Raw genomic sequence first — 144,179 nt, 5'->3', positions numbered from 1 at the left:
TAAATATATAAAAAATAAATCATGTAACATATCCTTGTGACAGAAGAAAAGTATTTTATACGGCTGTATGAATTAATATATATTGCCAATGCAATGCTTAGTTTCATCAATCATTATTATTTAGTGTGTGACGTAGTACACACACACATACGAGTATAATATCACATCACATCACCAGCCTATATTTGTCCACTGCTGGGCATAGACCTTTCCAAATATTACAAGTATAATATACAATTGGTGAACGGTCGCTCAGACATGATGCAGTACGAAATATTAGCATCGTTCAGCTTCAAATTGACGTATTCAACCTTCAAAATAAGACACAACTATACTAGGCATTGCGTTTCCATGATTAATAATAAGTCGACGATGATTACTAGAACAAACCACTAACAGTAAATAGAACCATTTAAAAAAATCTCGTGAAAAAACCGCACCTCAAAACTCCTTTAAGACCACAATCTATACCGATTGACGATGAATTTTGGATATATTTCACATTACAGATGTTAAAACAAGATCTGTACCTTTATTTCTGTAATTAAAAATACCGATCTCTACATAAAACATTTCGGTCCTTTATATCATTAAAATCAAAGTTGTCTAATAGATCTATTTTATCATTTACTTGGGAATGGGTTTGTGGACCCTTTTACTAAACCTCTTCGACGAATATTTCTTGAGAAATAACAAGAGTTATAATGAGGCGAAAAAAAAAAATAATCGCAATAGTTGTTTAGCATTCCATAGCAAAAATTAAACAAGGCGCTAACCACTCTAAGGGCCAAAAGTAATTCTTCTTTGTATCAAAAACAAACGAGTACAAGGAATACTTTGCTTTATATTCAAAATGCCTATTGTTCCTATTTCTCTATATCAAAGATAAATATTAAACAAGGAGGAGGAAGATTACAAAGACACGTAAATGTCGTTGAAAGGATTTTTTAACTTTGAGTTTGACACTGGATATCCAACTAGTGAAAATATATATTGTTTCAAAAGTAAGTATGGAAGAAGCTTTGCTGTGCCTATCATAAAAACTAAAAAAACAAACACTAAATCAGATAAGAAACCGCTAGAACCGCTAGTTCGAAAATCGATGAAAGAAGACGTAGGTTCATTGCAAAATTTTAAAGAAACAAAGCTCATACGAGTACATAGTGTGAAAGAGTGAAAGAAAATGAACGAGAGAAGTTCGAGAGAGTTACATGTAACTTTCGAAAACAGTTTAAGTTTGTACCTGAGATCGTCGAATGAAATGAAATTAAAAAACAGAGATAACATGCGAAACAAATGTATGCGACAAAGGACGGAGGGTTTAGGAAAACCTGCGTCTTTCACATCCCTAATTGTCCGAAAGCCCTTGGGCTAATGAAGCTGAAATAGCAAGAGTTATATTTTTAATCCATTGTGTTTATTAAACCGTCTGTAGTAAATTTATGAAAAATTATATGAATGGCTGAAATAAAAACGGTGACTAAGGTGAAGAACGAATATAATAATAATGAATGGATAAATTAAAAAATGTATGCTTGTATGTACATTGTTTTAACGTACTCTCAAACAAAGTGTTATTAGATAGCTTTTATGTGTAAAATGATATTAAATCTGTCTTAATTCTGGAAATCATTTAGGGTATAAGACATATAAAAAAATAACAGACAATGGGGCTTAACATCAAGGCTGCGAGGCTATCAAGACGTGACATCAGTTTCAAATTACATACTATTGATCTAAACAATACTGAGAATCAAATTTCCAACGTACATTATATCATATAGAATACATAGTACATAATGTTTATACATGAGCCGATTTGGCCCACTGGTTAGAACACCTGCATTTTAACCGATGATCGCTAGTTCAAACCCAGGTGAGCACCACTGAGTATTCCACCAACCCGCATTGGACAGCGTGGTGGAATATCCCAAACCTTCTCCTCAATGGTAAGGGAAGCCTAAGCCCAGCAGTGAGAAAATAACGGCCGTTGTTCTTATACATATAGCGTTTAATTGTTTTATCCATGATCATTTATATCCGAGTTTCTAATGAATAACTAAACATTTTTTTAAAAAATGCATCTAACTTGTTTTGTTTCTGAACTGGGACACATTAGTTGTTCTACATGCTTGGAATTAAAAAATAGAACGCAACTTTAGTAATCTTTTGATCTCTTGGCAACTCGACTGTAAGTCGATTCACGTAGAGCACATTGAATTGAAAAATCGCATCTTTGCACGGTTAGGAGTCTTAGATTACCATGAAAATACCACGTTACATGATAAAATATATCTGCAAACAAGCAATGCTGCCAGCTTATTCAAAGATCGAAACTGATTTTGTGAATAAATAGCCAGATATTATTGTTATATGAAAAGCTTCCACTTCTCATTCTTATACTTTTCTTACTTGTAGTTTTATAAAAAAATTGTTTGGACGAAATTTCAAGTATAGTGGCAATGCTTTTTTGAACGCGCGATGCTTTAAAATAATCATCTTTTTAACGTAAAAGTAGGGATATCTAAATCTTATGTTGATAGTATTTTTTAAATAAATTAAAATAATCACAAATTACAACTCAATAAATCAGTTTACTTTTGATTCGTAGTCGCCCAAATAGATTCAATCTATGTATTATTTTATAAAATAATCTTCACTTTTTTAATCGTAAGAATGAACTTTGTATGTAGGTAAACATAAAACCAATTACCTTTATATACACACTTAATACTACGAAGATTGAGAGATTCATTTGTTAAGACAAGTTCTATCTATCTCAAGCTACTCCGCAAATCATGACTTCTCTGTTATGCTCTGATTCTGTGTCAAGATTGAGGCAACCAGTTTAACTACAGGCACAAGGGACATAATATCTAACATGAAGTGATCTGCAGTTGATTGTCAGTGCTGACTGGTTAATCCAAAAGGTATTAAAGGACAATCTATATCAGGACAATGATTGGCATTCAATTTGTCGATTATCAAATCTTATACCATAAAAATAATAGAGTAGAGTAGTAAGTTAATTTTTAATTAACCTATTTTAGTGTAATATATATTTAAAATACATATATTTCTTTAAATTCATATCGCTAAAAACTTCGTTCATGTACAATAGTGAACAATTTTATCTCAATCTTGAGTATTTAAATTAAGAACTATTCAACATCTCAAATATGTGAAAAACGGTACACAAAATCACGAATAGAATTCTGCAGCAAAGACCACACTCGTTTAGCAACATAGTCTATTGCAAGCACACAATAGCACCGTGCATTAGTTTAGAGAAAATTGAAAATGCCGAAGCAATATAATTCACATTACATAAATCGTTGGATTCAACGGATTTCAGGTAGAATAAGCAGTGTTCGAAAACATTATTCTAAAATATTGTTCATTTTTAAATCATTGTAAAAAGGATAGGTTATATATTCAGATTTTGGATCGAATATTGTAAAATATGTTTGTTTATTATAAATAAATATTATATGGAATAGAAACATGTGATTTTTTCATTATTCAATCTTGAACTTATATATTAACTAATAGTAAATTAAAAAAATATATATAACAATCTTGTAAATTAGTGTAATTAGAATTGGATATAAAAAGGTTTTTCATTATCTTTTATCATTATAACTTCTAATGTTACTTCTTTTCGTAGCATTGGATTCAATCAATCACTATCAAAACTATGGAAAGTGAGACTATAAATTATTTGTTTTTCACTCATATAATTGATTTTAGTTAAGACGAAATAACACAGTTATGGAACAAAACTTGAATTAGCTGCTTGTCAAAAATATGTTTGAGGAAGTATTATGACGCTCCATATATGAAATCATCTTCATCAGATATTTACTATTTCTTTATCACTTCACGTTTTACAATGAGACCATTTAAATAGATCTCTTGGATTTTTATTCTTGTTAATTAACGTCATCGTCAATGCGACGCTTCTAATCAATATGAATCAATACAGGAATTAGTATATATACTAATACTACTTGTAATCCAAAGTAATTGTGCTAAGATTAACATATAATACGAAAAATAATTCCAATGTGGCATTAAATAAAATTATATTTTCCATCTGTCAGCAACAAAAGTTTACAGGGTTGACGTGAATGGCTTGAAATCTCTCGAGACTTCTGTAAACATAAAGAAAAAGTTGAATGCACCGTGAGCAATTAAATGTAAAATTTTCAATTACATTTTTAATAAAAGCAATGAGACTCGAAAAATAGTCGAATGTAGTTTGAAAACAAATAAACGACTTTCTCGGGTTTTTCTTTTTATATATAAAAGCGGCGAGTTGATTTATCGTTGGAGCTGCGAGCGACCGCCGCGTCCCGCTGCGAATCTTGATCGACGGAGCATTTCAATTTATTTTATGAGTCGACACCTATTGTATAGGATTGTACTTAGCGCAAGCTTTCGTCAATTTCATGATCGAGCACACCTGAAAATTTCAATTGCCGAGACGCTTGTATGTCGACGAGGGAAAAATAACTTTAAATAAAATAATTATAAAATTATAAATTACATTTCAAGTTATTTTTTTTAATATCTAATCAGCTTGTGTATACAATTTCCATTTATAATCTATACCTTCTTAGCTCGAAAAGCTTTTATTTCTGTATTGTGATGGATATTGTGCCAGTTTTAAAAGTCCTTTTAGATTTTAAAAGTGAATGCCTTTAAAATACCTGTCGAAAAGCTCGCAACTAGGAAGAATGATGATACTTTCAATGTTCACAGCTGCTATTGCATCCGATGTTACTAGCTAAGAGATAGAAAAGTTTCGATTATTTGAATGTAACAAAGCAGATGGGTATAAAAATTCGAGTCAACGTCGCACCTTTTAAAAAATTTATAAATTTTACATAAGTCCTATGTACCATTTGCAGCTAGTCTATTCGGAACTGCATTCCAAGTGAAGTGTAACGCAATACACGAACATAAATATATACGGTAAGCGACTTAAATAAGTAGTCGTTCGGATCTAATACAAAATTTTCATTTTGGAATGTGATAAAATAAAAGCGACGTCAGTTTAAAGTGTAGGAACGGAATTCCGTCGGCAGCGTAACGCGTCGGCCGAAAAGGTAAATGGGATATAAAAGCGTATCAATATTGACCGCGTAACGCCCGACCAACGTTCATCATGGTTATAGTGCGATATTGCCCATATCTCACCGCTGCCTTATGTCGCTATGATGTTTTTCTGTGCAATATTCATGTACACGTCATTCATATTATTTATCATTTCTAAAATATTTTATTAATAAATATTATTTGAAGTAAATTATATTTCCTTCTAATGCAGCTGCAGTTTGTATATTTAAAGGAAGAATATTTTAAATAGGCTTAAAATAAAGATAAAATGGCGCAGTGAGAAGAAAAGCTGGCGAATCCTTTCTCGTAGAACAATGCTACGCCCTCGACTGCTACGTCGTAAAGTGATACCTTAGTTACTTTCTCGTAAAATATAACACTACGATACAGTATTTTTTTTATAATAATATGACACATACGTGCTTAAATGTTTTTATAATCGTAGTTAAACATGTAAGGAAAAGTTTAACACGTATTTAACGTTTTTATAATAATAAATAATTAAAACAATTCTAGCTACAACTTAGCTTTTATTAATAAAAAAATTTAGTATTATTATCTATAATTATTTTTTTGTAATATTAGCTTAACGAAATTAATGTCATATGTAACGTAAATTTTGCAAATCGATACTATTAATTACTTAAAAAAATTAAATCCCTTTATAATTCCCGTCATTCTATTTATAATATCGTAGAAAGATAAAATGATTTATACTTATTTATTTCTTAAATTTCCACTTTGATAAGGTACACAAACAAAGGTACGTTTGATGAAGCAAAACTCAAGACCCTTAATAGAATCAGTGATTAAATCGCAACCAAGGAGCGAATTTAATTACTATTTTCGTTAGCAGTATTAATTATTACCCTTTTTCCGTAATTAGTAGAGGGATTCCTGTTTCATTGGAAAGAAGATATATAATTTTAGGGTTTAACATTAACAAAAGGAATGACGGAAAAGCATTTATTTGATAAATACCTCGTTTACCAAATCTAAAAGATATTTTTCCCATTGTTTTAGAATTTATTTATTTTTCCAACTTTTTATTTTTTCGGGATATTTACGATGTATATTTATTTAAAAAAAAATAAAAAAAATTGTAAATATCCCAAAATTAATAACTTTAATATTAAAAATAACCTTGTTAATTTAGAACATTTTATTTTTTATTTTTATAACGTTCTTTTTTTAATTTTTCATTTAAAAAACTATCAATAATATGCGCTATACTTCAAAATAGTTGGACCGACCAATATGGCATAATATTGTACCTGTTCTGATGTGAGTAACACCAATTAACGAGAACAACTTTAAGGTACGCTTTATAGCAATAAAACATTTTTATTGCATGCATATATGTCCAATCACAGTGGATAAGATAGCTAAGATTTAGCCGAAGTTAATTGGTTCAATTTCAGCAGCGTGAAGTTTTCGTCTGCTTTATTTGATTTACTACGACAGACGGGGACGGGAAATATTGTGACGAAACCGCCATGCCTTGGATTAAATTCTGCGACATGCTTTACCCACCAAACCACAGTTGAGCAGCGCGGTGTAATAAGCTTAATCTTCTCCTCAAAGTTAGGCTTTTGCCCAGCAATAAGACATCTATAGTCTGTTAATTTACTTTCGTTCTATGTTTAAAGTAACTAGCTGAATAAACAATTATTTAAATACAAAAGTCCTTTAAAAGCGGACCCAACTGATAGCTTTAATGTGCACCAAGAGTTGTTTTAGGCCCTACTTTACATAACGATCTTCGTATAAAGTCAAAATTTAAGGTTATTACGCTTAAATATGTGTGTAAGCAACGTTTGAGACTGCTTTTAAGGGACGCTATGAAAAAAATTGCTATTGCGTTTGGGGTGACATTAACGGGCGGTGGAAAATTGTTAGCGGATACCAACAAAGGTTCTTTATGAATACAAAGGATTCAATGGACGAAGTGACCGCATTTTGAAAATGAAAATAGCCGCCCTGGTAGCAGAAAAAAATCTTTCAAGTAATTAATATTTCATCTAGCCGTAGACATTATATACGTGTAACCTTTGTGTATACTGGTGTTCCAACGTGTCTCTCAAAGTGCTTGGGACTCGACCTTGTATAAAGAGTGTTACTTTTTTTAACTGTAATCATCAATTAAAACCTATATCGCCCTGAAAATATAGTTATATGAATAAATACAATGTCCGTATTGTCTCCTTATTATACACAATCATAAATTTGTAAATACCCAAATTATACAAAAAATTCATGAAATAAAAAGATTTGGCTGTCGCGTGACGGTAAATGTAAAATTTCAGAATTGATGGCTCCCTTAATAATGTATAATTAAAGGAAAACGATACAAAAATATTTAGTGAACTGAAATGATTTTTTTTATTAAAATAAACATTTTATACGCGACACGCACACACAACGACTGACTGACGGCAATATGACAGCAAAAGAGTGATTCAGGCCGTTATCCCGGCGTACACCGGTACCCCAACAGACGGCTTCGATAAAAAAATCAATAAAAACAATATCAACCATAACGTAACGTGATTCTATTATGTGGTACCGTACCGAAAAAGTAAAATTTTCTTACCGAATTTACAATAATTTATTTCACGAAAATATATTATATATTTTTAAATATTCACGCTAACGAATTACAATTTAATAACAATGTTAAAATAAGCCGGATGAACATCATTATAACCGAGAAATATATGACATCGTTTTCATATACATTTGAGCAAAATAATCCCGGAACAATACTCGTATATTACATATATATTTTTTTCATTGAGTGTCAGCTGGAAATAACTTACAAATAAAATGAAATAATGGTTGTTTGATTTCATTGATTTATTATACGTTATTTTATAAACACATTTTATTTAGGAGGCATTTATAAAGATTATCCACAGAAATAAACAATTGTTACGATGTAGCGAGCTGTGTGAGGGTCTGATAACGCGAAACGTGAGGACGAATATGTTAGTAATGTGCTCACTTTTGGTACCCAAACAGAATAGCGTGGCCGATTAAAACCACAAAAAAAATTTACATTTCTGTATCTGATCAAGACTTAAACAAAGGATTATTAAAAGCATTTCAATAAAGAATATATCAGCTTTCGTAATAAATTACATGTTAAGCGTAGTTAAAACGTTTTATAAGTCATATATTTACTTAATGACTCACCTTCAAATATTGGCAAATACTGCAATTTCAATTCGTATACTCAATCTTTTCCTGTCTACGTATTTTACCAAGGATTATATTAGAGCTTATTAAATATAAATCGCACATTTTTAAAGAAAGTATGAAACAAATTTGATATAAAGCTGTTTATATCAAAAAATCAACCAGAAGGTAGAATAGTGTATATAATTATGCGTGAACATTGTCTATACCCATACTCATCTCTTCTGCATTTGAAGTTTCTGATCTTTGCTATACATACATATATTTTTTTAAAGAAAAGCTAAGTAACTTTTTAAACCTTAGAACTTCGGCTGTGATGTCTTATGAACTGGCTTTTAGAGCACCAATGAGATCGAAACAGTTTTCGACTTGATATAAAAATAAAGTAAAATAATTTAAGTTTAGTATTGTATGAACATTAAAATTAATATCAATAACAAAAATTGACACAGGATTATTCCGAAAAAACCTCTGAATTCAATGCACTTAAGTGAAAACGGCTTTACTGCCTCACAGTGCGCTTCGTTTTTTAATAGACGTAAAATGACAACAATTGTCCGAAGCATCGCTTCGTGAGATGAGTAGAAGTGAAATATACCATTAAAACGGAAAAAAATTAAGTGTAAGAATTTCATCGCCGGAAAATGGCCAAAAACGTTTGAAGTAATGGGAATGCATTTTGAGGGTAGGATAAAAGTGGTGCACCGTCAAACGTGAGGGATTGCGGAGTCAATTTTAAATGTAAATCTTCCGCCGGGAGCCTTGCTTTCACCGACATTTATTATTCAGTTTCATTGCTCGCGTAATCGCTGCATCAGTAATAAACTACCGAACGATATTCTCTGACCGGACAAATGTTTACGCTGTTTGTAAACCGTATTCTCGCTTTATAAATCGCTTTTCAATTTAATTAATTTTGTTTTCGTCCATTTTAAAGCATTTACGTAAAAACAATTAAATCTGAAGCCCAAACGATAACGTTATTCCTTCCTGTGAACGCTTACAGACACTGAAAACATATACACGTATTATTTGTGACGCTCGTCACAAGTTTCCAAGAATATTAGTGAATATTGCGAAAGGCCAAACGGCCTCACAACATTCTCATTTAAAGTAACGCTGATTCGTTTTGATGTGTAAAAAATAAATGTTTCCTATCGAACAAACAAGAATTAGATTTCCCTTATAGTAATGTGTTGGGGTGGATATCATCGTGATATTAAAAAAAGAAATATGACACTGGCTAGAAAAATTATTTAATAACAAACGCCGAATTGAGATAATACGGTTTGAATTGAAAACATTGAGGAAAAAATATTATGCAGACGCACGCGCCGCACCCGCCTTATCGTTACCTCATTGGCAATCTCCGACATTGAAAGCGTACTCAGAATTTTATTTTGCAGAAAACCCCAACACAAGACCTTCCTATTAGCAATATCTGGTTGCTATAATAATAAATAGCATTCCTTACTTTCATACTTTAATCAACATTTTAGTTTTAATATTTAGAAACTTTCATGCAAGGATAATATTTATTTTTAACTTTTAACGATAAAATTCAATCAACTACTCAAACTCAATATTTAAATATTGAATCGAAATACCTGTTTTATTTGTGACACGGATCCTTAATAGATGTTATATTATCGTTTGCTATTACATTCAATATTACGTAACGTGTTGGTAGCGCTCCTAGCCGGAATTTCTAACATGTACCTGCAATTTTTATATTACCTTACCGGCCAGTGCATTGGCTGAATAAACTAGGTACAGTGTGCATCGATTCGGGGGCATGCGGGCCAGACAAAGGAACCCAACCGTCGCATTATGATAATGCATCTGGAAATATCGCGCCTGAACCGAAATGGCGATAATGCAAATGATATTACTTTTATATTACAGGAGATGGCCGTTCAAGTTACCGAGCTTATAGGCAGGCGGTTGGCGAGTGACGAACTTAGAAATAGCGCTCAATATTTTTAAAACTTTTGTATTGAAATTTGTGTTTATAATTTATCTCGTGTTCGTAAAGAAACCTGTGTAAAGAAAAATGTGTCTAATTTTATAGAAATTGTGCCACATGTGTGTTCCACCAACTCGCATTGGAACAGCGTGGTGGAATATGTTCCAAAACCTTCTTCTCAAAGGGAGAGGAGGCATTAACCCAGCAGTGGGAAATTTACAGGCTGCAGTTGTTGTATTGAAATTATTATATAACTAACGTATTAAAATCTATTAAGCTGTAAGTACAAATAACTCAACTGCTTTAAAACCAATACTACTATTTCATTATTTATAACCTTAGTTTGGGTTCAAATAAAAAAAATCAAAATTATTTTAATAGCGAAGGTAAAAATATTTCAGTTTATATTTTGTTTAGAATTTCGAATACATTTTATTCTTTAATATTTTAAAATACATTTGCAAATAATGTTACACGTCCAAGTTACTATCTGCTGCAGAATACTTGCAAAGTTTTAAGACTTATCAAACAGGTATCAGAACATGTTTGAAATATTCTTGTATATCATAATTCAAATTTCTATCGGAAAATAACTTCGAACTAGATGACTATAAAGGTTATTGCTAATCTACAAAATACAGTAGTAACAGAATAAAATATGACCATGTTGCACTTATACCGTATTTCGACAACGACGGCCATTTTAGGTAGCGAATAGCCACCTACACAGAAAACGTATTAGTATAGTATTCGAGTCTGTGTACATGCACAGAATCACTTTCTAATTCTTTACTCTCATAATCCAACAGGACAGTGATGCGTCACGAGCACAAAGATAACCAGACGTATGATAAAATTTACGGACAGAAAAACTCTAACTTTTTAATGGATTCGCGGTTTGTACCCAAGACTTCAGAAGCTGTAGACCTATATGCGACTAAATTAACAAGGCAATAAAAGTCTCCTTTTGAAAATAGATAGAACTTATTCCACGACGCTGTTCGTAGGCGGTTTAGTGGATACTAATTTTACATAATGTAAGACCACAAAAAGTATAAACAAATTATAACTTGATACGGCCCTAGATTTGAAACTACAACTTTCAATTAATATTCAAGCGTTTTAGCCAATTGAGTTCCTCGGCTCGTAATATAATATAATATATTCGATAATATAAATTGAAAGTAATTGAAACAGTATCGAAAATCCTCCAAATAAAGTTACCACTTAATTATCAAGAATAATATCAGGGCCTGATTGAATAATTCAACTCCTGAAAAACTTTATTTTTGTTTTATACATTAAATAAAAAAATAAAATGATCTCGAATAATATCTCGCTAGTAGAATTTCACAAATGCTTTGATCTTTGGTCCCCTGTGACATCTATTCCGCTTTAACGAACGACCAGGTAGCAACTACACTTTAATATTTGATGTACAGACACTTCGAACACAACGGAATAGAGAGAATTCTAAATTATCCAAGATATATTACTGTATTTAAATATACTTAACAGGATCCCAGCTATATAATTTGGTAGAGCTAACATTTCCATTGATTACCTTAAATTAAGGGACTTTTAATTAAATACATCCCTTTATGGTTTTAATACATATTTTTCCCATAAAGAAAACACTGTGTCGATTTTTTTACTTACATAATTTCTTTATTATTCAAATGTAAATCATTGTACCCACCTCGCCTCTTAAATTATACGTGCTATTTTAAGTACGCAGGCATCGCTTAACGGGGACCCAGTCCCCCGAATTTCCTTATCTGCATGATTTCGCCCCGAGATACCATTTAGGGTGAATTGATTGAAAAATGTTTGGGTCCGCATATAAAACGTTCGCACGAATTTGAGATTTAGTTCCTTGATTCTAATTGTTAATCGAACAAATTTCAAAATTATCACACATTATTTCTGTTCTATTTTTAAATTAAAAGAAATTATTTTTCATCGTAAATATATTAAACAATGTACGTATTTAATAAAGATGATTTTAAATGAGACAAGTTTGGCTAGGTCATTGTCATTTTGTTGATGTGAAATGTTATTACGGTACACTATTCTAGCAGAACAAAAGCAATAATATCTTGACGTGATATATCAACGGATTGAAACCGATGCGCAAAACTTTATTACAAATTGAAGGAACAGACGTCATAGAGTGGAGCAGATCGTGCCGACATTGTATCGGGCCCAATAAGGAGTATCACAAACCGTTCCACATCGCTCCGCATTTCATCGCGGGTTGGATCGTTTCAGTGAATATTGCTTCAGCTGCAGTATGGTCGAAGAGTAGGTACATTAAAAATTGTTCGTTGAAAGGTCTTTTCATGCATTACTTACGTAACGCTCTAAGTACCCTCAAATCCGTGGAGGAATAAAGATCTTTATTCATAATTTCGTCACAGATGTATTGGGTTACTGATACAAAATAATTGGATGACTCCAAATATTCTTGTCTGACATACATTAACTGATGTATAGTATCTATAGATTTGGTTTCGTAATAATATTACTGAACATGATGGAGCTCTGTGTAAAAAGTTAACTCTTAAATTTATCCTTAAACTCTCAAATCGCCCAAAAGTTCTTGAGTAGTGACTCAATGTAATCTCAGTAGAGAACAAGAAAGATCACAACATTAGTATTTGTGGTGGACACAAAACGCTATTACTAAATAAGGTAGCGACAGGCAAGATGTTTTTCGTCATATCCTCAAATACCATAAGCCTCTTTTATAATGCACAAACATAAATCCGAATTAAAACCGAAAGAGGCCTCACGAATAAATAATGTTGTCTCATTTTTTAAAGGTCTTAAGTCCTTCGTCCTACTTTATACGCCCATGTTTTTATTTTTCATTTTAAAAACTCTCGTAATTATGAAGAAGGTTTCGGGTGGAAAATGCCATTACCCGGCTATTTCTCTTACGTTGATTTTGTTATTTAATTGTTTTAACTGTACATATTGTGTAGAATGAAATTGTATATATAACATTAAATAGTCTTTTTCCTATCAGAAATATCTACTTGGTTATATTTCTTGAACATTACCCTTAGACAGAGTAGGTAATATCACGAGACAACGTTTGGTATTTACAATGTTATCGTGACTAAATGCACAACCATTCGTTACGTTAATAGCTGACATTATTTTCGATAAATACTCATAATTATTATAGTTGGCCTATGGAAAGTAATCACGCGATGAAAATTGCTGGACTACCTCATTCCTCATAGATAAATACTGATAATACTGAAAAAAAAAATAATAGTCGCTATTCTTAACAATTTAGTCGAACATTTTTAAAATAAGAATTTAGGCCACTTCCAAACAAGATTTATATGCAATACAATGCACTTAAGCGCGTTTAGCAGCTAATTGACCGTAAGTAAAAGCACTAGTAATTTAAAATGGCTTGTTCCTCCCTCCCACATTAGCGGCAACTTTGTCCAATATGTTTGTATGTAACCAGCTAAGACGCTCTAAGCCCGAGCCAAGTTCTTGCTGTGCCATTTATAAATCCTCCGAAAACGGGTGCTACGTGTGAAGAACCTTTGTTAGACGTACTGTAAATATAGAACAGCAAAGAAGATTAGCTTCTTCATAAACAAGAACACTGTTAACAAAATAGTATGAGTATGGGGAAACTATAATAAAGAAGGTTTTATTTAATATGCGATCTCGGAATTTTATCTGGAAGTGTTATTTATATTAAAAAAAAAAAAAAACATTTCAAAATAATGTGTACGCTTTCGTTAGATAAGCAAGTGATAATTTGTGTCTCTATGTTAATTAAACTTATTATAGTATAGTTATTAGTCAGTAATTGTATATATATTTTAAAAAAAAACGCTAAAATAGCTGAAACTTAATAAAAATAACGTTTGCGTGTAATAACTTATTATGCTATTAGTGAGTTCAAACATAGCACACCTGGCACCGGAAACGGCTATTTGTTTCTTAAAGTATAAGTAAAAATGAGTGTTCATTTTCCCGGTTCGTCTTAAGATTGAATATTTACTTTAATGGTTAGTTTGTACTTTGATTATTTATTAGTAAGCAAGTGCAAGGTAAACTTTGACTATCAATAAATAGAGTTAAGCTTTGACGGGTCATAAAAATAATAATTATATTTCACTCGAACCCTGATTATGCCAGTATCTTTACAGACAGCGCGTTGCATTTCATAGAATTTTGTGCTGTACAAAATGCTATGAAATATATAATCTATCTTCTATCTTATAAACATCTATGGACAGAGATGACAACTTAGCATCAGGTGGCGCGTTTGCCGGTCCGCCATTATAATATGCAATAATAAAAAAGCTCTTAGAAGGCAGAACTTTATTTTAATATTCGACATACATTAAAAAAGTTTGAGTAACAGTAAATTCATTTTTACACAACTAGTCTACCAATGAAAGGGGCTACATTTATGCATTTTTAAATAACGAAAATATTTACGTAAAAGCAAAAGAAAAAAAATCAACGCTATAGATATAACATATATAAGATATAAATGTTATATTTGCTTGTATTGTAAGGAACGTGATACAGACATTGTTTACTATTTATTGTACTAAAACACTTGTTTAATCGGGCAAGAAATATTATCAACAATTTCCAAATGATGACCGGCTGCTTAGGTTCAAAGGAAATTATGTAGTGAATTGAGACCACTTCTACAGAGACAATGTCTCACGGAGAAATTTCCGGTTGATGCAAACGAAGGAACACATACTTTAAAAGGAGCCGAAATAAATGGCTAAATCTTAGATTCGTGGCATTTCATATACAAGTAGGTGTTTATCGTAAATATTTAGTTAGATTCGAAAAATGTATTGTAAATTCATTTACAATTTCCGTTTTAATTCTACCGCAAGAATTCTCAAACTAGATTTTGTATTTATTAGCTCAGAAAATTAAGTGAATCTTGGCCGGCCAGCTCTCTCGCTAGATTAGATCTAAAACGACCACCTCGAAGATATTGAACTCCAATTGGTAGCGTTAACCCGCAACGGACACAAAATCCTACATTTGTACATGAAATTTATTGTACATTTATTATTAAATTTGGCGAGTTTCTCATATTTATTTTCTGTCCATTGCGGCATCAAATATAATAATTATTTTATCTGGTTTTATTATTTACAAATAAAAATTTTAAATAAAAGTAAACTAATTAATGTGCCATTGTTTTTTTAAATTTTGTTTGAAAAAAAAAACAACTGTAAATGGAAGTTAAGTACATAAAAACTTATTGGAGAAATCTTTGTAGTGCTCTTTCGGATTCGCACATACGACCTTTTGTTCCAAATTAAATTTCGATAACAATATTTAAAATAAAATACAATTCCGTGTCGTCATTCATCTAAACATTAATTAAAGCGGAATTATAATCACATTCGTTTCGAAGTGTCGTGATGTGGTCATTTGCATTAATCACCGCGTTATGGCCGATACAGGCGGAGAGAATTTGCGCGGGAATGTCATTTACATAGATATATCTCATTATAATCTATGATATTATATTATATTGAGTTGATATTCACAACACAAAAAGACATTGTATCTTATGATTTTATTCCTATATCGATAAATTTTACTTTTGCATATGCTTCGACGAAAATGGAAGAATACCGTACATTGCGTAATGTGTATGTAGAAAAATCATAGCTGCGCGAAATTTTCGTGATCATTATCATTCGTACGTTTATTGGAAAAAAAATGATTCTTCTAACGTGACTTACAATTGAAGTGAACTAGCAGAAATCGTCACGTAAGTTTTTTTAAATATATATATCAAAATATTTTTTCCACCTCCAAGATATTCTCCCTCTCTTTCTATATCTCTGTATCTCTTTTTATTGCATACGACTATATAGACTTATTTTTTAATTCAAACGGGATTTATAATAACAGTTTTGACATTGTTATTTTTATTATTCCCAAACGTTGTTAATATATTGTCTGTAAGCACTTAGTACGAACCGACTGCCCAAAGACAACTCTCTATTTTTTTAAATATTTATGTTTAAAATAATAATATCTATTTGTTTATCTGCGAAATGAAATAATAATAAGACAGTCTTCCTCAAACATCGTTCAACGTATAACAAACCAAGCCAATTATGCTTTTCATGTATGGTTATGATATCATATCGAATCATATCACATTCGGAGAAATGACATTTTGACACGCCATGATGGTTGCGGTTGAGCGAAAATCGAAGTCAATGTCTGAATTACACGCAATCCAAATCCATTTTGCATTTCACGTGTCACTATTTGTCTCGTGACAAGAGCTTCAACAGAACTATTGTAGAGCTCGGAACGGGTACCGTCTGTGATATCGTCATATCATTTTAATTTATAACAAACAATTAAACTACTTTAAACATTATTCGATTCACTATACAGGAGTATAATAAGGTTGTGTTTTTTTTGTTTTTATTATTATTGACAGTACACACCAAACAAATAATTATCTTAAGTTACTTTATTTAATAAAAGAATTGAGCCCATAAGGGCTTGTTTAGATACGCAAAGAATATAATTTTAATATAGAGCATATGAGCTTATACAATTAACAAGGACAAAAATTAGGATCTATTGTATTAGTCAATCAATTTAATTAATCCTGTAAAAAAATATTATGATTTGATAAACATTGTTACCATTTTTAATTTAAAAATAACAAGCAAGATATTTTTCCACAAATATTTCTAGGAAAAGCTATTCATTCATAGCTATTTTGAACCGCAATCTTATTTAAATTTCAGGCAAAGCGTTGTAATAATGTGGGCGCTACAGCTTAAACAGAAATCAATCTTCGATTAATTGAAGTCAAGACTAAGTCTTAAATGAACGTACTATGAGACCTAAATTGATTTGAATTGGTATTATTAATTATTGAAACATTAACAATAAACGCTTATCAATTTGAAATATATTTTAACATTCTTATTGTAAGTATATGTAATTCTTTATTCAAAATAATAAATATAAAGAAAACTGTCATTATTCACGACGCAGAAATAAATTCCCTGTAAAAGTCATTGCTCTTGGGTCACCTGCTGGCATCTCCAAGCAAGTTGATTAAATCTATACTAATTTTATGAATGTGAAAGTAACTCTGTCTCTCTATTTGTCTGTCGCTCTTTACGACCAACCATACATATATAATGAAATTTCGGTCCTGACCTCGAAGGAAGGACATCGGCTACTTTTTTACCTAACTCATGACAACCAATCCCCTAAAACGCAAACGAAGGCGCAGGCGACAACTAGTATGATATATTTGGATATCAAGATATACAGACCACAGTTTTTTTTATGAGAAAAGTCAATTCAGACATTATTATAGCACATATTGATCAACTTTTGTGAAACTTCAATTAACTTAATCTACAAATTGGTTTTATAGCTATCAGGTCTGAACTGATTGATAATGATGTACACGTATATAATTGTATTACACATGTATGTATTGTATTACGTATATATGTAATACAATACCTTATGTTACGTAACTAATTACCTAATACTAACTAGTAATAATATTAATTGAATCAATATTCACAAAAGGTATAAGAAAGATTCATTTCGATAAAGTAGATGTTTTTTTTTACTCCGATAGAAAACAAAGACCATAGTTTAGAATGTTTTTCGTTGCATATGAACAAAGTCCTTACGGATTTCAGTGGGGGGTTAGCTTGGCTGAGATAAAGATCTTAGTCCGTGGACATAAGTAACATTGGAAGTCATAGAGGTGGGTCGGCTGAGATCATCAGTTTGTGAAATACATCGGTGACTCATGATGTTGTCTCGGTCGGATGTCCATCGTGCCCAAGGTTAAAAAAGCAAAAGCAAAAAGGGTGAAAGCCCTGTTGTGGGTGGTGAGGTCATCCACCCCTACGAACCCTATGAGTGCATCGTTCGTTTCTAACACTTTATCGATGTTCTAATACTGCAAAGGTGCCCTACGGCCCTCATACGTTGGATAGGAAGTACACAAGGTGGTTGTGGTATTGTAACAAATCCTATATAAAATGCTCCATTTTCCATCCAGGATTAAAGATAGATTTTACCTGGCCCTGTACTCTAATCACCATCCTAAACAGAATAAGGTACGGCTATAAGTACCTCTTATAACCAGGGTGCTTTCAAACGAGGCGTGTAGAGGCATCTTGCGGGCTGGCATGACGAGGGCGGTACGGTAGGAGGAGGTACAGCACATTCTTACTAATTGTACTAGCCGTCTTCGTGTTTGGACCCGATTTCCACTTACTCTTACTTATCAGGTGGAGTGGAGTTATATGCCTTCCCGGAACGTATTAAAAATATACATATATACAGCCTTTAAGGTGGGATCGACGTATACTGTGGAATAAATAATAATCATACTGGTTTAATAGTAAAATAAACTGAATAAAAAGAATATCAATTGTTTGCAAATATTACAGCTTGGTGTATATATATATATATATATATATATATATATATATATCTATAATATTATCAGTTATTAATGATGCTGATCAATACTTTGTAATTTGGTTACATTGTTTTGGTTTACACAAGAGTGAGCCAATTTAATAACATGTAGACGTAATACTACATCCCATGGTGAGAGGTTTACCTCTAACGCTATTTATAGCGTTGTATGGGTTGGGTTATAATTCTTGCATAACCATTGTCTATGGCTCACGGGCACCATTAAGTGTAAATATAAATATTATATGAGTTAGTTAATCAGCATCAACGGGTATTATGTATAACAGGCGAAGTTCTAAATGATAACACTTCAAGGGAGGTTTTCAAAGATTAAATTCGGTATATTTTTCGGGGGAAAATTAGGTTTATACAACTATGCATCACATTTTTGTCAGATATAACTATAGTTCAGTCTAATAATCTTTACACATATCCGTTATTTTCAATCAAATATCAAATAGAGCTGAGATGGCCCAGTAGTTAGAACGCGTGCATCTTAATCGATGATCCCGGGTTCAAATCCAGGCAAGCACCACTATCGATATATATGTATGCATATGCTTAATTTGTGTTTTTAATTCATCTCGTGCTCGGCGTTGAACGAAAACACTGTCAGGAAAGCTACATGTGTCTAATTTCATTGAAATTCTACGACATGTGCATTCCACCAACCCGCATTCGAACAGCGTGGTGGAATATGTTTCAAACCCTCTCCTTAATGGAAGAAGAGGCCTTAGCCCAGCCGTGGGTAATTTACAGGCTGTTACTTTAATTTAATCAAATAAAAACCAGTAAAAAGGTGACAGTTTACATTTACATAAATACACACACACACATCTAAATATAAATAGATGTATACTTTAAAGGAAATTTTGTAATTTAATCATGTTAAGTATGCTAAGACACGATGAAGCAGATGGCTCTATAAATATGACATCCGTTAAGTGTTCCAACTTTGGACATAGTTTAATAATATTAGTGTACGTGACGAAGTTTCAACGAAATAACATTTGAAACGCCATCTATAATGTCGTTAGCAATATACTGTCGAAGTCGCTTTACCGAGAAGTGTATGTTCATTCAGAATTCAAACTATAAATTTAAATTACATTATTCAAAACAAATGTGTGCGTTTGATATAGACTTAATCGTACTAAAATATTAAAAGTATATCTTGATATTTGTTCTCTTATTATATAACATGCTTTTACGACGTTTTACATTTGTAATTGTATAAGTAATTGTTTGTATGTATACGTTGTAGAAGGGTAGTCAGGGGTAGAGGGGGTTCAGCAAGCTGGATGGCATTTTGAATGAATAATTGCGGCCGGGATTTGACGTGAGGTATTTTTATTGCCTTCCGCTGTGAACATTTCGAATAATATACGTTATTGAACTTATGGTAAAATTATTTTAATAATTAAGTACAACGTAAATATGCTTTTTATTATATATTTTCATATTAAAAGTAAATACCTTTATATTTATTTTAAAATAAAACGATATTCGTAATAATTGTTCATTTTATACGTTAAAATTGTTAACAAGCATTCCTTTGTGGCTAAAATATAACGTTTAAAAATGTTCTAGTTACAGGATACAACGCCTTAAACTAATTGGTACTTAATGATTACGAAACCAACTTTAAGATCTTTAATGCCGCCTAATGGCGCTACGGTTGAGAAATCACAAATACTTTTGAAATAAGAATGTTTCATTATTATCGTTTCTTTGAATGGATTTTGCAGTTTTCATTCGTTCATTTCGAAAAGTATTCGAGATTTAAAAAAAAATACCATACACAAATCTTGTGTTTTTAACAAAGCACACTTATAATCTTCTCACGTATATGATATTCAACAATATACAGAGAATTACAAATTCCTACTGAACGTAGGAAATTGAACATATTTCAATTCCATTACTTTGAAAGATCGGAAGTATGATTAAAATGACAAAGGTTCGACAGGGACTCGCATCCTAATCGGTATACATTCAAACGACTATCGACTCTAAATGTGTTGATTTTAATGCTATTTTATATTACGGTACTAAAACTTTACAACTTTATGAATGTTTGTCTCGTTTGTACCGGGACATAATCGTGTATAACAAATATACTTATTGATAAAAAAATGTTTAAAACAAGTGTGCTCTTACTGTGTTGTGTTTTCTTAGCCATAATACGTAAAATAAGAATATAATATCAATTATTAAAATTATGTTTATAATAATGAAGTACAGCTTAAACATTTGGATCCTAACTGAATTTTTCGAGTTCAAATCCCAGTTGAAATTAGATATTCATGATTTTAATTTATATGGATATATCATCTTATGCTCGGTGAAAGTAAATTAAGGTATCATATTTATATAATTCCGCTAGATGTGTATCCACCAAGCACAAATATAGCAGCGTCACGGAATCCCCTCCAAAACATTATCTAACGATAGTTGTTCAAAGTATTTTTGTTACTCACGATAACTATTATACTTAACTACATAAAACAAAGCGCAATTTGTATACAATAAAATATTCATACTATAACATTTCTTACTAACTGTATTTGAACAAAACATTCATATATATATTCATACCCAGATGTAGAATGCCCGTTGAATGAAAAACGTAATGTGATATCAATTTTTCCCGTTTATCATAACGGTACGCGGAACAGAGAAGGCAATTCGAAGCACTCGTCGCAGATTTGACGTGGAGTGCTTTTACATCAATGGCCCCTGTTTGTGGTGTACCAAATCCTCCTTCATTTTATTTTCACTGAAATATATTTTCATAAATACGATCACTTATTTTTTATCGGATTAAGTTTACAAAGGAGCAAAGTGAACAAAAACTTCAACTAAGTGGTTAATTTATGTTATAATTAAATAAAAATATGTCATTATATTTAATAAGATACATTAATTATATTCGTGCTCTGGAATTTCAGATACAGCGAAAGCTGTCGAGAGTCGTGTCTATGTATCTTTTTGCGAAAATAGTATTATGATATACAGGGGGCGCTACATTTAAAACATAATTATAAAAAAATAAAATAACTAGACTGATAAACAAAAAAACACGCCTAAAATGATTAATTATTTAATCCAGAGCACTATTGAAAATTACTAGATGGAAAAGCACAATGACTTTTTATTGGCCTAGCGTAACCTAAGAAAGGCTTTGGGCTCGAACTTAGAAATCTTAAGCATTCTTGTTATTGTTTTTGACAAGAAAACAATCTGGATACATTTTCATTTTTATCAGTATACCGCCGGATTAAAACTGTTGTTTAACCTCAAGAAGCGTATTTATATTTTAAAATAAAACAAAACCAAAAATAGTATATAATTTAGAGACTTACATCCGCAATAATCCTAGCAAACTGTTAAATGTTATTTCTAGCGAGACGATACTTTATCAATTTAAAAATATAAGCGACGTGTATAGTACAGCGGCTACGGGAAGTTTTATGATCAAACTTTCTGTTTGTATGAACAATCAGCTAACATTGTCGAAGTTCGGAATATCGCAGCTCTAGGCGTTCGACTAACACTGACAGGTTTATTGGTAAATATAATGTCGATTGCAAACTTTTCTCACGAGCTTATTCTTTGAAACACTGGATGTATGTTATAAACTGAAAACGCTTATTTCACAAATAAAATACATGGGAGTTACGTCATGATTATGATGAAGTTGGATGTGTAATGATTTGTTTTTTGACGTCATTGTTTTGCTTTAATCGAATCGTCTGAGGAAATACATTAAATATCTCCGTCGTAAGAGCACAAAAGAGTAACATCGCAAGATAAACTATTCCTCCTGAAATAAATTAAATTCTGAGAATAAGTAACTGTCCCCTTTCACATTTCTTCAGTATAATTAAGGGAATTAAATAAAAACTGGATCTTGAAAAGAAAGTCAAGATGATGTACTCGAAAATTTTAATTCCGTAGATTAATTAACTTTTAAAAAGTTCACTAACAACAGATCTGAAATAGAGAAGAAATACGGTCTCTCGTCCTTATCATAAACGAAGATTTTTATTTTAAAAGCAACTTCTCGAATTTCGAATACAACGCAAGCAGAACTATTTCACTTTATTAATTCCGAAACAAGAATCGCAAGTTCTGTGATTTATGAGCCGGCCCGCATGTTTCGTAGACTCGTTTGTATTGCAATATTGTCCACAGTTCCACGGCACCGTTCCACTCCATCCCCCACACACAGCCACCACTTATTTCATTTCATTTCGTCGTAACAAAAGCCAGCTTAGCTCGGCTACCCCAATACTAATTACCGATTTCCGACTTTTTCGGTAACTTGGAAAAACCAATGAATCATGCAAGTGTGACATTTAACGTGATTTTTCTATAGAATACCTTTGCTGTTTCCGTACAAATACGTTTCTTTATTTGTTTTTTTTTAATTGAGAGATAGATGTGAAAGTTCATATGACAAATACTAGAGAAGAATTACTAGATAGATAGAACCGTTTATTTGAGACTAAACTTATAGGTTGGCTAATAAGCAAATTATTTCTAAATGGTAGAAAAAAATATTAAAATTAAAAAAAATAGCTTCATTGTTAATTTGTTGAATAATTTGCTGGATCTTTCATTTTAGTAAATATAGTAGGGCCCTAAATTCATGTGCTCCCAAGGGCTCCAGCATAATCTGAAACGGCTATTATTGTAGGGCAAGGCCGTCTGGCTAGGTAACCATCAGTATTCTACAGCCAAACAGTAAAACTCAGTATGTGTTCGAGTTTGAGTAAACTGGTATTATAACGACATAAAGGACATAACATCTTAGTTCTCAAATGAATAGAAGCTAAAAAAATGAAAATAAAATATATTATGCCATATTAAGATGTGCAGTTAAGCTAACAAATAAAGCTCAGCAGAGCCAATACAATATGAAATAAAGGCAAAGCGTAAATGTGAAATGAATAATACAAACAAATATGGAGCATTTATTTATCAAAGTGCGAGCAAAGCTCGTAGCAGTGTTCGCATTGCTTTCTATTTAAGCGAATGAATTAAACTATCAGGAGTATTTCTATTGTTTGAATATCTGTTCATATTTTTATTTCGAAAATTCATTAATATTAATTGGATTTGGACGTTCTATTATCGACGTTTTAGTCAAATTAATTTTACAAATTTTTACTTCTTTGTATTATTTTTATGCTGCTTTCTTGTATACTCTTAATTTAATAGTCTCACGCGCACTAAGACATTTTGTTAACAGAACGCTACTCATACTAATGCACGTCGTGAATTTAACTTCGAGGGGCGCACCAACTTTTTCAAATATATCTGTATATCATTTTAGTACTACAATTTGTTTTCAAACTTACGCAACTGATTAAAATTTTACATCTTTTCTTAATTTCGGATGTAATTCTGCAACATGTGTATCCATCACACCCTCTTATTTTTGCTTAGCATGAAAGAAGACTGTTGGCAACAGCTTGTTACTTAATTTCAATGTACTTTATCCCAATCGATATAAACATCCATCCATATGAACACAGTTACAGGCACGTCTCGTAATTAATAAGCTCTAATATATACTAAGAAGTAAATGTGCGAACATAATCCCTGGGGATTGCAGTACAATAGGTATTTTCCTCCTTCCGCTAGACGAATTAACTCCTAATTTATTATTTACTTTAATTCCCTGGGTGGTAACAGTTGAAATACGTGAATTAGAAGAGGCATACGGATTAAACGTTCCTCAGTTATATACCCCTGTGGATGTGAAGAGCTACTTACTACGTTACGATTTTATTAACATAAACTCAGTTTCAATTTAAATACGTGCAAGAATTATAATATTGCTACGGATTTATTTTATCTGACTCTGTTTATTAATGAACAAAATAATTTTAAATTTCGTATTTATTAGGTTTGAAACGTTATTTATACTTTGTCATATTAAATAAATAGTTTTTTTTTTTGTTTTTGATATAAGTGCTTCTAATCTGTTCATCTATAATTGCGATGAATATTTGATGAGTTTTTTGTGTACGCCATAGTCCAGTTTCCAACATGATGTTGATGTATGATTGACTTTAAACATAAACGTTTTATGTTCTCTTTTATATGATTATATCCATGTGAATCCGGGCTGAGTAGCAAGTTAGATAAAGCAATGTAAATGACTACGGATGTTGTTTATTCAAATGTTAGTAGGTATGAAGTAACAAATACTATCTATTCAAAATTTATTTAATCCCATTTCCTTTATACTCCACATTCTGAGGGTGCAAGCTAAAAGCCCCTTGTCAGGTGGGATACTTAGCTCTCTCTTCCCTTACTGCCTCCCTCTTACACTCTATTTCAAACAAAACAATAATAATATTATGCGCTACACAGTACGCATATCTTAACTTATTAGTAAATTATTTTGAATTCAAAGTAAAGCTTCCTTTTTATTTACGTATTTTTGAAATAATCGTTATAAATATAAGAAAGGGACAAAGTGAACTTTAAAGAGGTAATAGTGAGAGCGATCTGTTTGATCTTGAACTTGCTATGTTCCCATCTTATTTCCGCGTAGCAATTCTGTATTTGTCTATTTCATTCGCACACCCGGCGGAAGGGGACACAATAGGGCACAAGTCTCTCGGGATGTATAAATTGAAATCTCTCAGGGTAGGCCCTTCAATATATATTCAGTGATGCTAAACTTATCATTGTTGCATATTTCTTCATGTGAAAACGTATCTGTTATAAATTACATGGGAAAATCATTAGACATAATATACTTTGCTTTGTTTATCGCTACGCATAACATAGTAAGGGAAATTCTCTCAAACCGCATTAATTTAGAGACAACTAATCCTTGAATGTTACTTGGTGATAATAAACTTGAAAAGGATAAGTGTTAATCATGTGTGAATGGGCTCAATAATTACAGATACACAGAACAATACCTATTTCAATAAGATACTGTTTTCCGGTAGACATCACTTTCTGACTTCAGAAAGTGATGGTACCCTAGATATGTAATAATATAAATTATAATTTTTAATGTTATTTTGAGGTACAAAGTCAAATGACGTATTTAGTAACACTAGAACGATTAGGTCTCGTTGCTTGTTTGTATCTTCAGCAACATTAGCTCATGACAATGGAAACGATTATTTAAATTAAACAAGATAGCATTGAGCGAATGCAAACGGGTTAGCAGGTATTTACGCGACAGGGCGACACCGCGTAGCAATTTGCAAGCATTTCGAAGCTCCATTGCTTTAACGTAATTACAAAATTTAACGTAACACGATTATCCTTGACGCTTTATGGAATAGATTAAATTTTAAAGAGAATGATCGATGCATCATTGTATGTTTAATTGTATGCGAACGTCCTATACATCAAGTGGATTAAATTAACATCATGGGATGGGATGTACTCCTGACCGATTTCTGAGTTGTTGACAGTCTCTAAACTTAAAACAAACTTCAGCGCTCTCTCTTTTTCCTCGCTTTCGAAATTAGATGGAATCACAAATTTTACGCGTTTGAAAAGAACTCAAGTACAGGACCGATGGCTGTGTTTTCTTTCCATGGCAAGAATTTCTTAAAAACTGAACGATGGAAAAGCAGACCTCGGGATTCACGACTTTATAAGCTAAATTACTAGACTAACAAGACATGGGAGATATACGAACAATCAGTTAAATTATTCCGGATGTACATATATAGTTTTCATTGTATATTAAGTGACTCTTGTCTTACTTCTTATGTTAAATTTAATTCGCATTTAAAATAAACAAACAGGTAATAAAATACAATAAAAATACTAGATTCATACCTTTGAATTGTGTCTGGAAAATTTTTAAATGAAATATCATTTTATAGCTATTCCAGTTTGAGGAATACTCGACATGTTTCGAGTTTTACTGTTCTCTGAGATACTGTAAATAAAAATCATTCTTGTTTAACAAATTATATTTTACCTTTGAAACTTTTCTTCCATTCCATTGTATAGCTACAATAAAGTTATTTTATGAGTTGAGCTCTCGTTCTATCTCGATAACGCAATTTGTGTCAGAGACAAACATCGTAAGCATAGCATCTCCGTTATAGCAGGAAATTGTTGCTACACAATTATACTACGCAAAGTTGAACACTAGTTTGCATATACCAGCTTATGTAATTATTTTAAGATATTAACAATTTAGCGATATCTGGATCGATACGAAAAAATTCACTCGCCGAATCGATATTTCATATTAAGTTTTTTCATGTACCTACTGCACATTATAACCCGAGTTTATGAGTGCGACGCCAAGCGCCAAATTAGTGAGTAGTTGTTATACGTACAAAATATGTGAACATTTTTTTAAAGGCCATAATGACCTGACTAATGGAAGGCTTCTAATTGGTTGGCATGCTAATGAGTTTTCTAAAAGCATATTCAGGAATTTGAATGAGAGACTGTTTTATAAATCTACAAATAAAAATAAAAATATGATTATTATTGATCATTATGCATGTAATAAATAATTACATAAATAATCATATACTCGATATGAATTAATTATCGTATCGGTAGCTATTTGTTTTATTGTTACAATAATTAGTTCCCTCAGTGTAACTTTAACACCGTATGTTAGCATTCAAGCATCGTTCAGAAGCGATGTTTGTATACAGTAAACACCAGTAAGTGTCAACACTCTGATTGGGTGTGTACAAAGAGCACGTTACTAATCCTATGTATTCTTTGAGACTCAGTTATTCTGATCACGGAACGAAGGACCACCCCATCACACGATAGACACCCTCTGCTTAACGTGTCTGGTATTTGTAAAGCGCTGCTGTGAAAACAAATTAATTATAATCAAGTAAAATGAGACCAATTAAACTTCCCTCTTGGCTAATCCGGACTTTGTTACATATGGAGCAAATATATTATGAATACTCTCCAAATGATACTTAAAATGAAGACGAAATACGTACTATACGACCTATGGGTCTTAGATCAAAACCTTTGATCAAACATAGTGACTTTAAATCCAGAAGCACCATTCAAATTTAATGAGCTTTATTTTTCCGGTACTGGGAGGACAAGGAAAACATTATGAGGAAAAACATATGTCTGGTTGAGTTCTACCACTAATCTGCATTAAAGTAAATAAGCTCCAATTATATCCTCGAAGGAGAGGAAAGCCTTTACCTTACAGGAAGTTTACGGACTGTTAAATTTGGACAGCTTGAAATAATTCCGTATCTTTGCTTAGTATAACATTGCCTTTTTACAATGTACACAACTCATACAGTTCTCCGACCTGTACTCGTAAATAAAATATTCAATCTTTCTCTTTAAATTTATTCAGTGTGAATTTTTAGCACAGAAGTTATGAAATCGAGATAGAAACGTTTTGAGGATACTGTTTTTTCAACGACCGTAGGTGAAATTCGATTTCGAATTGTATTTGCATGTCTATTGTCTGACATTTTCGAGTGTTCTCAATGAAAATTCATATTTTGCCGCAATCTGACATATCTATTTTAAATTTCTCCAATAGAATATCTATGAAAAGTTAAAGTGAGATATATTTACGCTTAATAGAAACTACGAGAGAAAGCACTCTTCTCATAAAACATGGAGACCACGCACCGAACGTACTACGTCAATGCATTCATCGAAAAATGTTTTAGCTCCGAAACTGTGAAAGCCTATTGCCTAATTTGCATTCAAAGGATTTCCCAAGCTTGTTTTTTGTTTTTGAATTGCACCCTGTTGTTATTTAATATATACGCAATATGATAAGTCAGTATAGAATTGTTTGTATATTCCTAACTTAACTCATTAGTTTGACAAACACAAAGCTCACATTTCATTATATAATGATTCCGAGTAATAAAAAATCTAAATATTTTACTAATAAATACTTGAATCGCAATTAATTTAAGCTTACGTGTAAATTGTAAATGAATCTGAGAAAATCATTAAATACTTTTTTCATATAAATAACTGAACTTAACTTAAATTTACTTTTTAAAGTTAACGTAAAATAAAAATAAAAACTACAGCCTATTTGCATATTTAGATTGCTGTTGGCAACTTTGACCTCGCACTTTTTTTTATTTAATTATTTTTATTGATAAGCAAGAACTTAAAAAACAATATTATAACTAGAACTATTCGTTTAAGAAGTAGCTCGTATTATTAATAATTATGATATGCGCACCTAGAATCATTTACACTGATTATACAATTTATACTTTTGAACCCTTTTCCTCCTTTCTGGGACAGAAATACTTTTTCAGTATATACCTTAAAATACACCTTGGCGTTTTTAAAATGTGCTTTAAAATGATATTCATCAAGTTATACTTTAATTAATCTCAATGTTAATTATCTTAAAAACTCAGGAGCTATGTGATGAGCCAGGACAAGGGTAACCTACACATTAATCATCCCGGCCCGCCTTATCTCGAGCTCGTCCGCACGTCAATTCACGTTTTCAGTTTATTTTGCTGCTATGAAGATCATTATAACATCCATATTTTATTATGTACAGGTAGACGAACATAGATAAACATATACAACTAATTGATCAAGACAAACTTATTCGTGGAGACGATCCAATCTCGAGAGATTGATTATTGCTTCTGACTCCAACCGACTTGTATTGTGATATTCAGAATAACATTCAGCGCGTATCTATTATCATGATAACGTCCATCAAATGTAAATAAAAGAAGAGAAAATTCATACTTTTATGAGTATTATAACTTAATCGTTTACTATGATTGGATTATGCGTTATATTATTAATTATCATTCAAGTTATTTTATACGGGTAGCAGATACGCAAATGTAGTTAGATTATTTACTGTGATAAACAAATATTTTAATATATTATCATACTGAAAAGTCAGACGGATTAAGGGCATGGTTGTTAAGGGCCACTGTTCAACTTCGAGATAGATATTCACAACCTTATGTGCAAACACAGGCTCACTTTTTTGTTTTGTCACTATTCTAATCCAAAAGATTGCGAATCTGATACAACTGGAGGTATTTTAGCCACAGGGCCAACAGCTGTACATGTTTATCAAGGTCGGGAAGTGTAAACACTCAACTTCCTAATACTGTTACTGAGAATTTGTCGTAAAACCCAATAATCTCATTACCTCCCTGGGTTTGAACTCTGGACCTCGAGGTCTACATCCTAATAAACTAGAACAACGCTATAAGCTAGAACACGTTCGTAGTCTATTTGTAGTTATAATGACTTGAATATGTACTTGTTTTATCGCTTGAGATAATGTACATGTAAAGTTAAGTAAATATAAAGCCTCTAAATCTCCCACTGCTGGGATAAGGCCTCCTCTTCCATTAAGGAGATGAAAGCAACATATTCTACCACGCTGTTCCAATGCTGGTTGGTGGAATGCACATATGGCAGAATTTCGATGAAATTAGACACACGCACGTTACCTCACGATGTTTTCCTTTACCGCCGAGCATGAGATAAACTATAAACACAGATTAAGCACATAATTATATATAGTGGTGCTTGCCTGGGTATGAACCCGCAATCATCGGTTAATATGCACGCGTTCTAACCACTGGACCAGCTCAGCTACATATAAATGGCTACTTATATATTATACTATGTATAAAAGCAATGCAAGTTTAAGGACCCTAATTTATACAGCACCTACAACGTTAGATTTCCACCTAATACGTGTCACGACGGTTTCGTGTAAATTATTGACACCGTCTCATATCGACATATTTTATTCAAAAGATTCCTGCTGTTGACATGTTTTTAGATAGCGTAAAATGTAGTGCAACGATTTTTTGTTAATACTGATAGTGTAAATTTCCTTTAACACCTTTTTAATTTATATAAAGAATTATTTGATTACAGAATGTAGGCAAGCTTTTTTATTTGTATGGGATTTGGAAAACATAATGTAATTAATTTAAAAAGTAATGTTGGGCTAAGATCACCTTGACTTGAGATAAGGATTTAGAGCTTAGTCACCACGATGCTTAAATGCGAGTGGGTGGGTTTTTTATTCACGTGACAGAATTTCACCAACCCACGCAGGTTTCTTCACGATCTCACGATCTTTAGTTAAGATTTATATATTCTAACCATGTTAGCTGCAAAAATACTAGTCTATTATAAATCAATCTTGAATATATTTTTAATTTACAGTGGCAACACTTACTAGTATCTCACTATATGTTAACTGGTAACACTGTCAGTTCGGTCCATTAGTGCGTAGATTGTATCTATGAGAACTAAGTCTTCATTCATTAACAACATTATGGCAGATCGTGACGTCAATGAAACCTACCCTCAATGCCTAGGGACGTCCGCTTCATATAACCTTAAGACATGTAGTCTCAATAACAGAACACAATATTACTATCATTCGTACATTTTTGTATAATATGAAAGAAAATAAAATACTTAACAAATATTCGTTTAGCAAAAAACATCTGATAATAATCCTATATTACGTTTCATTTATAATTAAATCGGTCAAAGCCAAAACCATAGCAATAATAATTGAATAGATAATACGAGCGCAAATCTTCCAACCCCATTGTCATAGGATAAACGTTTATGTCCTATTGAATGGGTACATGAATGCGGACTAACGTATTATAGAGAGAAAAAAAAATAAAGAACATAGTAATTGATTAATCAAAACATAATACGACTGAACATTTTCAACATTCCCTTAATATAAAAAAAATCTTATATAGTTTTGTGGCCTGTAAAAATCTCACTGCGTTAATCCCGATCATATTATCATAATCTTTTGGAACTGAATCCAAAATGATGCTGGTTGATTGATAAATCAATGAACACTCATTCATTGATATAAAATTAAATTTAATATATTATATATAATTCATATCATTGATTATAAATATGAGAGAACATCACATACCTTAACTCTGGTCGCAACATAAGTAGCGTAGTGGTAACGACGGTACTACTAACACCCAGATCCAAGACAACATAGAAAACAAAATGATAATCTAAACCGACTCGGCCGGGAATCGAACCTGGGTACCGGAGTGGCGTATTCATGAAAACTGGTGAACACACCACTCGACCTTTGAGGTCGTCAAGAAAAGTCATATCGGTATAAACTTAATTTTAAGTGCATAAATAATAACGTTTAAATAATTTTATTTATTCCGTAACGACCGCAAAATAACTTATGATGGATTTAAAACGTCTAAGGAACGTTCTGTACGTACGGCGGGCTTGAATTAAATATACATGTAATCTGTTAACTTCATACTCCTAAGCCAACAATGTTTGCGAGATTCATTACCCTTCTAGCAGGCCTGTTCTGGTGAAAACGATAAGAATTAAGAGGGATTGTTGTATTTCATTATTTCGACCCATTCTTTGTTTAAGTTACATTACTCTTATCTACACGTCATTAGCTGAATGTATAATAAATAGAAGCCGCAATGGATTTGTGGATGGAACGCGTTATACCTAGACCAATTGATAAGGTTCAAATCCAGATAGGCTTTTGTTTAATTTCTATTTATCCCTTTTTTATATCAATAGTAAAAAACAAACTTGTAAAGTATAACAAAATTTATGTATTACAGACATCAGCACTCTTCCCTGGGATTCCCTACTAATATAGCCGTTTTGAAGTAAATGTATACGAGGTACATATACCAAAATAACATATTTTTTCACTTTTTGTCTGTCTGTATGTTCCAGCTAAATTCTGGAACGGCTGAACCGATTTTGACAGGACTTTCACTGTCAGAAAGTTAATTTAATAAGAAATAACTTAGGCTACAACAGACACTTTTTTTTTAAATTCAAACGAGTACGAAGACACGGGTACAGCTAGTATAAAATATAATATTATATAGATTATTAGCTGTCGTGTAGCCCCTTCGGTTAGGCGTTGAATTAGGTTAGGCTTACCATTAAAATACACTGGCTTCGTTATTGAAGCAACCTGTAACCTGTGACCGTAGTGTAAAATAAATTGAAAAAAAAACATTGAATTAAAAACACGAATGATAATTTTTTTTAATAAAAATTAACGATAAACAAACTAAAACTAAAATTCAGGTCTTCAGACGTTACAGTAAAGTATAAAAAAAATGTTTACATAGTTAGTACTTCAAATTCAATTTTCTTTTAACGTACAAAAATTGTTTGCAATCTTAATTGCGAAGTAATCTAAACAGGGTAAAATTCTTTCAGGGTATTAATGCAACAAAAACAGTGTGGATAAATGGCGTCAAATTGGACTTCCAATTTTAATAAATCCAATTATGCGGACGCTCGATCGGTTTTGATTAAAAACGTACATCGATTTTCTTAAGCCATCACCTGGCGCATAAATTAGGATTATTTTTACTAACAATACAGCAAATATAAAAACCAGAATTAAAACAATACATCTTGTAGGGAGGCGAGATGGCCCAGCGGTTAGAATGCATGTATCTTAACCGATGATTGCGGGTTCAAATCCAGGCAAGAACCACAGAATATTTATGTGCTTAATTTGTGTCAAGGAAGGAAGGAAAACATCGTAAATAAACCTGCACGTGTCAAATTTCATAGAATTTCCGCCACACGTGAATTCCACAGACCCGCACTGGAACAGCGTGGTGTAATATGTTCCAAGCCTTCTCCTCAAACGGAGAGAAGGTATTAGCCCAACAGTGGGAAATTTACAGGCTGTTGTTGTTTGTTGTTGTATCTTGTAGGATTCTTATAAAAGTGACGTTTTTAATTTACCAAAAATACGCTTAATACTTAATAAAAAATATTTATGATTATATTTGTTCGAAATTTCTAAATGTTCTCTTAGCTAAAAAGTTTTGATTATAAATATATCAAAATACAAACATCATTATCTAAAAATATTGTGTGAAAAAGAACATTATTTATATTACTGACACTCTTGATAGCCGCCCAATTATTCAATGATTGATGAATGAAACTAGAAGAGAAATATTATTAAAGTATAATCAGATTTCTGCGCGTGTTTTATTTATATATAATTTGCCACTGACAAATATACACGAAACAATGAACTGCCTAATGGTGACTATCAACCATTGGATACGGCAATAAAAATATTTTACCTGTCTCCCCCCTATCTGCCGAGAGTGGGGCGGTAGTCACGCGATGGCGTATTGCTTTAGTGTCCATTAGTACTAATTTCACTGTCTGCTTCAGGTTTACGACTTACTATGCTACGTTATATTATACCTACATACCCGTGTGTATAATGTTTGTGTCACTGAAAATGGTGACTATTATAACGCATAAATGTTTATGCATTCAGACAGATTCGGTCCTTCTCTTATATATTTAAATGTCAAAGAAATACCTTAATATTACAAAATAGTTAGTGTTCTATATTCAAATTTCCTTTTATAAAATATTTATATTGTATTGGAAGCTAAAATGTTTCAATCACCAATAAATAAGTACTCCTTTGCTTGATTTGGTGTAAGTTCCATTCTTTCCAAAAAAATATAAATCAATTTTATGTTAAGACCTCCATAGAGATGGTTTCCGTCAGTGTGTAGCGTCGTGAAATCTGACAGGTGAAGGGAATCTGACTACAATGGTACGCCGCCCTTATCGCTAAAAGGAAAATAAATGAGCCACTTTTTTCCACTTTTCGAGCAAGTCACTCTATTTTTATGTTCGGTCACAACGCTAACACCATACAACACATCTAACATTCCTTTTTATATTTTCAATTTATCTTGACTATGGAAATATTAATTAATACATTTACCTAAATAGCTTGTACATATATACTAATATTTTGTTTATATACTGGAAAATGGTCTGCCTGTACGTATGTGTTCAACACCGCACTTTGACATTTCCGTTGCAAGAAATATCAACTACGTTGCTATTGCGTCTCCAACCTCAACTTATCCTTACCCACACTTACCCTTCCAATCTTAACATACTGCGTATTGCTGTTTGACGAAAGAATATCTGTCCCAGACTTACTTGCACAAAGACCTAGAATCAATTATGTGCCGCCCTTTTATGCGTAATAGACATTAGCTTAGAAAGCCGCAATATAATATTTGTGTATAGTGTGTCATTTTTTTTTTGATTAAAATGTCTATACATATTATAAGATTGATAAATACGGGTATGAAAAACTACAGTAATGACTCAATGTATTAGAGAAAATAATATTTTGTTTCCCGAGTTTTGTACCCCAATGGCAGTGGACACGCAGGGTGGTGACCACTTACCACAATGGCAAGTGATGACTGTTGGTAAAAAACATAACAGTTATTATTTTTCATCCCCGTAAACGACGGAGAAAACGCGTTCTAGAGTGGAGACCGCGTCTCGGAAAACGTAGTGTAGGACGTCCTCAGGCACGGTGGAGTGACGATTTACGCAAGGCGGCAGGCAGGAGCTGGATGCGAGTAGCCGGAAAAAGACCACAGTGGCGTGCACTTGGAGAGGCCTATGTCCAGCAGTGGACGGGTACGGGCTGATGATGATAATAATGATGATGAAACGACGGAGATGGACGGAATATTGGCCGTATAAAAATGTTTTATGCTAAATTTCTTGTTTATATATATGAAATAACGTTATCATTTTATTTTTACAAATAATGTTAATTTAGTGTTCAGGTAAAGTTTCTCGTGCGTTAGAATTCTACAGGGAATAGACGCATTACTGATTCAGCTCGTAACTAGTTTCCCTTGAGTATCTTAATGAAGAAAAACTATAAAACAATTATGTATTCAAAAAACACTTTTTTCCGTTAGTTTGTCTGCTCTTATTTTATTATGTTGCATTATAATCTCAAGAGATCTAGCTCATTAGATATATATCACAGGAAAATTGTAAATTCCATTATATTATTAAATAGCGAGTTTGTAAACTAGCGTGAGATTGCGAACGATGATTGTTCTTTAAATAAAACATTCAAATTTGAATACTTTATGAATATTAGCTTTGGAGTTAGAGTATAATTTTTATAATTCAACTAATATTCATATCTAGATTATTTTCATTGTTAAGCAAGCTTAAGTTTAAGAGGCGAGGTGGCGCAGCGGTTAGAACGCGTATCTTAACCGATGATTGCGAGTTCAAACCCAGGCAAGCACCACTGAAATTGCATGTGCTTAATTTGTGTTTATAATTCATATTTATTCTTGACGCTGAAGGAAAAATAGTGAGGAAACCTTCATCTGTCTAATTTTAACGGAATTCTGCCACATAACCAAACCTTTGAATTAAAGAGAGAGTAGGCAGCTCTGGGTTTTTGGGCTTTACATTTTAGACGTTGGATGTCACAGTTTGCAATCTTACGATTATTTACAATCTCGCGAAATAGATTTTAGGAGTTATTCACACAATACATTTTCCTAGTGTTTTTGAAAATGTTTTTGACGTATAATGAAAACATGATACAAACAAACAGTTACATTTACGTTGTTCTCTATATCCCGTATTATACCGGGAACTATATTACTTGGTAGAACTACTTAAGGGTATAATTTATAACAAGAGAACAAGTTTTTTTAAGTTTGGAACGTACATCCTTCCGAATAAAAAATACTTAGTTCAGTTTTTTAAAAACTAGTAAAAATATTTACGTTTGCTTAAAAGGAATTTGGGAATAATACCATTATATAGATATATTTATTCATTTAGTGTATGACGTGGCTGTAGTCGCAGTTTACAGAACATTAACCTTCGTATGCCAGTAATTATTTATTACACCTAGCAACACCTAGCAACACTAGGTCTTAATTAGAATTTTTGATGTAAGTTTATAATATTAGGTTGGGGAAAAAGTCTTTTCGCATATAGTATGTATGAACTTGTAATAAAATCTCTTTGGCTATACCATTTGTATCTGGCTGGTTTTGGTATCATTGAAAAGTTTTAATTTTAAAGAAGGCACTTCCAAATTCAAATTAGGAATTTGTGTGATTTTCATTTGTTTTTGTTGTTGTTAAAATGAGTGAATCTAAAGAAGAAATTCGATACATTTTAAAATTTTACTATAAAAAAAGTAAAAATGCAACTCAAGCCGCGAAAAAACTTTGTGATGTTTATGGACCTAATGCAGTATCTGTGAGAGTAGCGCAAGTTTGGTTTGAGCGTTTTCAAGCCGGAAATTTTGATATCAAAGATGCATCTCGCTCTGGTCGCCCTGTTACGGACAAAGTTGATGCCATTTTTGAAAAAGTGGAGCAAGATCGGCATATTAGTAGTTACGATGTAGCTGAAGAACTGGCAATTGACCACAAAACGGTTTTGACTCATTTGAATAAAGCTGGGTACACAAAAAAGCTCGATATATGGGTGCCTCATGAACTCACTGAAAGAAACCTAATGAACCGTGTACTCATTTATGATTCTTTATTACGACGTAATGAAACCGAACCATTTTTGAAGAAGCTGATAACTGGTGATGAAAAGTGGATCACATACGACAAGAATGTGCGAAAAAGATCGTGGTCAAAGGCCGGTCAAGCTTCACAGACTGTGGCGAAACCCGGATTAACTCGCAACAAGGTAATGCTGCGTGTATGGTGGGATTGGAAGGGCATCATTCATTATGAGCTGTTACCGCCCGGCAGGACCATCGATTCAGAACTGTATTGCGAACAATTGATGAGATTGAAGAAAGAAATTGAGAGAAAGCGGCCAGAATTGATCAACAGAAGGGGTGTGGTTTTTCACCATGACAACGCTAGACCTCACACATCTTTAGCCACTCAACAAAAATTACGAGAGTTTGGCTGGGAGGTATTAATGCATCCGCCGTATAGTCCTGACCTTGCACCTTCAGATTTTCATCTGTTTCGGTCTCTGCAGAATTCATTAGGCAGTATCAGGTTTACATCACGAGAGGACTGCCAAAACCACTTGTCGCAGTTTTTCGATCAGAAGCCCCAAAATTTTTACAGCAATGGGATCATGTCAGTACCAACAAGATGGCAAAAAGTTATGGAACAAAATGACACCTACATACTTTAGCCAAATGTAAATAAACTATAAAAAAAAACTTTTTGAATTTTCATATAAAATACGAAGAAACTTTTTCCCCAACCTATTATGTTTCATTAGTGTTTTGTTTAACCAATTTTCCTTTCTAGCTGTATTAAAGAGCAGAAACACAAATTATCTGTCCGATGGTGATCCTCTAATTCCTTGATTTCTCTTGTACATGTAATAACACTTGGTCTGTGGTCTATACAGCTTACAAATTATAATATTCACAAATAAATGCCAAGTTATCTCTTACAGTTCCACCATAAGTATTATACATACATATACACGTTATATATGAATGTAATGTGATTCTAATATCTGAAATCGGAATAAATCAACGGCAAGGCTAGTAATTATATACGGTTGTGTTTGATCCTGACCCACAGATCACAATAGTCCACAATTCTATTGTCATACCCGCTCCTAAGTCCTAGCTCACAACGAGTTCTACATTTCATTGAAAGAAAAATCCACTCGTTGTACGTTGATATAAAAACCAGCTCATTAAAAATAATTCATTAAATAAATGAATTTAAAATACGACATCACTCCATTCTTATCACTTTGTATAGAGTCGTCATAAATAATAGTAAATTTGTTTATATACTTGTACCTTTTTATTAGGAAACTAGCTATCACCCGCTTCGTAGAAAATTAATATCAAATATTGTTTGCGTTAGTCAAATATGTGTTATAAGTGTCATGAGTTTTACTGGCATTATATATAATCTATCATTTGCGCAATCACATGTTCCTACTGTATATCAACTTTCATAAAGATCCGTTCAATCGTTCTTTAGTTATAGCGGGACATACAGACAGACCAACATAAAATTCAAAAATTATAAAACTGATGTCAGTGAGTCATAAAACGAATATTTATAGAGAAATTTTGTAAAGATTTACTGACTACAGATTTATACAGTAGTTTAGAAGATATAGATTATTTTATAGGAAACTTGTAAAAACACGTAGTTAAGTGTTTATTAAACAAAGACGAGTAGATAATTTAATTAAAACTGCCAGCAGTTAACTGAAGTTAGTCTATACAAAAGCAATGATTATAGTGTCTATTGCAGACTGCTAAAAGATAATCAATTCCTCGTGAACTTGGTATTTTCTCAACCCTGCATTTAGCCGGCATTTCGCCAAGACCGGCTTGTTATTCTAATCGCTTTTTAATAAACTACTTGTTTTTACAAAACGATTGGACCTTTGCAACGTTTTATGAGATTAATTAAAGTTTATTTTGAAACTATATATTAATAGACGGTAAAGATCCTTGTTTCAGTGTAAGTACAGCTTTTCAGGTGAAAATAAGTAAAACTCTTGGAGTTTATTCCACCACGCTTCTCTGATACGTATCGTTGAATATCCATGTGGATGAATTTTATTCATAACTAGATATGTCCGGGAGCTTGTACGCATTTGAATTTAACAAAAATAATATTTTGTTAGCCTAAGTTACTCCTTATTATATCAGTTATCTGCCAGTGAAAGTCCCGTCAAAATCGGTCCAGCCGTTCCAGATATAAGCCGGAACAAACAGACAGACCGTAAGCCGGAACAAACAGACAGACAGACCGACCAAAATTATAAAAGGTGTTGTTTTGGTATATATACTGTGTATACATACATATGCATGGAATAAAAAGTGCTATTTCAATATTCAAACAGACACTCCAGTTTTATTATATAAACTTTAACTCACGTTGTTATCAGATTATCACAAAATTGATTGTTACCTCAAAATAGCACATCCAGAAGATTCTGGAGACATAAGTTCAGCCCTCGGGTCAGGTCAGCCTAAAATTAAAATAATATAATATGTCTTCTGAGACATTATCAGTGATACCGCGGATAAGCTACACAGGATTGAATTCGTGCTCTATATTACTTTATTTTGTGTGCGAATACAACTGAATCTTCTCTTAACTCACTCTCACAAACCGATGGCAAATCCCACACAAATAAGCTCAAGCCAGGGGCCACCGGAGACAAGGAGATCCAGTGCCTTGGATAGCATGCAGAGCCACATACCTTTCCATCTTCCAGGCTTCGTGCTGTTACTGAGATTTTTCGACAGAAAATCCAAATAACTTATTTTACCTAGGACCGCAGTATCAGCTACTTTATATCTAGCCTCTAGACTAACTACATTATTACATAACGACAGTTTTAAGCATGTGATATACTAAAATCTCAAACTTAATTTGTAAGTTAAGCAAAAAAAAAAATCAAAATGAAAGATGTAAAGAGATTTGTAAAATAAATCACTCGAAAATTATATTCATCGGTAAATTTACTTTTATTTGAAACAGTCCCGCAGCGAGTTCGCTCTGTATATTTATCTTGCCGAGCATAACAAGTAAAAAGGGGAACGTAACACGCATCTTTCACATTCAAAGTGTTGTTATTCTATTTACATATCCAGCTATTTCTTCATGTTACCCGACGAAATTCCTTTGAGCCTACGATAATGATATTAATTTTTTTTCTTTCGCCCTAGTTATGCCAATTTGCAATGACTTTTGTATCGCATTGCAAATATATTTTCAAAATCATTTCAATAAATTTACACTAATACAACATTATTAAAAAAAACTTTTATGTACATTGATTCTATGATATTGACTGTTGAGGATTTTCTTCATCCGGAGCTCTGGACTTCAACGAATCGAGTCAGATTTATTTATAAATTTATTGTTTAACTTTATTAATTAACAGAAATGAATAATCTAGCTAGCAATATTTAATCGAAACTTACTAATAAACTGTTCAAATTAAACATAAACAAAATCTTCTTAAAAACGTAACGCAAATTGCATTTGGCATAATATTGAACTCTGTTACTAATAAATTATTACACGAAACCACATTTAATGTACAGTGAAGAGAGCTAACCGTATGAGAAGAATTGCTTTTCACGGATCGACTAACATGCCCCAGCTTCTTGGGACGGGGAGATCTACTGAAATGATTTGTTTTTGGTTAACCGGTAACATTACGTTATTGCGAACCTTTGTGGCTTTTAAATTGCATTGAGTGTATATAGGATATAGTATCTATGGATTAACGATAATTCGCTTAATGTAAATAAACGTTATACGGCTAACCCTCGAGCTTTATTAGAAGCCTGTACCGCAATATTGTTTTCCTGGGATGCGTTCACTTTATTTCCTGTTAATCCTTTTTGTATAATATATAATAAATAACAATAGCAATACGCAATAATTGCTGAGGCAGTGAAATTGTTAAATTTTAATTAATTACCTGACCCAATATATTTCCTGGTGACTTATGATCGTTATGATACGTTTAAATAGTGACTTGCATCCACAATCATATACCTGTATATGAAACATTTTAATTTAAAATTTAATTTCGTATGACCTGCCGAAGCTATGTTTCATAATACTCAGATATTATTTGGGAAAAAAGGAAATAAAAATTATAAGGCTATTACTTGAAAACGCTCGACGTAGCGCTTACAGTGCCTTCACGGGAATGAGCTTAAAATTAATATCTAAATCTGGCACGAATGTTGAAATTGTTTAATCTTACCGAGGTATTTTAATCTTAGCGAATGCTCTTAAATCATAGAATAAAATATTCCCTTACCAATCGTCTACTTTCGAAACATCTGTGTCACGGCTACATTAGCTATTGCCTAATAAATTATCGAACAATACCATTACGGGACAGCACTTGTATCTCGTATTAAAAGAGAATAATTGATTCAGTGTAATAACAGCACGTCTCGAGGGTTGGAATAATTTATCGTCACTAAAAAAATAGAATACGAATTTGTTCGATTTATAAAATTACTTTAGTTATCGCTTCTTTTTCTCAAATATACCTAAAATTGTATTTATAGTATTTTAAATTAACAGTTTCTATGTGTTCGGTTTGGCAAAGTACTGTTTCGATTAAACAGGCTCGTTGCATGTATATTCTCAAATTTCCTATCAGCCCTTGAACATTATCATCGAACTTGGATAAAGTATTTTATCTAGGTTGCAAAAAAAGTACATATTCTTAAATCAAATAATTATTTTATCTACCACGTAAATTTCATAACTAGTTTTCCAAAAAAATATATTTAATAAGAACATTGTTACATTTCTATAATATATTATCTTATAACAAAAAAGCTTTTAATTAATATTTCGCCTTAAGCACATACAAAATGAAAGCAGAGTAATCTTATAATTTATACATAATTTGGAGGGTCCTCGGATGAAAACATTCAGTTAATTATAAAAAGAAAATCTTTATACAAATATCAATGAGGTTTTATCTTAATATAAAGAATTATAAAATACTTATAATTAAATATTAACTAACGACCCGACCGGCGAGATCACCATTTATTATTAACGAATATAATATTATATAAATATAATATATACCTTATAGTACTCAGGGATCGCCTCCATACAAACGTTCAAAATTTACCTCTATAAAATATTACTAAAGACAAAATAAATTATAATGTATGTTTGTTACAACTAGTAAACACGTAGCATTTGCAAAAATGTATCATCCCACTGCTGACCAAAATAGAATAAGGCGTTGATATCTAGAGATTTAGATAGAGTAACAGTTTTATTCTACCAAGGGTTAGAGTACAACCCGATATAATATGCAGATTTCACGATGTTTTCCTTCGTTGGTGAGTGCGTGATGAATTATAAACTCTCCAGAACGTGAATAACTTAGTGGTGCAGGCTAGTATTTGAACTCGCGACCTCATCACGGACTCTACATAAGTAATAATAATTCGATATATATAAAAGTAAAGTAAAATAACAGCCTGTTAACTTCCCACTGCTGGGCTAAGGCTCTCCCATTGAGAGTAACGTTCTGGAACACCCATATAGTGGAATATATACGCTGTTCCAATGCGGGTTGGTGGAATGCACGTGTGGCAGAATGTCGATGAAATTATACGAGAAATTTAAGATTTACCATATTTGACGTGATTGCATTGATTAATTTATTATTAATTAGTTTTGAACAATGACATAACAGCCTGTAAATTTCCACTGCTGGGCTAAAGGCCTCTTCTCCCTTTGAGGAGAAGGTTTGGAACATATTCCAGCACGCTGTCCCAATGCGGGTTGGTGAAATCTATGTGACATGATATATGATACTACATTAAATAATTTTTAAAACTTATCAAGATATCAAAAAACCATTCATAAATGTCGATAGAGAATCTTTTTCTTATTTATATCTTATCAAAAGTGAAAATCGATGTCAGGTAATATTTTAGTAACTAATTTTGAAATAGGAACAACAGTATGAAACAACAGACAATAAGTCTTTTAAGAAAATATCCACGTCGATGTTACCCTTTGAACATTGCATTAATATTAAATAATGCGTCTATGCCCTCGCCTCTGTGTGTAGCCAACGGCAAACTTGAAATGTCTTGGTAATATAACTTTTAATTACGTATTACAATAACTTTTTGATGCTCGCTTGTATTTGCGTTCTATTCGTGTATGTTTTTACCCAAATTATATAACATTAAATGTTTTTAGCTTTGCAAACTCAGTTCTCCCTGGCATTTCGTTTCGACGTGACTTTACACATTTGCCTTTTGGCGAAACGAATTGTACCCAAAGCGGACGTAAAATAATTCTAGAACAAGCTTAACATGTTTCCATCTCACTATATTCAGTGTAAAACCAGTATATCATTTTAATAATGAAATTACTTTATATGCTTATATATGATTAAATTTTGAGTTTTGTTTCGTCGGTAGGTTGATTTTTAGACTGTGAGACCTGAACCAGAGCAGTTACAGACAAAATATACTATGCATCACACTTATCATTGTTGACGGCAAATTGACGGTATAAGAAATAAAAAAAAAAATATCTGAGAGACCAAATCCCTATTTGCCTTTGTTCGTTCCATTTATGAAATTAAAAAAAAGAAGACCTTAAGGAGTATTCGTATTTTACATAGAACTAATTCAAATCACTCAGTAAATTCAAATTTCGTATTAAAACTCTTTTTACATCTGCAAATTGAATGAATGCATTAAGTTTCGAGGAAAGTAATATTATCTTCATCACGCTCAAGTAAGAAGTTTTACAACCCGGTGTACAAAATGGAATCTGAGTTACCTTTTACCTTAAAAGGAGTTCGCGAATATGGCAGCCCTACTCTTACCATTCAGCGCTGTAAGATAATCGTAATTTTATAAATGAAGCTTACTAGCTGAGTGGCTCACACCATACATTTTTTTTTCTAAAATCCGTTATTTATAAAAAAAAAGTATATATTTACGTAATATATAGAAATATACGAATACGTTTAACATTTGAATTCTTTAAAATAATATTTTAAATGCATTAGTTCAACGATAAATGACAGATCGTAGAAAACAAAAGCAATTCCATTATGAAATAAGTAAGTACATATATATGGCAGAGTAACAACTGGGTTAAATAAACATTAATAAGATTTTAAGTCGGTACTAGATATAAGCACCTCATTTTAGTAATGGAATTCTATCCGCTTGAATTCACCTTTGCCTCTAAACGTGGACCAATTTTTGTAATTGGTTTTTTGTCCTGTTCCGATTTTCATTTCATTTTACTTCTTATATTTTTTATTCGAGTTAATAAATCATTGAATGCTATGGTTTCTTTCATACGATCTTCTCAAATTATTACATTTATCTGTCATTGTTACTGAAAAACTACATTCGTAGCAAGAAAACATTCTTTTGATATATTAGAAATAAATTTCATTGAAACATTCTAGTATACAGATATTATATTGCGTGCTTATTTACTTTACATACCTTTTTACTTAACACTAGCCGTGTGTTCCAATTAAATTAGAGTAAGTAATTACAAAATATGAAACAAAAATATAATTTGGCGTTGAATTTTAACGAACAAATTCTAAGTCAAATTAATTTTGAACTATGTCTGTAAACAAACTATCGTTTTGGGTAAATTTAATTGGTTTAAAGTATAAATCTATATTTTATAAAAATACTACGATTTAAAAAAATAATATAAACACAAAATCGATTTCAAATATTTTGTCAAAGTTTTGTCTTTCGAAATCCGAATCAACCTAACTTTAAAACACTTACCCTTACCTATGTGATGTGATAAATCTACTTCTGAAAGTAACAGCTGTTAATGTCGAACTGCTGGATAAATCAATAATGATAGAAAGAGACAATTCAGTGTCCAATTAAACACCTGCTAAATGACTTCCATGAGGAAGACCGAAAGCAATTAATATTCAATTTCCAAACCATCCGCTTCAATTAATTTCTAAAAATTAATTATTGATAAAAAAATGTTTCGCATATTCATAATTTAATTTCACAGTTTGTTCTCAGACATCTAAGTATTCGAAAGAATAGTACGATAGAGCCGGCTTGACTTTAGAATTGGATTCGAATATCGTGAAATTGGCACGAATGGGTGTTACTCCCTCTCATTTTATATCCCCCACCTGCAGGGTTTATTTAAGCTTGCTGTGTAAAAATGTTTAATTATCTCCATTCTGCTCGTCCTTTTTCCATTTTATTACCGGTTTTGTCTGAAATAATACTGACTAATAGTAGAGCCGGGGAGCCGGGGAATGTTTAGGGGGAAAGCTGTATACTGTGTTGTATGTGGATATTTAGACTAACACCTTTGTGATTTTCATTGAGAAAACAATTAAATTAAAACGATAAAATTCCATATTCAAACAATTTTAATATATATGGTAATGTTTTAACCGGCTATATCTTATCTGTAAACTATAACATGATATCTTAGGTATTAATACGATTGTTTAAGTATATTTTTAATCGTACTAAAAATCCATTCAACGATATTTTTACAATACATTCTTTTAACATTTTGTCACAAAGATCCTTTCAACCTTTTTCCAACTGTAGGTTTCAATGGAGAACTCATTCGATTTCACTCGTATATGTAACTACATCATTTGCCCCGGTTTTATTCAGGCTTTTATTTCTGGAGCAGCCAGGAAAGCCCGTTTTATATTACATGTTGCCGCATAAAACTTCGACACAGTCAAGCACAGATATCAAAGTTTAATGCCACCATTTCATGCTCTAATTAAGTAATACGATGAAGTTTTGTATTTAATGTGATTATTAATTTGGCTGCTTTCAAATTAATGTATTCAGAATAACAGTAACTTATCTCTCTTATTAATAATTTCTATCAAGGCACATGGACTTATAATGTGTCAACTAACATGGTCGGGTCGAGGTGAAACATGGTCACCGCCGTCCAGCGAGACACATTAACTATTTCATACTTCGCCGATGTGCTACCTTGGGAGCTAAGAACTTATGTCCCTTGTATCTAAAATTAAAGTCAGCTAGGTGATTAACCTAGCTCAGCCACATCTCGAATAGAAATACACCGTTACTTAGTAGCACACTAAGCGTTAGAATAAGTAATGAATGATTAGCACTTATCCAGACTTTCGTTTAAATAAATACTCAATCCCGATACTCGGGAAATCGAATATATGACAAGCGCTTTTTTAATATTCAGAATTTTTTTACTCCTAAATAGTTAGTCTTAAGGATCAGATCAAAGTATAAAACTAATAGTTGTATTAAATTATAACAGAATACAACATCATTAAACAATAGGCTAACTTATGGTTACTAGTTCTAAGCCAATATAGACATTATCACTACAACACAAACAAATCACTTCCTATACAACCATGATTGCTAAGATGTGTATACTAGTAGTCTCACTCGTGGCCTTGCCTTTCCTCAGGGTTAAGGTTTGCCTAATACAAATTTAATCAAATACGATTTTGTAGCTTGACCTAAGCGTAAAAACGGACTTACTTACGCATTTATAATCTTAGTATATAGACTTTTATTAGCTAGTATAAATTTATATTACTCGAACCGTATTCTAATTTCGTACATAGACACATCTGGAACTAAATTACAAATTGGCGGTAAATTGACTAAGCACGCGATTAAATTGTCAATTTAAAATTAACAGAGGTAAAACGAACCTACAAAGATACGTAATATTCGTATAGAACTAATTTTAATGGCACATACTTACGTTTGTATAACACTATAATCTAGTAACTGTTGGTCCCGAGATTAGCTTATCGGAACTATCTCAGGTTTGACGAATAAACTGTTAATGGGAAGTTATAAAATGGGTAGTTTTTTTGCCACCGAGCAACGGAAAGCAATAGTACTGAACCTAAGGGCAATACCGTCCTGTGTTTGCTCACACATTTGTGCAATATTAAAGTCCCTGCGTAGTACTATCACAGTCGAATCATCATCGTCATCTTCATATCAATTTTATACAAAAACAAAGGTTATCCAATACTTTAAATACAATAACTTAAAAAAATAATGTAATTTATTACTTTTTTAGTAATTCAAATTTAGTACTTTAACATAATAATAATAAATATTCTTATTAGTTTTCTGATATCATAAATTGTGTGCCTTTAAATGGTTGATACTCAATAACACTTGAACAGTTTTCGTTTCGGATTCTACTTAAATTTACTATCGAAAGTTATAAAACGAGGCACTTATTTAGAAAGGTTTTTTGTTACTTAGTGTTAATGCTTTTTGTATGTGTGTGTTTCATAATACATTCTAACTACAGGCACAAGAAACTTGACATCTTATTTCCCAAGATGTTGGCGCATTGGCAATGAAACTTATTGTTAATACTTCTTGCAGTGTCATTGTCTATGGTGATCTCTACTTACCTCTCCTCTTCTTGACCATCTGTTAGTCAAATAATCATCCTAGAAACAGTATTAATTTTCATATACTTTGTTTTAAAAAATAATACACCAAAACTATATTACTTAATGGATATATAAAGATTGTACCTTCACCCAACTACGTCATATAAACAATTACAAATTAAAAAAAAAAAACAATTATATTTCAAATAAACTTTTAATAAAATCGTCTAATTTTTAATGAAAATAACTAACTTTTGGCCGTGACGTTACTCACGTGTTTAGACTTAAGTTAAGTAGTTATTTAAGTCCGGATTCTAGCTATCTCAATTCAAAATTTCAACGGTAGCCGTCCAGCCGTTTTGCGTGATTGAGTACAAACATTCCAACTTCCGAACTTTCTAATTTGTAACATTAGTAGGATGATTGATTATTTTTAATTATAAGATAGGCTGGAAATGGCCTACTTGATGGGAAGTGGTTAGCACCATTGGTTGCATTATTGTTAAAACACTGGCTAACTCTTCGTACGCAAATGACCACAATAAAGAAAATGAACTGTTACTGTTGAATAAGTAATAATACTTAATTTAAATTATACATAATTGTATAAATCTTTAAAATAGTAATAATAGTGGGAGCATTGGGTTAACTTATGCAGTGTACCCACACGTAATATAATAAAGCCTTACCTCGCGTTTTCACCCGCGTTAGTTTAAACATGTCTCTGAAATAAACGTGATTAGAAGCTGCCTATAGTTCGCTAGTTTGGTTGATATTTATGATTACTGCGCCCCTCTTAAGTATCATAACGTATATGTATATACAGACTTCATTAGATATAATCTAATACAAAAATCAACCAAACAGATCAATACATTAAATCAATGAGTCGAGGGTAAAGTAAATCTTTATAATGTTATGAAGTAGAATGGTTATAATATTCAACGTCATTCTGTAAGAAGTTCTTACATCTCGTGAAATCGAATAACCGACTTTCGAAGCTTTTAATGTTATATTAGTTCTATTCATGTCGCTTGTCACTTTCTGACATTTCATGGTCGTGTTCTGTGGTGACTTGCGAGTGAGTACAGAAGAAGTTTTAATAGTAATATTAAAGTAGTTTGAACAGACTATACCAAAATCTATATTAATATTATAAATGTGAAAGTAACTGTCTGTTTCTCGCTCTTTCACGACCAAACCCCTAAACCGAATTTGATAAGAAGCAAACTTGATCTCTTAGAAAGGACATAGGCTACTTTTTCGCTTTACACATGACAACCAATACCCTAAAACGCGAACGAAGCCGCGGGCGAAAACTAGTATTTAATTAAATATATAGTAAAAAAGTAAAAGTAACAGCCTGTACATTTCCCACTGCTGAGATAAGGCCTCCTCTTCCATCAAGGAGAGGGTTTGAACCATATTCCACCACGCTGTTCCAATGCGGGTTGGTGGAATGCACATGTGACAGAATTTCGATGAAATTAGACACATGCAGGTTTCCTCACGATGTTTTCCTTCACCGCCGAGCACGAGTTGAATTATAAACACAAATTAAGCACATATATATATATTGGTGCTTGCCTGGGTTTGAACCCGCAATCATCGGTTAAGATGCACGCATTCTAACCACTGGGCCATCTCAGCTCAATTAAATATATAGACGGACGAAAAATTAAAAAGTATAACGGCTTTAAATGTTGCTGTTCTCGTTTTAAATTCGAATCCTCTACTATCGTATATCTGGCAAAATCTGATAAACGACCGCCCTTTAAAATTGATCCTTCTAAAGATCTAAAGATACCAGTTCAAAAGTTGTCTAAGTTTAATTAATTCAAACCAATTGTCTATCTTTTCATTCAGGATTTATTTCGTAAAAGGGATTTGAAGCGCATCAATTAACTCATACTTTGAGGCATTTATTTATTCCAGAATATGCAATATTAAGTAATATTATAAATGGGAAAGTAAATGCGTAAGCAACCGCGGGCGACAAATACTTTTATTAATTATCACACAAATCAAATACACATGGATATATACCATAAAAATATTATTTATTCTTTCAATTTGTAATTATTAAAAAGTCTGTCTGTGCTTGTATTAACCTAATAAAAATATTTAATCCAATTTACTCATTTCGTTTTATTTGCATCCAAATATCAGTTATATTGGATTTCTTTTTTTAAAATGAATCCTGAACGTGAATGCGAACAATATACTGCGACTGATTACAAACAATGAAAGCCTAATATATATGGAAAGTAATTATGGGCTATTGCCTGCTGATACTTTAGTCTGGCTTTGGTTGCAGATTAAGAGTATCGGGATTCAAAGTCCGGATCCAGCCATAGAAAACATTCAGTTGATCTGTAAATATATTTCTAAATTCACTTTAACAATGAATTATGATTTAAGGCATATCAACATACAACGAATATTTTTTTTATTCTTATAAAAGGGATTAGGTAAGCCGATGCATAGAACTGAATCGAAAACCGCCCATGTGGAACACCGTAGCCTACCCGATGGCGCACAATTCAACCATAGCCTCCTTGATACCTGAAAGTATAACCCCAATGGCTTTCTGAAACAGTCTCTATTGACACAGAGTATCTGCTCTGTAGTTTCGATAAAAAAAAAAACTATTGAACAAGTTTGCAACATCTATCTCCTCTTCATGGTTCGAGTCTTCAGTGTGTTCAGAGCCCATAGTTAAACGACTCACCCTAAACTAGTACTGAGCTTCTGAGTCCCGGTCCCAACCTATAGGGGTGAAAGCGAGAATTTCCTCGTAGAGAGCAAGTAGCAATTTTAGGCATTCCTGACAAAGCCATTGTGCCGCCAACCTTGGGAACACAGGCACTGGCTAGTTTAACAGGTCAGTAGTAGAATATGTTACGAGTGGTACCTTCCCACCCATAATTTTACCACCAAGTGCAAGAGATACCTAATAGCAAAAGGACTAAGCTGATGTAGTCGATCTAATGTTTTCTTACGAGAAATAAACCGATGCAAATACGCTATGGGAATCTCATATTTAGATCACGTTTCATAAAGCCGGTGCAGACGCTAAAGCTGCTCAAGTGCTTAAGTGCCACAAAATTTCCTTTTTTGCGTAATATATATGAATTTTTCAGAGCGCATTGAACTTTTGATTTCGCATTCGAGATTCAAATTTTACATTTTTAAAATGTTTCAAATGAGCTTTAAAACTTTGTATTTCCCCTATCTTAAAGTTTTATGCGCGTAGTAGATTTAACAAAATATAAGCAAATAACATTGCTAGAAATTACTTTCAATTAATACAATAATTCGTGTTTAACTAAAGTTTTGGTAAATTTAAGTATATAAGTTTAATATGTATTGTAAAAAGAATATTGAATATAATTGTAAGCTGAACGATCGTATATAGGGATAAATATGCGATTCAATAAGAATTCACTTTGCATCACATTGAAATGTTGTCAACTGACTTACAGTGATACGCCATTTATAGAAATGGCGCAAACCGTATCGACGTGTATCCTATAAATTTTATTACTATAATAGTGTATGTATATTCTGACACTTCACGTTTGCAATCTACTTCCAATTTCAAATACCTATACAGGTTATTATTGGATTGTTTGTTTTACAAAGCATGATTTTAGGCACAATATTAATGAAATTACAACCACGATGATTGCATGTTGGTAATAAATTCAACGTAAAGTTTTAATTTTACTTTTTACTTTCAAATTTATGAAGTCACGTATAAAATTCCAACGTTTTTTGAAATTAAAATTTAGCGACAATTTTGGAGTAATAATTCACGAAGTTTCAACGTAACCTCACGGCCCTCGAAAGTTCTCCGTTCAATTGATTGTGCGCTCTAATAGAAATGAGTTCAACGGAGTGGAATCGCCTTTTCTTTTTTTATGTAGACAAATATTTATTTATTTTAGTTTTCGGTAACAACTTTTATTTATTTCGAATACGATTACGAAATATATACCTATATAAGTAAATCGACATTATTCCATTGTGTATCGTCAATATACAAACTATTTAATCTTATTTCATGTGCTTATCCATCCATATATTTATTTAACTGAAATTAAACTGTCACTTTTTAAGCCACCATAGGGTAGTTAAAACGATAATTGCAAAAATAAACCTTGTATAATAACTAAAAACCAAAATAAGAGTAAGACACAATAGTTTCGGCTTGAGAGAACTGAACTCTACCGGAAACCGAATTATGATTTAACAAAGTATTCAAATAATACTCGATCATAAAAAAAACGAGTAAGTTAAAACTTAGCTGCTTAAATACTCTAATTGGCTCAATAACTGTCTCAAGGCGCTTTAACTGAACAAATAATTGTACCAGTTTCATACTTTACTTAAACAGGAGAGTCCCTGGAACAAATCTTCGAAACTTATTTCTACAACTTCGCCTGTCTCGGATTATATTAAAGAGGAGAAATTAAATCATCTTATTAATGGAAACCGCTGCGTTTAACTTCAATGACAGCACTGCATTGTTGACAACGTTATCTTCTTATGATTTGTACTTAACGAATACTAATTTCGTCGTGGAAACAATATTCTGCTATGCATATAGTTCATAAATAAAAAGCAATAACTATTTTAAGCAATAGAAATTGACACAGCTGTTCTTAAGGTATAGGCCCACAGAAAGCGACTGTGAAAGTTAGTAAATAGTAGGCAACGGTCCGGAATTGTGTCTTTTATTTTAGTTTGTCTAAGTTGACAAATTTGTTAATATACATATACGACCTTCTTCAAAAGATGATTATATGTTAATTTAATTCAAGAGAAGCCTCCTTTGTGCCCACATTCAAGCTCTTCTCTTACTATTACAAACATTTAATCGACAATATTTAGTCAGTATTGAAAAGAGTATCGCTGACCAAAGCAATGGAGATTTTATGTTCCTTACTTTATCAATATTATATTGGTACATTAAAATTTAAAACTGGAATATGTATATATCTGTGCATTTTAATTTTATAGTTCAGCTGTAAACTAATTTATGAGCCTGTTATACCGTAGACAGCTAGCCTGCACCACGAAATAAAATATTAAAAATAAAATACAAATGACATATATTGTTAATATGAGTATATTTAAAAAAACACAGGGTGTTCCATGTAAAAAAAAACGATGAATGAATGACAAAAATAAACGGGTATAGACGTGAATAGTAGTGAATAGTTAATCTCTGCAGATTCATGCTCAATCACAGGTCATGTTACATCGCGGCATTGCTGGACATATTGTAAGCATGCTGTACATTTTCTCTTCTACTGGAAACTAGAATTACTTGAAAGACCAACATTCGAAACGATAGATTTATTGAATAATATGCTCATCTCTACCAACGTATTTTTACAAATGATTTAAATTTATGAAACGGCAAAGCTAAAAATGTCTTCGGAACAAAAACGTGTGCACCATTAATTATGGTACTCTTATCGGTCTATGGTACTCTAATCAAATTAAATGGCAATTCAACACAACCATCTCGGTTCGGGTGCAGGACGAACGTATTTACGTGCTTTGTGTTTTAAAGCTTTGTAAACACTCCCAGTGCCAACCATTATTAATGAGAATTGCTTGACTAAAAAGCTCAAAAGTAACAGTAAGTAAGCTCTCAGATTAGAATTACATACCGTACCATTACATAAAAGGCAAATAATAACTAAAAGTCACTTAACATTAAATTTCGTTTAGAAAATCGTAGTAACCTATAAATCTAAAACTCTATTTCGAAATATATAAAATCTAAATACAACTAAGCATACCACATTTTCACGGTACCCTCCTCGCGAAGTGAATAACTCGGTTCCAATAATCCTATGATCCTTATTTACTACCAGGACGCGTGGTACCGACTTTTGAGTTAAATCTTGTCAAAACTCCTTGAAACTGGATTTTCTTATTTTAGTTACGTTATTCTTTTATTTAAAACTTAAGAATAATAAAATATGTATGTATTATTTTATTCATAATATCGTAAGTTTTAATATGTAACTATTCCTCTGATTTTTTGAAATTATTTTTTTCAACTTAATATATTATTTTCCATTTTTATATATGTTTATATTTTTAGTGACAACTTGCGCTATCAGCGGGAATGTTTTAGGAAACTGGGATTACTTGATAGATGAAACATCGTTTGCATGAAGTTTGGCTGTTCTAAATGGATACTAACCAACTACGATTATATTTCACAAGTGCATCGGCAAAGACAAGTGCACTCTCTTTTCCCATACTCCAAAATTAGGAAAGACTGCAATACCGACACATCCGAAAAGAGTTCAGGTAAAAAACCAATAGCTTAATGTATTTTTTGTAGCGCGGGTCGAGCTGCTATTGTGAATTTCTCGGCGAAAAAATCCAATAACTTTTCATTTGCCCGACCCACGGTTTAAGCCCAGGATCTCAGGATCTGCGGCCTTATAATCTAGCCACTAGACGAACGAGGCTATCAAAACAGTCTTATACTTAATATATAACGAAAAAATATGAAGTAAAGATAGAAATGTTTATCTCGAGAATGTTTATATCTTTGCTTCAATGAAGCTTTAAGAGCTCGATGTAATTGCCCAAGAGGCGACCGAGGAAATTGACTTGAAGGAATCTATAAAGATTTTCAATCGCTGATTTTCTGATTTTTACAAATAGTAAGAAAGATACTATAACAACAATCTGTCTCAGCTGTGAGATTAGTGCAACAGGAATGATTGTGAAACAACAACGCATCTCGTTCTCAATATTTCTTTTTTGTTTATTTTGGCAGTGGTACGGTAATTTGTATATTTAACTTTTTACTTATCTTCGTTTAATTGTATTTATTTTTCCGAGTGAAGCCGGGATTTAATCTAGTATTAAATAATTAGCAACCCAAATGTAATTATGAGGATATTATTGTTAAATTATATGCCTAATAAAATTCACGAAACCGGCGAAATTGTATCTCATAAATGAACATTTAGACTAGGTAAAACACGCAAGCTTTTTATATTAAAGGGTAAAATAAAGTAACAGTGAACATCCCACTGTTGTATTAAAGCTTCCTGCATGAGTAAAGAAGGCAAGGAGCATTATTATAATTTTTTGTTAATCATTAAAATTAATTCAGCTTGGCGTACCAGAGGGTAAATGTACTTACTGATAAAACACATTAGACTGTGTTTAACCGCAGTCTCGCGTTGAACCCGACAAGCAAACTTTAAGTTTAACACGTTTATTATACAAATACAATTAATAGCCACTACACTAAAACATAATTATGAAGTGTAGTTGAAAAATAACAATAGCGAACAGAACAACCAAAATCTCTCAAGTCTTCAATATGAAGTTGAAAAACAATAAATTGACAATGAAATATTGATAAAGGAGTGTTATGTAACTAACTGCAATACGGAATGCAGCGATCTATAAAACATTCGTGCACTGCATTGGATTGTAAAGTGGAAAATATAAGTGCACGTTACATGACATTTCCAAGCTTTAATGCACAGCTTAGAAATAAAATAATAATAAAATATTGTATCTCCATTTTCTGTTAAAACGACCATGAATACAAAACGGAACAAACGGTGCATTTCTTTTAACACGGCAAAATGTTGCAAGTATGAAATTTGACCGGTGACGTCATAAGTTTAGAAGAAGCAAAATAATATATTGATAATAAATGTAGCACTTAAAATATTTCCGGCCTCACGTATAAATGTTTTAAGGAGTAATTCGTTAAGCAATTCTGATTCTCGTTATTTCAAATTTGGAATATATGAAGAACGTTTATTAGTATTTTTATTTTCGAAAGATGTTGCGAATTAAAATGAAAGTTCAAGAAAGTCAGATGTTTTGTGAAAATCTCTGTAACATTTTACTTATCTTGGGTCACAATTTCATTTGTGGAGACGTTTTATGTGGATGTAGGTCTTTGTTTATCCCCCTCACCTTTGGGTAAAAAGTAAACGTATTTGACTTCGCGCAAAATTGTATAAATATCACGCATTTATAATTTAGACCTTGTGTTTTTGTTTTTCAATGAAAGGTTAAGTGAGACAATAATTACAGACTCATGTGACATATTACAAATGCTGTCTTTATAAACTTACATCATTTATATGTAATGGTTTCATTATTACATTAATTAGAAACAGAGGTGAGCAGTTACTATACCTTGTAGCATATTAACACGAAAATTCTGATTCTGATTATATTCTAAAAAATAAATGTATAATTTGGCTTTAGATTTCAGCTAAATATATATCAGGCATATGATGATTGAGAATATATTGAAAAAATATTTCTTACCTGTATATATACTCTAAAAATATGTAAGATGTAATTTGGTACGGCATTATAAATAATAATTAAAGTTGCTATTTAATTTTGAATAATAATCCGAATAAAATATCGTTTTATGAATACAATTTAATGTCGCTCCTAATTATATTTAAATAATTTAACTGCTAGAGGCGCCTGTTTTATAAAATAATGTACATTTAAGGACCACTTACAAAAATGAAAGCTTAATAAAAAGGTAGATTCCCTCTGATATATTATTCATTGTTTTATAAGCAAACAATTAAATAGTTTCAAAGTCATTATTTGTTCGCCTAATGTAATACAAAATGGTATTAGTATTCAGAACACATCTGTTGGAACCATCCAAAAGAGACAAGAACATCCATCTCAAACCGGAACCAGAGCCTTCTCATCGCAAATACAACCGACCCGAGGAAAATTAAAGCCAGCTATTTGTTAAATATCATAGAATTAATCCCTCAAGCCGGCAAAAATGATGGCACAAGTCAAACGTACCTTCCCAAACAAAGAAACAAGAAGGTGTATCTATAATCGATGTTCACTTAAACGACAGATGCTACAAACGGGTACCATCAATCTATCTCCCCGCCCACCTTCCGAATCATGCCCCCCAGAGGGCCGAATTGTTATTCGCGTTCCATTACCTCAATTTTTTAGAGTCGAGGTGTCTGAAAAGAAACCCTTTCGCTCATTGTGTCTCATTTCTGAATAGGTGAAGGGCCATCGTAAAATTAAATTTCGTAGATTATTCATTTTACCTTTCTCTTTATACACCCGTATCTTTTCACCGCCTAGTTATATTCGACCTATTAATCTGAGCTGTGAAATCTCGTTGTGTAATTTCTCGGTTAAGAGCGAGAAAGTTTTTTTGTTTGTTAAATAAAATAATAAATTCAGAAGGAAAGCACGCACGGGCGCGCGGCTAGCACGCGACAAGAATCGCTCGAGAATCGATTAAAGTCAGCACATGTACGGGAGTCGAGCAAACAGCGAGCGCCGATGGCCCGATCACGGGCGGCGCTCAGTCACGTCCCACCGAGCTATAATTCAATAAGACGCGATCTAAACTCCGAGTGGAATCGTTCAATTCACTTTTGCAATATGTCATAAGTGCTATTAGATTATTATTTTTAACAAACCATTTATGCTACTTAAGACTTAATTGATTAAAACGTTACATTATTATTTTTAAGATTGTTTTAAGTCAAAATTTAATTTCTGCAATACTCTGTTACGTCTAATCGCAAATATTATAAGCTAATCTTTAAGCGTAAGCTGCTAAAGATACTGAATGTAAACTACGTTAACGAACAGAGTTTAAACGTGAACTAACTTGAGAGCCGCTTTAATGGAAGATAAATAACAAAACAAGACTAGTGTTCGAATTTTACACTTAGAAACAATAATTTGACAAGCTATAACAAAAAAAATGATATTTATTATGAGTTTAGATGTAAATTTCTGGTACTTATTTCCAAGTTACATACAAATATATTAGGCACATACAAATAATGATTTCAATAATGGTAAACAGTTAATTTTATTTCTCTTTCGGTTTGTGTAAACTATATTATTTTTATTATAACCTATGTTATTCAAATACAATGTATTACTTGTTTCCGCGTATATATAGAAGAATTCGAAACTGACATCAATCAATTTTGTAACATAAATTTAAAAAGTTGAAAATTTAAATATTTCTCAAGTTACTCCGTATTGTTTAAGGTTCATTACAGTTGTTTTCATCTTTCAGGAAGACGGATTCTTCGCATTTTGAAAAGTCACGAACTAAAAACAATAAGTTTCGCTCTGCTATCTACAACTTGTATACAACACGCACTATGTCTTGTCTTAGTTTAAACGGAATCCTCCAATTTGTCTTAAAAAACCATTATTTATATCCTTCTTTCTGAGTTCGAATAGAATTATTTTACAGAAACGAATATAATTTTATACAGTATATATGTAGTCAGTATCGCCAATAATAACTCTCAAATTGAACCATATTATTTTTTAAATAAAGAAAATATTATGTGAGTAAATCGCATTCACCGCCACTTATGCGAAAGTATCCATAGGTCGGAGTGAAATTTCCAACTTGAAATTGCTTAATCAAATTATAGAGGCCTTCCTCCCGTCGTTGCAGTAATTAAAATTGATGAAATAAAGTTGCACTTAGGACGAATACAGAATCGTTAGACTTCACATTAAAAACACTAATTTGATTTATTTCAATTAAAAAGAAATATAAGGAAATACACTATTGTATTATATTTTTGTTTAGATGATTGATATGAACAAAATAAAAAAAATACTTTCTTCCGTACAGAAGATTGTAAATAACCCATTTTGCTATTATAAAGTGATTTGGCGGATTTACACAGCACGTAGCGCAAATTAAGTACATGAAAATTGTTAGTGTCCGCCCAGAATTGAATCTGTGGTTTTACGTGAAGAGGAGCATGTGCAATCCACTGGGTTAATACGGTTCAAGTGTATGATTAAACGAAAAACCATTCATAAAATTGTGTAATAAAATAGAATGGGTGTAAAGTGGAAATCATTTAGTACGGACGGAGTTTCGAGTCGCATTTGATGTTAATTGTAGAAGAGTTGAGTAACTTTTGTTTGTTTCCTGAAACGCTCTGGTATTTTTTATCCAATGCTATGAACTCTCGCAATTAGGAACGATACGTGAGATACTCTTTAATTTTTATCTATTTTATTCTTATGTACTGCAGATATATTCTAATATATTGCAGATATTCGATTTAATTTTACGAAGTTTATTCCTGCTTTTATAGTATCTAGATCGAAGTAAATAATTAATTTAAATAGTAATAGTGGTATTACTTTTGCTCGGTAAGTTTATGTTTACTTGGTATAGAAACATTATTTAGGTTACATTGACGTGGTCGGCTTCTTACCAAGATGAGCTACCAATATAAGCAGGCTGTCTACTCAGATGGGCTAAATACCCTAGCAAACTTGTTCCCAAGCCAAGGTCAATTCTATAAATTATTTTTGTATTAAATTAATATTTTATAGAACTATAATTCTACCATTAAGCAAGTTTCATACATGTATCTATAATTCGTTCTTAAAAACACCGATTCCTACAGTTTAAATTCTTATTCCAACAGAAACAATTGAGATTTGTAAATAGAGAAAACAGCTGGTTGGATTTTTTTCTCAATCCAAGAACGGAATGAGGATTCTAATTTAGTGAAAGCGAAATAAAAACGTAAAAAAAAAACAAAACTAATTCATTTATTTTTGAACTCGAGAATTGCATTAAAGTGCTGAAACACCTGGAAGAGAGAAATGTTGGATAAGTTAAAAACCATGTAGCGTTCACAACCCATGTGAACGTCACCCTGCGAAAAATGGGGAGCCTCTGGGAAAATAAGGAAAACCGTCCGCTTTTGTGTTACTCGAATACATTCGCTCCGTGTTCAGGGAGCTAGCTGTCTCTATCGTACCTCCCAATTTTAAAACCCTGTTCCTACCACACGTTCAAACGCCTCTAGGCTTGAGTATTCGCGCTACATTGCACTTCAATGTGTTAAATAAAACTCAACGAGTGCGTTTTAAGCGCAATGTCAATCTTTCGTGCTCGGTCATGCGGACGTAATACCGGTAGGGGTTTAAAGATAAACGTGTGATTTGTCTGTAAAACCTGTGTCAGTAAACAGAACATTGTCGAATAGATTTTTCTTAACGCAGTTATTTTTTATTAAAACCTTTTTTTGTAGTTTATTTTTTTTTAATAAACTGTGTGATAGATAAATTGTTTATTTATATCAAAAAACTCACCCATATTTTTTTATTAGTTCAGATAAATAAAATTACAAATAATGATAACAAAAATATACTATGATATAAATAAATTTGTTTTATAACGTATATATCCGTTTTACAACGTTAAGGCAATATTCACGTAAGATGTTTTATTAGATGTTTGGCACGCCAGATTGTTGGCTGTCGTATTACCTAATTTTCTATATCCGAACGAATCTAATCGCTTTCGCGGAGCGTCACGACACGTCGAGACGATGCCATTCCGAAGGCGAACCATAAAATTAGGTTACCACGCTCTGGCTGAGTCCGTTCTAAAATTCCGAAATCTCGATCCAATTTCGAGGATCATTCTCGAGAAATCGACGTACATCGCATTTCTCTATTTGAGCTACTTCTAAATCATGAATTTTATACGGAAGATCAGTCTGCATTTCAAATTAAAGTTTTATAATAGTGACAATTAAATTAACACAAAAGTAAACTAACAAATATGGTTATTTTATATAGCTAAGAATACAGATATTATTTCGAAGAATAGTTGTTATTATAACTTGAATATTTATGGACTGTCTTGATATGATTATTTAACCTCAACACTACGTTTACGCAGAACGTTTTATTTCTTTAGAAAATGTCAAAGTTAAAAAAAAAATACACTGAAAAATTTGATTCGAAATTAACACTTATATAAAGTACTATTATCACAACACAAATATATACTAACTAGATACACTTTAAAACAGTACCAACATGGATTTTGAAATTCATTATACAGCAGTATCGGTAACTCTACTTCCTCCGGCTTAATTTGTTACCCGGAGAGGCTTGTATAGGTATTGCAGATTGCTTTTAAAACCACATCAGAGAAAAGTTGTCACAATGGACCTTAATTACATACACGGCCGGGCCTTTTTCGACGCAGCCTTGACAAAGACCATCAAAAAGTTTGAACCGCTAACAGGAAATGTGCCTAACCAAAACCGAAGTTTGCTGTACACCGGCTCTTATTTTCGGGCAATATTTAAAACGGTAATTACAAAACTTCGAAAATGTAACTCGGTTTACATAAAGGTTTTCGGCTGTATTTAAATGAAATCGACCATTCACTGAGTGCCCCGAAAACTCAAACTCAAATTGAGTTCTCGGTGTCATGTAACTTGCTTTACTGTTTTGAATTCTTTGGAAAATTGGAAGGTTCGCTATGAAATGGCTAAATGGTTCGATAGGATTGTTCCAACGACTTAATAAAACCATTATATTTTTTTATATTCAAGCTACTAGTTATAAATTTGAAGAAAAGTTTTGTTTAAAGTTAATAATTAATCAATTTAGTATTTAACAAGCTGCTAATTAGAAAATAAATTGTATTTAATACTGGGCTAAAAAATATTCCAAGAAAGGTCTGTCTTTGCATGAATTAAATTGATGTTTTGCGTCCAATGATTCGTAAATCAGTATAGCAACAGACCCTTAATTGATCTTTCCGGAGATTAGTAAGAACGAGCAGACAGACAAATAGATAAAAATTGAAAAAAAAATATTACAAATGTTGTTTACACATACATATGCCTTTAGTAAAAGCTATTATTTTAATACTTTAAACATTTGAATTTATTTCTCAAGGCGGTGGTAGCTTATATTTAATACTGTTACATGAAGAGTTAAAAGTGCGTTTATGAATTTAATTGAATAAATAATAATTTGATTATAAGCTTAATCAATAGGCATACACAGAAGCCATGCGATTGCAGTTAGATAAAAAAATAAAATGATAATTATGTTGTAAATATATTTCATTATCTATATTTCTAAGTTTTTTTTATTTGAAACTGTCGCTACGGAGATTATCAGCTATATAAATTAATAAATATTCTCTTTATATTAAGCTTAGAGATCCTATAACAACCGAATTAACCTTAAATTAAAATCATATATTAAAACACATAACAATAAATTAAAAAAAATACTTTATGAACTATATGTATTATATAACACCCTTACGATATGATGAAATTTAACAAAGCTACTGTTGCCGTTTCAATAAAATTCAATAACGATAAATTAATAATTAATAATATAATATAAAATATCTTTTATTTTTTCACAAAAACAAAAAAGAAGAACTCCAATTAACATACTTTAATAATGAATATTCTATTATATTTAAGATTCTTCTTTGTTCCTATGGAGGCCTTTTTCTTACGCAGCCTTTGGACCGGCTTTTAGTTAATTAACTTTTTTCATCTTGTAACACACCTTTAATTTTTTCCATCCTGTCTAAATGATAACATAAAAATGGGTACAGACCTTTTTAAATACCTTCTAAAACGTATACTATTTAAAGTACCTTTCGAATAAAATATTAAAAAATAACCCAGCACGCTCACTCTTTTTTAATTAGTAATAATAGATGGATTATTTTTAAGTAGCAAGAAACGAAAGAAAAATAAAATAATCATCAGTCTGTATCAATCCATTGCTGGACATAGGCCTCCTTCATTGCACGCCACTTACTACGATTATCTTCTCCTCAAATTCCCTTGGGAATACACGATACAAGCCACATATACTGCAACCATGAAGATTATCAATAAGATGTACCTTAATAATAAATCCTTAAAAATAATAAAGTTCAATAATAATCTTATAAAAGAAAATAGTCTAATGGATAACCTCCCCTTTTTTGAAGTCGTTTAAAAACCAATGAAAAATTATTAAAGTAGATTCTACAATAATTAACAGGAAAACTCGTTATTCTTTTTAAACAGTAAATTACATACATCTCTTTACTAATATTATAAATTCGAAAGTAACCCTGTTACCACTTCTCACTGCCGCTGAACCGGCTTAAATGAAATTTTGGTATAGGGATAATTTGACTCCCGGGGACAGAAACAGGCTAATTTTATTTATACACATAAAATAAAATGCGAGGTCTATGTATAAGTTAAATTTCATAAAGCCACCACTTCAGCTAGTAATATAGATTATAAAAAATACCTATTTTGATATGATCTTATATTGCATTACTCAAGTAATAATCCAGGCAAGCAACCCCTATATATATGAGCTTAATTTGTGTTTATAATTCATCTCGAGCTCGGCGGTGAAGGAAAACCTGCATGTGTCTAATTTCATCGAAATTCTGCTACATGTGCATTCCACCAACCCGCATTGGAACAGCGTGGTGAATATGTTCCAAACCCTCTCCTTAATTGAAGACGAGGCCTTATCTCAGCAGTGGAAAATTTACAGGCTGTTACTTTACTTTACTACTTTACAAGTAAATATATGAAAGATTAAAATCAACCACTAAAGTTTACATTTCTTTATAACCTAATCTAATTAGCAACTAACACATACATTTTAACTAGTAAGAATAATAAAATAAAAGAATATTTTAATTAGCATTGACCTATGCGTGCTTGGTGTATTTTCTGGTTCTTTGTAGGCCTCAACTCGAACAATAGCGACATACAACAATGAGGGTAAATTCAATGCTTTTTCTCTCTAGATCCACAGCAAAGTATACATTTCTAACTAACAGTCGTATTAATTAAACTTATAAACAAATTATTACAAGATTATATTAAAGCGCTCATCTCGTATTTAAAGTTTAAACTAAATATTAAGAGAAAATATTAATATAATATAAGGGTGAGATATCAAAGATTCCACGGTTAGAGTTTTAACTTTCATTAAAACGCTTTACGTTTCTCGCTAAATTAAAATTCTTCATTTTTACGACGTAGTATAAATTTCAGTTTAATTTTACGCTAAATTACAGAACCGAGACATTTTTTTAATTCATAAATTTCAACAAGTATTTTTTTTTTTCTCAATAAAATTTTTTGTAATGTTTTTAAAATGCATTCCTTATGTGATAACACAAATAAGTAATTTGAAATTGACATAGGTCTTATTTTTTGGTAAACAAATAGGGTATAAAATTTTCATTACTGTTATATGTATATCTAATAAAAAGTATAAAATAAATTTAAATATACGACATTCACGTATATGTCTCCGAAGATTCACCATAGTAAGTATATGGTCGTTGTATCTATACAGACACTAAGTAAACCAAACATCGGTAGCGTAGAGGCGCCATCAATGTCACCATTTGCATTTTATTGCTAAAGTTCCTGGCCGCAGAACGCCTATTTTTATGGTAAAGTTATTCAAATGCACGGTAAGGTCATAAATCGAGAAAGGGGTATCCTGGCACGGCAGGCACTGAAAAAGTTAGCTTATACAAAGTCTTGAGTCTTGGTTCTATTAATACTTAGCTTTTAAATTTGCGTTATGATTTCTCGTTTGAAAAACGATATAAGCGTTGACGTAAAATATCCTCTATACGATATTGAGTAAGCATTCAGTAAACTCATTATAGCAGAAACACACCATATATTTTTATCGAATAAATAATTTTATTCAAATTGACTTTTATAAATTCTTTTCATCGCTAGCGATGACTTTGGATGGGAATTTTATCGAGAAGTTACAATCTTTTTGGGTAAAGAATAACACTCGAAAATTACTTTTTAAATGGATACTATTCGGAGTATAATAAAGACTAGCCGTGTAAACTCGATGGAAAATTTTATCGGAAATATTTAACGTAAACAGAGAAAGCGAATACTCCAATAATGATGTAACAGCTGTCTTTTACTCATGAGCAGAAGCCTAAACACTGATTTCCATATTTCTTTACAAGAATGACGATCTTCCTTACAAACTTTCTCCGCTCCCTCTTAAGAGGGTTAAATGAACCCTTTTAAGAGATGCGTTTTGAAAAATGGTTCCTTGCGTCTCAATATAGGACTAAGCTCACATTTTTTTTTTAATTAGAATTCTACTACTACATATGAAATTATTTTTGTTGCTTATATAATTTCGAAAGGCGCTAGGAAAGAGAAAAAAGGAAACAAAATATTTCAAATCTTAAATTTCACTGTTTTCAGATTTTTCTTTTATACAAACAATAAAACAACTCAGCTGCATGGTAGATGCAGCGACTTGTGTAAGGTTTTTGATCTATATGTCACTCAATCAATGATAAAATACTATTTAATAAAAAAGTAATAGATTTTGAAAATAGTTTGTGTAAGATTCTTTTTCAATGCTTGAATTTAGCTAGACGTTGCTGAACAATATTTTTTGTTTTTATATTTAGATTTTCAAGTATCTTTACCTAAGAAGAATTTGTTATAACAAATGAAAAACAAAAATTTCTAAAAAATGTTTTTACTATTTAATAATTCACCAGCTACAGGAATTATTCAGTTTATATGTACATAAGTTTCTACAAAACAGTGATTTTTTTATAAATTTGAAAAAACAATATACCTTGAAACTAATAAATTAGCAAACAAATTTCAAACCTTAGACGCAGGTTCTGAATGCACCATAGCATTGATTTCAGACAGTGGCTTCTTGTCAAGTCCTGAAATTAATCTTTTTAATTTAGCAATAGCTAAGCCGGGGTGCAGTCCTTTCGGACAAGCAAGAGTGCAGTTCAGAATGGTGTGACAACGAAAAGCTTTGAAGTCGTCTCTCAGTTCATGCAATCTTTGTTCCGTGTCTTCGTCGCGAGAATCAATAATCCACCTATAGGCGTGGAGTAACGTAGCAGGGCCCATAAACCTCCGTCCATTCCACCAATAGCTGGGACAGGCGGTAGAACAGCACGAACAAAGAACACACTCATATAGCCCCACCAACTTCGCATTATCGTTAATGCTCTGAGCATATTGATATTTACCAATAGGTCCTTTATTCAATCGTATAAGATAAGGCCGAATGCTGTTGTACGCGTCAAAAAAATGAGTCATATCAACCACCAGATCTCTTATGACGTACATGTGAGGTATTGGAAGTATGGTTATAACTTTATCTGGTGGAATGGGTGTAATGCAAGCGAGACAGTTCGACCCTTGAAGGTTAATAGCACACGAGCCACAAATGCCTTCTCGACAGGATCTTCGAAATACAAGTGTCGGATCCATGTCCTTAATTTTAATAAGAGCGTCTAAGACCATCCGTCCACACTTGCTAACATCCAAGTCGTAATTTACCATTTTAGGCTTCTCTTTGCTGAGAATACCTCCAAACCGATACACTTTAAATATCCTTCGTGGATCAACAGGTTGTTTAGGCTTAGTTGGTGTTACTTTTTTTTCTGCGGAATAAAATTTTGTTAATGATATGCATAATGAATTCCTGTTATCTAATAATTTTCGGAAACTTTTCATTTTTTATTTTAATGATTTGTTATGATTATTCAACGCCTTCGTATTTTTTTAATTATTTATTTTCTCTTTTATAGCGTGTATAATTTTTAATGTATTTAAAACTTGTTAGTACAATCACTAATCAAAAATATTGTTGACACGAGTTTGACATGATTCTTTTTCATATATTTTTATGTTCAGGCACAATAATCAGGTTGGTTACATATTACATGCAATTAATAAGGTTAAGGTTAAATTTTAAGAATAAATTAATAAGGTTTTTAAAAAAGGAGGATTATTACTTACGAAAGAAAAGTTGCAGTTAGAAATAATAATTGGTGTTTAGAAGTAAAATTTTACATTTAAATTTATGTTTTAAATAAAGAATGCCTTTATTCATAGTAACATAAAAGATGCTTCATACAAAATGTACATAACACATACATTCCTTAAGATTGTGAAACAGATTTCTCTGAGAGATTATTGTTAAATGTGAGTAAGTACAAGAAGCTAGCGTGGTTGAGGCTTAGGTTTGTAGCGTAAATATAGGTTTTATATGAATTTTAATGGAAAAAATAATTCAAGTTTGCTTTTAAAGGAATATTTTATGCTTTCCATTTATGTAGCTAAAATTATACACTAAACTTAAATTTCATTCCATAATATGGACATATAATTTAATATATCAAATCATCATAACTTTCTATAGAGAAGCGAGACAGTAGAATGACAAGTACTAAATAACTTAAAAGGCGAACCTTTACCTTTAATTTACAATAAAACAATCTAGAATGTGAAATTAGCTTAAAGTATGACTACAAAAAAAAAATGACTACAATGACAGAAAACCTAATAAATTGTTATTCATTTAATTAATATGAAAATTTGTTGTTGATTTGCCTAAATTTTCAGTGCTGTAATATATTTTGCTTTACCTTTTTTTTTAATAACAGTATAAAATGCAGTTTGTCTCATATTTAGTAGTAAAGTTTTGTATTATGTATATTTTAATTATGTTCATACTACATGATAAAAAACATTCCCATAGAGGCTCAGCTCAGCTGCGCTTAGTTAGCAAACAAAGTTTCCCGTAGCACATATAACTAGTGTAATAAAGGCTCTAGAACACACAATTGTTCTTCGATTGAAAATAATACTCCTTTGGTATTAGACATTTATAGTACGACACAACTTAGATGTCGCATCGGCAAAATTCGTAAAACCGATCACATCCGAATTAAGTACGCTATTCCAAATTATCAATATTTATTTCACACGCGAATATGATCTTTGCATAAACGTAATAACTTATAATAATATAAAGTAATAAAGATATTACTTATAGTAATATCATATAACATAATATATTCGTCAATTTGACGCGTCGATTTACATGCACTTGTTGTCTCTGACGCGTAAATCTAATAGCGACGAATAGCGTCGAATGGTGCGATAGGAAGCTATTTCTATTGGTTGTGTAAATCGGCAGTAATCGGTTTTATTTTCATTCCATTGCATTTTCCGATGCTACATCTAATTTGTGTCTTACTATAGCTCAGTTTTAATATCAATTATAATGACAGTCTGTACGTACGTGTCCATTATGAATATGAATTATCCGTTTGAAGCTCGTGCTAAATAGTAAAATTTACATCAAGGCATAAAATAACAATAATTTTATGCAAAATCGCTTTGTTGAAATATGATGATGCGTGGTATATACATAAGTTATATGTTATATTAAAGCTACACTGCGTAATATTGGTTAACTTTAACAGAACGCCGTGATTGTAGTTCAATTTATTCATCAATATATCAAAACTGTATTTGTTACCGATTAATAAGTAACGAAATTTATCGTCGGTATTTAAAGTTTTGCGGCAAGCTATAGTTGGAAGATCGAAAGTGTCAAACTTTGTTAAACGGCGAGTTAGACCAGCAAAGTAAGCATTCTGCGAGGTTATAACTGTCAAACTTATTATTACCCGCTCGGTTTACCGGTATAATATTCTGACTGATATGTCGGTTTATGTGTATGTTTCAGTCTCTAATAAAAATTAACTTAACATTTAAATAAATATTTTTTTCTAGAACATTCGTTGTTATTAAATCGATGCAAATATAATAAATGTGAAAGTAACTCTATTTGTCTGTCTGTCGCTATTTAACTGCCAAACCAGTGAACCGAATTTGACGAAATTAGCTATGAAGCAAACTTGGCCTCCAGGGAAGAACATAGGCTACTTTTTTTGCTTAGCACAAGAAAACGAACCCTTAAAACGCGACTGACTTCATGGGTGACAACTAGTTATAAATATAGTTATAAATAAAATGTAAACAAAAACATATTTCTTTCATAATGAAACAGAAACAATACCAATGAAAGCATTCCATCATCTTTACTAAAAGTCAAACAAATCAGACAATATGTTGTAACTGTTTTTCAAGTTTCAACAATTCACGAATAAGAGACTATCTAATTAGCATCTACATATATTTAATGCTTTTTTTCTTCGTGTGTCAATCACGTGAAAACTAAACAAATCAATATGAAATTAAGACTAATCGATGCGGGACTCTCCGTATATGATTAGATTAGTTTAAATGGATAGATGGTACATACGCTATTCATCAAGTATATAAAAAATATTTTTTCTAAAAAATAACACCGACTTGGAGTCGGTGTTATTTTATTTTATTACTTTTTAGTGATTACTAAAAAGTAATAAAATAATTTGATTTAAACACGTATTATTGAAATCGGCCGATCATATATAAATATTTCTACATTTTGTTTTTCACTCAAAATCGTCCGACTTCAATAAAACCTATTTCAATAAAACTTTTACTGGCCCACTTCTGGAGCATGATATACCAAAAAATAACACAACAAAAGAAATGTTTAGTGAACCTGTCCTTCTCTTCATAAAAGCTACAAAGAGGAGTATAAATCCATATATTAATGTTGAAAGAACTATTTCCTAACTCCTAGTAATAGAGGACTTACATCTTCTATCATCAGCTCAGCAGTATAACATTATGATTGCCAGAAGCAAATGCCAACATAACCTCAGAAAATATGTAAAACACGGTACATGTGCCTATAAAATTTGAGGATTCCCCTCGATTTCTCCAGAATCACATCATCAGACTTTGATATCCTCATCATGGTACCATTCCAGGAGTATCTTCTTTCTAACTAAAAAAAAAACGTCAAAATCGGTTCATAGAAGGCGAAGTAATCGGCGAACAAACATAAAAAAAATACCATTCGAATTGAGAACACTCCTTTTTTTGAAGTCGCTTAAAAATTTACTATTTTATATTTAAGTATAAAAACCAAATTTATAACATTTATTTTATATTTGTCAACATTAAATACCACGTTCTCTGAAGTTAGAAGCGTGTAATTTGAATAATAGATACCTCTGATAATGTAAACATTAAACGACTTATTTGTTTAAGCCTTGGAATAAATATCACACAAATAATTTTCATTTCATAACGAAATAACTCCTTTCATTTTCTGAAATTCAACTCCTATAGGAAATATAAAATAATTTTTATATTAAACGTTGAAAATATAACGCGTTTTATTTAAATATATCATAGGTTTGGCTTTTGTGTTTTAACCTTTGTAATACGAATTCCTCGTCAACAAACAATCTTTCACAGATTAAACAGGAACAATAAACATAAGCTGCCATTGTTTTAGTTTTGTTTATCGTGTATTTAATGCATATATTTGTTTTCGTAAATTTTAAACAAAAAATCCGGCGCCACTTATTTATTCGGCCACATTTACACATGTAGGTGAACAACCATCAAACCGCTTTAGGATAGCGTAATGAATTATTATCCAAACCATTTATTGCCTTTTTTTTTTGTTAGTTCAGAAAGTGTGTTATTAAACAGTGTATAATATCAATATTAATATAACTACACTGAAACGTAAGAAAAAGGAACAGATAATTAACAAACTTTCAAATTTAAATTCAAAAGGAACGTTATTACCATTTCGATATGAAATGAATTACTAACTAACTATGCGCAGGCGCACTATCACTTTTACGCAAAACCGCAATATTTGCTATTGCCGTAACTGTCACAAGAAGTATATTAGTATGAATAAAAAAAAATCTGTAGGAATTTTTTTATATAGACATTTTATAACTAAATAGTAATACTTAATATATTTGTGTTCCGATTTGAAGGGTATGCCAGCCAGTCACAGGAACAAATGACATAAAACATTATTCCCCAAACTTACTACTATAAGTCCCATTAACTCGTTCAAATAAATATATCACAAAACAATAACAATAAACCTTATAGTTACCTGTCAGAACGGTCGATACCAACTTCAGTTATCAAATTTTGTTCATACACGAACGATATGAAAAACGTCGGCTAAATACGCTAGCTGTCCCAAAAAAGCAATGAAAAAACTTGACATTGATTGCTACAAAATAAATTCATTTCTAACACACTTCTGCCATGAAGCTTTTATTTTGCTACATAGATTTTATGAATAAAAATCATATTTCAACCGTCAGCATACACACACATAGGTAATATATGCGTGTTTATATGTGTGTGTTTGTGTTTTAATCAATATAAATTATAATAGAAATTGTAATACCTAAATATAAACTCTTAAATTATGTTAATTTAAACTTTTATTTATAAGTAATTTCTTCAGGGTATCATTGAAACCTAGATAGCCGAGAGTATAGAAGACGTTAACTTATACAAAGTAAACAACACATACAAGTTAAACCTAGGCTGAATATAGAGTTACATTCTTCGTAATTAAAAGAAAAGAAAAAAAAAACAAAACCTGCTTTTCGTTTCTCTTTCTCGAGTATTCTACTTTAAATAAAGTTTATTCTACACGTAAGAAAAACAATAAGGAACAACCAGCTTTATAGCACTATGCCATAAAATCCAGAAGGAGCGACGAGACGTGCTACAATAAGGTTCATCGCGCCGCGGCTCCTTTTACGAAGACACTTTTCTATTATACCGGAGATACATTCGACAACCTTATAGTGCCTTGTTACAATATACACGAATGTTTACGAATATATAATGCAATGGTACTCCGTGAATGTAATTTTATTTTTCGCTTTGGCTTTTGATAGCTATTTTAATATTTAATTTATAATAACCGTTATTATAGAAATGTCAATTTAAAATGAAACATTAATTTCCAATTTGTTATTCGATATCAGACATGTTCGTTTAAACATGAGCATATTAGCGGTAAACGAAATATTAATTATAAATTTATTATAATTAAATTATATTAAAATTAAATTATTGTTACAGATAAAATGTGGCCGTTAGCGCCACTGGTGATACGCTTGGCTGCCGTCTCACTGGTGGCGCTGGCTCTCGCCGATGGCGGCTCTGGTAGTCGCGCCTTGGTTACGGTGAAAACGCCAAGGCGCACGACCGTCATGCCAATAAGGAACACTGCAGCCAGTCAAAGAAAAGATCGCCGACGCAATCGACGCCGAACTACAACCAAGACTACTACGACGACAACGACGGAAATGTACGATGATGACGATGAGCACACCACCCCAGTCGTCACCACAACAGTCGACCCGCGCTCCTTCGATCACAGTAAGTACATTTATTCATTAAGAGCTTTATATCAATCAAACTATTAATAACTTATGTTCTAAATTAAATTGCATTACAATTAATAAATGAAAATACTATATTCTGTATCGATATATTCGACATGGAGGATATCTACCATGATTTATCGCGTTCTACCCAGACCAAATATAATTTAAAAATACATGTAGTTAATTGTATAACTGGTTCTATTCCGCACAGGCAAGCGTTTCTACCACATGCTTTCATGCATATGTTAAATATAAATAAATAAACCACCACCCAAAACAATTACATCGTCCGATGGAATACTTTTGTCTAATTTCATGACGTCCGAATTCCCTTTCCGCATTTCTAAAGTTCACCCAAAGGGTTTATACCGTATCGAATACATTTAAATGAATGGTTAATTTTTCGCAAATCGGATTAGATATATTTTGAAAATCTATATACCTAGAAATAATTCATGCAATTTTTAAATTTTCATACAATATGTATGTAAAAATAATTGAAAATTAAAGTTTTAGAAACAGAATACTAATCAAATTTATATCACATTTATTAACTAAAAAAAAAATATAAATCGAACCGAAAAAAGTAATCCCTTGGCTTATATATCTATAATTACTAAACGTCGTATAAGACATTACAATTCCTATTCTAATCTACTCGAAGAGGTAACCTTAATTTCGCCAAGAACTAGAGAACTAAGAACTATTAATGACCTCTCTGCATTTCTAATAGTACTTGAAACCGATCCGCACAGAAATCAAGCCGTGGGACCTCCACGAGATCTAGAACACAGCTATATAGAATAAGTTCAGAATAGACGGGTGATGTATATCTAGTAACGATTATATTCAATTAGTAAAGAGCAGAGAACAAAAGAGCGAATATCTTTTAACTACTAAAGGAAAACTTTCTACTGCGAGTCGGAGATAGAATTAAGTCTGCATAATCCGTCTATTCTGAAGCATGTCTATAGACAGAAAAGATATTTCAACGAAATTTCTGTCATTCTATTTTTTAGTATAACTTATTTCTTTTGTGAGGCAAAAATGCAGATGTAACGTAGCAAGCTACGTCCGAAAATTCGGTAGTACTCTTCAAACGTCGAGCGCGTCTTGAATAGGAAACATCGCATCGTATCCGTTAAGCGAATAGTTTCCAAGGGGTACATCTTAAGGAATGGCCCAAAACGTGAAAACATCCAAATTGTTGTAGCCGACAAAGTACGAAAGTAATTCGAGAGTGTAACTCCCCGGTCATCGAGGGAATGCGCTGAGTTAAAGCAATCGACATATTTCCCTTTCAAGTATTTTAATTTCAGGAATCTTTTACTTAAGAGCCAATCCTAAAATAAAGAATTTTACGTTTTATAATATACTAACGTACGGTACATATTTGCATAATATCATAATTTATAAAGTTTGACAATGTCTCATTTTATAATGTTTTCTGAAACTGAAAAATTGCAAAGGTCAAGTTGAGACGGTGAGAGACTCCCCTTCATGGAGACGGGGAGCGGGTCGTCATTTCACGCCTCTTGAGCGCGTATCGAACCAATATTAGGTTTATTAGATAGATGGGCCAATGTAAAAAGCGATTTTTTATTTTCACTTCCTAATTTATCCGTCTCTCCAAATAGTATTAAGGTGGTAATTGTCATATTTGAGTCGGTGACTGCATATCGTATGAAGAAAATATGTAGTAAAAATAATATGATTATCAAAAACTGTACACATTTTTATTTTTGGAACTATTTTTGTATAAATATCATATTAAACTAGCTGAGATGGCCCAGTGGTTAGAGCGCGTGCAACTTAACCGATGATTGCGGGTTCAATCCCAGCCAAGTATCACTATATATATATGTCCTTAATTTGTGTATATAATTCATCTCATGCTCGACGGTGAGGAAAACATCGTGAGGAAACCTGCATGTGTCTAATTTCATCGAAATTCTGCCACATGTGCATTCCACCAACCCGCATTGAAACAGCGTGGTGGAATATGTTCCAAACCCTCTCCTTAATGGAAGAGGAGGCCTTATCTCAGCAGTGGGAAATGTACAGGCTGTTACTTTACTTTACTTTTTTACATATTAAACTATACATATAATAATAATTTGAAATTGCATATTTTCAACATAAGAACACTAACCGATGAAAGACCAAACAAAGGAAACTACTTAAAGTAAAACAATGAATTCACATTAATATTTGCCATAATTTGATGTTCAATTTCGCAACGAAATTCGATAGCGTAGCCTTGGAAAAAGTTCACATATTTTGTATTGCAGGAACATAACCGCAGCATTCAAAATGCTTAGAGAGCACCGCACCTATTTCCAATTTTCCTCAAGTTTTCCGTATTACGTGAACCGGACCGACCGCGATACATACGAAGACTAACCGTATAATATCCATTATTACAAATACAAAATTTCAGAACGTTGAAGAAACTTTTAAGTGAATAATATTGGAAATTGTTAAATCATCTATACATATGACGGCACTGGAACGCCATTATCATCTTTGTCTCCTAATATGGGACTTGTATCACTCATCATGAGGGCGGCAAGAAATAAAAGTTGGTATCGTTAGATTACAATATTGTAATGCTTTACATGCGTTCGTACAATTATTTTCAACAGTTAAATCAAATAATGATCTGCGTGTCATACACTGTTTTTACCGGCCGTTACTCGTTGCCTTAGCAATATTAGCCATCTAACGGCGCTGCACGTCAAACTTTTCACCAGAGCAAGCCTTAACTCACCCTCGTCCAATAATCAAAACTTTACAATTTAATTCAAAATTAATCAAATAGATAACGCCGCATTTGGCGGGCGCCGTCACATATAATAAAATTGGAGTGTCTGTTTGTAATATTAAAATAGCTTTTTTATTCAATTCATACACGGTTCATATACCAAAATAACATTTTTGAAAATTTTTATCTGTCTGTCTGTTTGTTCCGGCTAATCTCTGGAACAGCTGGACCGATTTTAACGGCACTTTCACTGGCAGATAACTGATATAATAAGGAGTAACTTAGGCTACAATAATATTTTTTTTGTTAAATTCAAACGCGTACAAGGTGGCTGGCACAGCTAGTAGGATTATAATATAAAATTAATTATATTTTGAATGCTATTATAAATAAGATAATAGTATCAATTTTGAATTACAAATTGTTTTATCACGAGGGATAAAAGTGAAGGAGAATTTAAATTGTCGCGGTTAAAGTGAAAATAATTTTTATGACCACTCAAATCAACCGCTGGACGTGACAGGCATGTTGATAATGGCACATGAAATATAACACTCGGCGCAAATACGAAAAGACTTAAATACACTTGAATCAAACGTGATGAAACAAAGATTGATATTTATTTTTTATACATTGTTATAATAAGTAGGGACACTTGTATGCTTACCTAACTAATAACAGCTAAACCAACACTTCAGAATTATAGAAGCACGTTTCGGGGAAGGTTTAAATATATTAAAATAATATAATACGTGGCAAACTTCTGCTGGCAGTTTATATATATAAAAAAGGCTGTTATTAAGTTTACTATATTTAGTATACTAAATTTGGCAAATAAGTTTTTATTTAAGTTTACTTTCAAACTGAAGCATATCAACTTCTCACCATTCAAAACAATATACAGATCCTTCCAGGTTCATATAATGCATTTATTTCTATAAGCGTAAAAATGACGTTGATTTTAACGTGTTTCGGAATAAATAAATCCAATTTACATATGATAAATATTATTTAGTCAAATCCATCCAAATGGCTAAAAGCTTTTTTATGTATATTGTACTTTGTAAAGTGCAATCTTTAATCCGTTTGCTACAGTTTCATACAGTTTTTATTATTTGACACGACTATATGACAAACTATAGAATAGAATAGATTTCTTACCTCTTGAAAATAATGTTTTGAAACTTCTTCGACCACATTAATTCAGTACCTGACAGAGTTTCATCCAACATTCATGTTTTTCATACTCATACACAAGATAAATTATAAACAAAAAACTCAGTGATATCCGATTCTGAACCCGCATTCTTGGCATTAGAGACGTGTTCCTACGACAGAACTATCGCGGTTACATAAATAAAATATTATTTAATTAGTACTTAATATGTACTCTTTAGTAAACATTATGTTGCTATATCAGACAGTATAATCATGTATTTTATCTTCTGTCCGGCGTTACAAACGGTTAATCATTTGAAGTATTTCTTTTAGAAAAATAACATGTAGTAAAAAAATTCTACATACAAGAGAGAAAGGGCTTACCGACTATAATAACATATGGCCGTTTCTTTGAATTTAAGGGTTAGCTGCTCATGCAGCAATGATGAGGTCTGTAAAACAAGAGCACGGAGCCTCTATGAAATAACAAGTTCTTTATTTCACGCCCCTCATAACATTTCAGTCCTTACGTTATTTTTGTAACAAAATTTTACATACATTAACTTTCTGATTCTAGAAAACCTTTTGTCGAAATTTATTATTATATATACTCTATATTACAGACACACAATCAAAATCAAAGCATATACAAGATCTAGTCCTACATAAATTACATAGTCAGTGCGTTCCTAAATGTTTTTTCTTAGGTGCATAGTTACTATCGGCTCGAGGTACTGGCTGTTTTGCGCGTTTTTCTTTAGTTACTCCTGCTTTCCATGATTGTAGCGAGACGCTGTATATAAAAATCCTTTGTAAACGGAACATCTAACGCAAAAGATTTTCTTTCTTTTGAAACATTAACGCTTTCAAATAAACTCTTCAGCTTGATAATATTAGTTTTCTGTTGTGCGTGACTGATATCCTTGACATACTTGTACACGTGTACTTAGCGGCCAATTGTTGGGCGCTATTTCCGCTCAGCTTTGATAGTATTGATTAATCAAAGAATCTGTTAATGAATAGATAACACCAATATTTCAACTGTTATTTTCAAAAATCGAAAAAAAAAATGAACTTGCTATACTGTAAACATTCTTATTTCGAAATAGGTCGTTTTACAAGAAACATAAAAGTTTTTCTAGAATTTTTACGGAAAACATGAAATCCTGTTTTCCACAGCGACAATGAAATCACGCATACGTTTCAAGAACTGGCAACACCATGTACCGCTTCAAACTGCTTCAACAAAGCGGTGAAATTAAATTTACGCTTCGCACAGAAAAAACTAGTTACAACAGGAAATTGGCGAAGACAGTGACAAATTGTGCCCGCAAGAGCAAGGTATTCGAGCTCACTCTAACATACGACTACCTTGCATTATTTTTATTTCGGGGAGCCGGCTCACATATGAGATTAAACCGGTGTACCTACTCCAGTAATTGTCACGGGCTTAACGAAATTATCCCTACATCGAAGCCAAGTTATTAATGTGATAAAACTCTTGCACGCTTTAAAATATTAAACTTTAAAACATCCGCTTTGTCGTGTTTATCAAGATATTTATAAAAAAAAAAAAACGTTCTATTATGATTTATAAAATGTTTACTATAGATTAATTATTTTAAAATAACTACGAGCTACATTATTATTTTAATGTCACTGTCTAAAAGAAATCTTATAAATGGTTTCCACGGAAAATAAAGGAAACTACTATTTAATTAAAAAGAGAAAAGTTTGAATCACATTGTTTTTTTAAAATAACTGAATTCAACTTATTCGCCTCTCTGCAATGTGCTTGAACAGATGCCAAGTAAACCCGCCAAGTCACTTTAACAAACCGTAACGAAGCAAGTTTTCGAACTATTTAATAAGTTATTCAGATTTCAATATATATAGATATATTATTCAGACATGCTTACTTCATAATCAACTACAAGAATTTAACCCAACATTCGTTAACTCGCATATTGCTTCGGGAAAATAATGTGTAATTATAATAAATTATAATTAATTTTTTTTATTCTGAAAGTATATAAAAATATTTTAAAATTATTTTGTGATTTGGCCCTATTATACATTTCAGAGACAAACCACATATATATTGGAAGATTACAGCGATGACTTAATTTACATAAACTGAAATAACATGAAATAGTCTTTTTAAATTAGTGAAAAAATAGTATGTTACAGATCTAAATAACTAATAACCTCGTGGGTGATTTCGGTCACGCCGGCCAATTTCAGCAGGGAACCGCCAATGACGCTATATATACTACGGTGCTCGATTATGTGTGCAAGCAAATGTGCACTCTAACTCTATTCTTTCTCATAATGTATATTGATGGTACGAAAATCTGAAACAACCAAGGGAGCTTACTCATAGAAACAACAATTTTACTTCCAATTTCCAAACTTCGGCTTGCTGATATAATTTTCTTCGACAGAAAAGTCTAATAAATTTATTAGGAGTTGAATCAAGAGAAAAGTTCAATCAAGGAGTTGAATCAAAATAGAGTCAAATCTTAACCAAGATTTGACTCTATTTTGATTCAACTCCTTATGATTTTAGCCACTAGACCATAAGGTAGTGATTACAATTAATGCATACTTCATAAAATAAGTATATTTTCTTAAAGCGAGCTTTATTCGTGCGAAACTAAATTTTATTAAACGGAATAATTAACAGCGGGCGCGGGACGAAAGCGTTACTCTGTTATTAATACAATTCAGTTATTCCGATTCAATTAAATATATAATAAACATAAAAGCAAATAGCCTTAACTTTTGTGAATAAATAATCAACGCAACGCTGCAAATAACGACATAACAGCACACTTCGGAAACATGTTGGAATCAGCTTTCCAAAAGTGTCACAGTTATGAATTTTAATTGATTTGTACCAAATAGTCTCTATCTGATATATAATAATTAATAATTATATATTAAATTTTCGTTAAATATGGCGTGGATGGCTTGCAACGAAATATGAATTTATCACTAATTAAAACAGACGAGACAATCGACTTATACACTTAATTATATTAGAAATTTATTAATTAATTTGAGATTCGAAGAAAGAAAATCGCATTTTTATAATAATAATATGAAATTTAATGAAAAAAGTTGTATAGCTTCCATAAAACAACATTAAACAGTTTAATCTTAAAATTAAATCGCACACCCAGCTTTCTAAAGAGATGGTTAAAACCAGAGCAATTCCCACCCGTCGTTATTGAAATGATGGTGGAGGTATTACAACGAAGTGCTTGAAAGTGTCCAATATTAAACCACGAGAGCACTTAACTATGGTTCTCGTGAAACTGCTTTTTTCTTCCAATTCGATTAAAAATGTGGAGCTATCATTAGACCGTGATAAACATCTCCATTGTTTATTTTGCTGGGTGAGAATTTAATCAACTCTTTTAAAATATACTAAAAATCTTTATTAAAACATAAGTACTCTAAACTTTTAAATTGGTTCGTGTAATATACAATACTAACTAAATGATGTGGTTTAAAATTTAGCAGGAACAGCTGTTTTAAATTTCGTAGTATTTTTTACGAAAACGGTAATTGACATATCATGAGGATATAAATATGTTACTTAGTGGAAAGAAAATTACGGAAAAATGTCCATAAATTCAATTTGATAAACCATCAAAATTATAATAACAATAGTATAAGATAGTAGGATTAGCCAAAGACTAATTTAGAGTTTGTTAAAAGCAAATATTCATTGATTGGTATATTGTGTAAACTTAGTACGTCTGATGATATAATTAACTGGCTATTCGTGCAAACAATTAAGTGTTCTGGATAGATAGATGTCTAATAGACAGAATAATTAGGTATCGCTAACCAAATGTATAATCTGCATTCGATATACGTAGGTATAAGTGAATTTAAATATCAATTGCTTCGAACCTGTGGCAACAATTTTGTTGCCACAGGTTCGAAGTGGTATTTATATGAAATTTATATTTATATGAAACAGTACAGTATTTATATGAAAGTAACGATGTTACCTCTTAGATATTTATATAACATTTGATAATATTTCCTATTCCTCTGTGTTTTTCGGATTAAATTTTCTGATTATTAGATGAGATATCAAAATATCATAGTAGTATATAAGTAAATGTTTCTAAAATAATATTTATTTTAAAACGATGGTTATTTTGTTTTTTATTAGTATTTTTTTTCATATAAATAATGAAACAGCAAATAAAGGCGTCCTAAAAGTTAAGTTATAAACATAAACTAAACATAACAGAACTAAATAGTGCGAAATTTAAATACAAATTATTAAAAGTGTTAGATGCAAAGCTATTTTGTTCATATTTTTAAAATGAAAAAAAAATGTATAAAAAACGCTTCCAATCACACCTACAAATAACTCATATACAGCTCATATGTTTTTTTTTGTGTTCCCGGAAATATTTTTATTCAATAACGTTTTTGCGACGAAACACTTTCAAAATATCAAATAAATTCCAAACGCTCCCTGCTATCATATTGAACTACGGAAGCTAAGCCGAAATCTACTCGTATTTGGTCAACAAACCGGTACACAAAAGAATGTTTACCATATTTTGGTGCACTGTTTTTTCAATAACAACTGCTTAAAAAAAAACACAATGCGAAAGTGATGAAAATATCCCGATTGAGCGTGAACACATTTGATATTGTTTTTGTTTACAGTTTATATGAAATGTGAATCTCAATCCATAATCGATAGTTCAGTTCAGTTCTCGGATGTGGCACATTATGGCACAAAGCAAACTTAAAAAAAAGTTTTTATATTAAAAATTGATATGACCCACTAGAAAGGTCTTTTAGAAATAAGAGACGCTCGTGAGTTTGAATGCGGACTTTGAAACTTAAAGCAATAAATTTGCTTTAAAAATTATCTCAAACCGCTGCATATGAGTTAATTTTTCAAGAGTCACATACGTATGAAACCTTGAAAGTAGGTTCTATACTATCAGAAATAGAGCATCGCAGAGAGCTCAAGTTCGAATAGTTATCAAATAATAATTAAATATAAGTGATGTCACTGTTAGCCTAAGCCACCGACTTCAAAGCGATTATATAAACACTTCTTACACTGTCAATATGTATGTCACTTACTACAGAATATTATTTTATAACCAGTAAAAATACTCCTTTTAAATCGACACACGGTAAGCGGTACAATAAATGGTAGATTGAAACTGAAGGGACTTAAAAAACATTTTAGTCAGATAAATTAAAACACGTATCCAGTACAGAATTCAATTTATACGTAAAGTCATAAAGGATATTAGCCCGTCGGCAATAGATGTTACCATAAACAATTACAGTTAGGTTTAATTCTCATCTTGAAGGCAAACAATGCGGACGGCAACCGTAAACAAAACAATTACAGTCCTAGGGAGGGTAGTTACGGATACCCTTCAAAAGTTTCAACCTTCTGTCTTGAAGTTATGTGTCTTATAATAAATCACTGAGGAGTTGCTATTTAAGGGTGTATTCACATAATTACTTCTAATCATTTTGGACGCACTTCAAGAAGTTTGGTGACATCATTTCGAGCCACTTGAATTATGAAAATGAATTGTTTTTTGATATAATCAACATCCATTCGTATTATAATCAACATTTTGTATTAAATCACTAAATTTGAAGTTACTTTAAACGTATTTGTAATAATAAATTTTTATTTATATTAACATTAAATAATAAAAAAATATATTGTTGGCAACGCTGACCTGAAAAGTTCTCCTCACGACTATGTTGATACACTTTACCATTTCGCATAAAATATGTATCATATCGACTTAAAGGTTTTATAAGTATAGTGGAAATTAACTTTACCCGCTGTACCTTTACTTGCTTGCTTTACTATGGCACCCGTACAATAGATACATTTATAAAATTTTACTTAGCAAAAGTGAATAAAGAAAGTAGTTTATGTCCTTCTCCGAACTCCAAATTATCCATACAAAATTCCATCCAAATTGCTTAAACATAAAGAGTTGAAAATCAGAGTTACATTCAAATTTATAAAAATAGGTTAGTGTAGATTATTAAAGTTAAAAAGTCTAGCATTCAATTAATTATCTGATCCACAAGACTAATAAGTTTTTACTCAATGCATATGTATGTATACACGGTATATATACAAAAATAACATTTGTTTAAATTTTTGATTCTGTCTGTCTGCCTGTGTGTTTGTTCCGGCTAATCTGACGGGACGGCTGGACCGATTTTGGAGGGACTTAAAACTGATAAAATAAGGAGTAACTTAGGCTACATTTTTTTTTATTTGTTAAATTCAAACGCGTACAAGGTCGCGGGCACAGCTAGTTTACAATAAATTTCGATGCATATATTTCCGTGGATTAAACAATCACTTTCTTAGGAGAGCATTTGCTGAAGACTCGTATTGGAGAGATGTAATGAGCCTTCTGCACGTCTGTCTGAGTGGCGAGATGCCCGTGCTACATCATTAATTTCTTCCTAATGTCTAAAACGAGCGGAGCTACGTTACGAACACCATTTTGTGTTCACAAGCACCGCCGTAAAGTCTCTGAGTGTATAATTATTTGTTGTTGCCCATATTACACTGATATTGATATAGTACCGATCATTAAATCGAAATATTAAATTACAATACGAAACGATGTGAATAGCATTTCAAATCCAGCAATTTATAAACAATATTTAGAAGTTCTTAATTCAAATAATTGAATCATTAATATTCAATACATATTGCAAAAATACTTCAAAAAGATTTAAAAAATCAAAACAGGATCGCATTATAACTTTTATGAATTATATAAACTATATGAAAGTGTATTTCATAAGCTGCGTCATCTGTAGTGTAATATATGAGTTGTGTGTATCGCACATTATACGTAATACCACGAAATGTTCTCGACTTAACTAGATACTGTTAATAATACAAATCAGTAACTCTTGTTTGAACCAAGATAAATAGCGCCGTATGTTTCAGTTTCAACTACTTGTGCCTTTTGTAACTTTTGTTACATCGCTTAATTGCAAACGCTAGTTCGTTATGTAATTTTGTCTAATCGTTTAACATGACTTTCAATAAAATACTGCCAATACATTTTGAGTACATAGTTATTTGCATTCTAATATACGAGTATGTAGTTCATTTGTAACTATTTCGTAAAATGATTTTCCGTGAAAATATTACTAAGTATTTTTTACCTGTTATAGATTACAAAGACGTATTTTAAACGAGAGTTCTCATATAATATGCCAATAATTATGTTCCCTTTGCCTATTTTAGTTTCGACGTCTATGCTCCAGGAAGACTAGTCAACCGTGCAAGACTCGCGTAATTCACAAGTGTGGGAACAAATACAGATACTCTCTCTATCTTTACATTTTATAAAACAAAGTTCCCCGGCCGCACCAACTGTCTGTATGTTCGCGATAAACTCCAAAACTACTGCACTGATTTTCATGCGGTTTTTACAAATAGACAAAGGGATTCATAAAGATTTTACGTATATAATTTATTGAGGTTTTTGTGTAAATGGAGATTTCAAGCTCTAGAATAAATGTATGTAATGTTTGAAGTATCATGTAATGTATAATATAATGTGATTATAGAACACCCTTGTTAATATCAGCCAAGACTTCGGCCAAAAAGCCTGACCCGGGCCGTGTTTCAGGATCTTGAAAGAATATCACAGCATATATACGCTCTATAAATAAAACTTTCATGATTCACCATTGATTTAATACATCCAGAAAATATATCATAATCACAATAGTATATTCACCCTAACTAAAGGGATGTAAAATGGTTTAACATTTTCATAACTCACTGGAAATACTGGCTCAGTGTTTAATAAAAGTATTTATAAAACAAACAATAACTAAAGTATATACAAAGGTGAAGATAAGAAAAATTCTGTTTAAAATTTATAAAGCGCTTATATTTCCGTCTTGTCTCACGTGGCATAAGCACTGGTCTGATCTCAGCATTATAGTGGTTACCTACGTAAAATGAAGATTAAAAACAGATAAAACTTTTTTATCTGCATTGTATTAGTTACTTATTATACGCAACTTTATATAAAGAAATCATTAAATATTCGTTCATCCGATTAAATTGAAATTTTAGTACTTCCGTTGTGAACATTCGCGTTAAGATTTTTTATATTGTTCCATTAACGTACAAGGCGGCACGCTAATCGAATTGTGTCGAAAACAATAAAATTGATTATAAAAAAGAAAATTAAAGAGCTTACCTGACAGTAGCTAAATTTTAAATAAATAAGTAAGGACTGCATAACATACTTCATGTTTATATTTAAAAACATTAAATTCGCGTCTTTTTTTAATTTTATTTTTTTATTTATAAAACGAGGCTTTTTTATATTTATTGAATGAATCTTATTTCATAAAATTAAAATATCGCATTACATTTAATAATTACCGTTGATAACTATTTCAAAAGATCATTTGATATTTTATAAATAGATTTCAATATTTATTTGTTCTGTTTAAACCTGCCTTTATAAAGGTGGATTAAAATTAAGTCCATAACTAGATAATACAACGAATGGCAATCGCTGAGAGTAGCTGAATTCGCTCGTTACGAGTTAAACTTATTATGCACATTATTCCCAATAGGAATTAATGCAGATCAATCTCCACAATTTTTAAGCAACAGCAAGCTAGTAAATAAACAACAAATATTTCCTTAAAATAAAATAAACACTTAAGTTCTACGTCAAATAAATAATTAATTTGAACTTAATAGATGATAATTTATTTAACTGTCTAATTAAACGATGGAATTTTAACACAAAAAATCTGATAAAAAATAATCACTGTAGTTTTCTTTTATAAAGACAAAGAAGGACATCTGTTATATTAATATAATGAAATGATAATAGATAAGTTTACTCGAACTGTTGACTTTCTTTGAAATAGCAATATGAATATTTAATCATATATAAATTCTGTTACATTATTTATTAAATTATACACATATGTATATTTAACTTTACATCTTCTCACACGAGAAAGTTATACATTAAATGTGCTATCCTTTAAACATTTTATTTGGCATCGTAGCACGTACGAGACACGGCGATCGTTGTAGCTACTGCGGTTCCGATGCGGTACCAGCGGAAAATTTATGTACCACTGGGCGTGCAAGGCTAGCCTCTACCCAGAACCTTCAAATAAATTCATACTAGTTCGCTTTATTCCTGTTGCTAGCGCTCCACTGCCGACAGATTTCCATACCTCCGAAACACCGTCGTAGCCACGCACCTTTCTAAAGCGAATAGCTGCGCATACTCACAGCTTATGAAGTATCGTTAGTAGATATTCAACCCTTAGGGGGGCAGCCCCTCTTAAATATTAAGTTTCCCAAGAATTTTAAATTAGAGTATTAGGCTCGGCGTCTCAGCTGAATTAAATATTAACAATGCTATCCAAGCGAACTTGGTGGAGTCTGAAACATTGAATTTTTAATAGTTATTCTCTTTTGCGACAAGCAATTAATGTAATGAGGTAGCAAGTTTTAGCTCGCCTCAGGGAGCGCTGCAAATTAGACTTAATTCTCTGTTAGATTTTCCCACGATTATTTTATTTGGGAAGTATAATTATCGATAAGCGAGTACGGGCTAACTTGGTTCGCTCGTACAATTTTTAATCTTTAATAATTTGGTAATTTTTGTAACCATTGTGGGTGACATTTAATTTATACCAATATACGTAATTTATAGAAAAATAAAAGTTTTGCTATACGATACGCGTAACGACGATGTTATTTCCGTTTATAAAGAAGTAAAATAAACAAAATCAAATATGCTTAAGCTTGGATTCCAGCTGATATGAAGAAAAATATGATTCATAATTAAAGTGACTTGATGAGACCAGGTTCCCAACAGACAAATATATATTTTACATTTTCCGTAGCTTTCATTTCCAACGTCATTAGAAATTATAGCCGACTTTGACTTTTATTTCTTTTGATTTTAGATTACAACTCTGTCAGTGCGCTCTGTAAATCTGGAATCAAATAAATATAGAAAATAAAACAAAATAATAAAAAAATATGACATGACGGATCTCGATAGAAAACATTTTTATTGCTTCTATTTCTTGTCATTTAAGTATTAGGTTTTTCTATTAAAATCAATATTTAAAAACTATGTTTTATTTTGTTTGAGCGTCAATCACGTAATACCTACAGAACGTTTCAACATAAGACCAATTGACTCGGAATAGTTAATTCCATAGATTATCATATACTTCAATTTTCTGAAAATCTAAAGAAGCTGCGTTACCGGTACCGGAAAACTAAGAACCGGGAGCTTTGGCACACAAGAAGCATAGCCAGTAGTGGATTGTGATAGCCTAATGATACGTGTGATAGTGTACCTTATCTTTTTTTTAAAATTCCCATTTCTTACATAGAAAGCGCAACAGCTGGTTAAAATACAAATTCGAGAGTCAAGTTTTTTGATTATGTTTTTCTACCAAATATCATGAAATTTTGCTCATACGCTCCCAATTCATAGAAAAGAAAATACATACATACATAGAGTACTCAATGGGTGTAAAGCGTGAGTAGAAATTAGTTTAATAATATATTTCTACACGTGTTGCGATGGTGATAAATTAAAGTTGTATAATTTTGATTAATGTAAAATATAAAATGTGAGCGTAGCTGAATTACATTATAATTAAAATCACCTTGACAGCGGTCTCGCGGCTCATTTGTCTTTGTAATAAATTGTTTTTCTCCGGTTACACCCGTTTCGCGTAATTTGTTCATGTGATATATCACTTGTCGCTAGGATGTGGATTAGACGCGCATCGCTCAGGGTGTCTGTCTGTCTGTATGTATGATTAAGGCAAGCCGCCTGTCACGTGTAATCCTCTGATAACAAAGAACTACGAAACTGAGCGGAATACTCACAATAAATTATTTATTCGTTTGTAAAAATGCAAAACTTTTTGAAGTGCCATCAAATAAGATACGCATAGCTGTAGTTTTGATTAGTTAGTCGTATGTGTGTAGACAATCTTAGACAATCGTCTTCCGCTGGCACAAGAGAATAATTATTTATATGAAAACTTTTTTGTTGATGGATTTATGAATAGTAATCTATTATATTCGGCCAGAAACCTTACCGCGCGAACCCAGAACAACTCAGAGTTTTATCTCAATCGAATGAAGATTGAATGGAAACATGAAATACATGAAACCAAACTAAGCACGAGTAATTTAATGAATGATTAAGGTTTCATGGAAACATTTCTTTAGTGGATTAGCGTTAAAGCATTGATCATTGAAACTGCGTAATGTGTATTATTGTTAAAATATATAACTAAATATAAGCATCCGTATGTTAAAATAACGCCGTCCGCAAAACCAAATTAGAATGTTTGCCTTTGTGCCTCACCGAGATCGTGTATTGTATTTTCGTTTTATTAAAAGGAAGAAAATAAACAAGAATTTGTTTGGCATCTCGTTTCTCCCTATACACGAACATGCCTCGGCAATGACACGATGTTAAAGTTACAGTGATATTTATTTTATCTTTTTCATAATATTTTCTTTAAGGATCGCATGTTTTATGTATAAAAATGTTAAAGAAAAAAGAAAAATCTATAACTTCCTGTTACAGTATCCCATGCGAGGATTAAACATATATTGATAGTATCTATGGACATATATTTATTAAAAATATATTTATTTGTTTTAGTATAAATATATAAAACTAAATATATTATTAATACAAGACTTTTTTTTCAGCTGAAATGGGCAGCTGCGAAGTACCCCTGGGCATGGAAAATGGCATGATATCAAATGAGTCCCTCGCTGCCAGTTCAAGCTACGATCAGAGCGTGTCTCCACTGAGCTCGAGGTAAAATTACGGTTTTAACAAGCAAAGTTTTAATATTAATAAATGTTTCTTACCGAAAATTATTGGTTACGACACAAATACAAATTTGTATGATAATTTATTATGAATAGATGATGTCTTCAAAACGGTTTCCCTGTGTACTCAAACACATTTAGTTCGTGAATATAATTTTATAGTCTATACAAGCATAATTTATTTAACCCGAGGGCTCTAAAGCTAGCTACTCTGTGTCTTTAAGCCTTTTAATTGTCAAAAGCATAATTAGCTGTTTTCCATCAACGCATGACTTATTTTTTTCACAAGTGTGTGTACAATCACAGGTACACATTAGTAGTGCACAACTCTTCTAGTGCAGAACCAATGACTGTATGTACTGCTACATAAGGGAGTGGCACACTTCCAACTACTAGATGCCAATTTTTCTATAGAAAAACCCGGTAACTTTTTATCGGCTTAAGCCTAGGATCTCGAGAACAGCGACCTATATAGTCACAAGACCAACGAGTTATGCTATACTATGATGCTTATACGATCGTTTGGTAAACAGTGGTCGCACAATATTGCGCCTTAATTCAATGAGAGTCGACCATGTCTGTACAGGCTTCCTTTATTGACGTCGACGTTCGTGCTAAATGCCTCTTTTTATTTAAGGAGGTATGTACGTCTTTAAAACCTCGAAATAAATCTTATATACTATTTTATATTATAGAACACTTTATATTTTTGTAATGAAATCGAATCATCGAATCATCTTCTGAATAAATGACAGAAAACATATATTCGAGAGAATCTTTAACTGTAATTTGTTCGATGTAAATTGAAGTTGTAATACATACGCGCCAAACAAATTGCCACGGAATCGATAGCCGTATTTAAATGGTCATTGTCTGACAGCAACAAAGCGCTATGATACAGCGGAGTTGTTACAATAATTGTGAATCCGGCGACCACAAAACGTTCATACTTAGCTCAAACAATTAACAGAAGGTTTCACATTCGGCCTGTAAGCCCGCATAAGCTCGGTGCGAGACAATAGAACGAAAACTCAACGCTCGTTAGAGAGATTCGGCAACTGAAAATTAAATTTTCATATGAATTCGCAGCGAGTGTTACCCTATATCCTTTTGGGTCTCGAGTCTTCAAAGATAACATAGTATAAGGAGTTAATACGCCAAAGTACGCTCAATGGAGTCAGTTCCGAGAGGGTCAAAAGGCATTCAGTAAACGCCATTTTAATTTAACCTTCGCCTCGCTTTGTTCCTGTTGTACCTTTAATGAGATTGCAGTATAGATATTCAAATTAAACGTCTGTAATCGCCGATCTCGAATCTCATTTTGTTGACATGCCAAATACTAAACGCCGGCACACTATTGTATTATGATCGTAGTACTATTTTCATTTTCTTTTATCATTGCTCATCATTTTGTTACAAGACTTTCTGATGAAAAAATAAATAAAGTTAAGGAGTATACCTATGTATATGACGAAACAGTTTACAATTTTTTGCGTAGATAAAAAAAAACAATTCTATTTACAATAATTTAATTAATGTACTGTATAATTTAATTATTAGCTACACAGAACTAACAAAATTAATATTTTATTAAGAAACCTTGTCGGAACACATGACGAAAAGTAAAAATTCTAACATCAATCTTCGGGCATTACCAGGTCTAAGTATCATTTCCGAGGAAAGGTATTCGCGTATAAAATGAAATCCCACAAAGTATTTGGTACTAAATTAAAACATACGTTCGTCGTTCCAACGCTTACCGACAAAAATATTTCCTTGTGAGACATAATAGTCTTAGTATTCAGTACAACATACATAGCAAAAGTTGGATACTATTGTTGATATAAAGTCGTCCGCGATAAGTAGTATAATTGAAGTATTTATTCAAAACAGAATAAGAACTGAAATACGAGGTGGTGCGTGGTGCCCCAATGGCCTGATATCGACTCGCAGTCGTCAGTTTCTGGAATTAGACCTCCGTGCTGAATACATGATCACGGCCACCGAGTCTCAAGGTAGATTCGCCAACTCTATAGGAGTGGAGTTTGTGGAGAGTTACGCCGTGGAGTACTGGCGGGACGCCCTGAAGCGCTGGGTGAAATATAAGGATTTCAACGGCAACCGAGTAAGTTTTTCTTTCTCCTTGCTCTATTTTTCTTTGATATTACTTTACTTTTATTAAAATGAAACTTTTGATGAAAGTGAATATTTAAATATTCATATGAAGGTATCGTTTGTTTAAAAATTAAATCAAAGTTTATCATTTCGTTAAAATTCTTGTTACGTTCGAGATTGTCGGTATATAGATATAAATAAATGTTACGTGTATATACTTTAACATAGAAGTTAAAGCATTCTGCAATCTGTTAGTCGGATCTGTGTGAACGGGAAGTACGAACTTGTCCGACTTAAGGATCAAGGAAACAAACTTTTGTTAAGTTATGCCAAAAGATGCTATATTGCTAAACAATGAGGTGCTTTAAAGTTTGTTAATTTAAGGAGAAATATACAATTTGATAACTCAAATTAGAAGATTGCTTTTCGTAAATGTTTTTTATTGAATTAATTGTTATTGCATTAATGATGTTTACATTTTATTATATATATTTACAGTCTCCGCGCGGTTTTACTCTTGTTAAATTGAGTTGTAGCAATATGTTGTGTACTCTGTTACTTATGTCAATAAATTATAGGTTATGTAAAATAAGAATTATAGTATGATTATTTATTGAATTGTAGGTATAAATTTATAAAAACATCATTGTTCCAATTCCACTAATACTGGACGCGTTCAAATAAAAATTTTAAAACTTTATATTCATCACAAGTTAAAATATATTCAACTAACTGTTCTTTTCACAGCAAATACCTGGAAATGTCAATACGTACACGCCACGGAAAACCTCTTTAGAAGCTCCGTTCGTTGCATCCAAAGTTCGATTTTACCCATACGCCTCACACCCTAGAACTGCCTGCATGAGAGTTGAGATTTACGGCTGCCGCTGGAAACGTAGGTACAACAAGCGTAAGATTTAAATTGCTGGCGATGTCCTGGGACCTGATGCACTGCGACTTGCGCTTTGCGACAGATATCTTTAAACTGCTATGCTATGAATTAAATGTCGTTAATTAGGTAAGAGCATAGCGATCGATTCCGCCTTCTGGCGGCTTATTCATTGAAATGTTATTTCTACAGAGGCTCTTATTGCGTACTCCGCACCGAAAGGTGGAGATATGCAATCGATGACAGGCGGTGCGCGTTTTGAAGATCTCTCTTATGACGGCGTTATACGTAATGGCCGAATGATAGACGGGCTAGGCCAATTGACCGACTCATTTAGCGGACCCAACGATTTCGAATTACCCGACCCTTTGGATACACAAGGTACTCAAATATACATTACTATGTCTGTAAATGAAATGCAATAATCGATTAACAAATAATATATTCTCAGGCACTCGATGGGTTGGTTGGAATAAAACTATGATGGTGGATGACGAAGTCAAAATAACATTTAACTTCAGCGATACTAGATTATTTCATTATGTGGACATTCATACAAATAACATGTTTACGAAAGACGTACAGGTACAAAACTATTATAATTATGCATATTTAAAGATATTCATTGTGTTAGACGTAATTTCGATGATATTTCTTTGTTAACAGCTGTTCAAAGAAGCCGAAGTATATTTCTCCCTCGAAGGAGAACGTTGGCAGGAGGACTACATTTCAAATGAGCCGAAGCAAGATAGAGTCTCAGAACACGCCCGGATAATTCACATTGACCTAGAGAACCGTACAGCAAAACACATTATGTTCAAGCTGAAGTTTCAACACGAATGGATACTGCTCAGTGAGGTTACTTTCACTTCAGGTGAGTTTCTTATTTTAATTTATATTTATTTAAAAACGTTATATTATCGACTATACGATATATATGACTACCTAGTATAAAACAAAGTCGCTTACCGCTGTCTGTCCCTATGTATGCTTAGATCTTTCGAATTTAGATCGTGTTGCGATTTTTTAATAGATAGTGATTCGAGAGGAAGGTTTTTGATATAATAGGTACATGGACAGGAAAGAAAAAAGAAAAAATCTGTAGTATATTTTGTATCAGCATTGCACCCGTGTGTAGCCAGGGCGGGTCGCTAGTTAATAATCACATTAAGTGATTATTAATGATGCTCGACGTCAATATCCTAAATTTTAATAATGATGAAATTACGACGCCCTACTTCTCATACAATAATTTATTGTAATAAATTAACTCCGAAACGCCTTTCATTTTCTATTTCAAGTTTTATTTACATATACTCATTGATTATTATAGATTTCAATAAATTAAATAATCTTAATAAGCAGCGATTATAATAAAGAAATAAAAATGTATATTTAAAATCAAAGCTAAATATGTTTAATTCACTTCTGTATGTATAAATACTTAACTCAGTCTCTTCATAACATTTAAAATTCATAAAAAGAAAATAGTTAATTTAACGTAATTTTGTCCCTTTTATACAAATCTGCCCGAGTCATAAGCGCTTGAGTTTATAATCTGATTTCAGCTGCGAGTTCCAATGAAAGTAAACATTTACTTGCAATTACTTTTATTTATAAAACTAGATTTACAAAATTGTATTATCTATTCTACGAGTACAAAATACATCGTATTTCATTCTGTAATTCTTATCTGGTCCAAGTGCTATCAAGTAAATCACAAATTATTATCTTGCTCTAATTAATCTGCAGCTCCGTTCAGGAAATCGCCATTTAAGTGATAAATCTCACCACTTAATAAGAAAATTGTAATTAAGTGATATCTTCGGTCCGCCTAGCTGCGTCTTCTATGTTTTATTTTTCTTACGTTCGCCAATGTCTACTTATTGCTGCCATCATTCCAGGTAAGATCGGAAACAAATTTTATATCAGATCAATACATTACTGTCGGCTGTAGTTTATAAAACGTTGATCAAATTTAGATTAGTTACGACTGAGGCAAATTTGTGTAAAGGGAATAAATTATTTTCGAGTCATGAATTCTAAATATTATGAATAGACTGAGTTAAGTATTTATTAAGTCACGCAGAAATTAAATGATCGTTTTGAATTTAGTCTCATTACAAAAATATGTATTTAATACATAATTCAAATTCCATGGCAATTATTTACATCTAATACTAATATAGTAGACGTAAACTGTTAGTTTAACTTTATTATCTCACAATATTTAGCACTAACCTGTTTCCGAAATTCTGGTTACAGATATAATATATTTTACTAGGAAATAATAAAAGCTTTTACTCTATTTTTATCAGCCCATCAGCATCCCAATGCTGGGCAAAAACTCTTCACCTCTTCAAACAATCTTTGTATATTAATCAATGATGATGCTCTAAATCTATGCAAGGTATTGCTTGAAAATATGTTTTTTTTTTTATGTCGTTCACGCAAAACGACTTCGAAAAATGTTTCATTGTTTCCATGCGATGCCTGAAAAATTTTAGGTATTTTTTATTAAATGTTCGCATCGAGGTCGGCTTGTCCGTAATTGATTTTGAATTGCAAAAGTTCAATTTCGAATCAGAGCGATTCACATCACTTCCATGTTCATCACTTTTAATGAATCCAGAGATAAATACACCCAAACAAGATTTTATTTCTGTTTTAAACTACCGATCACGGATTTACGACGTTAAATCGAAAACTATTAAGGGCAAATGAGTATGAAAGAAATGCATTTATTTTTACTTCGCAACAAAAATATCAGCAATAAAAATCTACTTTAAGAAACCAGGAATATCGAGAAATAAATAATTATAATAGTTTACAATATTTACCGGTTTTTGCTACAGTAATCAATTATCTTGTTTTCAACCAATATTAACAATTCGTGTTTGTATTAATCGATAAAAGACTTCAAACAAAAAGTATCTATTACATTAATATAATTGAATATAACTCATTAGCTAGAAGCTATACAACCTTTCACGATTGTTAATATATATATATTAATTAAAGCAATTTATAGGCTTAAACTATTGTGAATTTTAACATTTTTATGTTAGCGACATTTTAAGCAACTATTTTACTCATTCTTTAAATGTTCAATATTATTAAATAATTAATGAATGTTAAAATACGATGTGTATCTGAATTTACTTTTTGAATAAAGTAAACGAAATAGATTAACAAAATTCAGGGGACTACACAGGTCTTAAATATTTGTAATGTATTTAAAGAGTGCCTTTATTATTAAAACTCGAGTTAACAGCCTAAAATTGCTAGTGTAGTTTAACCTTCGACCCGACTCGGAATCCCAGTAATCTTCACTAATTTAGAGTCACAATGGCTTTAATTACGGACAGCTAAATATAGTATGTGATTTACTTTCACAAGAATCTTTTATATTTCGGAATTTTCTAGTATACTGAAGACTATATATTTTTGTCTCCAACTTTTCTTTCGATATGTTTAAAAAAATAGTTCTACAGGCACACAAACCTCATTCATTTTTTGTTAATTTAATTACAGCTATAATATCAACTTTGCATAAATAAATATAGGACTACATTAAATTATTACGTTATATTGGAAATTATAAAAAGAGTTCTGCGGTCAGCCACGATGACGGTACGTTAGTGTTGTGGTTAATATATAAATTTTTGGCTTTCCATCGATCGCTCCGGAAATAATATGGCGTTCTGGTAATTAATTGTTACAATGAATTTATATAATTTAGCACCGAGTGGATAATTTACATGGACCTTAGTTAAACACTGAGTATTACGCGTAGTAGTCGTTTTTATGTAAATATTAGTTTTTAAAATGGAGTTATCGAGTAACTGACTATTACTTACACTATATACACTGACCTACTGACATACGGAGTCTGTGTACAATTAGAAATTAGAAGAGTATCAAGTGACTCTTGGCATCCAGTCAGAACAAAACTGGCACTCCGCCATACCCCGCACCTCTCTTTAGGCTTAGCCCTAGTTATATTAGTTTGACACACTAACTAGCGAGCTTGCCTTACTTCCTCCACCACGTTTGAGCTGTTAGCAAATTTATATCAATTAGTATGCTCGTGTATGTTCTTACGATACAATACAGAAACAGATTTATAAATTGGTACTAATGAAGTAGTTATAATTGCTACAATAAATTGAAATGGTAATAACCTCGGACTGACAAAAGTAAATCTATATCAAATTATCGTATCAAAAAGATAATTAGTATTCCATCAATACAAGTATTGCTGATAAAGTTATTAAATAAAAATGGCGCGTCGTAACTTTGAAATGATTGCGAATTCCATGGAATCGTGAACTACATAATTCACATAATCAGACGTCGTCCCGGCGACTGGCTGAGCACAAAATCTTACCGCACCCAACTTAGCTCCTACTCCTTTGTGAAACAACAATTAGCTCTGCGCTCGACACCTATTCATTTCCCGGCTTTGTCTTAGCCTAAGGCAGGATTGTTTGCCTACATTCAATAGGCTGAGTTATAAGTCTTTTGCCGGTAATCTTAAAACATCTATTTAAGCTACCTTTGATCCTTTACTTAAAGACTGAAAATGAATTAATTTCTTGAGTTATTTCAAAGATCACGACGTCTCACATTCAATGAATATTTTAATTGTATAGTAAGCTCGTTATCTATTGTTTCGTTGCATTATTTATTCGTCATGATTACAGCCCAATTTATATTGCCTAGCTTATACGATGCGGGCAAGTTATCTATTTCAATACAACTTCAACTATTTATGTCGTATAATGATTTGCGACTAATGAAGATATCCGAATCTAGAACTAATTTTTTAAATGTAGGACGAGAGGCAAATGAATTACTTGATGGTAATTATTCACCACCGTTCATATCCAATGGCGCTGTATAAAATATCACTTCTAACTCCTTACATCGCCAATGTGCCACTAACCTATGACGCCCCTTGCGCCTGTTATACTACCTCACTCATCCGACAAACCGGTATACAATAACACTGTAGTACCAACTGTTTTGCTGTTTGGCGGTAGAATATCCGATGAGTTGGTGATACCTACCCAGAAGAGCTTGCATAAAGTAAATAAATATTACTTAATACCTTCATCGCCAGTGTGCCATCAACCTTAGGTGTTGAAATGTTATATCCCTTGTTCCTGTAATTACAGTACACCCAAATCGGAACACAACACGACATTACAAAGAATTTATGTAATATTATAAAACTTTGTATTAGTATAAGAAATACAAGGTTTTCGTTGAATAATAACGTTTCGTTTTTCAGTACCGACGGTTGTCAATTCGTCTGCTGAATTTCTCGAGGAGTACTACCGTTCTGACAATTCACCTTCATCACGGAAGAAGAGAAATTCGTCGTTTACAATATCTGTAGGCTGGACGTGCGGTGCCGTGGTCGGCGGGGGCTTGCTGATAGCGATTATAGCTGTTCTACTAACGAAGAGAACCAGGAGGATGCTAGTTAATGTCTTGAAGAAACCTTTCTGTCCGACAATAAGAAACTCTAATGCAAGGAACAACCGAAGGGCACCGAGGCTCGCTTTAGCCCTCGCTAACTGTCCGCCCATACATATGCTACGGTACATACATTTTTCTACTTGTATTTATATTTATGTCACACAACTTCACTACTACATAGTCTTATACAAATAAAATATTTTTAGTGCTAATTGTCTTCCAAATATTATATAGAACACAAATACGTTTTGAGATTTAAGCGAGTGGTTTACATATAACATACTGACACAGATTGCTTGACGGATAAACGCCATATGTATTTAAATGTGAATGTGCGAAATATTTATTCACGTAACCGTTCCCAGTTAATTAAATACGATATACCTCTACAGTCCGGCGGTCGTCGACGAAGATTACAGGGAGCCCTACAACATATGGAGAGAGACTCTGGGTCGCCGTGAGAAACTCAACATGCACGACCAAAACGAGTACAATGGTAAGTTAAACTTTTATAAGAGCATTATCTTCACACGTCTAGTACTTGTAATGCTTTGTCATTACATTCTTATGAACTTAAATGCAAGGAATGGCAATACAAATTTAAAAAAGAAACTTATTGTATAATTTTTAATTCTATTAAAATATTTAAAAAATATATCTCACCTGAGCTGATATGTATACATAAATAAACCGACACTACATATATATGAGGTATTTGGTAGTTAATAAATTAATTATTCGCATTAAAAAGAAGATTAGAGATGTTGTTGTGTTTAGTAGGAAAATACATGCATTAAGACATAAATTTCGTATTTACTTGCTAGTAATTAATTATCAATATGCAGACGACGCCCCAGCTGAAACTAGATAACTCACAAAATGTTATAGTCACTATTTAAATATGAGCACAAACCCCAAGCAAGATAGATACATAAAAACGATCACGATCGCATTACGCATTTCAACCGTTTTCTAGTAATCCAATCTAAAAACCCATCAACGTCAGTTTAAACATCTCAGAGACGTATTTTTATTCTGTTAAATCGACATTTAAAATATAAATCCAATTAATATATTTAAACCAAATTTGATCTATTTCCAATATTAGTTCGGAGCAAACAAATAACAGTGTTTGTATTCGAGATTAAAAAAGGTGATCAGGGGTTACCAAATAAAAATATTACGGCTTTACTTTTTTAAGGTGTAGGTTGACGGATGGTCCAATGAAATGGGCCACCTGATGATAAGTGATCATCACCCATGGACAATGATGCCTTAAGTAATGCAAACTATTTGTAACTATTTAAAGCGACTACTAATTATAATCACTCACCCTTTAAGCCTAAACACAACAATAATAATATGTACTGTAGTACATACAGTACTAACTACTATTTGGCACAAGAATATAAGGTTATATCCAATCGGACTTGCACAAAGCCCTGCCACCAAGTATGTATTCATATAATAATTAATTAATACGTTTAACAACAGTCAAATATATTTAATTATAATATAAAAATACATATTTCAAACACAAAGAAAAACAATAATTGATTTTAATATTTTACTAAACTTTGTTTTTATTCGCTATCCCATCTTGAGCTCTTTTTCTACGAGGTTTTTATCTGTGAAATGTATGTTTGACATTTTTATAAAATACAAATGAAATTTATACAGAAATATATACGTATTCATTTATTTTTATGTCTAGGTATCAAAATTTGTAATTAGGATTTTGTATTTTTTTTATCGTACATGCTGGCTACGTCAGAATGACGTAGAACACAGGACAGCCGAAAACTCATATTTCAGAGAATATCGAAAGGAGAGATATTACGAACGTGAACAAATAGACTTATATTTCGAATATTATCGTGTCTGGTAACGATTTTATGTCTCCCTACATTATATAAATACTTAGATTTTATTAAAGAAAACAGAAATGTTTGAATCAACACAAGCCTTAGAAAGTTGAAACAAAAAATACAACAATTTACAATATTAACATAAACCTATATTACGCATACCAATGAGTATTAATAGCAGCCTATTAATTTCCCAGTGCTGAGCTAAGGCTAGCTGAGGTTACTACGCTGAAATAATCCGTGTTGTCAAACATAGATGTGGCATATTATCGTCCGATGCACGTATGTAAACAACATCACGAGGAAGATTTGAGTCAATCAACTAAAAAAATTGTTAGATTAATATATTGAATTAGAAAAACCGTGTACCTAGAAGCTTGGGTGCATAAATAAAGTTCCTTAAAAATGTTTCACAAAACCACATTTCTACCTACTTACTATCCTATCATTATTAAAACAGAGTATACATTAAAAAAAAAACATAACAATTATTTTCAAAAATATGTGAAAATAATATCATTGTAAATTCTATTTTTTTTATAGGTACTATGAAAATATTTGGCAATTAATCTTATACCCGGGTTTTATTTCAAAACAAACACAGTTCACGGGGATCTGTTCATAATATGGATTTTTTCTCTTTATTACGAAGGGTAGCGTCCCCTTTGATGTCCGGTGCAGAAAGTTTGAAACCAGACATTACATACAGGTTAATTTACATGCTAGGCTAACTTTTTAATATTAAACTTATAATATATACATGTATGAAAATCTATAACATATATAACGACAATTCACTTATACAAAATAAAAACAATTGAAGTAGCCCAACAGACGCTCCATATATCTGCTTACAATTTATTAAAAAACAAATCAAATGTTACTACTACTAGTCTGAATGACTGTATTGTTGTTTATTACGAAACATTTATTTATAAAATATTTGAATAGTTAGATTATCAAAATAAAATACCTTATCTATCAAATAGGTTTAAATCCGTTTAGAAGACTTAGTTATCGTCTTAGTTTCCAAGGTTGGTAGCATTGGCAATTGCCGCTATGTTGAACACATAAGTAGCTAATTATTGTCAATGAGTATAATATACAGGCTTTACGAAATCAATGCGGGATTGTATAAAAATGCGATACAGGAAGCAATGTTGATGTCACAACATTTTAATGTTTTATTATTACATACATTTATAAATCAAATGCAGGTAAAACCGCATGACATAGCTAGGGTTTAATGTATTGACTCTCTTGATGTCAGATGCCGTCCCATCGGTCTGCGAAATTTAGGAACAAGAGTTTACCTATCCCTTACACATAATCGTACATGTAAAATAACACCCTTTAAATTCCCCACAGATTTTATCCTACAGTATGTTGTTAAGATTAATGTGTTCCAACAACTTTGACATTTCGACCAATATTGAAATAATTAAATTGCATACTTCGTATGAAAATCTACCGCACACGTATGTACTCAAACTAATCGGAACTAGAGCAGCGTGGGGAAATAAACTCCAAGCCGTATAAGGGCATGTTCTACAAGGGCCTTTTTTATTTTAATTTTTTTGATCTCGCTGGAGAAACGCTTTACGCGTTTCCCCCACGTGGATGGAAGTGTATTTATGGTATATTTGGGACTTACCGGTGCCCTGGACGCCAAGTGCGCCCCGATACATCCAAATACCTACCGGCGGCGGTACCCTTTCCGTCTTTTCTGTGGGCGGCACAGGATCGCTTTCGCATGCCACCGTGACGCCTTGACGGTCGGCCCGCCTATGCGGGCCTCCAACACCAAGGTGGATTCCCTGGGTACGTTCTACAAGGAACTAGCCCAACTTTGAGTAATCACAGGTTGCCTTATTAATTCATTCATAAATATGGTTGCCACTACGTCAAACTTTATTACATTTGAATCAGTTTCATGAGACAAAGAGAAAGGCGAAAGTACTTTTATATTTATAATAATACTTTGACTAATTTTTGATTACATTGAAAAAACTGCTCAAAAATATGGATAAAAGGCAACCGACATATAGGTTCGAAATAATTGTTCCAGCGAATGATTTAGTATATTTTTCAATTAACATAATTTTATTTTTTTTTATCTAGGTATTGTCTTCGTCCTAAGTATTCCCCCGGCTCTAGTTAGCTCACCCACAACACTCCATTCGACTCTCCACTGCACTCGTTACCATTTCAAAAGCCCTTGACACTGGTTTGTTTCATTTTCTACTTGCAACTTGTACTTAAATTCCATGAATCGTATAATTTTCTCTTCCTAATTTATACGGAATTATTACTTTGAGATTTTTTGATAACTCTGACGAACCTAAAAGTCCCATTTAATTGGGTATTTGCTAAAATATGGAAAATACTTCGGAGTACGACATTTGACAATGTGATATGTTTTCTTTTCAAATATTTCTTTTATATAATATCAAATACAAATTTTATTAAATAATGATGTATTATTATTATATTAAATAAATACAAGCTATTGTAAATTTATCAGTATTTATAGCTATTGTATTTTTTTTTGGTTTTAAAACGAAACTTAGTATTCAAAATTAAATTTATATAAGGTATTTACAGACTCAACGCTTTAACTTAATATTTAGCAATTCTTGAAAGTTAATTATATACGAAATTAAATTTATTCTAAGAAATATATTTGCATAGTTGAATCGTAGGATTATACTGCCAATAAAAAAAATTAACGACACCTCGTTTGCACGCTTGCATCAATTCGTTACATTTTAAATCATCCTCCCATACACAGTCGGATCACATAACAATCAATAAAATCTGATAATTTCACACTCATAATAAGCAATATTGTAAAGCAGAAGGTACAAAGGGCTTTTTGTTGTGCCTTTTCATATCATAACGAAAGGATGAGCTGCCTCCCCTTTTCACCAGAAATGCAACATAATCCCACTTATATTAGACACAAAGATATTTCAGGTTGCGCTCGTTACAGCGTCCGGACATCCGCTCTGAAAGACAGATATTGTTCAGACGCCGTATTGAAAAGATGATGCGCCTTTAGTAAACGATAATAGGGTACGGCCTCAGTATCATGCCTGAACACCATTAAAACAAATTGCAACATTATTTACATTTAATTTATAACACAACTCATACTATTCTTGTATTATTGACGCGTTGAACAACTTTGAACTTTAATTAATAAAAAAAATATCTACAATAAATGGCAATAAGTGGCATCGTTCTAGTATATTTATTTATTTAAATAATACATAAACCAATCAAGTTTCCACTGATATCTAATACAAATTAAACGCAGGAAGTAATAAGGACTAGAAAAGTTATTTGAAGAATTAAAAAAAATAACATAACCAAAAATTAATTAATATTAGTAATTAAAAATTTAAAACATAAAAAAATAAACCTTAAAAATGAATAACATAACACAAAATTAACATTCATTGATTTAGCAATTCATTGATGTTCTTTTTAAAACTTAAAAGGGAATATGAAAATATATCTGTTGTACTATTTATTTTCATAATATGGCACGGCAGATATACCAGTCGTGTTCGTTAAATAAGTAGACGTATTCTAGAAATTGACAAAATTTTCCATTATATTGTCCTTAGCCATTAATAATGAGAGCTAAAAATTATTACTTTGTAACTAAACTGGTTGGCTCGCCTTTAACAAGCGTATAGCAATACAAAGTTGTTGTTTTGTTAAGTTCTCCACCGGATAATTTATAATTATAGTATACAATTATATCTTCAGATAGAACATGTGTCGGACTTCTACTACTCACTAACTAACAACAAACTGTTTTATTATCAAACAATGTTGTAACATAACACTGTATTGAACGTTTTCATTGTTCAACAGAGATTTGCGAAGACCCGGAATTCCCGCGGCCTTACATGATGAAACGACCGGACCCTCACGAAAGCTTCTACGCGGCTACGGATATAATCCATCATGTAAGTACTGTTTATATTTAAATTCTCAATTTACTTGTTTCGTAAAATTATTCGATGATAAAATTAAAAGATAAAGTTTGGCAACTCTTTTCTTTGTCGCACCGCCAAAAAATGGAACTCTTTACCAGCACACGTGTTCCCCTCATCTTATAACCTGGGTGCCTTCAAACGAGCCTTGAGGAAGCATCTTGCGAGCATAGCGACGATGACTAGTGCAGCTCATTCTTGTGCGTACTAGTCTTCTTCGCGTTTGGATTCCATTTCCACTTACCATCAGGTGGAGTGAAGTCATATGCCGAATATTATAAAAAAAAAAGATTGATACAATAAAAATGAACACGTTTCGTAAAAAAATTAATTACACTTTACTTCAAGACTTCAGAAATTATAACTTATATAATTTAATTTCGATGTTACTGTATATTTGTACATTTTTATTAATTCGCTTCGTACACGCGGGTATTATACATTCTTTTTAAATATAACCGTCCAATCGATCCTTTTCTAATTATAATAATAAGTCATCGCCTGATTGGTGTTGAAGGATAATATCGTGAGAATGCTATCATATTGTATCGATTAAGTAATAATAAATGTGTAAAACTGTTAATGCATATTAGAACACCTTTATGGAGTCATATTACATCCCCAACCTTCTCAAACAGTAAGTTAATAGTAAGTAATTACAGACTTTGATTTTGAAGATCGAAATGATCTTAAATATAACAACAATAAAAAATATCAACAGAACTTATTACTATTTTTATTTCATAAGAGACGCCATGCACTACAATGCCTGTTAAAAAATAATTTGATTATCCGGTACGACTGGCGTGCTATCGTACGTTGGTACTTAGGTATTCTAGGAACCTTTATGCAAGTGCCAACAACAACATAATAATGTTTCGACTCTAGACTGACTCGTTAATTTAAATGCTTGGTATGAGACTACACTTCCCGGGGTACTGGGTTCGAGCCCCGTGTCAGGACAAGATAATGGTATTTGATTTTAACATTCGAAATTTGAAAATTGATACAGGGGCTCCTTCCCCAATAAATGCAATCCCACTAAAAATATCTTCATGTAAAACTTTATGTGAAATTGATTTTTTAGGGATATACGTACATAGACCGAAACTTAATACAAAAATACTTATAAATTCAATTTAAGGGTAGTAGTCTATGTAAATATGCCGTATGGTTCCGTTTCGTTTTAGCCCCTATTTAGGATCCGATATTCTTTTTTTTAATTGAAATCAGTTTACCAGCAGTAGATTTATCATAGAAAAAATTTAATAAATATAAATATAATAATGTGCCACTTTCGTCCAGCAATAAAAATAAAACTATCAATAGTTGTTTCAGAGGAAATAAATCATGTTTAATGTAACACATAAAAAAACTCTTGGGGCGTGCGACAAGATGCACTTAGCAGATTTACTGGATAAGAGGGGCGTTTGCAATGCGAGGTGAAGATATTGATTATGTAAATTATTAAAATAAAATATTTTATTTATAAAACTGGCAACACCCTCTCTGCATTAATTTAAATAATTATTACTTTTAATATAACTCTAGAAGCTAATTAAATATTAACAATACCTCATCATTAATTCTGAAGGCGTTTGCCTGTCAAAACAAATTAAAGAAAACATATTTAGATATTAATACAATATCGTTTTTGATATTGATCACAAATATTTTTATAGGTTATATATTAACTATTAAAGTAATATAATATTATCCTGAAGAGACATTCTTTAGAATCTTACTCTAAGATGTAGATTTTTTACCTTATTTGAATAAGACGACCTTTGTATATTCTTATCGATAAAAAGATTGTTCACAAAAAGTTGAAATATCGCACAAAAACCAGCTGAATTTATAATCTCCCCTATTTTAAAGTCGGCAGAAAGAAGCAAGAAACTCGATAAAAAGACATTTACTAATTATAACTTTTTATTGTACGATTAGTAGCATCCGTAAATTAAAATATTAAAAGTGTTTCATATATATTATATATCTGAGTTTGATTTCCATGTTTCGGACAGAATAAGGTTTCATAATATCCAATGGTGCAATGTAATTGTATACACAGCGATGATCAACACTAATTCTGTAGTCACTCGCTGTAATAATTAGAACCACATCTAATCAAGTTTCCAATTTAGAATCAAATTATAATCCCCGTCACTCAAATGCTTGTAGGGTTGCACATTTTGAAAATTAAAATATACCATATCCAAGTACGATCTAACTAGTTTTAATTAGCCATTGTGCAGGATTAAACTTAATTGAATGTTACCAGCGGTTACTATTGTAGATTCCATGGAAAGAACTGGTAGTTTGTTCTCTTCTGTTGCAATCGACAGAGCTGATGTCTATATTGTCGATGGCAAGATTACACGAACTTGAGATTACAAGAAACACGTTCATCAGAATGTACTACTAAAAAAATTTTATAGTTTCAGGTACTGTGGGCGTTCCCATAATGTTTTTAATCATTTTCCAATAATTAAGTGATACTAAGAAGAATATCCTCAAAACTAGTTTCTCCCCATTAGTTCCAACAATATTGGGATGTATCATTAACGTCCTCTTAATATTTTGAATTCATTCTTTTCGATTTATGTGTTTCCAACGATTGGGATACAGCTGATCATTCTGCTCCCAAAAAAAGCAAGCCCGCCTAGCATATCGCATTAACGTCCCATTTTTATTTAAATGAACAGCTCAGCTCTAATCTTTTAAAACAATCTTTTAAATACTTTATATTTCGGTTCCACACTGATCATAGTGTGACTACCGCATTGAGCAAAATAATTGGAAATATACGTCCAAATATGTGCATAAGGTTATGTTACAACACTGATAACAACACTAAGCCTGTTCATTCCCACAGCTGGGCTAAAGGCCTCCTCTCCCTTTGAGGAGAAGGTTTGGAACATGTTCCACCACGCTGTTCCAATGCGGGTTGATGGAATACACATGTGGCAGAATTTTTATGAGATTTGTCACATGCAGGTTTACTCACGATTTTTTCCTTCACCGCTGAGCACGAGATGAATTATAAAGACAAATTAAGCACATGAAACAGCTGTGCTTGCCTGGGTTTGAACCCGCAATCATCGGTTAAGATGCACGCGTTCTAACCACTGGGCCATCTCGACTCCAAAGGTTATATTGGTTGATTTTAATATCGCTTCCAAAATTCTAAGCGTTAATCATTATCTGCTATGCGACGTTCTCTTATAACCATATATTTTAATGTTCTAACTTGTTTCATGATTGCCCATGAGGATGCCGGTGGTAGGTCAAACTTAATGACTCCTACTCAAATTGGTTGTTATGATGCTGTTGTGCGAGTAATTACATACTATATCCTCTTTTATATTCTATTTAGATTAGTTCCATCTACTATGGTAGTATTTTTATCTGCTATACTGTACAGATAAGCTAAAGATAAACCCTCATTGCACTTTTACTGAGTTATCTCGGGCTATTTCTCAATGTAATAATAGCAATATGTTAGCTATAGAACATTGGAGTGAATCTTTTGAAATAATACTTGTATTCTTTATTCCGAATTATAAGAATTCTTAAATAAGCGTGCAAATAATACATAGTTAACAACTGTTATAATTATTCAATCCTTAATTATTTAAGAAGCCTATTAATAATGATTTTAGAGTCTTCGGGTATATGAATTAAGCTTTATCAGATGCATTACCTTGCAGACGTTTCTTCTCTTCTCTTAAGTTTCTTCCCATTGCCAAAAATTACCCGAGAAATAGACTCCTTTCTCTTATCCTGAATATGACTACTTACCTATACCTACTATAGATACCTACTTTGGATTGGATATCACAGTGTTATTTATACTTACGTTTTTTAATTAGTCTACACAAACAAGATCTTATCTCCAAATTCCTCAAATGTTTCAAATTACTACCAATACTGTTTTTTCTAGAATAATCGTGTTTTTAGTACGCTATACTATTTATTGTACAAAGTTTTTATCCCCTAATCTCTAAAAAAAACAGTTTTAAATTCCTCAGGAATTCCCACGAGCGTTGACTCGGTTCTTTTGACAAACTATTTTCCAGAATTCCTTCGCATTTTTCAACTTTCTATAGTATATCTTTAACACGTCAAATGACCCTCTTTGGAATAACTTGCTGAAGCTATTAAACGTGCTTAATTATTTAGTCAGTTTAAAAAAAAATACACAAATTAAAAAACGTTCTTACTTGGAATTTGTATTTGTGGGATATGTAATGTCTTTCAATTTTGTACCAAGTTTACCAAGTTTCTTACATAAGATTTAAATTTAACAATTGAAAAAGACAAATAAATCAGTGAGAATATATTATAGTATCAAATATCACAATATCATACACTGTGAAGCTGTATGGTGGCTTTGAGAAGTCAATATGTTTGTATATGACATTTACTTTATACGAAGTACTTTGGCAGATTGTGACTTTTGTTCGATGCATTCAGAGAGTTGAATCCTGGTACGTCAGCTATATGATGTTTATAGTAGCTTTCCTCTCGATAGCAAGCCTAGGGAAAGCTACGTAATTACACCGTGACACGTCAGCTAAAGCCACACCATATTAAAGCCCCTTTGGTAATCGAATGAACCGACCATACAACACAATGAACCCTTACCTCATGCTTACGGAGGTAAATTGACTTAATCTATACTAATATATAAAGCTGAAGAGTTTGTTTGATTGTTTGAACGCTCTAATTTAGAGATCGGCAGATTCAATTACTAAAAGTATTTTGTGTAAGGTTGAACATTTATTAAACTAGGCTAGATATTTTGAAAAAATAACCTTTAAAGCGGGTAAAACGACTAGCAAATAGTATAATAATAAAACCGTTAAGTAATTTTCAGGTCAATCGATGACGGAAAAATCTCGAATTTACAAAGTTAAAATAGATTTTACTATTCAAAAAACAATCGCAATTGTTGTAGAGCACGTAAAGTATTGTATTCTAATGTACTCTCGTGCTGGTACCCTGATTTCCCGCAGGATTCGCCGCCCACTGCGCACCAAACATACCAATTGATCGTTAATTTATAATGAACGCCATTGTTTGCCGCATAAACATAAACGGATTTTTTATTTCGAAGACTTCATTGTTAATCTGTAAACACTGATTTAATATTTTATAATAACAAAAAGTATGTGATTCATCTTTATAGTGAAAATATTTTTTTATCATTCTCTTATCGAGAATAATTTCGTTATAAAAATATTATTTCCATTCATATTTTTTCGTACGTAAAGCCTTTCAGCTGTAAAACTATTTTCATGTTACAAAGTGCCTAAAGCGTTTGCCCTAATTTAATTGTCTGAAAACATATCCCGATCGCTACAGTGTGCCTAACCGAAGTAACTAAACAGATTAGTAAAACCACATCACAATCCCAAATTGCAACAACGTTGTATATTACGTAGTACCTCGGGGCTGATGATGGTGAAAACTTATCAAAAAATCTTATCGCCTAGAAAATAAAGACTATATTCGAAAAATACAGTTTCGCCGGTTTAATTGAACGAATCACACCGAAGAGGATACAAACACATCCAATGTTTCATGTAGTTCAAATTCAAGCGTCATTATTCAAAGGGTTTTAGCGGCCGAACCTATTGCATGAACAAGTTTAAATCAAATTCGCTCAAACGTTGCTCGCACTTTAAATTTACATAGCGAGATGTCACAGTCAAACACTTTTCACCTGTAAATCCGAAACGTTCATTTTATAATTACAGAAATATATTCAATATTCATTCTTTACACAATACAAAAAGGTTAAACTTAATAATATAATACGTCTGTATAGCTTTATGATTTTTGTTGCCGTAAAATGTAAATATCATATCTAACGATGATAGTCAAGTCTTTTAAATTTCAATATATTCAAAATTTAATAAAAATAAAAGCACAGTTAGGCTTGCTCCGTGCGAGTTGCAGGTTATATATTTTTATTTTAATGAAATAAATGTTTTATTCTAAATTAAATGTCATTAGATGAATCCTGAAATAAGAAGAGAATATGATGTCGAATGAATTAAGAGCACATACAACAATCAAACATAAATTTTATTTCGGTCATCCCATGAATGAATGAATGAAAGAAATGTTTAAATTATATTTCATTTCTGTTCGAGTAATATTGTAATGAGATAAAGAATTTACTGATTGAGTTTACGATATAATTATACGATATTAATTTGTTTTAATAATATATGCACTTAAAATTTTAAACGATTATATAATGCGTTAAGGAAATAATTATGAAATAATTATTTTACCTGCTTATATTGCGATATTTTTAAAACCAACAAGATTTTTTACTGTACAATGTTTAACATAAAAAGTACACTTTTAAACCATTGTGTTTTATCGTTCAGCCTTATAAATCTCTCAATTTTATCGGTCACGTGTTGAAATTAAAAATGTTGACCTAAGTAGTTTGAAATAGTGTTTTTAGAATGGCGTTTTTGCGTCTAGATGACCCCGTGTTCATTTTATCCAAAGCACAAAAACATTTTAATAGCTGTATGAAAACTTCACAAATATTTATGTTTTTATACATAGTTGAGCTAACTTAATTTGATCTTAATTAATACATTTTGTAGTCTCAAATTTTAACAAATTTAATTGAATTTTTCGTTTGCTCAGTATGAGCTATAGTTTGCTTTACCGATCGAGAATGACATATTGCGTTGCAATGATTTGATGTATAGATTCAAAAGGTACTAAGAGTTTAAGACTCGATAAAGGAATTATTTCAAAACTGACGAACGTTAACTTCCTCTGACTATACATACATATATAAAGCCTTCGACGAGCTTTGAGCTCAACTGCAACTATGAATGGATTTACTAACTACCTACACCACAACATCAAAGGTTCTGAATAGTATTCGTAGGGACATTATAATGAAAATAGGGGGGATCACACAGACCATCACGTTAGTTTCGGACGACAGACACGATGCCCGGAGGTGTTTATCATCAGGGACGTCCAGGAACTAAATTGTAAACTTAATTAAAGATGATGATGATTTGGTTCTAAACGATTACTGTTACGGTGGCTAAACTCACGGGAACTGACTACACAAAGCGTAATATTGTGCATAGCTGTTTGCATAAGGTGCAATTTTATTCACACAGGTGCATTTTTTTTATTCTATTACTGTCATTATGAAATAAGACGGCAAATCCCACACGAATGCAAGAACAACGAAATAACATTCTTACCGAAACTGCAAACTTTTACTGAGATTTTAAATAAATAAACTTTTAGTCCCGATCTGGGATTTGAACCCAGGATCTCGGGATATGCGGCCTTACTTCCAGCCTACTATGGAGGCAGGCAGCGTTAATAATGTACATATATATCAAATACTAATCTATCTATCCGTAATAGTTTTTCCTAAATTGTTTTTCTTAAATAGCTTTTGAATATTTTTTCAGATTTTATTGTTTATTTAACATAAAATTTTTAATTGTAAATGCAATTAATTGTAAATGCAATTTTTCGAAATTTATTTATGTCAAACGATTGCCCAATAAAGTCGATATTTATAATTTACATTATAATTATGAAAATAGTTTACCAAGAAACACTCATTATAATAACGAAAAAATCAATTCTATTTTTGGATAGTTTACAGTTATTATTACAATTATTTGTCCGTGTATAGTCTGTGTGACAAAGTAACATGACGAGAAGAGGTTGTCAAATCCAAAGCCAGTAATAGCACTTTACGACTGAATCCCTGAGCCCAACAAACGTTTGTTTCTGTTGATATTTTGTCTGATATAGTCACATTGTTTGAATGCGTGAGATCACAATGGTCGTGCAGAACAAGTAATTGAATAGTACTGCACAAACATAGTCCCCTTGGGTTTCGAAACTAATTGATTATTTCACACTGCCCACCGATGTCGGATGCGCTTCACATGCGTTCTATAATTATAGAGACACAGAGAGCATTTGGCCATATTGAAAATCTGCTTTGTATTCCGTTGCTGTGCATCGTTTGATCAAATATTTGTCAAACACGAATAACAAAATGTATTTTAATAATATATAAATATATGGAGTATTATGTCATTTTAAGTTTAAGTTTAGTTAAATTAAAGTATTACAAAAAATCGTGATTATTTCTATTTTAGTTAATTATTTAAACCATGAACAAAATTACTATGACTGTTAAATCAGGAATGAATATTACACCACCCCGCATTGGAACAGCGTGGTATATGTTCCAAACCATAAAGGGACAGGAGGCCTTAGCTCAGTAGTGGGAAAATTTACAGTCTGTTGTTGTTGTTGTTTATTTAGCGATCAAATAAATAAATATGTTATCAAATAAACCTACTTTCAATCAATCTTCTCCATTGCCATAGCACTAATTGTATTATTAATTTATCATAGCAATCTGACCATTCAATCTAATGACTTACTTTGTACCGTTTGCAATCGCGCCGTCAAAGACAATGGCCGTCTAAAGCATAAAGCCTCGTTATTAGGGTTGTCACCTGGCCTTTAATTGTTTCGCTATTTCATTCGGAACTACAATAATAACCAACACAATACTATAACAACAATAATTTAAATTATAGAGCAATTAATGAACGCTAATAATAGCATAAATAAATCAAAATAAAAAAAACATCCAAATGAAATTTCCTTTATTATATTTATTTTGTACGACGTTACCAACAGATGGATTTTTTTACAGGTTGAGTTATTATAAAGATAGATTATACAAAACATCTAGATCGTAAAATTCTTTAGATACTTTTTTGTCTACGAGTTCGAAGCAGTTGCTTTTCCTGAGTCAACGCAATTTGAAATACCGAAGATAATAATACCGGCACTTATTTCCGACGATGTATACACAGTAAATCTTAGATAATCTGGCATGTACGTGGAGGAAGGTTAATTAAAGTGTCTATTTAGACTGGACTATGATACGAAAACAATTATGATAGTCTTTCAGTTTCGCCAACCGGTATATTATATCTTATTATGTTTCATATTTTTAATGACTTTTACGACAATATTAATTACATATATCTATATTTATATTTCATTCATAAGACACAGATAAAAAATTATAATAACTTATAAAGGGGAAATGAATGAATGAATAATAATCTATATCAAAATAAGTTACATAAAAATATAAATCGGTTTCTATGAATAAAAATTACCGTTTACTTTTATAATATAAGCCAGTACTTTCGGAGATAAAAAATATTGGAATTTAAACGCTTGAATATAAAATACTTCGTGCGTGAATTAAGACGTATTAGCAAAATACGGGCGAATAAATCGTGGCATGCGATACTGATTGCAGTTTAAATATTTTTATCTCATTATTTAAAAATATCTCGCGGGTCTTTTAATTCCACTCCTGGTACGGTAATTGATTTATAATTTACATAATATCTGTACTACTATTGCCAACTGAAGTATTTGTTTATTTGAACGCGCTGAAACAAAAGAAAAATGAGTGGCACATAAACGACTATAGTACGACAAAATATAGATGTAGCATCGGTAAATTCAATAAAACCGATTACTGCCAATTTATACAACCAATACAAATAGCTCCCTATCGCGCCTTTCGACGCTATTCGTCGCTATAGATTGTCGCGTCAGTTCACCCCGAGAAAGCAAGTGCATGTAAATCGACACGTCAAATTGACGAATATATTAGGTCATATGTTATAACGTTTGTGTAAAGATCCTATTCACATAAGAAATAAATATTGGTAATTTGGGAGAGCGTACTTAATTCGGATGTGATCGGTTTTTGCCGATGCTACATCTAAGTTGTGTCGTACTATACATACTCTTTAAATTATAAAAAAATTATAAAAAATACCATCGTTACGTGCATAATAAATTAACAATAAAATTCCTCCTAAAATTTTGTTAACATTTTAGTAGTTTGAAAATTGCTTTAGAATATTTCTAGTTTCTAGTTTTCTCTTCCTCGTATTTCTATTGAAGCGGTATTGGCTTTGAAAAGAATTGAAGTGTACTTGCCGGTGGCAGCCCTTCGCTCTGAGGTCACAATACCAAGCTACTTAGTCTCACTCCACTAGATTCAAATCAGAAATGCTAGCATCTACATAATGTCAACGTTATTGTTAAATTTTGTATGCACTTTTTATAATAAAATAACTCTGGTTTATTTTAATAATGTTGCCAGAGAAATTAACGAAAATATAATTAATGTAAAATTGAATAACTTTATATAATTCTTTAAACTGTTATTATATCAAAACGAGCAACGTAATGAAAATATTTTTAAAAATAATCGAGTATTTTGTTTGTTATTATTTCTGGTAATATTTCGTATATTACTTAAAAGTGATTTATTATTACTGGTATAATATGGTATGGAATGTGTTTTAAAATTCCTGTTATTTCATTCGTTTGGTCGTTTGGAGAAATGTCATAAAGTACCGAATTAAAGAAGTTCTTTTTTATATTTTTTCATAGTAATTGTGAAAGTGTATATGAGTGTATATGTGTGTATAGGAAATTCAAATCGAATATATCTTATCAAGTAGGCTTTTACAAGCATTCGAATAGGTACTTGTATTAATGTTATAAAGCTGCTTTAAACGAAAAACTAAAAGTCGAATTCAACTATAGAAAGTTATGAATGCTGTTGACTCAAATAATTGTTTGGGCGTAAATTATATTGTAATGACTATAGCGTACGTTTAAAAGAGTTATTCATACGATAATCTTATGATCACCATCCTCTTCTTTTAACCACGGCCTTGAAATATAGATTAATGTTTTTTTAAGGAATAAAATTGGTTATATTATTCCAAAAATAATTTCCGATGTTATACTATAAAACGTACCGTGACCATACTTTTAGTGGGAATTACAAAACTATTAAGTCTGTAAGCCACGTACTTTTGCGTAAAAAAACCCAATAAAAAATTATTCATTGTGTTTTTTAAAATATTTTTATGAAGACTATTTCATAAATTATATTAAATTTAACTTAATTTTTTTAGCATACTTCTAGAAATCACGTAGATATCTATTTCAATATTCCTTCACAGCAAATTAAAAAAAAACGTCTTACAGAATTGTAATATATTAATTCTTTGGGAGTAGCACCCCTCTGTAGTGCGAATAAGAGGCCTCCTGGTCTGCCTTCCTTCAATGACGCAGTGGATATCGTCTTCAATGACTTAACTGACTCTGGTAGTTCTGATAGTATCGAGGCAGGTCTTACAAACCTCGTTCATACTCTCTGGAGTGTTCTCTGTTCTCATAAAGTTAAGAGGTCCTGAAATTTTTATTGGGACTCTTTATTATAGAACAAAGAACGCACTTTAAATAGTAAATTAATATAACATAGACAATATTGTCATAATTATTATCTTACGATTTAAATTGAAGAAAATGGAATTTATTAATATTCTACGCATTACATAACTTTGCATAGAAGAAAATCAGCTAATTAAGTTACCCAAGCCGGGTACGTTGTTAGCGTACAGAATTAATAGAATTTGGCTAAAACACCGTGTCTTGCGGCTACGTGTTATTTCAGTAAATATAATTCATTGAATATACGCAAGTAATTGATCACACTACTCTATATACATGTACTGCCGTTGTATAGATATATATAACATCTACTTAACAGATTTGTTAACAAATATTTCTCATTTTATGTTTACGCAAATCAATTTTGATAAATTATATTATTGATCAAATTGTATCTTGCCGTGTTCCTAACATTTTCAGATAGAATGAGTTAACGCTAACGATTAACTGGTAGATATTTGGGCAAGACCGTCAAAGGTAGGTTAATGGGCAATCGCAATCAAAATAAGAGTGAGTAAGCCAGTGTACAAGGGACACTACATCTGAGCTCCCAAGGTTGGTGGTGCATTGTTGATGTAAGGCCTGGTTATTATTTATTACAGCACCATTTTATATGGGGGAGTGGTGCCCAATTACCATCTGGTGGCCCATTTGTGCACCTACCGTTATTATAAAAATAGAAACCAAAAATAAAAAAATGTTTTGTACGAATCGACATAACATCTGATTTATTTATTTCTCTTTGTTATCGTAATTAACTTAATTATTATTTTTTGTCACTGGAAAAACGTATTTCCTCTTGATGGAAGGAATGTGGAGATCTCCCGAAATGCTTAAAGTGCCGAAGTAGACTGGAATACCCTCTAACAAACCAACGATACCCTCCCTCTCTACTTGGCAGAACGAGATCGCTACTGTGACGAATAAAAAACTTAATTAACCTGATCCAAGATAATTAAAATAAAATATCTTTTACATTTATTATTTAAGAATAGCAGTACCCATGAAAAAAAGTATCTTTGATACGTAATCGGTCCTCTAAACTCTAAGCTAATGCTAATACATGTGTGGTTATTACAGACTTGTATACGTATTGATTACACACACACGCACACAGCTAATCATAGTCTGAAACCAAAGCATAAACAGTTGCAATTTTTTTTTTTTCGAACGTGCGTCTGGAATTTTGTCTCATGCCAAAGGTATTATGCGCCCCTTGCGTTTGTTCTCCAAAACTGAAGAGCTGGAAAAAATGACACTTTAAACGGGTGGATTACGACTTTGACAACTTGTACGCTTTTTACCCGTCACGTTTGTCTCACAACAAATTTTATATGACCTTTTGCATTTGAGTTTTTTTGTAATAGAAAGTACGATCGTTGAACGATCGAATCAATATTAATTATTTACGAATATATTGCAAACACGTTCATAACGCGAATAAAATTCACAGAAAGAGATAAATTGATAATTCATATTTTTGTTGAATTCAATAACAAATCATTTTTAAAAGATTATAGATAGATAAATTGATAGATGATAGATTCTAAATCAAATCCAAGTACATAAATAAAAAACTTTCCATTTCATGAACATGCGGAATAAGCAAAGTTCCTTTTTTAAATGGTAAAAATGGCAATCTGATGACAAGGTTGAGAGCTAAGATACGGCCCTTATATCTATAGTAACACTGGCTCACCCTTCAAACTACAATAATACTGCAGAAGGGAAGGGAATCTGAGACAAGCTTCGGATGCGTTATATCAACACGATTCCGTAGGCTCTACGATCCGTACCGACGATAGCCATCCCAGTAGTTTTAGTAGGTAAGAATCCTACAAAACCCAACTACCCCAAAGCGCCCGGATACCTTTCTGAAAAAAGTAGTGAATTTGAATTAGCATGTTTGTAGAGTTTCATGCACTTAATTTGTGTTTAGAATTCATATCCTGTTCGACGATGAAGGAAAACCTCGTCAAAAGGCCCCCGTGCTTCGGACTTATTCCTGCCACATATATTTTCTATTATAATATTTTTATTTTCATTTCATTAGATAAATAAACAATATCCTTTAGGCTATTTTATATAAAATATTTTTTAGTAGAATGTACTTTAGATTCTTTATATTTAATTTAATACTCACAGTAATTAAAACAACAAGTATCTTACCGTACTCACTAGTTACTTTCTTTTTACTACAAAGTTTGTGTCAATCAAATTTAATTGAATTTAAACACAAAACATAGTGCCTGAAAATGCACAAACACTAAATTCACAATTTTATTTCCTGATATTAATCCTGTATTGAGTAATATACATTATTTATTAACGATTTTTTGAGAGTTATATTTACTAATAGAGCAAGTTAACAATATCTGTCGAATACCTACTATTATAGAAACGAATACCGTGCCCCAGGAAAAATGTATTGTCTTTGTGTAATCGGAAACTACACACAATATCAATTATAACTATTTATTTCAAAAATATATTATATTATCAGTATGAAATAATTTTGCTGTAGGCATTTTTAATTTATAGCATTTTACTTTGTATAAATTGTAAAATGATTTGATTAGTTTGTATTCTGTTCAAAATGTAATGAAATATCATCAACAAACAAAACAATATCCCAAATATCTCTAACATAAAAAATATAGTCCGTTCATATGTAACAAACATGAAAAAAGCTCAAACTAATCCTTTTGAACCATCCATTTTTATTTAAACTCAAGTTTTAGTTAAATTCTGCTATCGGTCAATCAAATAAAAAAACCAATAACTCTCGGATCTAATCAGTCAGTCTTTTAATGGATAGAATTTTAAATATACTTATAACATTAATTCCAACTTAACTTATTTAGAAAATATGTAAAAAAAATATATAGAAAATGTAAATAACATTTATTTCCTTCCACAAATTCTACGTAAAATACATTTAATGTTGAGCCCCTCTTTTAAGTGTGAAAACACTTGTATTAGATGTACTCGAACAAAACAAAACAAATAAGTAAAATAAAAAATACATTAACAATACTTATATATATCACATACTTGAAACAATTACCTTTTACCTGCTTTACATTTCTACAACAACTAAAAGAAAAAATAGAACGAATTTGTATTCAATTATATGGAGACCTCTGCATATAATTACAAGTAAATAAGTTATAATTTATGGTCCAAGGTTTTTAGACCACAAGAAATAATTTACACTAGACACATGTATTTCAGGGTTTATGTGTATTGACAATGCCCATCAGACCTCTGTCTCAGACTTCTATCCCAGACCACTGTTTACTTGGTTTACTTGGGTTTCGTGCAACCCTTCTGTGTAGGTACCACCCATTTGTCAGATATTCTACGGTCAAACAGCAGTACTCAGTACAGTCGTGTAACGGTTACAAGACTGAGTAAGTCAGTGTAACAACTTACTCAAGGGATGGTAAGCAATGGATGATATTTCATACAGCGCCAGTCTGTGAACAGTAGTGACCACTTACCAGCAGCTATCCTATTTACTAATCCGCCTACCACACCATAAAAAGTTCGCAATGTTTATATATATGATTAATCCAGAGGTTTGAAGACAAAGTTTAGACCAACGTATTCAGGCTGAAAGTTTTTAGTGAAATGCGAGACGCTTTTCGAACGAACGTTATCAAAACTATGACATATACGAAAACTTCGCATGTAACATCTAAGGTTTCCGAAATCACTATAGAGAATAACATACACATCTTGTGTTGAAATAAGTCTACCGTTAGTCCTGTAATTTTTTTAATTAAGGATGGATATTATTATAAAAAATACTATTATAAAAATAATTTTGAATACTACCTAAACGTATTTTGTAATGGCAAGATTAAAAAACATTAAGCGTAATCTAAAACATCAGAAAGGAATCGATCGCCTGGTCAAAACATAGCAATCTTATTTATATAATATATTATTATTCTTTTTTATAATATTGGTTGGCGGAATATATGGTCATGGCATATGGGCTACCTGATGGTAATTAGCTACCACCGCCCATAGACAGTGACGCTGAGGGAAAAAATTACCATTCCTTTTATCGTCCATGCGCCACCAACCTTGGGAACTTAGATGTTATGTCCCATGTGCCTGTAGTTACACTGGCTCACTCACCCTTCAAACCCGAACGCAACAATATCAATTATTTTTTTGGCAGTAGAAAATCTGATGAATTGGTTATTATAATAATAAGGAACATATATTTATTTCATTAAATAAATGTTTATTAAATATCAATTATTGTAATAATCATCAACTTCGTTCAGTATGTTCGTTATCTGCCGAAATTTCCGTTTTTATATTCATATTACCATCGTTATGTTAGACGGTTCACCGAACAAAGGTTTTATTTTCTATATCAGTTATAATACTATTTTCATACGAAATCCATCACTTTATAGAATACACGTATTTTCATACAAAAAACTTCAAAACGTAAAATACGTTACATGTTCGAAAACGAGATTTATTGCTCAACAAAAAAATCTAGTGGACCAGAAAAACAGTAGTGAAACCGGAAATATTTTTAAATTCAAACGAAGCCGGAGAGATGATAATCGAAACATATAACGCTCCCCTAGTTCTCAATACAAAGGGATGAAATACAAATCATTGCCAGCGGCGAAGACCTTTTAAGGGATTAGTTCAACAATGCTTAATAACAAGGCTTCCTATTGATACACGAAAATTATCATTTTAAAACATTATCGTTTAATACAGCAAACCTTTAATTATTTATATGATTTATATTTCGTTACACGTGTTGCTTATACGGTTATTAAATATAAAAAAAATATTTAATCTGTGTATAAAACTTTAGAGGAATTCTTCAAAATCTCAGAGATTTTTTTAATAAAGTTTGATTCGAAAGTGAGCTAACAATGTAAGCCGTGAGCGACCATAAAAATAGGCAAATAAAATATTAATTAAAGTTCTGAAACTCATTACGAATTGGCGAGTTTCGGTTTCGAAATAAATTTCATTTGTAACGAAACATCACCTTCCAAAAATCATTTATTGATTGATAGTAACGGTCTCAAAATTTATTAACACATTAAACGAGGATACTCTTTAGTCATAATGTCTGTCGGTATACGGAGCGCTTATACCAAAGGGTGCAACGTGTTTAGGAAAAGAACGATGTATATAATACGAGTATTACATATTTTTTAATGAGTAGCTGCGCTTTGTAGTTTTCCCATAACATAACGAGTGTGATTTACATTATTGTATCAACTTGATTTTTTTTTATTGTCTGAATCATTTTTTGTAAAGCATTTAGAACGACAGACTAATAGGTAGCCTAATGGTAAGTCAGCAGCACCCATACCCTGATGCATTAATAAATATCAACCATTGCTCACATCGCCAATCCCCCATCAGTCTTGAGAGCTATGATGCTATGTGTAGATAGTTTGACTCTCTTACCTTTTAATCCAGAATTACTGTTTCGCGGTATATCCTAATAATGGTTGGTTATTTATAGAGGCATTCAATGCACAGCCTAAACAAGTGAGTTCAATAGGATGACGTATCGCACAGGAATTCTCCAGGGAAGGTAAGTGAGCACTAAGCGAGGAATTTTCAAAATTCATCGCCTAAGGGAGCTAAATTGAGGATGAAACTTTGTATGGAAATTTGTCATTTTTGAAAGTTAGAAATATGGAAATCGGTATTAAGGATGTTATTTATGAGTGAAATATCAATGTTAAAGTGTTCCCATTAGCTACCCTATTGAGTACCCGTAAACATGCTTAATAAACATGGTTTTCCTGTTAACCGATTTGTTACTACCATTTGCACATTATTTTAACTATTTCATTGTTTTTGTACAATAAAGTATTTTAAAATCAGTGTGTTACATGTCTTTGATTTCTTTGTCATAATATGTTTTATTTAAAAATAATAACTATACATAAAAAGTTTTATACAGCCTTTGCTCGATGTCAAAACATAACCTATCGATATGTGAAACTTTCACATCAATGGGATTAGTACATTTTAATACAGACAGCGTCATGTCAAGTGATCTGTCAGCTCAGATCCGCGATCTATTTCTCTTTTACATTTTTTTTTTTTTGTTTGTTAATTATGATTATTACAAAAACGAAGTGGAAGGACAATATTTTTCTTTGAAAAAATATAAATTCAAATACTAAAAAGTCAGGCTAGATATTATTGTGGCTTTTACACTAATTTTACTTAAGATCCCATTTAGAAGAAGATTAGTCATATAACTGTTCCAAATTTAAATTTATTAAAATTAAACTTCAAATTTATAACAGCCTAGTGGATTGTATAATTGGATTTCATTCGTAAGTCCTGATGCAAATCTAAGCAAGCAAAACGTCGTAAATAAATTTATATATGCATCAAATTCCACCAAACATACATTCATCAACTTCGTACACAGCTCAGAGAAATAAGTTCCAAGCCTTCTAGTTGACAAGCGAGACTGCCTCCACCGAGATTTATGTGTATTTTAATGTTTTGTCATTTACAATTACAAAAAAAAACAACAAAAGATTCTCTTAAATTTAATTGGTCTTTAGATACATATTCCCGATGAAGCTAGGGTTGCAAAATATTATCGCACTGTAGCATATTTCCTGTTTAATTTATTGTAGATCTCGGTTTGTTTGAAAAGACTATATAAGATTACTACTAGTAGAAATGTGTGTACATCGTGGAAAGATTGTCATTTTCAACTTATTTATAATGTGCTGTTGTAGTATTAAATAAAGTAACTAAGTCAGAAAAGTTTGCCGTTTTTGCAACGCAATTACTATCAAGGTTATGAAAAATCTCTATCCTATGAAATTCTAAAATAAAACTATCCTGTCTTCAGTGTTTTGCCCTAGTTTACAACATTTCGAGATCGCAGCCCTAGCGTGAGGGTCAATGCTTGGAGGGGTTTGTTTTAGTCTAGTTGTCTGACGAGAGTTGAGTTGTCTTGTTTTTTCTTCATGTTTTACAGTCAACGTTAAGTCCTCAGAGCTGAGCCAATTACCTGTTTTAGAAAGATTATTTTTATACTATGTATCTTGTATGTAACATTAATATTTATTTAACATGTATTAACAATCTAAGTGTGAATATTGACCACGACAGCTAATATTTATGATTAACCTGGAGATACAGCACCAAAGCGTATATACATATACAGGCGCACTATTCCCCTCACTCGAAATCCGATGGCAAGCTGATATCTGATCGGAGCAAGATCAGAGGCGAATGTCACGGTTGAACCTGTAACACAAGAATATAACTCTGTTGCTAGGGTTGATCTGATGTGAGATTTGAACCTAGAACCTCAGGGTTTGCAAGCTTATAAGCTAACCATTTAACAGCAAGGCAGTTACATGTACAAAAATTTAGGGAGAAAACAAGATAATAATCAAATTTATTTAAAATAAATCCCGTAACTTAACTACTTATATAATTAAAATATAATCTATATTACTGGCCTGTATATAAAAATGCGAGGTCATATGAAAAAAAAAACGTCAGGTATGGCGGCATATCAAATAAACTTTGGCAATACGCCCATTTAAAAATGTGTAGCTCATGCTTTATTTGGTGCTACATCACCTTAAAATATATTTTACACTACATGTATAGATACGCCCTATTTTTCATAAAGTTTCGGGATTTAAATATCCAAGAATATTTTTCTTCAAATATGTATAATAGAGATAAAATATTCTTAATAAGTGGTGTACCGGTCAAGACGTGTCTGTTTAAATGTAAGCCTTACCAACTGCGAAAACCTTGTATGTCAATAATCGTAATCTAAATGCATTCTGCACGTACGAACCGAAAAGCGAGCAAACACGATTTAATGTAATTTTCAAATAGCGAACACGAAAGATTCTCATATCAACATTATAAATTTAGACGTCGTCGCGTTGATTAACATTCTGCCAAAATTTAATTAAAATGACGATATTCCGTAAACAACGATTGCATTTTATGAAATGGACGTCAAATTAATAACATACAAATTTAACGTTAGGGACCACAGTACTTAGTAATTGTTTTCATATATTTTGATGCAAATTAAATCAGTATGCAGCGTGTGAGGCGTGTAAAGGCCGCCGAAAATTAATTGTAAAGTAGTGAATTTCACTATACAAGGGGCTTTATGATTTACGGTGCACTACTTAAAACACAATTTTGAATATAAATTAATTTCATACGCTATTTCTAAGCCAGGTGCGCTAACGTGATAACAAGATGATTAAAAGGGTACACGTAAAAGGCTCAAAGCTTTGAGCTTCCTCAGAACAGAATACATTTTTGTTCGAAGTACTTTGTTAAAGAATACAATGTTTATTTTTAAGTGTTTTTTTTTATAAGTACTTGAATAGTAAATGCGGTCTATCTATCCTGGATCCCATTAAAAGCCAAAAAAGGTTTTATAACGGTTCCAACCTTCTACAAAAGAATTTTAAAATAAATTTTAACTAGATATAAATAAATAATAACAAGGTAGTGTCTAAAACTTTAATAATTTAGATTGTTACCTTTGGCATGAAACGATTAATTTTATCAACAGACAATAGGTAAGTTATGCTTTAAGCATTCGCCGTACTTAGCCGATCGAAAGTTCGAACATAAGTGTTGTTATCATTTACCATAACTACGTAACTAACATTTTACATTATAAAAATATTCCACAACCTGTTTTCAAGTTAATTTCTATAAAAAAAACAGAAATGAAACCAAACTCGCCTTTTCATACTGTACCGAAGTTAATTAAAAATTCTTATTCTATTTTTAAAACGAATTTAATGCGTCATAAAGGTTAAGTTTTTTAACATTTGATTAATTATAGATTATAATGAATCCAATGGCTTAATTAATTATTCTTAACACTAGAACTTTATAAATAATTTGTACGAATATACTTCTTTAAATATAAGGTATTGTGTGATTATGTTTTGTATTCCTATTTTGTTATCAATACTAAAACAAATATGGTAAAATGTTCGTTAAAGTTGGTGCTAAAATGGTGTGGTGGAATTAATTATTTATTATCTTCCAAAGAGGAAAAATGCTTAGTCCAGCGATGGACTCTCACAGATTGTTGTACATTTCGATAATCTCTATAGATTTTTCAAAATTCATCAATAGATTATTCGAAATTTAGTAACTTAAATAAGTTGACCCCATAAATATTCTAAAAGTCCTATCCGTTTTACCGAATCCTGTAATATATGTTAAAATCAGCCATTTCACGAGGTAACTGTTTTAAAAAAGTGTCCTATTCAGTTCGGGGAGAGTGATAAATTTATTCTAGTGACTTTCGACTTTCAAAAACGAGCAATGGAAACGGGGAAGGAGTTCGCCGCTCTATGATTCTGGGTACCAGGTGTTCGCGAGCCCAACCGCCATTTCTCAGAGTGAATTCACGTTGCGGCTCGTATTTTATAATGACACTGGGAATTTGTACAAACTACATATGTTGGCTGTCCGTTCAAGGATTTTCCTACAGGGTGGCTCGTCTTTTCTTTTGTTTGTTTTTTTTATTTAACACGCAATCTTAATCTTTATTTCTACTTTCCATTTATTGAAATGTTTCTTTGTTGCACGTACTTAAGTTCAAAGTTATTCTTATCAGATTGTTTAAAAAACTATCGTTAATTACTAGACATACCTACATGTTTAGCAGAATACACTAGTGGTAAATCTTAAGAGAAGATTGCTAGTTTGTACTCGGTTAGAGACCGCAACTTCTCATATTCTTATATGTATTTATAATTAATCTCGTACTCGGCAGCGCAATGAAACATTTTGACGAAAATTGAACGTGCCCCTTGAAGATCTGCCACATGTAGTCTAACCTACATAAGAATTGTAAAATATAATACTATTACAAAGAGAAAATTAGTCCATACTTTTTTATTAACAATAAACACTAAGTATTTAAAGTATTACTTAAATCAGTAAAGAGCCGAGATGGCCCAGTGGTTAGAACGGGTGCATCTTAACCGATCATTGCGGGTTCAAATTCAGACAAGCACCACTGAATATTCATGTGCTTAATTTGTGTTTATAATTTATCTCGCGCTTGGCGGTGAAGGAAAACATCATGAGGAAATCTGCATTTGCCTAATTTCATAAAAAATCTGACACATGTGGATTCTACCAAACCGCCTTGGAACAGCGTTGTGGAACTGGTTCCAGACCTTCTCCTCAAATTGAGAGAAGGCCTTAGGAAATTTACAGACTATTATTGTTATTGTTGTTGTTAAAGCAGTATTCCTATAACATACTACAATCAAACTCGTACGGTATCAGTTTCGCTTTCACGATTCACTAATGCCTATACAAATACAAAATTAACGATAATTAATCGTAATTAGACTTCTTCTGACATAATAGGGGCTTTGTCATGAAATTGATTTACGACGTTTCGTCCCTCGAGCTTGTTTTGAGAGCACGTCAGGTAATTGCATGTATCGTGTTCAGTGTCCTCCATCTTGTATACCACTGGTACTCGTGTTCCTCTGGTAAACTAATTTACCTATGCAGTTAATGTACTCACGTTGAATACGATGATATGAGCATACTATACGTATGATGATATTTCTTATGATAGAAGCGATACTTATTGAAGAGACTTCGGTGTTGTCCACATCTTATGAAGTAAAACAATTCTTCAGACTTGATATCCCTTTTCAATGTTTTCTTGTACATTTTTTTTATATTCAAGATAGTTTTTTTCGAAGTATTAAATTATACTGAAGGAAAAATACAGCGTCGTAGGTATAATTGACGTGTTATATATACTAAATCTACGAATATTAGTTTAAATCTTTCAACTATCGTATTTATAAATGTTTACAGACTTTCAATTGTTTTAACAATTACGTGTTCCATTTCTGGGGATTATATCAGTCTTAACTATACAACACAAACCTTTATGTATATTCTCGTTTTATTCCATGATATTCTAACAAAAAACATTTACAAAGCTCTAGAGAACACTAATTTTGAAACGTCTTAAGTAAACAGATTAAGTATAAAAAGGTCAAACCTCTATAGTTAATTAACGCAGTCCAGGTTACTTTCCTTCCACTCGACCTTGAACTGTAGGCTTTATAACAGGAATACCTCGCTACAACAGTACGCGGCCAGTAAAGCATAACTAACGTAATTAGTGTACCACTAGAGAGTTTGTTTAAGGTTTTTCCCGGCGATCTTAATTAATGCATTTTGCTGAAGAACACCTGGGACTCGGTAGTGCTTAATTTTTAATTACGCCGTAGTGGAGTACGCGGTTTAAGCACTAGCACATGTGTACTCGACTTGGCGGTTAACGTTTATGTATTAAAGCGAAACGATTGCCTGCTTCCATTTTTAAACCTTATTTTTTATTATTTATGATTTGTAACCTCAAAAACATACATGCAATATCTTCGAAGATAAAATGATATTGTTACCCTGCAGCGATTTACAGATCTTCTTGTTCAATGTTCGACATTATCGAAAAATAACATTCACTAAAACCTCCTTGAACTATAAACAACAATTCGTATATTGCAGCCAACAAATACTATAACTGATAAAAGACCATTGACGCATTCTTAAAGTTCAATAATTTTCTTACAATATTTGAAATGAAACATGCCGATATAAACTTCTAGAAAGCTGCAATACATCAACTTGGTAAAGCTATATCGTAGTAATGGGTTGTATGGCCGTCTCTTTCATCCCACCTATAAAATATTCACGAGGGCGGAGGCGGAGATATTATTATAAACTATTTTATGGAAACTTTTCTCGTCGTTTCTCAGGGGACGTACTTTTGTATATTACCTAATGTTTTATATTTCTCACACATTTTTAAGTCGTATAAATATTTGATTATTTCAATAATATCCTCATAAATAAAAGGCACGAAGATGACCTAGTTCCCAGTCAATGCAGCCAACGGCGCCTTGCTTCAGCAGTGTGACGGAAGTGCCAATTTATATAAAAAATAATCTTGCATATACATTATACGTGTTTTGCATTGTAATTCAAAAGTAATAGGTTCCAAGATCCAATTCAAATTGTATGCTAACGGAATAACTAAGTGCCGTAGATTTGTTCGAAGTTGTTTTTTAGCATCGCCGAGGCACTCGCTGAGGTGCAACACTTTGTTTAATTACTCTAGTTTCGTGAAGTTGCAGTTACTGTAGTCACAATGATTGAAGACATATTTCACTATCTAACTTATTCAAATTTAAAATACATTATTATTTCTACTATTAAAAACATAGAAACTTAATTTCATCCGCATGGGGGGCAAAAAATTAAAAGAAAACATCTTATCCTTTCCTTCTACAATGACACTGTAGTTTTTTCCAAACGATAGACTCGATTATGAAATAAAAGCCCTCACCACCTATTTCCTGAAAAAACAGCCATAGAATCAATCTCACCAATACTTGTCTGTCTTTCTAATAAATACCTTGACAATACTAATAGGAGGTAGCTTGACTTGCCCCCAATAAGCTTTGATTGATATGTCACCTTGATCACAAAACCATGTACATCATATCACAATCGCACAATGAATATAATTCAATATTAAAACCTAAACGATAGTCTAGAATTATACTCATTAAGAAATTTAATATATGTTTGAGGAAAATAGCTACATAGTGTGCAAGAATTTAGGTTGTACGTTAGTAGGATATTATATTGCTAGTCTAGCGCCATCTTTAACGGTTCGATCGTTACGTACCCGAATGTAAAGGATTGCAGTGTTTCTTCTTGTTGTATTGCTTTGACATAAGAGATCCATCGTGTCCCTACAGAGTGTAGTAATATAGAAATACTATTACACTCTGTAGGGCTATTATGTAACAATAACTCGAATCTCACCGTAGAACACGAGTTTAAATGTCAGAATTTTAAATGTGACATAGACTATAAAATTTATGAGACATATGTTCATCAAAACGGCGTATCTCTTTAAGTCAGTTGTCAATATTACACGAGTGAGATACGAATGGTTTTTTTTACAGAATTGCACTGCTTAAATGTATCAGAAATTAATAAATGCAATCATACCAATTTTGTTAGTATAATAAATAAATAATAATTGAGATCTCCTTGTTTCACAGTTAGTATTTTATTAACTCGTTAACCTCGGTTTCATTTGTGCTGTTAAATGTGCTAAACTATATTAAAACAAAGTACTCGTTCACCGACGTTATTACGTTTACTTTCTTCAGTAAGCCAGCCCGACGAGTCTCAAAATGAAATACTTTCGTAATCATTGTTAGTCACATAAATACAAATGCACTAAATGAAACTCCCTAAAGCAGTGCCGAAATAGTATTAACCTCACTTGTTTATTTCAAGAGAAATATATTAACTTATACTCAAAAAAAATATACTTTTATGTTTATAATATTTACTTTTTCCATATATCCTACTTTTCTTTTCCTCTTAAATCTAACTAAACACCTTTCATAATAAAATAGCCGTGTGCTTATTTTAATACTATTTTGTGAGAGTTTACTCTCTATTTTGTACTTGTTTTTTTCTCTAATCGAGTTAGGGTTAGGGTCGACTAAGGGAGAATAGATGTTAACATTTTTAAATATTTCACGCAAAAGAACTTGGCAAAGTGATACAATAGGTCCTATATTGATATAATTAGGTACATAGTATAAAACAAAGTTGCTTACCGCTGTCTGTCCCTATGTATGCACAGGTCCTAAAAATTACGTAACGGATTTTGGTACCTTTTTTTTTAATAAATAGAGTGATTCATGAGATGGTTTTTCTATATTATACATTGAATTTTAGAAGTCTCTAATGTGATGCCGTGAATAAACCAATTCTGTACTATATTTAGTATCCGTATTGGACCCGAGCGAATCCGGGGCGGGTTGCTAGTATGTATATAAAAGTATAAAAAGTAAATCTCATATTAAGATTCCTGTACTTGTAGAATTTAATAACAATATTATTTAACTAAATATAATATTACTTATTGTAATGTACTATTTTACCGCTTATAGAATCTTCTCGCAGGCACTTCATTACACGTAACATACGGTACCGCGTAGCCGCAGTACTACCTACTGTAAGTACACCCGAGTGGCACGTGAATATGTCACATGTTCCGAAACAACCCCTACTCGCCCCACGCCCCTCGGCTAGGGGTGTGACGATGTTGAATTAAACAATGAATCGGTGTAAAATTGCCGATTAATTTACGCATATCATTACTATTCGTACTAATTTTCGAATGAGGCTGTTTTTATTGCATAATTTTGTGATTCATGTAAATATTAACCATTCAATTGACATATAAATTTTACACAATATTGAACAAACATATTATATGTCTAATATATATCCCTAAAAATGTTCCGATACTTTATTTGTATAAATTAGAATGGAGAATCATCAGACTTAACGATATCCAAGAGACTCTTTATTTATGTACAATAATAATATAACAATGCAACAATACCTATTTTATGGAATTACTAATACCCCTAGGGGGTAAGACAATAGAAAGAAGAAATGGGAACAAATCGCCGACATTCACATCGTTCGGCGATCAAGTAGTATTAATCCGTAGAGCTATATAAACATACATCTAATTAATATAATCTAAACATAAATACATCAGCATACAATTATGCTAATTATATAAACAGAACCAGTATTAGTTTGTACCGGCAAAGAGATCAATTTAATTATCTCTTGTTTATTTATAATATTTAAAATTATGTTTAGCTAGTAGGCATACTTTATACTCGTTTTGTTACAACTTCAAACTGAAGCCTTACAATAACAATATTAAAAGAATTCTGATGAAAGAAAATTTAAAAAGGCATAACCGCAAAATTAATAACTCCAAAACTCGGCATAGCACACATTCAACGTTGCTAAGGCAAGCATCTATAAAGGGGAAAGGCTGGGGTTTGTAATATTAATGGTATTGCCCAAGGTATGCTTGGATTTTACTCATTAGGGATATTATACGGTTGTTTGCAAAATGATAAATGGCTAAGGACGGCATTAGTTGAGCGACTTACCTACCGTACTACGTACCGTGTTTTGTTAATGTTTTACTATAACTTTGAAAGGCTTAACAGGCGGCCATTATTATTGAACAATGGTGTAAACAAGTTTTAAGATAATTTAAAATGGAAATCATGAACATGCATTATATTGTTTAAATTTTAGATTTTTTTTTATTGAAGAAAGATTTATGGATGACTCTATTACAATTTACACATTTATTGATTTGTAAACACGATGCATATTAAAACATACTCTGAAAATATATAGTAAAACTAAAATACATAAAACATAAGACAAGAACATCATACTTTTTTATAAAGATCTATTCACTCACGAAGGCGCGCCCCTCCTCATTAAATTAACGGCGTGCATTAGTATGAGTGACGCTCATACTTACAAGCCTCAGTGTGCGTGAGGCGATTAATATAAAACCAAAAAAAAAATACAAAATCGATTATATTATTTAATAAAGGCCGATATTTATTTCCTATTTCACTATAATTTTCTGTATACTCGAGTTTTTTAGTGGCTGTGACATATGTGACACTGTTATAAATCCGTTAATTCGTAGGCATGTTCTTTGACCCTCACATTAACTGGAATGATTCGTAATGGAGTTAAAAGGCACAAAATACAAAATAAAAAAAATATGCACAATAATCTATAACGGTAACATTTATTGCACTTAGAAATTATCTGAAAAACTTGGAATCCCTAATGAATAAAACAAAGTATCACACATTTTCTTAACCACACCTGATTGATTGATTTTTAACATAAGATCCATACTTCTGCTGTGTTTTTTTTAAGACATTTATCAATCATTTCTTTGATCGTAGCACGTTGTTTCAGATAACTTTTATATTTAAAAAATAATTCGAACTCCTGTACAGACAAAACAAGGATTAAAGGAAACTTTCCGATTCTTGAGTAACTCGCTTTAAAGTCGTTAAACCATCAAGTACTAAATTAACTTTTAATTACAATCAAATCTTAATAGTTTATCACGTAAATTGTTTTACAAATTAAAATCAAATCTACGGGCGTCAATCTTAACAATTTCTATGATTTCTGTTTCAATATTACTCGGGGAATACAAAAATGTGTGCATAAGGACATCGTTTTTGAATACAAAGAGGTATTTAAACAAGTTAGGTAAAAGAAGTAATACGCCACGAGAAATACCCACGTACTCCGACCAACACTACTACTAATATAAGATAAATTGATATCTGTATCACATTTATTTAATTTAAACTTTGTTCTCAGACGTATCCCGACGAACGGACATACAGGCGTGAGCGACCTCCCCCTGGGCTGTTTACCTCGATTAAGCTACCAGAAGCAGAGCCCCCAAATGGAGTCGCACCGTTGTTAGATTTTCCACGTGGTCGTATGAGACCTGTAACCTTTCTTGGTGAAGGTCCCCATGGCACTGTAAGTATCCCATTTTATTCATTAATGAGAATACTTTATAAAAAATGTTTTAAGCTGGTGTTTATATTAGGGTGCAATAATAATGTCACAGTTTACAGTAATGAAAACTTATTCAGAAATTCGATATATATTTCCCATAAAACACAACAGTCGATACATGCAGACTACACATTGGTTAGTTTTGATGTTACTATGTATCACATTGTTATATCGTTAGCGATAGTATCGAGTATTTATTGTCTTCCCTCATAACATATGTGTCATGTAAATAATTGCAAATTTATGAGCAGTTAGTGTTACAGGTCGGACAGACAACAGCTATGGTTACATGTGGTAATGACTTACAAGATGTTTTAACGGAATGTCATAAATAATCATAATAGGTCGATGTCTAAGAAATCATTTAATTCAGAGGCTGGTGAAATAATTTATTCTTTGTTTATAAAGATTTATAAAATAATTATTTTTTTCGTGTAAAATGAAGACGCTAAGTCGAGATTTAATAATTACTAGAAAAAGAAATTGAGGTCTGTGTTGCGGCGTTTATTCTTATCTTGTAGAATCGGATTAGAGTTTTCTGCCTTTAAAGTGGATTTCGTGGATTCAGATTCCTTGATTTTGCTGTTATCTGAAGACGTCGCATCTTGCTGAGCTTCGAGTCTAATGTCGCTTAATTTTGTCGTAATTTTAAAGTTATTGGGATCAACATGTTCAACATCACATTTCGTGTTTTCCTTTAAGTGATCTTCATCAATAACTTTGCCTGATAAAATTATAAGGAAGGAAATAAGTATTTCTTTTCAAGATCACCCAATTAAATGTATTATATAGGAAACAACAACAAACGTACCATCCTCGACGAGCTCGACAACGTTTTCGATCGACAATTTACTTTTTAGATTCTTAAAGAAATCTTCCATCCTTGTTATGTTTTTAAAGTAATTTTTGAAATGTTTTAAATTTAAATTAACAGATGTAGTGTTAAAATTGACATCAACATTTTTGTAATTTCATTGCTTACCTAGCAGTTAATCTCTTCTTGTTTTTTGACAGATACACTAAAGAGTTTTTATTACGATATAAACAAAGTAAACACAAGATAAAAATACCTTTGTTTATTGTCGAATGTTCACCACAAAAATCCGTTATATTGAAGATACTGTATATTAAGAGATACTATGTTTATATGATTAATTACTATTCATTTCATTAATAGTCAAACTTGTGACATCATTATATTTAATCCTAATAAAATATTAGTGCATATTAAGGAAAAAGAACGAAAATCATTTTAAATTAATAATTACACATACATTATCAAACACGTGAAAATAAACAACAACTACATATACTTATATTAATAAATATTAATTAAAGAAAAGATTAAATTTGTATAATACTATATTAATAATGTCAAATATAACTTGTGGTATTGAATATGACATGCCTCTTTAAATGGTTTCTTATGTAAACAATTTAAATAATTACAAAAACTAAACAATTAGTCCGTTTGCGATGTGGTTCGCCGATACTATAAGCTATACGAGTTTAGAGATAATAATTAATATATTTGCAGTTTAAAAAATACAAATAAAACCAATTCGGAATTATGTGTTCTTTATGGTTTTTATAAATGAATATGATATGATATCATAAAATGTGATGTGTTCTTTTACATGCGAAGCGAAAGAAACATTTACGAAAATTACACAGACATACTTGTACACACAAAGCATTTAGGAAACACTTGATGGAAGTCTAAGCATTCCGAAACATTAAAATTTACCAAAATTTTACTTAATATGAGTAGGTATTGCTTTTCTTGGATAAAAGTGAAAAAAGTTAGAAAAAATGTATAGCGTTATATAATCATTTTTAAAAAGTTTTATTAATTAAATTTTAAATATAATATCCCTTTCAAAACAGATCGAAGATACAAAATGTTAAATTATTTGTTGAATTTTAAAAATGTTGAGTATTCTTATTTTATTCGATATGTTCATACACTTACTTTGGAAAGTACTACTTTCTATGAAATGGATAGGTTACGTTTATGAAAAAAAATCGTGATTATTTTTCATTTCTTTTTTAATTTGTGGTTTATCATGTACGGCATTATAGTAAAATTAATAATCATAACTGGAAGAAGTATATTTGAATACATGTACATGGCCGTAGGCAGGCGGGGGTTTTGGGGGTTCAAAACCCCCATATGTATCATCCGAAAGTGAACCAATTTTAAGTTATCACGTTTTTTTGCCTTTTTTAAAATTTATTGCAACTTCAAAAATTTATTTAAAAAAAGTATCAATTAACATATATTTTTTTCTTTTGTTTTATAAAAACGAGTAAGCACTGGATATTTGTGAATATTTAAACAATAATTATCGGTCAAATTAAAAAATGCGAGACGAAAAACTAAATTATTTCAATTTTTTTTCGATTTTTTTTGCTCAAACACGCCTTAAAAACTAAAAAAAAATGTATAAAACTTGGCCTGCAGATTATTTAAAAACATATCTGTTTTTTTAGCTTCCCGAAAATGTATAAAAAGAAGGAAATTATTTCATATCAATCGAAATAAAATGATCAGAAAGGACGCTGGTGGAAATTCTTAGTCGAACATGAACGAGTTCGTACTAAAGGTCACTCTTTGTCCCCTTTTTTTTGTTTCAAAACAAAAGAAAAAATACATTTTAATTTATACTTTTTTTGAAATACATATTTGAAGTTTCATTTTTGACAAATTTTGAAAAAAGCTAAAAAAACGCGATAACTCGAAATGGGTTCACTTTTGGATGATTCATATGGGGGTTAAAATTATTGCAAATAGTCACCCTTATCACCTCCTAACGGATATACGTCGAATTACCAATAATCCTGTACATTTTATTAAGAATATTCATACAATATTATTAAAAAACGGATAGTCGGCACTCTTTACCGAATAGTCGCTGATTCCAGCCGAACTCCTGGAAGACTACTTTGAAAGAGGAACCGCCCAGACCCGTCCAATAATAGGCCAATAGCCATCACCCCCTTGTTTCGTTTCCGTTGGGAGCGTTCAGCCAGTGATCTTCTGGATTACCTTAGTCATAGATAGGCGGAAGCAGTTGAGAGCAAGGGGAAGGCATTGGCGGCCAATCTGGACATAGAGACATTCAATAGCGTATGGCACAAAGCGCTTCTTTCGAAGCTCCCTTCCTATGGGCTTCCCTGGAAATTATGCAATTGGAGTTATGATATGCCAGTTTTTTGCAGATCAGAACATTAAAGTCGTTATATATGTTGCATGCTCTGATTTAAAATTCGTTAATACCTATGTTGCACAAGGCTGCGTTCCATCACCTACTCTGTTTCTTCTGCATATCAGTGACTTGTTGCAAATCTGTAACATTCACTGCTATGCAGACGACAGTACTGTAGACACCTCGTACACCGACTGGGCTAATATTTCTCGGGAAAACCTCGTAGAAAACCGGAACAAAATTGTGTCTGAAATCGAGTCTTCATTAAATAAAACCTCGAACTGGAGCCGGCTAAACTTAGTTCATATATGATTGCTATTTTGCTATTAAAATATCTGATGGCGGGGAAGTAATCTCCCTTAGCAGTCCCTTAGGCTCACTTAGTAGTTTCGAAACCCCCTCCCTCCGCTAAAATTAGTCTACTTCAATCCCAAAAAGAAAGTTGTTTGCACGTTAGCCGCTATAAAATTACCATTCCTCGTATCTCCACGATTTCAGAAGATTTCAATTGCCGCTACAGCTACTATTGGAATACTTGACGTGGATATTTCGAGCCTCGTTCAATTCCGCGGTCAATTGGAACGCAAAGCCAAATTGGCATCAAAAATGCTCGGTGTGCTAAGCAAGCCAAGACAGTATTTCACACAAGCCCATCGCCTAAAACTATACAAGGCTCAAATTGAACCCCACATGGAATATTGCTCACACCTCAAGGCGGGTGCTCCCCAATACCAGCTCCTTCCATTTGTCCGTATCCAACGCAGAGCGGCTCGGATTATCGACGATCAAGCCCTTTTCGACCTACTTGATCCTTTGGCTTCGCGTAGAGATGTTACATCACTCTGCATCTTATACAGAATATTTCACGGAAAATGTTCCGAAGCATTGTTCGGATTAATCCCGGCTGCTGAATTTCACCTTCGGACATCTTGTCAAAATTTAAATTTTCACCCTCACCACCTTAATGTTCAAATTCGTGATGAATGAATGATTCGGAACCTTACAAAAAGGAGTGTACTCCTTCCTTAAAGGCCGGCAACGCTCCTGCAAGCCCCACAGATGTCCATGGGCGGTGGTAATCACTTTCCATCAGGTGAGCCTCATGCTCGTTTGCCCCCGTAAAAGAAGTCGTCTTTTGAATAAATGTGTACAAGTTATGTATAATTTTAATATATTTATGTTTATTATAGAATAAACCTGTTGCTTTTTTTTCCTGGAGCACGAACCCCCCCCGAAATGAAATCCTGGCTACGGCCCTGTGTACATGTATGTAATAGATTTGCAAATAATGCAAATATCACTGGACTATTTGCCTGTATAAATATCGAAAGTTTAATAAAACCGCAACACTAATAACCCTATTTTTGTTAGTGGTTATTTTTTTTTCATTGCAAATTATTTCGATATTTTCCAATTATTTATCTGTACCTAAACTTTTACCCAATTTATACGGGAGTGCTTTTATTTATTCGAAATATATGAAAATAGTACTTATAAATAATTTTAGATCTTGCTGAAATATAATTAAAAATGTCGTTTTGAAATAATGATTTCTATACGATTATCGGTAGTTACCGCTATTTCAATTTATATTTATTTATTTATTAAAATTATATTTTATTATACATTTATTTTTAAACACTAAATTTTCAGCCATAAATATAGATTAGTCCTCGTAGTGTTTTTAGCATTGAGTAAATTTTAAAATGTCTTGCACCTGCGAAGTAATCATTTTCTATAATTAGATCCAAATATTCACCACTGTTTTTAAAAATTTACATGCTTAAGCCATTGCTATGTAAGTAATACTGGTATTTGTTCCTATCAAATGTTTCTAAATTTTGAAATGAGTCACAATAGCCCAGCAGATATAACAGTTGGATCTTGAAACCGAAGATCAAACTTGGGCAAGTACCACTGTATATTCATGTCATTTAAGTTTGTAAATATCAGACAGTAATAATAATAATTGTTGTCATAGATATTGCCACCAAACAGTATTGGAACAGCATAAGCCCACCATAAGTTTTGAGACCGTGGCCTTCATTGAATTTTCTGTCTATCCTAACTTCTATTTAAATTTACACAACCGAAACCGTTGTGTAAATTTAATTAGATAACAATATGATAAATGCGAAAATGACTTTTTCTTTCGTAATTAAATGTAACATACAGGCAGCCCCAGGCGAAAAATTAATTTAGCTTGAATATAGTCGCGAAGAACAGAATGTTTCGATATATTCGCATTATAAGAACAAAATAAATTACAGAGATACCTTGTAATTAAAATAAATGAGATCAAATTACGAATCTATTATGGACTGTAAAATAACAGTCTATTGCTGTCGTTGCTATTTCAAACACAAGTAAACCGCAAGTAGTACTTCGATAACGTTTTTCAATATACCTCTTCCATTGTTTTAAGCTCTCGTACACGCGTTAACGCAGCGCGTTTCGTTATCACTACTAGATACGAAGACTATAATGCAATTTATGTTGCAAGCTGTACAATATTATCGATGAACGTAGAGATGGGATCATATCTATCGCGCAGCTCGTGTCCACGATTAATTGAGAGTAATAATACAAATCGTTATCTCCAATATGAACAGGTAGCACGCGCCAATCCTGCTTATTGTAATAATATATTAATCTATGGTAGACATATGTACAGTGTACATAGCACACACAGTGTGTCTGAGGTAAAATTTATGTTCAAATAAGACTTCTTAACAAGTCTTTCTTTCTTCTCTGCTAATTTGTAAAACGTAAAAGTAGTCTTTAAATACAGTGTCGGTGCCGGATAAAATCTTTGCCAGCTCTGCTCATTGTGCAGTGTCCTCGTTTAACCATATCTGCTGAGCACTGAGTCTTTACATACTTACTTGAAAATTGTAATGTTTTTTAAAAACCATCTCAAAACCCTTCAAAGTTGGAAAAATTAAAACTATTGAATATTTAAAACTTATTGTATAAAGTTGTCTTATTGCAATTACTTAATAAAAGAAAGATATTGTAAACGCTAACAATTATAACTTCGATTTTAAATTAAAAACTTGTAAAGGTATTTCATTATAGAATAATAGTAAAATGCATTTAATTTATTAAATCTAAAATCCTGTTTTGAAACTATCACAGGTAGCGTTCGGCCAAGAGATCTCGGCTAGAGCAAAATTAATTAAACTCAGAAACACTGCTTCAAAGTTCTTACAAACTTGGGGGTACCGCGTATTTATGTGTCCCATAGATATTTGTCATCCTGTATGATAGTCGAGGCTTAAAACAATACTTGTAAAGTGGGATTCCGTCGAAACTTCTGCAAACTAAATTAAATTTCACTAGATTAAATTCCGGCGAGGTAATAATTGTGAAGGCGAGTTAGTTTACGCCCGTGGCGTGTTGCGAGGGGAAAGTTTGCACATCAGGCTCGCTGGAAGGGGAACGGAGAGCACGGGGCTACAAAAATGCTCATAAAAATTGATTACTGGCCGTAGCAAGAAAATGCAATCTGCTCGCACTCGGGCGCCCGCCGCCAACCGCCCGGCTCCCCCCGCCTTAATAGCCATGGACGATTATTTTATACTTTTACCATATTATTTATGATGTATCTAATATTTGTTCGCCACAGATAACTAATTAAAGATTGCGTCGGTCTTATTACGTTAGCCATTAAAAGAAAAAAAATGATGCTTTATTATGATTTTTTATAAATTACAGATTATTAAGATTTATATCATATAAATATGTATTGATCATTTTGATCTACAAATAATAATAAATAAAAGAAATTCTATACAAATAAATAAAATTAATGTTTCTCTATGATTTCAAAGTGAACAGCCCTTGCTGTTTGCGAGTTACTAAAACCAACATAAGTGTTTTTGGAAATAAGTTATTATACGCTGCAGTGAACTGGCAGAAATCATCACGAAATTTCAATTCAATTTTATTATAATATTATTAATAATTCAAATAATAATGGAAATTGTTTATAAAATGCCAAACAAATGTCGACTTATACGATACAATATACAATTTTTGTATATGTGCCTGTCTTTGTAGAATACATACAAGAATCACTAATATTAAACAAAAGCCACAAATATTCGTATATGACACGAATAACATATAAGTATAAATCCATCAAACGAAAGTATTGTGTATGTGAACCACATCACATATCATTTTGACTAATTAATCTAGCAACATTTTATGAGCGTACACATTTTGTAATTGTTTACCGATCACAAAATTGGATATAACTATTTCCGTACAAATAAACCGTGTTCAATTTAAAACAATATAGTTAGGCTAATTTATATAAAACAAATGAATAAAAGAAGTTTTTATCATTTGAAATGAAAAACTAAATAATTATAACGAAAAATAAAAAGAATCTTATCATGTCTGTGTACGCGTATGTTATCTACAAATGTGATTATTTTGAGTTAAATAATAATTATTTCATTATAAAAAATCGTTATGTTAAAGTTGTTAAACTGAATGCGATTGTTTTTTCTATCATTTATAGATTAACAGCTCAAGTCAGCAGCAACTACAAAGCTTTAAGAGAAGCTTTAGAACAGTTAACGAATCACATAATCACACACTCAACACTCCGCTATGTGAGTGACTTTTTCATCATTACAATTAAGTTACTCAAAAAAATGCCTGCATGAAAAGACGTTCCATGCTTTATTGTGTTTTAGGGGATGAATAGAAAATATATAAAATAATAAAATCCCGCAGGTACTTTTATAAATACCAATTCACAATTTAATAAAAAGAGCATGAATAATTTGTAATATAATATACAAGATTATATGTGTATATAAGATATGAAAGCGTGGACTTCGTATTGCTTAATTTTCATGCAGGATATTTAAATTTAATTGTATAGATGACATACTTTACACAACTAAAAATGACTAAATACAGACTATAAAAAGACAGGCAGTTTTAGAAAAATGAGTAACTACTAACTAAGATTCATTGTAACCGAAATAACGTAGTGTACAAGAACGTGGATGCCTTTGATTGCGTTTTCTAAATCGAGCAGGATCAGATTTTCGTGTATTTGCTTCCATAGTTAATCGTGACTCAAAAAAAAAAACAGCATTCGCGGAGAAACCTCTATCGCGATCACATATTAGTATCGATTAGCAATGTAGTAGCTTGGTGTAATAGCAAATATTCGCTTGAAGATTAGAGGAAGTAAATCCATAGCATTGGGAAACCGCGCTGCAAACGTACTTTTATAATTTGACAGTAATTATAACTCGCCGAAGTGGTAGTAGTTATTCATTTATACTTGACAATTCCAAGACCTATTCGAATAAAACAATTTTATCTGATTTCAATATAAATTTGAAAACAGTTTGAATATTTTTTATAATCTATTCATCCCTTAAAACCGTTACTGAATGAAGTGTTGTACGCTTGGTCACTAACTACTAAGTATTAAGTAAATGATGAGGCGAGTGAACCAGCAGTTCATGTGCAACCCTATCGAAGGCCATGCACCTTTATTTTAAGCGAGCTTTTTCTCAAGATTTGCAAATCCGTTAGACGCAAAGCCATTTTCCACGCTCGGTAAACTTAGAAACTGGGCCAAAGTAGGCTTTTGTGAAATATACAGGAAATTCTCTACCTCCCCTCACTATTTACGTGCTTAAGAACTATTTCCTTGAGAACTCCCCTCGTGCCGTGGAATAAGAATGTAAATTTTTAATCCTTTCTTTTTAATTTTAGGTGGATGTTTTATGTTTCTTTCAGTAATTTGACTTAAACGATTAAAAGGTGTTGTTTATTTGGTGTTTAGATTACTTAAATGTGTAATAAATGTTTTTCGTATTTTTCTTTTTGATTATGATGTACTTATAATATTCTAATTTTTATGAGTAATACAATGTGCTTTCGATGTATCGATGTTGTCTGAATGTGGTGGATAGGAAGAAACTGTACGGGTGCCTTTAATCCCCCTTAATGATGTAGCTCCAGATTTGCGAGACGGATGGTATCGACGAGCTGAGCGACGAGGAATTGCCCACTGGCAATCGCCGCCGTCTTGTTGTGGTGAAGACTTTGTGGCGCGGGTGCCATAGCGATGTCAAGTACGAATAAAGAACATATCTCTTAATACCTCATTCACAGCTCAACAATAAATATTTATATAATATATATAATATATGATACTAAAATAAAAATTTAATCGAAGCTATTCTGTAAGAACAATTTTGAAACTTTTCGTAGAACTAAGTTTATAGTAATAATTATAAAAATATTCACATTAGCTTAACTATTTTCGCTTTCGCATCGCTTCGCAGGGCGGCGTTTGCCCGCGAAGCCACATGGGGGGCTGGCCTGAAGCATCCACAACTCGCACGCGTGCTTGGATTGAGCCTGCTAGAACCTCCGTGCGCGGCACTCGACCGCGGGGACGCTATACCACTACCGACGATTCTGAAGATGGAACGCAGATTGAGGTGAGCCTAACCAATGAGATGTTACGTCAGTGGCGGATTTACAAATTTGTCGCTATTAGGCTAGTAGGCTATTCAATTTATGCCGCCCTAACTTTTTTTGCAAAATTTATAATTTGTGTTGTATCGTCCTCATCGGTTTTTTCCTGTTATTAGTATGATTATAAACTAGGTGATATTTCGGTCAATTACTAGATTATTTTTCAACCCGCTATGTAGAGAAGAGTATACGGATTACGGACGTGTATACATAATGTGTGTATACATATAATAATAAGTTCTTCTTTTTAATTTCTGTAAGATTATAACAAATTTTGCCGCCACTCAAAATCTGCCGCCATAGGCTCCAGCCTACTTAGCCTGTTGGTAAATCCACCACTGTGTCACGTTTACATCATTTCAAAGTCAGACTATACTACATACTTATATTTGATTTTAAAATAATATATTATTTACTTCAAGTATAATAATTTAATTTGTTTACCGAACACAGCTATGCGAGTTTAATCCGCGTATGCTGCCAGATTGCAAGCGGCATGAAGTACCTGGAATCGTTCGAGTTGGTACACCGAGATCTCGCAGCAAGGTAATAAATAAGTAACTACGATAAAGTATATACATATTGTGTCGATTTTTTTCCTTAATCACTTATTATTATGAAAGCGAAAAAGACTAAAAAGTATTTATTCCTTTAGAAACGTAACAGTAAGCGACGGTCTCCGCATTAAAGTGGCGGACTACGCCATGTTCTGCGAAGAATTTATTGGCGACTACCACATAATGGCTGATGGATCGCGCATACCGTTACGTTGGATGGCTTGGGAAAGTTTACTGATGGTAACTTATGTTTCATTTAATATATTAAATTTATATTTATTACCTTTTTAATTCGTGTAATGGTAGATAACTCTAATATACATTCCTTTTAGGGCATCTACTCACCAGCTAGTGATGTTTGGTCATTTGGTGTAACAGTGTGGGAGGTGCTTACTTACTGCTTAGCAAAACCGTTCGAGGAAATGAACGACGATCAGGTTTTTACACAGAAATAATATATAAACACTAGTTTACTACGTACTATATAGTTATATTTTCAACCCATTTATGCATTTTCACTCGAGATTCATTAATATTATATCCAACATAATTATATAACTAATATACTTATGCTTCTAATGAGTAGTAAAAGATTTTCAGTAAATACACACTAATATTTCTATTCTCCCGTTCTTTCAAATTTTTCGCTTTAAACGATTATAGTAGTGTTATAAATGTCTCCTAATGAAACACATAAATCTAGGTGGTGACCAACGCTAGTGATTGGCGGTACGGAGCCCGTGGCGCTCGCGTGCCGGCAGCGCCGTTACCACGCTGCCGGCGCGAGCTCTACGATCTGATGCACGAGTGCTGGCGACGTGAGCCGATCCAACGGCCTCGCTTTCACGACCTGCACAGATTCCTCGATCGTATGTCTCACGGCTACAAACCTCCTACACATCGTTAACTCTTCCATAACTGTTACACTAAAACGGAATGCGGAATCTCGACGGCATATCGCAGGCATTGCATTGAAGGAACTTACTAGACTTAATTAATTAGTTATATTGTGAAGTTTGATGGACAAAACGGAAACTGTTTCGTACGAGCTTTGAAAATTTCTCTATTTATAAGGTGTTTAGATTTAAAATCTTACAGCGTAAGTAACTTAGTCTAGAGCCCGAGGGATCGTCAAATCCGAGAAATTGATAACAGACTGCGTAATTTATGTGATAGGATTCGGGCAGTATTAATAACAGTATTTATATTATAAGTCACTTAATGTAAAATTTAAAGTGCATAATCAGGTGTGAAACCGCTTTAGCATAAATTTACAATGTCGACTTGCCTATGCTACATCTCTTTCTAGTCATGCCACCACTCTCACATTGCGTAGCATTAGCAAGTTCAAAGACATATTTACTATTAAGTATATTCTCTTGGGATAGATTGTAATCGATCAAATTAAACGTCGATGCCTCCCGTATTTTAAGCGGTGTATCGACGTTTTATAACATGCTGTGGTTCTCTAAAACAGTTGTATAAAATAGATATATTGAATGATAGTATGCATTGTTGGCATGTGGCGTAGATAGATTAGTTATTAAGAGATTGAAGCTCGGGACACCACAACATGTTGGGATATCGATGTCGCTGACAATATCTTCAAAAGATACTTAAAGTACACGATATACGTGTTGTCAGAACATCGGAATCGCGTTCTATTTCAAGCTATCCCCAGCGCCCTTTGCCTAGCGCTCCCACGATCTTCCACTATCACCGCCTTTATGGCAACCCTTTAATTAGGAACACTGTTGTAATGCACGCTAAGCTATTTACCTTCCCTCAAGCTTTTAAATGAGTGACTTTTTTCATTAGCGTACATTCCAAAAGTGTTCTGTCTAGTTCGTAAACTGGTTATATAAGGATTTATGTCGTCAGATTTTCGAACATCAGTTTACCTCATGTTTTTTCGGAATATTTTCTAGATATATTTAAAAAATATTCCACGTGAACAACATAAATCCAATATAAAATCGGTCTATGCTCTATAGTATCTATATCCAAATCTACTCCTATTTTTTTAATCTGTTTTATATGTTAAGGTTATATACTTCGTGAGGCTACATAGCTTCAGGGGCAATATATGCCCTGGAGGCTCCTCTGCTTCTTGTTTTCTTCGACCAGGCATCAATGGTTCTATTCCCAAGCTCCGTGATTATTGATGGGATGTTATACTTGTCCATATAAGCGGAGTCATTGTGATCGACATATTATGATATTGATGCAAACCGAATTAATTAAAACCAGCCCCTGGTCTAATTAAATAAATAATACATGTGTCATAGTTTTAAGGATACATTACTAATACATGAATTGAATGTCGTCAGTAATTATAAGTCATTAACCTCGATTCATCAAGAACCTACATCGTTCTTACGTGCATTGATCAGAGTATAAGGCGCAAACTCGCCCATGTGTCTGTCGTTTAAAAATCAATGCGTTCAAAATTGTTCTTATTAAATAAAGGCATGATGAAACGGGGTGATTACTGTTTAAATTAACAGATAAAGTTTATAATAATAATGTATCCCTTTGATCACGAAGAGCCAGTCACGTGACAAGAGGTGTATGCGCGCATTTAATATCGGAAGGGATCAGCGTCGATATAAATTGAACTATAAATTATACTGCCAAATTGGTATTAAGTACAGCTCAAATTTTTTTACAACTGATCCCGGTAACTCAGGATATACATCATTTAAAGCTTTAAATGTGCTCATTAGTTGAATTAGGTTCCATTATATATATATTTATATATGTATCTATATTCGTTACCATGACGACGGATAGTAAAGGACGATTACGTGAGATTCTCCTAGCAAGCAATATCCAGATTAGCTGTACAATACAAGTAAGTCATAAACTTAAGCAATTAATACAGTAATATAAGTCATTGATATGTTGCAGTCTCTGATACTGATTTTTTATCACTTGTTTTATTGTTTCCTCTGTTTTCCATAGTAATATTTTTATATTTAAAATGACGATGTGTGTGCTCTAGTCTTAATACTAATAGGTAATATAGATAGTTAGATATAAAAAAATTAAAGTAATATATACATAGATATACAATCTTTAAAATAATATTATATAGATATAAAATCTTAAAAGTAATGACATCATAGGTAATAAGAATGATCGTATAATTGTGACGATGAATTTCTTTGACAAAGGTTTATTTACTTTGTTTTAATTATTATAGGTACATATATTACGCTCAACTTTAAAAATACTATTGTTTTATTATTTCGTTAATATTCTCTTTTGTGTAATACGAGACTGCATAATATTATAGACATTATCATTGGAAATTTGTAAATAAGATTGCAGTTGAGGAAATCCTGCGATTCAAAATTTTATATTACTGTGTTTGTTGTTTGGTTTGCCTAGAGAATAGGGATATTTAACGCAAAAGCGATCTTTCCAATATGGGCACTACAAATATATTAAAAGAGAGATATTAGGTATTTTAAAGCTAATTAAAAATATACTACTAGAACTTTTTAATTGGTTGATATATCAAAGAAGTTAAGTCTGAGATTTATGATTCATATGAATACAATAAAAAATTAATAAGTGGTGCTCATACGTATTCGTATTATCTAGTTATAAAAGTAATATTAGTATGAAGTTGGAAGGTTAATGTGAATAGGCTGAGATCAGCATCACGAATGGTAGCTGCCTATCACCTTAATTCTTCCCATTAGTTAAGTTATATTTAGATTTATTATGGCTAGACGCTTATTGCGTTAAATGTCCAATATAGTTAGTCATTCATATATTTTACTTAGCTAAGAAAATACCAGCAAATTAGTAGCATCGGAAACCATCAATAGTGTATAACTAAACCACTGTGTGTTAACCTGTTGCTACTGTGTTGCAATATAGAAAAACAATGATTGCTATTTTTTTTATACGTAATAAGCATTATAAAAATATTGTCCAAGGTAACATCACAATATTTTTATTAAACAAAAAACAACTCAATAAAATATATTCACTATTAGGATTAGTGTTCTTTATCATAAAGTAATACGGAATTTTAAAATAATTATCTTAGTATTATTACTTAACCTCAAATCAGTTCACCCAGATGACAGTTAAACTTTAAAATGGCCTCCTCACGATA

At 32.0% G+C, this 144,179-nt stretch overlaps 4 protein-coding genes across 4 annotated transcripts; 2 read left to right on the top strand and 2 right to left on the bottom strand.

Moving 5' to 3' along the window:
* Positions 1-65,070: 65,070 nt before the first annotated feature.
* LOC124542834 (succinate dehydrogenase [ubiquinone] iron-sulfur subunit-like) lies at positions 65,071-66,104 on the bottom strand. The gene has a single exon (XM_047120717.1). The coding sequence runs from the start codon at positions 65,998-66,000 to the stop codon at positions 65,125-65,127; it is 876 nt and encodes a 291-aa protein (XP_046976673.1). The 5' UTR covers positions 66,001-66,104; the 3' UTR covers positions 65,071-65,124.
* A 5,211-nt stretch (positions 66,105-71,315) lies between these two features.
* LOC124543442 (discoidin domain-containing receptor 2-like) lies at positions 71,316-139,457 on the top strand. Its single transcript, XM_047121673.1, has 13 exons — positions 71,316-71,610; positions 87,341-87,452; positions 89,360-89,591; positions 90,329-90,476; positions 90,663-90,851; positions 90,922-91,055; positions 91,137-91,344; positions 95,767-96,079; positions 96,350-96,453; positions 101,711-101,805; positions 129,553-129,720; positions 138,963-139,081; positions 139,295-139,457. The coding sequence occupies exons 1-13, from the start codon at positions 71,316-71,318 to the stop codon at positions 139,455-139,457; spliced, it is 2,280 nt and encodes a 759-aa protein (XP_046977629.1).
* Positions 130,143-130,721, bottom strand: LOC124542836. The gene is made up of 2 exons (XM_047120719.1): positions 130,571-130,721; positions 130,143-130,483 (listed from the first exon to the last, which is right to left on the bottom strand). Exons 1-2 carry the CDS (start codon positions 130,638-130,640, stop codon positions 130,230-130,232), a joined length of 324 nt encoding a protein of 107 aa, XP_046976675.1. The 5' UTR covers positions 130,641-130,721; the 3' UTR covers positions 130,143-130,229.
* A 496-nt stretch (positions 139,458-139,953) lies between the features above and the next one.
* LOC124542835 (epithelial discoidin domain-containing receptor 1-like) lies at positions 139,954-142,982 on the top strand. The gene is made up of 4 exons (XM_047120718.1): positions 139,954-140,036; positions 140,146-140,287; positions 140,380-140,484; positions 140,751-142,982. Exons 1-4 carry the CDS (start codon positions 139,987-139,989, stop codon positions 140,952-140,954), a joined length of 501 nt encoding a protein of 166 aa, XP_046976674.1. The 5' UTR covers positions 139,954-139,986; the 3' UTR covers positions 140,955-142,982.
* Positions 142,983-144,179: the final 1,197 nt, after the last annotated feature.

The sequence above is a fragment of the Vanessa cardui genome, chromosome Z (assembly GCF_905220365.1).
Source record: "Vanessa cardui chromosome Z, ilVanCard2.1, whole genome shotgun sequence".
NCBI lineage: Eukaryota > Metazoa > Arthropoda > Insecta > Lepidoptera > Nymphalidae > Vanessa > Vanessa cardui.
Note: the sequence above shows the minus strand (reverse complement) of the source record. Positions and strands in the feature narration are given on the sequence as shown.

Bases quoted from the DNA above. Each gene is read 5' to 3' on its own strand.
- LOC124542834 (XM_047120717.1), bottom strand. From the start codon at position 66,000: ATGAAAAGTTTCCGAAAATTATTAGATAACAGGAATTCATTATGCATA.
- LOC124542835 (XM_047120718.1), top strand. From the start codon at position 139,987: ATGAAGTACCTGGAATCGTTCGAGTTGGTACACCGAGATCTCGCAGCA. The intron at 140,037-140,145 runs GTAATAAATAAG...TTATTCCTTTAG, and splicing joins CACCGAGATCTCGCAGCAAG to AAACGTAACAGTAAGCGACG. The intron at 140,485-140,750 runs GTTTTTACACAG...ACATAAATCTAG, and splicing joins AGGAAATGAACGACGATCAG to GTGGTGACCAACGCTAGTGA.
- LOC124543442 (XM_047121673.1), top strand. From the start codon at position 71,316: ATGTGGCCGTTAGCGCCACTGGTGATACGCTTGGCTGCCGTCTCACTG. The intron at 90,852-90,921 runs GTACTCAAATAT...ATATATTCTCAG, and splicing joins CGACCCTTTGGATACACAAG to GCACTCGATGGGTTGGTTGG. The intron at 91,056-91,136 runs GTACAAAACTAT...CTTTGTTAACAG, and splicing joins TGTTTACGAAAGACGTACAG to CTGTTCAAAGAAGCCGAAGT.
- LOC124542836 (XM_047120719.1), bottom strand. From the start codon at position 130,640: ATGGAAGATTTCTTTAAGAATCTAAAAAGTAAATTGTCGATCGAAAAC. The intron at 130,484-130,570 runs GTACGTTTGTTG...TAATTTTATCAG, and splicing joins TGTCGAGCTCGTCGAGGATG to GCAAAGTTATTGATGAAGAT.